General features: G+C 45.8%; 1 protein-coding gene and 1 long non-coding RNA gene across 5 annotated transcripts; one reads left to right on the top strand and one right to left on the bottom strand.

Annotated features, from left to right (window-relative positions):
- Window positions 1-24,788: 24,788 nt before the first annotated feature.
- Window positions 24,789-74,546, bottom strand: LOC144737784 (uncharacterized). Of its 4 annotated transcripts, XR_013589074.1 has the most exons (7): window positions 74,024-74,273; window positions 67,433-67,481; window positions 55,553-55,748; window positions 47,116-47,265; window positions 43,028-43,175; window positions 40,085-40,182; window positions 24,789-26,336 (listed from the first exon to the last, which is right to left on the bottom strand). XR_013589074.1 is itself a non-coding variant. In XM_078620648.1 (3 exons), the coding sequence occupies exons 2-3, from the start codon at window positions 67,449-67,451 to the stop codon at window positions 58,729-58,731; spliced, it is 690 nt and encodes a 229-aa protein (XP_078476774.1). In that variant the 5' UTR covers window positions 67,452-67,481; window positions 74,024-74,546; the 3' UTR covers window positions 56,990-58,728. The 4 variants fall into 4 exon arrangements, 1 of the variants encoding a protein (XP_078476774.1); XR_013589076.1 differs by lacking the exon at window positions 55,553-55,748 and having other exon boundaries at window positions 74,024-74,280; XR_013589075.1 differs by lacking the exon at window positions 43,028-43,175 and having other exon boundaries at window positions 74,024-74,274.
- Window positions 74,547-77,585: 3,039 nt separating this feature from the next.
- LOC144737786 (uncharacterized) lies at window positions 77,586-142,587 on the top strand. The gene is made up of 3 exons (XR_013589077.1): window positions 77,586-94,557; window positions 112,228-125,686; window positions 139,302-142,587. It is a non-coding gene; the product is annotated as an uncharacterized LOC144737786 (long non-coding RNA).
- The last annotated feature ends 1,592 nt before the right edge of the window (window positions 142,588-144,179 follow it).

The raw sequence follows: 144,179 nt of genomic DNA, 5'->3' as shown, positions 1-144,179 counted from the left end.
CCTCACTAGGGTCCTGCTCAGCGAGAGCGGTCTCGGCCAGAGACGCGAGCATGGCGTCCTCAGTATCGACGCTGACGCGTCGCTTCTCGGCCTTCGCGACGCGCGCGTCGGGCAGCCAACGAGACGCGCGCGCGCTCCAGTCGGGCAGCACGCTCTTCGGGCATCTCGTCCTTTATTGTGCGCCCGCCGCCGTACTGTGGCCAGACGTCGCCGATGGTTGCGAACATCCCACTTTCTCCACACCGCCGATGGTTGCACTGAACGTCGGCGATCGCGCCAGAAAACTTTTGCAGTCAAGCTAACTGCAATATGCCAAGACAGTCACAGTCACTGAACTGCGCAGAGTGCACGACAGACAGCCAAATAATCCCTGGTGGGCAGTGTGGAACCTGTTGTTTCTCCCTGTATAAGATTCAAATACTCTCAATAATAGCTGTATAATAATCAAATACTGTCAATTATCTTCTTGGTTCTTTCGGTAAAGTCACGTAGAAGGGAAGTAATAAAATAATAAAAATAAAACATAATAAAACGAAATAATTCTCACGACGTTTCGGCTACAACGCAAGCAGCCGTCTTCAGGTGACTTTACCGAAAGAACCAAGAAGATGAATCCCTGCAGTCACGAAAGCTTTAAATCGAAATTTAACTGTCAATTATCCTTTTTCACACTCACGATGTATGTATCATGTCAGAATAATTTATAAATAAGAAATGCCAAACCTATTTTTTTCAAATTAATAAATGGCAACCTCGTGTCTTACCCACAAATGTAGCAACTACCCAAAGCGTTGAGTAGGCACGTAAAATAAATTCATCAACTGAAATTGATTATGCTCCTGACAAATAAACAATGCACGTGAGATTAGATTATTTACAATGCATGTACATTACATGCCAATGTTCATCATCATCATCAGCCATGCTCAATCGACTGCTGGGAGAAAAGGTTCCCCAATATTTTCCCCGATATTGTCACCATTCCTCATGATCCTGCGATCCACCCAGCTCATGCGCATGAGATGATCTCATTGCTTCATCTCTGTGGTGGTTATTTTCTCACACGTGTTTTCTCCATCGGTTGACATTCCATCCTAAGTTCTGTCCACTTGCTATTATCCCTTTTAGCCACGACGTGTCTTGGCCAAGCCTAATTTAAACTCTACTTGCATTTTTGCAATGTTGCATTGAGGATAAAGTAAAGTAACCAAAAATAACTGTATGAATTAAAATAGAGATGGTCAAAATGAAAGAAAAATAATGAAATCATGACTGTAAATCAATCATAATTGAAAAACTGGAAAGTGTGCTGGGAGTGGGGGGAGGGAACTCCAGTTGAATCGTAAACATGGCCACAGGCAGCCATTGTCACCATGCACATATGCCCAGTTAGGGATGTTCATTTAATTTTTAAGGGTTTTACGATAATTGCATGCACAAAAGCCTATTAAAAAAAACATTACCAATCTTCACTACACCCACAATGACCGGAGTGAAGTATGGTCAAAACAAGCTCAATGACTGACATGGCGTGGTTAGGCCTTCATCTAGCAGTGGCTTGACCAAGTGGTGTACGTTTATTATATTGTTAATATTGTATCTATAATGATCAGAACAATGACATTGCAACATGCGTCTGTAAAAATGCGCCAAGCAGTTTGAGCAAGCACTCAAACAGTAGAAGATTATAGATTCCATGACTTAGGAATCAATACAATATTCCATAAGCAAACGGTACAAATCGATAATAAAAGTGCAGGAGATACAAAACACTGAGTACGCTTCGCCAGTACCCTAACTTACAATACGATATTATATGTGCATAGGCAGCTTACTCCGCGTCAAGAGATACGAGAGAAAAGCTTATCAATATACTCATGGTGCTTTTAGTGATAAAGCAAATATCTGTGGAGTCACGTACCGCCTTGAAGACTCTTAATAGAAGACTCTTAATATTTACGTTGAAGCCTATTCGCCATTGCTTGAAGCAGCATCGGTGGGGGAGGGAGAGAGCACAGAGGTGGTGGGGTGGAAAAGGACTTGCACCAAGATGGCCTCGAGTGGCATGGGAGAGTTAACGCAGCGAATAATATGCACGACAGACAGACAAATAATCCCTGATGGGCAGTGTGGAACCTGTTGTTCCAACCTGTATGTATAAAAGATAACTTGACTTTAGGTAGCCAGGCAGACAGCCCCCTTAACTATCGCCCCCCCCTTCCTTAGGCCCCTCCCCTGACCCTCCTCCCTAAGGCACCTCCCCTCTCCGTACCCAGCAGTAGGTCTCCACCAATCAAAGAGCTGTTTATGTTATATATTTATTTATGCACAACAAACAAACAGACAGTCAGACAGACAGACAATAAATCCCTGGTGGGCAGTGTGGAACATTGTTCCTACCTGTATATGCGAACTCTTATGCTAGGAATGCCAACACAGTACTCCTGCAGATGTCCTCCTCATTGATCCGTACATTTAACCCTCAATGGGTACGCTTGTTAAACTGGGTAACAGAACAATCGGCTAATTCATCAGAGTAAGTTGACCGTACACGGTGACAGGAAAAAAAAGTCCTTCAAATGAATGTGACAATATTCATACGAACAGTAATAAAGAACATATGCCTAAGGCAAAAGTCGAATTAATTCATTGGTAAGATTATTCAATTAACGAAATGCCTTGGAACAATGGTGTGCGATAGTGTGCCTGCTTGTCTAACACATGTTTATCAATTGGATAAGTGCTTTAATAAATTCGCGGGCAAGATTCTGTGAGCAAAATAAATATTTTAACACAATAGTATCCCTGTGTGTGTGGAGATTCGTAACATAGATGTTTATATATGTTTAGTGAATTCATTGGTACAGATTATGCAATTAACAACAAGAATGACTAAAATACTTCTAAACGACCGTATCTACGTAACTCAATGGGCAGCAATGTTTTCCACGATCAGCTAATAGTTGACGCACCCACAAGGAAAATTTTCGGAGCAATCTTATTAGTCTCGATATGTGCGTTATGTGTGAGTGTGTGTGGGTGTATTGTTTCCGTACTCCACTTTGTAAGATAAGGAGTTCCCTGCCAGGCGGTGGGTCGTGTGTGTGTCATAAACACGGCTTTCTCTCTCTTGGCTGCCGCTGCAGGCCTCTGTTGCTCGTCTTTGAAGGTGCCCGATTGCTCTTGCAGCTCGTCCCTGACGCCAGCGCCGACACTCTTTATCGGTTGCACAGGTTACGCGCTCTCTCTCCTTCTCCGTGCTCTCCTTCGGCGGTGCACAATTGTGCTCACAGCCCGTCCGCTGGTCACCGTTCCTCACTCTTGTCTTGGTTCCCAGATAGTGCTCGTCGGTGTGTGTGTCGGTCGAGCCCTCGGTGCTCTCGCAAGCGCTGACACTTTACCTCTTGGATACGCTATTCAGACTCTTTTTCGCTGCTCCATGGTCTCTTCCTTGGCGGCAGCTGCCAGCTTCACGCAGGCACCCGGTGGTGCCTCTCTCGCCGTTACTTCAGGCTGCACTGGTTCAGGCTCTTTCCACTGCTTCGTGCTCTCTCCGGCTGTGCACGAGTGCGCTCGCAGCTCCTCACTTACTCTCAGAACTCATAAATTGTATTCGCACACTTCTTAGCTTCTTGCAACTCTTATCGCTTAGTACAATACAACTTATCGAAATTCTTGACTCTGCAAGCGACTCAAAACATCAGAATGAATGTAGAATAAACTCTCAGTGATACTCTGTCAGTCAGTGCCGAACTCAGCACTTAGCAACACCTCGCACCTCTTCTCTGCGAGACATGCCACCCATTGTTGATCTCGAGGCCATGCCCTGGACTCCTGGAGCCTGTCCCTCGCAGTACTGAATTGTGCGTGCTGTATTCTTGCTTATATCTGAAATTCTCCCACCTCGGCTCGCCTTCTCGCCGGGCATTTTGTCTGTGGGAACAGCTGTTTGTCCGGTGTATGTGTGTGTGTATTTGTTCTAATTTTATTGAAGTAAGTAATCTGTTAAGTCTCATCAAGGCCTGGTTCCTGTCCCCTTCCTCAAGCCATCTTGCCATCTTGCCATCTATGGAACATATGCTTTAAATTGCCCCTAAGTGTGTTTTTCTAGTTTTTAAACTTTCTGCAACAATTCATCTGAAAGGAGGGGGGTTCCTTTTGTCCGGTTGCGTCCCCCCCCCCTCTCCCCTCATGGTTGGGGGAGTTACATTTTCTTGTCTTTCACAAAGAGGGGTGCTGTGGCCTTTGAAGTCGTGTTCTCTCGTGCACCGGTTAGAAGTTAAAAATATGATTTACCTCTTATAGCTTGGTACCGTACCACTTTCCGCAGTTTTGACTCTGCAAGTGACTCAAAGTACGTTATCTGTAGTGTTTTGGGCAATGTTTACAGCGTGGTATTTGATATATTAAGGGGAGGTGCCCCCCTGCATCACGATTTAGTGATTTATTATTGGAAGACAAAGGTGGTTGGGAGGCTCTGATTCTCTGGAATACACATTATCTTGGTCGTGTGTGATTGACCTATTTCGCATTGTATTTCTTCTGGGAGACCCTCGGTCTAATACTTCATGATTATTATTTGGTTTATGTTTAACCAAAATTTGTGATCTACCATAGTTGTTACCATAGGTATTCCGAGCGTTTTATTAACCTTTGTTCCCCGTCTGCATCAAGGGATCCGTGCTTTTTATTCTGGAGATATATATATATATATGCTATCCTGAGGTTGGAGATGTAACTAAGTTTTGACTTAAGCCTTCGTGACTGCCGGTATTAATGTTCTTTGGTTCTTTCGGTAAAGTCACGTAGATAGAAAGATACAATAAAAAAAAACAATATATGCGGTGAATAGGAGTAAAATAAAGTAAGTTATTATAAAAGCCACTAATGTAGGCTGCAGTCTGGTTCTTAATCTGAGAGTGTACTGGCAGTCTATAATGTCGATTTATTCTTATCGCTAAGTTTCTAACTTTACCGTTGTAAAAAAAAAACGCCAGTTGTAATGTCCGATTGCCCCTGCTCTGTGTCCGTGGAGATCTGAATGGGGTGGTTCAACGACCGTGTCAGCAAGTTGCGATTTGAGACCAGGCTGTTCCTCCCACGCCAGCGAGTCTGGAGATTTGTTTGTGAAACTGTCCAAAACGTCCGTGGAGGTCGTGTCATATGGTTCTTTGACAATCTGGAGATTTCCCAGATATTCCTTAACCTCCCGTTGTCCCGGAATTTATATTTGAATGGCTCTTTATGACCTCCTTCCTCCAGTTGCTTTAATGTGGCAAGGAAGCTGGGGTGTGAGGGGTGGGGGTGTGCCTCACCCTTTCAGGCCCCATGCTCACCCCAATCAATTATTTAAAAAAGGCAGAATCATTCTTAATATTAATTTTGGAAAAAGGCCTATATATATACAACATTCCGCCCTTTAACAAAATATCAGTGGTCCATTGGCCACGGGTTATTTATAAACAAAATAAATGACATTTTCCATTATGAACCAACAATTGTCCTCCTTAAGTCTCGGCTGATATTTTCATTACAACGCGTGCGTACTTATCACGAACTTAGCATGGTTACACTTGCAATAAGCAACACAATTATCAAGGCAACCTATTACATAGGTTTTTTTTTATTAATTATTGTTACTGTGATGTGTTTTTTTAAGTTCCAGTAAAACGCCAGGCAGCGGTTTCGAACGTGGTTGTGCATTGCCTTCCTTATGCTACCTCCCTGCCGCATGTTTATCAAGTTGGCTGCTTTGCCACTTTTGGTTATGAGTGTCACCTGCTTGGGATCCTTATTTTCCTCCTCTGTGGTTTTAATTTGACATGCTAATTTCCACGGAATGTCTTTTAGACTTGGATCTTTTATGGCATTTTCATGATCATTATCTATATTCTCATGGCCAGGTATTTTAGAGTAACCTTTTACCTTTTCACACAACATCATAACATCATCCTCCTGGTTCATCGTTTTCATGGCTTTTATCAATTACCTATGGTTTACAGGTTCGTTTTTGTAGTTTCTCATGTCACTTTCTTTCCATGTGGGACTATGTGGCTTGAAGTTGTGTTGCACATAACCAGAATTGGCACACACCACCATTTTCCGCGCTCGGTTGTCAGTTTCAATTGCCATCCCTGGGGCAATATGCACATTTGTCGAATCGGGGAGTCGATTCGATTCTGTGCCCTGTTGGGTCCCCCTTTTTGTTTGCTTTTGGGTGTGCTGGGTCTCAACACAATTCCCGATTCATGTTGAATATTCCCTTCCTCCATTTCAGTATTCCGATCTACATCCATCCTAAATGTATTAAGGCACAATTTTTCATCCAAAGGCCGATGTCTGTATTCCTCAGCGCATGTCCCTGTAGCACGTTTCTCTGCCCCATCCATAGTACAATCACGCAAATCTGCTACACAATGGGCGGCTTTTCCCATTACCTGGCGATCACATTTTACTCCCGCTCCCTGCAGGGTGTTATCATCTCTTGTCGGATCACACCTCAATGCAGTTATGTTCCTATGTTCGATAGGTGTGTCAATTATTGGAGTGATGCTTGCGTTTTCTACCACATCAGAATTGATACTCGACGCATTTAGAGTTTCCCAATCATTGCTACCCTTCTGGTTTGCCTTGTCAATAGCAGCCTGCTTGTATTTTCCAACGGGGCTGTGATGTTGCAGTAATTCCGCGGGTAGTGCTCTCCCTGACAGCTCATTCTCAATTATTGTGGGTGATTCATCACGCGTTTATGCCACATTTTGTATCTCAGTTGAGCCCATTTTTGTTTCCTTATTTCCTGTTTCTCTACTCCCTCCTGGTATAGCTGGTGGGGGTATTGATGGGAAATTGTGTTTGACCTTCAGTGTGTCGTGGCATGAGGTGCTGATATGATTCCGCTCTTGGCCTCCACACTTTGTGATTCCCGTAAATACTTGTCTTTGTGCGCTGTGGTCACCTCCGATTTGTGTGCCACTCTCTCGCTGGATTGTTACCTTGCCATCTGTGTGTGTAATTATGTTGGTAGTTCGTGGGTGCTTGCTCCTCTCTGCATTGTGGGGCTTGGTGTATTAAATGCCTCACATGTGGGGTGCTGTAGCTGCTCACGTGATTTTTACTTCCCTCTGAAAGGCTGGGTTCATTATCCCTTTCCCTGTATGTTGGATCCGAATTATGGAACCTAGTTCTATATAGCCATGCCATGTGAGCCCTTTTCTCTATGCGGTGTAAGCAGGCCGTCTATGGGTCCAAAACCATTCCCACAATTTCTGTAATCTCTGGACTCAAGGATTCAAAGCACATAATCTTGAACATTTTGTCACCTTCGTAATACTGCTCCACATCGCCTGCGTAGTATGCTCTTTTAACTTCTTGGTTCTTTCGGTAAAGTCACGTAGAAGGGAAGTAATAAAATAATAAAAATAAAACAAAATAAAATAACTCTCACGACGTTTCGACCACAACGCAAGCAGCCGTCCTCAGGTAAAAACCAGGTCCGTCGAGGCGACAGAGTCTGAATGAAACAGCACACGAGCTTGGAGCATATATATAAGCTGGGCGCCTTGACAAAGGAATTTGCATTTCAAGAGGAATTTAGCATATTTATGGGAAATGCAGGAATGTGATTAGTACTACACTAGCAGTCGCAGCCCGCTTCGCGGGCAGTGTGTACATACTTGGTTGGTGGGGAGTTGAAAGTGGCTGGACACAATATACATGTTTTGGTGATTGTTTTATGTTTATTTTTGTGAGGTTATATGTATTTTAATGAGACGCTCAATCGACAATATTCAATAATGCAACTTATTCAAATATAGAATGCAACTTATTCAAATATCTGGCGATACACGATATTCTTCGTGTACACTCCGTCTTCCTCCTCGTCGTCAGGTCCCTCAATAAGCGCCTTGATGTTGGATCTTGCCGTGACTCGCGATAGTGCCACGTACAGTTGGCCGTGCGAGAAGCATGGCGTTGGTAGATATAATCCCAGGTTGTGAACAGTTTGCCCTTGCGCCTTGTTGATGGTCATCGCGAAGGCTGGGACAATGGGGAACTGCTTGCGCCGAAGTCGAAATGGGAAGTCCTTCGTGTCGTCGTCGCTGATGAAGATGATCCGAGGAATCAACACCTCCTTACCGTTATGGGTTTCTGTCATGATAGTCGCGTTAATGACGCGTGGCTTCATTCCACGATGCGAAGCCGTGTTCTGTTGCACAGGCCAGCGTCCGGGTTCAAGTTGTGCATCATCATCACTGGGATGCCTTTCTTGAGGACCAACTTGTGTGGCGGAACCCCGTTGATGTTCACCGAGTTGAGGACCTCTGTCTCAAAGAATGCTGACCCTGCTCTCTCTTCGTCCTCAACCGAATCTGTAGACAGGTACACTTGTGGAGCTTCTCTGAGGCGATCCGCGACAGCGTCATTCACTCGCTGCACAGCGGCGTTGGTCGGCGTCAGAATAGTGCGGCGAGCGAAGTAGTCGTTCGTTGCCACCGTAGGGTCATTCAATTAATATGCACTGTACATGGCATCGACAATCCTCTTCAACCCGAGTGGAACAGGCAGATGATTGCCGTCCTCATCTCCGTGGATGTCTGGGTCGTATTCAGGATTGTCGATCACCATGGCATGCGGAATCTTGATGCAATCCGGACCGAGGTCAGGATCAACTTCATGCCTACCCTCTCCGACTTCCAAAATAAATTCTGAAAAGGCAGCCAGTTCTGCGGCGGATTCTTGGTTCTCTGCGCACTGGACTCTCATGTTCACAGTCAGATGAACTTGCTTGAAGTGGGACCACAGGTCGGAAGACTTGAAACACGCATCCACAGTATCAGCTTGGTTACAACTGGCAGAATCTGTCGAAAGTCACCGGACAGGACAACCACTTTGAATCCAAACGGTTCATGCAGATTGTCCAAAAAATCGCGAAGCGTGCGATCCACCGCTTCAAACGAAAACCGGTGCGTCTTTGGGGCCTCATCCCAAACGATAAGACTTGCCTCCTTGATAAATGTTTTGATCTTGGACTGTTTGCGAATGAAGCATGTGGATATGTTCGTCGGTTTCAACGGGATCTTGAACGTGGAATGCGTGGTACGGCCGCCTGGAAGCAGCAGCGAGGCAATGCCGCTGGAAGCAACAGCAATCGCAATCTTGCCTTGAAGACGTATCTTCGCCAGCACATGGTTGAGCAGCGTGGACTTCCCCGTGCCGCCCGGACCATCGATGAAGAACAGCTTTTGATCGGGTTGACTGTCTTCGACTGAGCCAACAATTTCGTCGTAGATTTCTCTCTGGTTCATGTTGAGTCTGTCAGCACGTTCTACGATGTCTTGTAGCTCGTTTCTATCATATCCTTCCAATTCGCGGCGGATATGGTTGTTCTCAAGCAGCGAGTCCAAGACCAAGTGTGGGTACTCGGAAAGCCATCCCACCTGCCGTGAGGAACTCGTGGAGGCTGTGAAGGGTCTTGAACTTTACCATTTCTTTTATTTTCTTTGATGTGGCTAATCCTGCATAATGCACGGGTATAAGTAGTACTAATCACATACCTGCATTTCCCATATCCCCTCCCTTTGATGCTGCTAATCCTGCATAATGCACGGGCATAAGTAGTACTAATCACATACCTGCATTTCCCATATCCCCTCCCTTTGATGCTGATAATCATGCATAATGCACGGGCATAAGGAGTACTAATCACATACCTGCATTTCCCATAACAATGCTAAATTCCTCTTGAAATGCAAAATCTTTTGTCAAGGCGCCCTTTCCCCCCCTTCCAACCCAGCTTATATATATGCTCCAAGCACGTGTGCTGTTTCATTCAGACGCTGTCGCCTCGACAGACCTGGTTTTCACCTGAGGACGGCTGCTTGCGTTGTGGCCAAAACGTCGTGAGAATTATTTTATTATGTTTTATTTTATTATTTTATTACTTCCCTTCTACGTGACTTTGCCGAAAGAACCAAGAAGATGTACCATTTCTTCTTTGTTGGTCAGCTGGCAGTACTGGTACTCGTAATCGCGAGCCAATTCGTCGTAGAATTTATCCCAGAGAGCCTTCGTATCTGCTGGCATGGAATACAGCAGAAACGTAGCGAAGAGTTGACGAAGCTGGTACAGCATCTGAAAGAGCGAGGCTTCTTCCAGACACGCAACCCATTCGCGATCGCTCTCAAGGTAGCCTGCTCGCATGGCTGCTTCCAGCGGTTTGTTTTATTGTATTCGTAACGCACCATCCATATGCGCTCCACCATCCACCATGCCCTTGCATCGCAAAGACACAGCTCCGGTGTGCGTCAGCGTGTGCGCCATCCACTGTGACATTGGTCAGTAATTGCACCGTTCCGATCGCACACAGGTTGGCCCCTGCATCCTCCGTCTGTATGTACACACACAGACAGATGCGCTATGGGGCCACCTATTTTTTTATTATATTAAAATGTATTTTGTTGGTGTTTTTACGTTTACGTATTCCCATTGTGTGTGTTTTACGCATGCATCAGATTTTTGGGTTCCTCACATATGGTATCAGAGGTGTGGGTCACTCTCAATCGAACAATAACGGGGATCGTTTCAGTTATGACAGTTTGCAAATATAAACATTGCATGATCGTATACTATAATGACAGAATTTGTACCCCAGTGGAGGGCATCCCCCACCCGGCGCTTCTTACCGGTACTGTGAGACTTACAAATCCAGACCTCTCCTCCTCCTGAACCGTTCACAATACCCTGTGGTAGTACAATAATCATCTCAATAAAGCGATCACTTTCCAATGCCCATTTTGATCCCGGGAGTTACCCGGTGGTGTCACACTGTACTCATTGTTTTAGCATGTCGCAAATTCCGATGTGGCTTGTGCAACGGCCAGAGAGTGACAGCAGCGGGGGCCGGGCTGCAACCTTTTTAGACAGTTTATTAAATTTCAAAGTGCATGGGATTGGCACTCCAAAACATGAAAAATGTACAGTAACGCCAACTGCATCCGTGCCAAACATGATACGCGGACACATGCTGCATATTATGCAACACATGTCCTTACCACCAGCAGCATGCACAACATCTCAATTACACAACCGAAGTAGACAGCAAGCCGTCCATGGAGACGTGATCAACGTCAATACATAATAATAATAATGGTAATAAGGCGGATAAACCAAAAAGTACCCATTGTACCCATCAAGCAGTCAGCTGGGTTGCCCCATGGGGGTATTGACCCATGGGCGAAACTGTAGGGGGCGCCACGCAACTGGCCGTGGTCCCGCAGGTGAAGCTGCCAGCTCAGTCCGCTAAGACTCACTGTATAGCGACCCCTGCCTACTCATAAGGTGAAGTTGTTTGGGGACTCCACTAATCGCAGCACGCAGCACCCATTTTTTACATAAATATACGTAATATTAGCGTAACTACCATTCACACACTTGCATACACACCACACTCACACAGCGCAGGGTCTGCGCCCACAGTGCACTGCACCACTGCGGCGCAGACCTTGCCAGACCTATGCTTGCGCTCTCTTCCGGGCGTTTTATTTATTTATTTTTATCGAATCAAAGTGAGCTTTGGCTTTTTGCCGGCTGTTTTATTTTTATCGAATCAGAGTGAGCTGTCAGGGTGGGGCCGTAATAAATAAATAAATATACGTCCAGACACGCACGCAGACGACCAAACCAGCGTAGTTGTTTAAGATATGCATGTGCATTATGCAGGATTAACAGCATCAAAGGGAGCTGCAGTTGCTGCTGCAGTTGCTGCTGCTGCAGTTGCTGCAGCAGCTGCTGCTGCAGTTACTGCTGCTGCAGTTGCTGCTGCTGCAGTTGCTGCTGCAGTTGCTGCTGCTGCTGCAGTTGCTGCTGCAGTTGCTGCTGCTGCTGCTGCAGTTACTGCTGCTGCAGCAGCTGCTGCTGCAGTTGCTGCTGCAGTTGCTGCTGCTGCAGTTGCTGCTGCTGCTGCTGCAGTTACTGCCTTATCCATTTTAATATAACACCATGTATCACTCTACCCACCCCAACGTGCATCACACTGCTGCACATCTACTATACAATTACGACACCATACATCACTCTGCACACTGCACCAAGCACACAAATGCCACACCATCTGCCACTATACACTGTACCATTGACCGTCGTGTCAATGGGTGAGTGGTGACGGAAACTTGCAGCGGAGCAAAGAATCCATTCCCTGCGGAGAATACAATGCCAGTGAGTGGAACGCGGTCTGAAAGTCACCGTAAACGTGAACACAATCAGTTAAGATCCGAAATGGTTTATTACGTCCTTCCAATGATTGCTAAGCCAGAATCCATCTTCTCGGTTGAAATTGTCTCTGTGTTTGTGTAGGGGTGTCAGGGGAAGGATTCCCACCAATAGATGGGTTAGTGGGAGGGGTGATGGAGGAGATATAAGGAGAGAACGGGCGGGAAGAAGGGGCCTTTGGCGGGAACGGGATTGGGACGGCTGGCGACAGGTGTGAATGGAAGAAAAGGAATAAAGGACGAGACCCCTGCAAACTCGTGTCGGCTCCTCTCTACATTTGGTGGCAGCGGTGGGATCTTAATGGCTACAAAGAATCCTCGCGGGAGGGAGCCGAGAGAGGAGGAAGCAGGGGCCGGGGATCCTTCACATCCTGGGCAACAAGGGGGCCTGCTGTCAGAAGCAGCAGAAGGGGGCCCGGATCGCCTGGAGGATCGCATGGAGGACCGCGTGGAGAGGGTGCTCCAGGAGCTCTTGCAGAGGCTCCCTATGGGGGGCCCGCCAGCACCGGGACCCCCACCCCCACGCGTACTATGGGAGGAGAGGCCACGGGACCCGGAGGCCGACCAGCCGGCCGGGCAGGAGCCGCAACCAACCTCGTCACGCCAGCAGCCGCCGCTCCTGCCAAAACCCCCAGGGCTAAACACACAACACGGAGAGCAGGTGGCCGGACGGCCGCGTCGGCTGGGGCCCGTCGACAAGTTTGTGGCTGAGGAAGACGATTGGGAGGAGTTTGTCCGCCGATTCGAGGCTGCCTTCCACGCTCTCGAGTGGACAGACGAAGAGGCCCTACGAGCGCTGCCATCCGTTCTGGGCAAAGAAGCACTCTCCTCTTACACCTCCCTTCCCTCGCACAGCAAGTCCACGCTACAGGCGGCCTACGAGGCTTTGGGGGAGATCTATTGCCCGGCGGAAGGAGCCTTTAAACGGTTCCAGGATCGCCAGCGAGGGGCTAAAGAATCCCCTTTAGCCTACAGGGGGGCGCTGCTCGTGTTGGCGAGGAGAGCTTTCCCTCGCCTGGCTGAAGAAGCGCTCGAGGACCTCGTGGTCGAGCACCTCATCGCCTACGCTTGCCGCGCCGGCGTTGTAATGCCCGTGGTGACGCCGGAGGAACGCACCTCACTGTGGGCTGCCCGGACCATCCAAGCCCACGAGCAGGTCATGGGCCGGGCGCCACCCGTGGGCCCGGTGGCTGGCGCGGCGGGGGGGAACAGCCGAGCCGTTGCCGCGGCGCTACTGGGTCCAGCGACACTAACCGCCGAACCTGCACCGTCACCACAGGCTGCTGGTGGGGCAGCTGAGGACGGACCGCCGACGTCTGAGACGGAGCCATCGCTGCGGGAGGTGTACGCGGCGATCCGGGGACTGGCGGAGCAGAGGGACCAGGGACACGACCAGCCGCCGCGTCGCTGGCAGCCGCCTCTACAACATCGCGCCGAGCCCCCCCGACGCAACGCCCCGTGGGTCTGCCACCGTTGTGGTCGAGAGGGGCATGTGGCGAGGGGGTGCCGCACGGAGCCGGAGGCCGCCAACGTCACCTGGAACCCGCCGGGGCCGAACGCCGACAGGATCCAGGCGAGTGACGCCGTCCCACCCGGCCTCTCGGTCGGGCCGAGTAATTACAATTCCGACGCCGCGAACTCACCTGGAGTCTCCTCGGGGTGGGCGCCGGTGGTGTCGGTTCCCGGTCCCCACTGTCCTGGTCGGGGGAAGGGGATAGCGCCGGGGCCTGTGGTTGCATCGCGACCAGAAGTGGCGTCGCGACCCGGAGTGGCGTCGCGAACGGACGTGACGTTGCGTCTGGGGGTGACGTCGCGGCCGAGGGTGGTGTCGCGGATCGCGCCGGGAGTTGCGCCGGGGCCGTGGACTGCGTCGGGGATTGCGCCGGGGCCGGGGACCGCGTCGGGGATCGCGCCGGGGCCGGGGACCGCGTCGGGGGTCGCGCCGGGGCCGGGGACCGCGCCGGGGGTCGCGCCGGACGTGACGTCGCGGGCGGAGGTGACGTCGCGGGCGGAGGTGACGTCGCGGGCGGACGTGACGTCGCGGGCGGGAGTGACGTCGCGGCCGGCAGTGACGTCGCGGCCGGCAGTGACGTCGATGCCGGGCGTGGCGTCGCGGGCGGGCGGGGTTTCGCGGGCGGCCGTGACGTCGCGGGCGGGCGTGGTTTCGCGGGCGGGCGGGCGTGACGTCGCCGGCGGGCGTGACGTCACCAGTTACCTGCAACGCCGGCGAGTTGCCAGGGGCAACGGCCCGGGGGCGGAGGCAGCCCACACGATTGACATTGCGACCTGGAGCAATTCCACGGCCCGCCTCACCACCGCTTTGCGACAGAGCGAGACGGAACCAGGGGGACCACGCCCCCGTGACAAAGGAAAGGGAGGGGCTCACGGGAAGGCCCACCCCCCAGTTCCCACCGCCCCCTACAATGGGGGGGCCCCCCCACACCACAAGGGGGGCCCATCCTACGTCACCTAGGGGGGGCAATTTGCACCACATAGAGAGCCCAGCCCGCAATCCAGGGGTAAGCCCACACTATGTAACAAGGGCGCGTTCACCCTGCTGCAACGCACTCCAAAGGGAGGAACCCCATCTTCAGTCCATCCACACCCATCCCCCATCATTTCACCATGCACCACAGGATAACGAGACGCCGCCTGGTCAGTGGCCGGACTCAGCCACACAATGGAGGAAGCTGGCAAGGCGGGTGGTAGCGGCCACGTCAGGAACCTCGGTCCTGGTCGGTGAAATCGCGGGAGTGTCGGCACGTATCTTGGTCGATACGGGGGCATCAGCCACGATCATCTCGAGCACCATGCATGAGATGCTGCCGGATAAAATCCGACCTTTAGTCCCCGTCAAGACAACGTTCATTGCAGCAAATGGAGGCAGCATGGGCTTCCTGGGCCAGGTTGAAGCCCCGATACAGATTGGGCAGCTTTCGGTAGCAGGACCCATCCTTGTCTCCGCAACGTTGCCCGTACCCTGCCTGTTGGGGACGGACTTTCTGAGGCGGATGCCAATGAAAATCGATCTGGCTAATGGGCGGGTGGAAGTCCAGGGAACGCATCTCCATTTCTTAAAGGCGGAGGGGGCCAGCCGGGGTGTACCCTACGTGCAGGCTCTGGTCAGTAAGTCTGTCTCCATTCCCCCGGCAGCCCAGATGCTGGTTCCGCTGCAATATCGGTCCCCCCTCGTGACAGCCCGACCAGACTCACCCATCCTGGTGTCTCCGGCGTCAGCGGCCATGGATCGTCATGCGCTGGTGGGAGCCGAAACTATTGTACAGAGGAACCAGCATCTGTTCATTCAGGTGCTGAACACCTCCGATAGAACAGCGACGGTGCAGGAGGGAACAGTTCTGGCCCACGTTAGTCCCTTGTCACTAGGAGCCCCAGGGACAGAGCCCGAGCTTGTAGGCAGCATCAGCCAGTCCGAGGACAGAGGGGCCAAATCGTGGATGGACCAGCTGGCGGGGCCTGAGCCGGGATTGCCGCCCGACCAGAAACAGCAGCTGCACTCGTTATTGCAGGAGTTCTCGGACGTGTTCAGCCGGGGACCGTTCGACCTAGGGCGCACAAATCTGTCACAGCACCACATCAACACGGGAGATGCCGCACCCCTGCGCCAAAACACATATAGAATGAGCCCAATGGAAAAAGGGCACATTCAACAAGCGGTGCAGGAGATGCTGCGGGCCGACATAATTTCTCCATCCTCGAGTCCCTGGGGGGCACCGGTGGTCCTAGTCAAGAAGTCAGATGGGTCACTGAGATTCTGTGTGGACTTCCGACGCCTCAATGCCGTCACGCTGGCCGACGCATATCCCCTACCACGTATCGACGACTCATTGGATGCACTGGCGGGAGCAACATTTTTCAGTACGCTGGATTTATTATCCGGGTTCTGGCAGGTCCCACTAGACGCGGACTCCCGGCCTAAAACAGCGTTCCGGACACCACAGGGCCTGTTCGAGTTCAACTGCCTGCCTATGGGCCTCCAGACTGCGCCGGCAACGTTCCAACGCATAATGGAGTTGGCCTTAGCAGGCCTCCAATGGGAAACGTGCCTCATCTACCTGGATGACGTCATTGTTTTCAGCCGATCATTCGAGGAACACATTGACCGATTACGTCAGGTGTTCCTGCGGTTCCGGAACGCGAACTTGAAGCTCAAGCCGTCGAAGTGCCACCTTATGCAGTCGTCGGTACGCTACTTGGGCCACGTCGTCAGTGAGTCTGGAGTGGCTACAGACCCGGAAAAGACGGCCTGCGTGAGGGCCTGGGCTGTTCCCACAACGGTTCCGGAGGTACGCCGGTTTGTGGGTTTCGTTTCTTACTACCGCTGGTTTGTGCCCAACTTCGCAACCATTGCCAAGCCCTTGCACGTGTTGACGGCGAAGAACCAGAGGTTTTATTGGGGCCCTCTGGAGGAAGAGGCATTCCAGCAGCTGCGCTCACGTCTGACAGATGCACCACCATTGGCCTTTCCGGATTTTGGCCTCCCCTTTATCCTGGACACGGACGCCAGCGATGTGGGCATCGGCAGTGTTTTGTCGCAAGTCCAGCAGGGTCGGGAGGTGGTTATCGCCTATGGTAGTCGTGTGCTTTCATCAGCGGAGCAGCGCTACTGCGTCACACGTAGGGAACTCCTGGCAGTCGTTCACTTTGTGCAGCAATTCCGACCCTACCTGTATGGTCGCAAATTTACGGTCCGCACTGACCACGCGGCCTTGCAGTATTCGCTCCGCATCGACCAGCCTTCGGGCCAGCTGGCCAGATGGATAGAGCGCCTGCAGGAGTACAGGTACCAAGTAGTGCATCGCAAAGGGACCAGACATGCCAACGCAGACGCATTGTCCCGACTGGCGCCCCAGGGCCCTTGTGCATGCACCACAGGCGGGGCACGCTGCAAGGAGGCGAGGCCGGAGGGGACGGTCATCGCTCCCGTACGCACGGCGGAGGGTGCACAGGGTGAGGTCCAGCTGACCGACCACGACCTGGGGCTGACCTTGGACGATTGGAGACGGCTACAGCTGGAGGAAGGCCCACTGCGAACACTACGCGCCTCAGCAGAGGCAGAGGGGGAGGAGTACATCGTATGGGAGGATTTCCTCATGCGATGGGACCCGACAGGGCGCCGGCGATGCCTGGTAGTTCCGGAGTCGCTGCGTCAACAATTGGTTATGGACGTACACGGCCGCCAGCTGTTGCACCTGGCGGGGCGGAAGACACTGTACACATTACAGGGTCGGTACTTTTGGCCAGGTATGACCGCTGACGTGCATCGATGGGTCGCTACCTGCGTCGAATGTGCGCGGCGAAAGCCGCCACCCCGGGTAAGCCGGGCGCCCCTACAGCCCATCACGGTCACCAGGGTCAACGAATTGGTTGCGTTGGATATCCTGGGACCGCTGCCGGTCACGCCACGGGGAAATAAATACCTGTTGGTCGGAGTCGAGTACTGCACGAGGTGGCCGATGGCGTGGGCCCTCCCGGACCAAACGGCACAGACCATCGCCGATGCCTTCGTGGGAGGCTATGTCCTTGATAAGGGGGCACCGGAGCGGTTGCTCACGGATCAGGGCAGGAATTTCTCCTCACAGCTATTGAAGGACGTCTGCTCTATCCTGGGCACTAAAAAGGTCCGAACATCTCCATATCATCCCCAGACCGATGGGATGGTAGAGCGGCTTAACCGCACCATAGCGGCCATGCTGTCCCAAGTGGTTGACGAAAACCATTCCGACTGGGACCTCCACATTCCATCGGTCTTAGCGGCGTACAGGGTGGCCCCACACGCGGCGACGGGGTTCTCGCCGTTTTTCCTGATGTACGGACGGGATCCCGTTCCGCCTATTGAGGTGCAGCTGACGGACATTCCTGCAAGAGCCGACGCATGGCCGAAGGCACTAAAGACCTCCCTCATTTATTTGAGAGAGGCCCGCCAAGCAGCCGAGGCCGCATCGGCCACGAGCCAAGAGAGTAATGTACGGATACGGGAGAGGACAGTGACGGCCAAGCCCTTTAAAGTCGGGGACCAGGCATGGCTACACTGTCCTCAGGTGCCGGTTGGCCTCTCACCAAAGCTGCACCGACCCTGGAAAGGGCCGGTCGAGGTCATTAAAGCACTCCGACCGCAGTGCGTCCAGGTCCAACTGGGCAAGCGACGATGGTTTGTACACCCCACCCGCCTTAAGCCATACATCTCTCCACCGTCATCTTCACCAACATCACCACCAACATCACTGCCAACATCATCATCATCCGTACCCAGGCCAAGGTCGCCGACCACCACGCGCCGACCGGCAGGGGGTTCGGTGCCCTGTGTTCCCTTGTCACCTACAGCACCCCATGTGAGGCCTGACGGAGCGGCGGCACGAGCGGGGGCCGGAGAGACAGCGGCGCCAGGCAAGGCGACACCGGCACCACCGAACCAGGGACCGCGACGAGAGGGCCTTCGAAGGAGGGGGCCGCCACGGTCATCTGCTGCCTGTGGATGTCCGGGCTGTTACGGGATGCTGGCTGGAGACCTGGGCAGGCCGCGCAATTGATTCGTTGTGTTATATTGCATTGTATGGTTGTGGGGGGGGTAAGGGCTGTCGTCACTGTCAGTGGTGGGAGGCATGGGGAGACTTAAATGGTCCATGGGGGAGGCAGAACCGAGGATGGTTATTTTTTCTCCGGGGGGGGGGGGGTGATGTAGGGGTGTCAGGGGAAGGATTCCCACCAATAGATGGGTTAGTGGGAGGGGTGATGGAGGAGATATAAGGAGAGCACGGGCGGGAAGAAGGGGCCTTTGGCGGGAACGGGATTGGGACGGCTGGCGACAGGTGTGAATGGAAGAAAAGGAATAAAGGACGAGACCCCTGCAAACTCGTGTCGGCTCCTCTCTACATTTGTATATGTGGATCGCCTCATGAACGAATCTCTCATGATAGCCAGATGGCTTGCAGAGAACCTCTGTCTTGGAGAAGTCAATGTCATGTGAGCCCACTGAGTTGTAACAGTGATCTGCCACGGCTGAGGTGTTTGTCCTACCGTGTTTCAGGTCAGCTTTATGTTCACGGATGCGGTCCGAGACATGTCGTTTGGTTTCCCCAATGTAACTGCTACCACAGAGGCAACTTAGTTTGTAGACACTAGGGTACTGTATGTCTGGAACCACATCTTTTTCAGACGGTACCAGATCGCGGATTTTATGTACTGTGTTGAATCGGACCTGGATCTTGTGTTTAATCAGGATTTTGGAGATCTTTTTTGTGACCCCAGCAATGTAGGGTAAGGTGATGGTCTTGAAAGGCTCCTCAACAGTATCCTTCTTGATGGTTGGAGTGATGGCTTTGCGGATTGTGTAGTCGGAGTAACCATTAGCCTTAAGAGCTTGGCGTACGTGTTTGAGTTCACTGGAAATGTGTTCCTGGTCGGAGATGCATTGGGCTCTATGATATAGAGTCTTGATGAGGGAATTCTTCTGGGATGGATGGTGGTGGGAATCCGGTTTTAGATAAGCATCCGTATGGGTGGCTTTCCTGTAGACAGAGTGGCTCATTGAACCATCAGGTCTCCTTTTGATTAGGACATCCAAAAAGGGTAGCTTGCCATCATTTTCGACTTCCATGGTGAATCTGATGGCTGGGTGTATGGAATTGATGTGGTCGAGAAATTGGTCTAGAGCAGGCCGGCCATGTGGCCAGATGACAAAAGTGTCGTCTACGTACCTCTTCCATAAGGTCGGGCGTAGAGTGGCAGTCTGGATGGCGTCCGTCTCAAATTTCTCCATGAAGATGTTGGCTACAACCGGAGATAGGGGGGAGCCCATTGGGGTGCCCTCAATTTGCTTGTAGAAGGTTCCATTCCAGGTGAAGTATGTATTGGTTAAGCAGTGTCTCACCAGGGGGGGTATCCAGCATTCAGTCCTTGATGAACCAAGTCTTCAATGATTGCGATGGTGTCAGGCACAGGCACCTTGGTGAACAAGGAAACCACATCAAAACTGACAAGCAGGTCGTCTGGGGACAGGGCAATCCCCTTGATTGTCGATACCAGGTCAGTAGAGTTTAGTACTGCAGAGGTGGTTTTTCCAGTGAAAGGCCGTAGGATTTCGGACAAAAAACGAGCCAGTTTGTAAGTGGGGGAGTTGATAGTAGATACAATGGGACGAAGAGGTGTATCTTCTTTATGTATCTTTGGCAAGCCGTACAATCTTGGTGGCCTGGCTGCAGAAGGTTTCAACGAGAACTGTTTGGTCTGATCAATTAATGCGGTTGAAGCAGAAATGATGTTGTTGGTTTTGGAGACGAGGCTGTTGGTGGGGTCTCTTTTTATTTTTGTATAGCTGCCATCGTTGAGTAGTTCTTGAATTTTGTTGTTGTATTCTATTTTGTCCATGATGACAGTGGCATTGCCTTTGTCGGCTGAGAGGATGACAATGTCATCCCTCTTTTTTAATTGAGCTAATTCAAAGCGCTCATCTTTGCTGATGTTGCTAGCTGGCATCTTAGCGTTTTTGAGGGTTGCAGAGATTTCAGATCTTGCTACGTCTGCAGCGATGTGACTCAAGCCCTTGAGAGCTACATCTACTCGAGCAATTATATCATTAACTGGTATGTGTCTAGGTGTGACTGCAAAGTTTAGTCCTTTAGCTAAAACGGATTTCAGACCTTCAGAAATAGGACTGTTACTGCGATTAATTACGACTTTGTTAACACCTCGGCCGTGGCAGATCACTGTTACAATTCAGTGGGCTCACATGACATTGACTTCTCCAAGACAGAGGTTCTCTGCAAGCCATCTGGCTATCATGAGAGATTCGTTCATGAGGCGATCCACATATACAAACACAGAGACAATTTCAACCGAGAAGATGGATTCTGGCTTAGCAATCATTGGAAGGACGTAATAAACCATTTCGGATCTTAACTGATTGTGTTCACGTTTACGGTGACTTTCAGACCGCGTTCCACTCACTGGCATTGTATTCTCCGCAGGGAATGGATTCTTTGCTCCGCTGCAAGTTTCCGTCACCACTCACCCATTGACACGACGGTCAATGGTACAGTGTATAGTGGCAGATGGTGTGGCATTTGTGTGCTTGGTGCAGTGTGCAGAGTGATGTATGGTGTCGTAATTGTATAGTAGATGTGCAGCAGTGTGATGCACGTTGGGGTGGGTAGAGTGATACATGGTGTTATATTAAAATGGATAAGGCAGTAACTGCAGCAGCAGCAGCTGCAGCAGCAGCAACTGCAGCAGCAGCAGCAACTGCAGCAGCAACTGCAGCAGCAACTGCAGCTCCCTTTGATGCTGTTAATCCTGCATAATGCACATGCATATGTAGTACTAATCACATTCTTGCATTTCCCATAAATATGCTAAATTCCTCTTGATATGCAAATTCCTTTGTCAATGCGCCCAGCTTATATATATGCTCCAAGCTCGTGTGCTGTTTCATTCAGACTCTGTCGCCTCGACGGACCTGGTTTTCACCTGAGGACGGCTGCTTGCGTTGTGGCCGAAACGTCGTGAGAATTATTTTATTTTGTTTTATTTTTATTATTTTATTACTTCCCTTCTACGTGACTTTACCGAAAGAACCAAGAAGATGAATCCCTGCAGTCACGAAAGCTTTAAATCGAAATGCTCTTTTAAATCGTAGGAGGTAATCTCGCGGATCCTCGTCTACGCACTGGGTCATAGATTTGGCAGCATGAAACCCCTCAGACAGTGTTGAATTTTCTCCAAATTTCCGAATCACTGCCAGGCGCAGTGGTTTGAAATCATTCCTAACCTTGTATGGTAGTGACTTTACCCATGGTATAGAATGTTCATGAAAACTTATTTTCAGCAGACTTGCTTTCTTGTCCTTTTTCCTCAGACCTCAGACCTCTGATCATTGCCTCTGCTTATACTGTTGCGATATCAGTGTGTATGTCTCTGTTCCTATTGTGTGGCTCAAAATAGGGAATTCTGACGAGAGCTTTATCCATCAATTTAAGAGTCTTACTGCTGAATGAGTATTCGGAAAGTTGGTCGTCTTCAGAGGAGTCGGCGTCAGATGAGCTATCACTCAAACTATGGTGCTGCTTAACATAACTTCCGTAGTGTATTTTGCGCCTGTAACGTGGTTCAACTTTGCTTGGTAATTCATGCTTGTCCCGTGGCTTGTGTCCCTTATGTTTCCTATGTTGGTCTTGTCATCCTTGTTTATGGGTTGGTGTGCGTTGTCCCCTTGGCCTGTGCTTATGTGGTGAGTGTATTTGAGCTCGGCTTTCATGCTGCCCACTCTATGTATGGTGTTTGCTAGGTGTGGCGCTTGCATTCCGAGGTCCTTGTTTGATGCTTAATTTATATTTGTCTCGTGCCTTGTGCCTGTCGTGATGTCTGTGGCTGTCGTCTGTGGTGCGGATTGTTTTGGTTGGTGGTTTTTGCGGAGCATGCGTCTCTCTGGAGAGCTGTCCCTGCTATCTGTGCTGTGTCGGTCGTGTTTGAGTGGTGTGCGTCTTTTTAGTGAGCTGTCTCTGCTGTGCCGCTTGTGTTTCCCAAGTTCTGCCCTTTATGGCGCTATCCATACAGCATATCCTCGCAACTTTGTCTTAATATTTTGTCTCCCTCTGACTTCGGGGTTGTCAGTCCCACTTGTTTCCTGCTGCATCCATATTTCTCCATCCTTTCTCTCGAGTTGCACGGGGGTTTGTTTGTCAAGCTACTTTGATTGATAACCATACTTTTTGGGTGGTTTGTTCCTGGACTACGGTCACATACTCAAGAATGTGGTGTACTGCTACCTTCGTATTTGTTCTGTGAAACAACGTCTGTGAGTTTCGCTGGTGCCGCTAGCACCGATTCTTTCTCCCTTACGAGGGTGTGAAGACATTTTACCTCATCTATCAGAGACAGTTTCTCGCTCGTTTCCTTTTCGAATCTTTCCTCATTCCATAATCTCTGTCTGTCTGCCTGTGTGAGAAGATATGAATCCAGTCTTGCTATTTCTGCAATTTTAATATCGTGTTCACTTTTGTCACATTTTATAAAGTCCTTAAGTAGTTCCCCTCGATGTGTCTTAGTGGCATCGATACGGCTCCCCTCACATGTGTCTCTCTGCCTTGTCTGCTCTTTAGCAGACCGGCCTGTACGTTTGAATACGAGTTCCCAATATTCCGCAATCCATTAAAAAATTCCTATTAACCCTAGCATCTCATGTGTGGCGTAAGCTACTCTGGTATTCCACTTCAAAGTGCATATAAAGCAATTCTACCACAGGATGCAGTCAGTTAGACTCAAGAAAATCATCTTAATCTTACAGTCTTTGTTGTACTCTGCTACTCTGGTATTTCGCCTCAGAGTGCGTTTTTTTTGTTTTACGCCCGTTTACAATCACAAAGCAATGTTAGTTCACAATACTCTGGTTAACACAACAGTGATTAATTCCTTAATTCATGCATAAACTGTCCGTGAGAGATCCTGGGCGAGCAACAATGTTGTATATGCCGGGTCTTGAAAATTCATAAAAAGAATAACACTGAAATAAAAATGAAAAAATACATAAGTATCCGAAATTATGCTAATTTATGTAATTATGTGCATATTATTATATTTTGGTAGTGGCGAGGGAGGTCTAATGATGTAGATGCTCACCCTGAGCCCTAATTACTTTGATAATGCATTGTCTTTGAGCTGTACGCCTTTTGGCGTCCTCTGGTCGAGAACCAATTGGGTCGAGGCTCAAAAGAAAGCCGTCCCTGGTGTGGACCAATCAGTTTCAAGGACAATGCATATATTATCATAGTGTGTTTTTGTTTGCATATTGACTGCAAGTAGTATGGTTAATGCAGACATGAATCCTTGTAAAAAGGTTTAAGTTTTGTTGCCAGAAAAAAGGGGAAAAACCCTATTATTATACTAGACGTATTGTCGTTGTGGTGGAGAGGATCCCAGCCAGGAAACTAGAGGCATAGATTATTTAAATAGTGGTATGATGACATTGAAATTCCCCAAAAATTATATGCACCTCTAAAAATCCTAACATGTGTGTTGCATTTCCTGACCAAGTAATTTCTGGAAAAAAAATGCGATATAGAGGAGGAATTACAATTATCATTTTATTTTACCATGTGGCTCATTGTAATAAAGATGTAAAAACAGTACAGGGTGATAGAGGGACAGTATGGCTCCCTGGGACCATGGTTAATAATTAACGTCCTAATGATTATTTATGGGATCGAGCGTTGACAGGGTCGTGAGGGGAAGCACGGAACCCAAGGTCGGCAAAGTGTTATAAGGGCAGAGATTGACAGGGCTTGGTGTGGTGAGCGAAAGTTCGGGAATAGGTTCGTGGCCGAGTCGTGCGAGGGATAAGAGCCGCCACGAACCGGACCTGGGGGCTGTTGTTGTGGGGAATCGCCATGGCCATCGTCGCCTTGGAACGGGTCATCTCCTTGTCTTCGAGTATTCTTGAGGCTAGAGTTACGTTTTCTGAGAATAGTCGTCTAAATCACCCAAGTGTATATAGTCATTCACGGTTACTCGTTAAGTTGTGAACAGACTTTAATCATAATAAATATACATAAAGAACAAGACAGTGTCTCTGAGAGCTATATTACACAGTGACAACAGTTAATTTGCACATGCAGACTGTCAATTCTAAAGCTATATCCAGGTGCTATTTTGTCATCGTGTGCAGAGCACACAATCAATTACCAATCACCCCCAGTTATTTTAATTATTGTAATAATCAATTACTCTACCAGTAACAAATACCACAGTAATGCCGTAATGTTGTTGTAAGTACACCAACAAACTAGCAGAATATAGTTTGCTTATTCACAATAAAGGTGGTGGCGCTAACGTACGTTCGTTGAGGGCCGACGTGGAGTTACGCAGATTCACGCCATCGTCACATCTCCTTAAGACATTAAACCCATACCTCAACGATGCAGATTAGTTACAATTCGAATTGAAGATACAATATATTCAGAAGCAACAGTGAGTTGATTCTAGATTTTTTTGCAGTGGAGGGAGCCCTCATAATAACCACATCTCACCAGGAAAAAAGGGTACATCCCATAATTATAAATCCTAATTCGCATGCAGTAGGCTTCAAGTGACATCTTTGAACACTGAAACTGTAGATTACTATTCATTATCGTCAGACATTTCCAAGTCACATGTAAATCAACATGTGGTTACACCTATTGATTCTAGAAGCTCTCGTCGAGATGCATAGTAATATCCGAGCAATTTTTTAACACATTTCATTTCGACATTTTCTAAATCCACTGCATAGCATTCTGCTTCTTAGCACAGTAGAACATTCTATTCTAAGAAGTATGTATATGGCAGAACCCTTTCCAGGGCGCTTTAGAATGCAAGCCGACCGAGGTACACACGGGGTAAATGGAGTAACGAGTGGGGTAGAGCAGCTGTCAGTGAGGGAGGTGATGGAAGGTATGGTTGGACAGAGGCTGGGAATGGAGCTGATGTTTCTGGGGTAGGTAAGTGAGAATAAGGTAGAATGTGATAGTGAGAGCGTCTGATAGGTGCAACGTGGATGAGAGGCAGCGGGGTATGTGGAACATGCATGAAGTAGTCAAATGGGCATGGATGAGGGTAGGTGAAGGGTGGTAGGGGCAGAGTGTCTGATGCCAGATAGATGAGCTGAATGAGGAGCACCGCGTAGGGCTGGAGGAGAGATGGGGTTAGGTATGCATAGAGAAAGCAAAACGTGGGTGCCTGGTCAGGAATTGGGGGTCATAGGAGAAAGAGGACTGTGGGCCTGGGAGTGGGACAGAGGCGAGAGAATAGGGGTGGGTGCAGTGGAATAGAAAAAAAATTATGGAAAAAATAAAGGAAGAAAGTAAGGGTGAGAGACTAATTTGGAGTGGGAGTGTGCTTCATTTCATTTGCTGCTTTTTTTTTATTATTGTATATGAAATCAGAGGCGGCGTCAACGAGTGCACTAATGAGGGACAAGGCGAGGATATTTTTATTGGTGTCCACGTTCATGCAGTCGCGATAGTTTATCATTGGGAAGACGAACTTCTCATCGCATTCTAAAGCTGAACATATTTCTTTCATCTGAAAAAAAGGAGAGATGTACATTTTGAATGAGATTGTATTCGTTTGTGACGGTTATAGGCATTGCAAACAATGGAGATGGAATTGCTTTGGGTGACATTTCAAACAGGTTATGACATTGATCCAATTACTATTATTTATTAGATCCAATAATTTTCGACATGAAATTACGTTTTAAACTGACCAAAATAGTTACCTAGTGCAACTCATATCGCAAAGTGCACATATTTGTATGGAACAAAAGCAGGCAAAGTTGTTGTTAAATATGTACTGGAAAGATCACGTTCACTTTGTCTTCAGTAAGGTGACGAAGTCCATTGGTATCATCAGAAAGACGGATGGTTTGATTCATCAGGCTTGCTTCCTAACTCTATACTACAGCATCATTTACCCATATCTCATCTACAGCAATATTGTCCTGGCCAGTACATATGCTTGCTACCTCCATACATTAAACATCATCCAAAATAAATTTGCAAGACTGGCCTCCTCCTTTAACGAATTGGCTCCATCTGCCCCTATGTTTAAGAAGCTCAATATCATGTCCATCTACAACATTAATATTTTCCAAATGTGTACCTATATCTATGAATACACGTACCTCTGAGACATCGTACCAAAACCCTTCAAAGTGTTCTTCCAGATTAATTACCAAATACATGCGTACAACACGAGACACTCCCATAACCTTAGTCCTCCCCACTGCCGCACCACACACACAGAGTAAATTCTCTATCAGATACATACTCTGGAATTCTTATGTTCACATTGCAAAACTATCATCATCATCTTCCCTCAATAACTTAGAGCATAGATTACAAGTCAGCCTGATGGGTCGCAAAACTACCCAGTAGTCACCTCCCAACTCTCATACACACTCACACACGCATACACACACATGCGCGCACAAAATCAAACGTATTTTTTTAACACTGAGCTTAACTATATTTAATTGTAAGTAGTATGCTTGCTTTAATTGATTGAACAATCTGTTTAGTAAATAAATTGTTCTGTTTTCTTTAGGGGTGGTTTTCATATAAATCCTCTTTGGTTTCCAACCTCACCTGGACACATTTTAACTTGGTATTCTTTATTTGCACTTTTCTGCCTTTCACTTTTTTCTTTTTGTGAGAATAAAATAACAAATCTCGTACCAGGTAACCACTGCCCTGGGAATGTGAGTTGATGAATGTATTTAAGTAATTGCAGAAATTGCACTCTTCCACGGAGACAACAGTCTAGGTCTGTGTCTTTTGGGAGTTACGTTACACTCATTCATCAAAAGGGCTGTAAGAATTACAGACACCCCGTTTTCATGAGCAAATAAACAGGAGGAAAACAATTCGGATAGAGGGCAGCACACGTTACTAACAGAGGCGATGGCCGGTCATGGAGATTCAGGACAGAGTGCCAGCCAAAGGAGGGCAACGCGTGAGAAGACGTCCAAACGTGGAGTTAGATGTATTGCTACATCGCAACACCACGAAACATGGCGATTATTTGGCAAGGCTTTTGTCCAGCAGTAAAAATATCATGGATGACGAGGAGGAGGATTGCAGGAGCATACAGTGAGGGAAAAAAGTATTTGACCCCCTGCTGATTTTGTACGTTTGCCCACTGACAAATAAATGATCAGTCTATAATTGTAATGGTAGGTTTATTTGAGCAGTGAGAGACAGAATAACAAAAAAATCCAGAAAAACGCATGTCAAAAATGTTATGAATTGATTTGTATTTTAATGAGGGAAATAGGTATTTGACCCCTCTGCAAAACATGACTTAGTACTTGGTGGCAAAACCCTTGTTGGCAATCACAGAGGTCAGACGTTTCTTGTAGTTGGCCACCAGGTTTGCACACATCTCAGGAGGGATTTTGTCCCACTCCTCTTTGCATATCTTCTCCAAGTCATTAAGGTTTCGAGGCTGACGTTTGGCAACTCGAACCTTCAGCTCCCTCCACAGATTTTCTATGGGATTAAGGTCTGGAGACTTGCTAGGCCACTCCAGGACCTTAATGTGCTTCTTCTTGAGCCACTCCTTTGTTGCCTTGGCCGTGTGTTTTGGGTCATTGTCATGCTGGAATACCCATCCACGACCCATTTTCAATGCCCTGGCTGAGGGAAGGAGGTTCGCACCCATGGCCCCGTCCATCGTCCCTTTGATGCGGTGAAGTTGTCCTGTCCCCTTAGCAGAAAAACACCCCCAAAGCATGTTTCCACCTCCATGTTTGACGGTGGGGATGGTGTTGTTGGGGTCATAGGCAGCATTCCTCCTCCTCCAAACACGGCGAGTTGAATTGATGACAAAGAGCTCCATTTTGGTCTCATGTGACCACAACATTTTCACCCAGTTGTCCTCTGAATCATTCAGATGTTCATTGGCAAACTTCAGACGGGCATGTATATTTGCTTTCTTGAGCAGGGGGACCTTGTGGGCGGTGCAGGATTTCAGTCCTTCATGGCGTAGTGTGTTACCAACTGTTTTCTTGGTGACTATGGTCCCAGCTGCCTTGAGATCATTGACAATATCCTCCCGTGTAGTTCTGGGCTGATTCCTCACCGTTCTCATGATCATTGCAACTCCACGAGGTGAGATCTTGCATGGAGCCCCAGGCCGAGGGAGATTGACAGTTCTTTTGTGTTTCTTCCAATTGCGAATAATCGCTCCAACTGTTTTCACCTTCTCACCAAGCTGCTTGGCGATGGTCTTGTAGCCCATTCCAGCCTTGTGTAGGTCTACAATCTTGTCCCTGACATCCTTGGAGAGCTCTTTGGTCTTGGCCATGGTAGAGAGTTTGGAATCTGATTGATTGATTGCGTCTGTGAACAGGTGGCTTTTATACAGGTAAGAGTGTGTTCCTAATCTCAGCTCGTTACCTGTATAAAAGACACCTGGGAGCCAGAAATATTTCTCATTGAGAGGTGGTCAAATACTTATTTCCCTCATTAAAATGCAAATTAATTCATAACATTTTTGACATGCGTTTTTATGATTTTTTGTTGTTGTTATGCTGTCTCTCACTGTTCAAATAAACCTACCATTAAAATTATACACTGATAATTTCTTTGTCAGTGGGCAAACGTACAACATCAGCAGGGGATCAAATACTTTTTTCCCTCACTGTATGCGCTGTCCTTGAACAAGACAACTTTTCTTAGAGCCCAGTCTCACATGGTGTTGGACCAGATGACGCCTTTTGGCGTTGTAGCCAGGACCCAGACCCCACTCACGAGCCCCGAGCCATGAGTACGCTCCCCCTTATATTCCCCCCGGCGTGGCTAGGCCCCGCCTCCGGCCACGCCCTCTCATGGAACCTTCGAGCAGGTTCCCGGAGTTTCTCGGCAAACCTCACCTCCTTCCCTGATTCGTTATTACTTAACCATGCCCGTACCCATGATTCCTCTTCCAGGCCAGCAGGTGTCACCATGTCATTACACTAGTACAGCACACCGGTATGTTGCGAAGTAAATCCACAACATTTCTTTTTCATTCGGTTTGGGCTCAAATTATTCAACGACTTTTGTGCTGGTGATGATATTAATAAATAGTAGATACTCAATTTCGGGCTGCACTGCCGTTCACCGCAGGATGGACTGGACCTATATGTGAGTGAGCATGAATTATATGACTCCTCAATGTGAGGAGGATTGCACTGGGCCGCCATTGTCCCCTTCTGAATTCCCTTGATATAGAACCAGCTGAAGGAGCTGCAGGTTACCATTGCATCGGGGTTTATGTGATAAGTTCCTTTGGAGGTCCACATAAATTATAACCTCTGAGAAAGGGAGTTATGCCCTGATTTTTCTCGCCCTGATCCTCAGTAAAAATGAAAGCTCTGGAACTTGGACCAGGACAATTTATTGTTCAATTACACCTCCTTCAAAAGTGAGTCCCATTAGAGTGCATAAGACGATGTCAAAATCACTTAGGCATTTTTGCTAAGCTGCCTAAATAACTATGCACTGCACACAATCCTCAACATTGCTCACGTGCCATATCTTCATTATCCCCAAGTCCTGAATGCAGGTGGTTTGTATGTATGTTGAGGAAGGAATACAAACTAAACACAAAAGCATTTCTAAATACATGAGTTTTCAATGTAGTTTTAAAAGTGCATAGCTCCAGAGGCTTCCTAACATCGGAAAGAAGAGCATTCCAAAGGGACGCAGAAGTGCATCTGAAAGCACGTTGATCCATTGGCCATCTTTGTTCGATGGTTAGCAAAAAATCTACTGTGAGGATGAACTGAGTTTGTGCCATGGTTTATGCTCTTGACGAGATCAGCGAGTTATTGTGGTAAATCTTTTGGTAAGCACTTTGTGTTTAATGAATGCGACCTTATAACATATTAGTTATGCAAGCAGAAGCCAATGCATCTCAGCAAGCACCAGATGGATATGGTCAGATCATCCAATTACCCCTCACGACACATGTCAAATAATGTTGTACACACTGCAGCTCGATATTGGGTTTTTTTTGTCAGACATTCCGTAGAGTAGTGAGTTACAATAATTGAGCATTGTCGATACTTCGCTACATGCCACCATGTTGGCTATGTCACGACTCAGTAGTGGCCGATTGTGTCGTAGAGCCTTGATATGAACTCTTCAGGACCTGACTATATTTTCACGTGGTGATCAAACGACATTCTGGTTGAGTATGGTGCTGAGGCTCTTTAGATGAGTAGAAAACTGAAACCTGGAGTCTGCAACTGCCACGCCCAATCCTTCCACAAATGTTTTTTGCTGGAGCCCAATTGCCAACCAGGGAAACTTCCGATTTTTCTGGATTAAGCAGCATTTTGTTTCATGCAAACCACATGTGCGCCACTCGCGAGCTATCGTCGAGGTTACCGAGGCTCTCTATATCTAACTTTGACTTCACTACAATGTACAATTGTGGATCATCAGCATATTGATGAAACTTGATGTCATACTTTGAGATGACATCGGCGATCAGAGGGACGTACATTGAAAATAAGAAGGGCCCGAGGATGGAACTCTGTGGTACCCATCTTGGTACGCCTGAGGTGACGGCTGTTCAATACCCAGCTTGACAAACTGTGATGGACCACGTAGATATGACTAAATCCACTCCATTGCCATACCAGATACACTGAACCTTGACCTTAGCCTCCCGATGAGAATCTCATGATTGATTGTGTCAAAGGCGGCTGAGAGATCGAGGCTAACCAACGCTGCAGTGCAACAGTTATCCATGACCTTGTGGAGGTTATCAGTGATCTTTAGTAGAGCATGCCGACTGTAACGGGTTTAATCTGCCAGTCGCAGCGACGTGGGGAAATAAACACTTCAGACAAAGGCTCTCTGTGACCTTTTAAATCATATTCCGGTTTCAGATTGGGCGATGGTTTTTGGGTCACTATTATGGCTCAAACCAGGTTTTTTTCGTGAGCAGTGTTACCTCTCCAATCTTGAACCGGTCTGGGAAACAGCCCTCGCTGAATGAAAGATTTTACAGGTGGATAATCAGCGTGGTAAGCATGTCCGAGCAAGATTTCAGAATCGACGCGTGGCTGTAGTCCAGCGGCAATCTTTTCCTTGGCAGCCGTGTTTTCAACATGGGCACCTCTGTCACCAACGTTGATGCCAGGGTCTCGAGTTTTGCATCGGTTCCAGGTTGAATGAACACTGATGGCAGACTGGGAGAATGTGTTGCCCTCAAGTTGGAAACTGCCGTCTTGATCATCACTATTTTATTGGTGAATAAAGTCGCAAGTACTGTGCACAGACCGGTTTGACCAGTTGAAGGCTGGTTGGAGTGCAGAAGAACCGTTCAAGACACGCCACAGAGTACGTGGTTCGTGAGCCGACTCATGGAAGCACAGGGCATAGCAGGATCTACGAGACTCAACAATGAGTCGTTTGGCAGATCTCGAGGTCGCTTTGTAAGTGAGTCAGACAGTCTCGAAACCCGTTTTCTTCCAATGACTGTCTGGCTTACTCCGGTTCTGCTTTGCAGTGATCGACTATGGTAAGAGTTCTCTTGGTGCTTGTTGTTTGAATGAACACGAGTTCATGAAGAACAGCAGCGATGTCATTTTCTAATTTGATCTCCAAATGAATTGAGCGTCCATACAGGATTTAGACAAGCTGATGAATACCGAATTTTCTAACGGACAGTATCGCGGTCCAGTTGTTTCCAGTCTCTGCATGATATCGTTGTGATGGGTGGGCGAATATTTGGTGGTCCCACTTTGCAAGTCACGAGACCGTGATCTGAAATCCCCATGTCTTCAATAACGTTGGTCACAGTTTCAGTACTGGCGAATGTAACGATGCGATCCGGTATATTTCCCGAACAAAATGTTGCACCACTGACATGCTGAATTAAACTGTGAATGACATCAGTACTCAAAATCAATATATCAGCTGGTTGGAAATTCATGTTAAGATTCAGTAGAGACAGAATAAGTGCCTTCAGAAAGTTGGAGTAGTTCATGTAGTCCGGTTTCAAATGACCTCGTGTTTTGTGAACTGGGAAGGAGGATGTACACCATAACAAAAAAACAGTTGGCAGAATTTCATTCACATTTGGATGTGGACATATTAACAAAATTCAGAATGGAGATGAGTGCCATGCCAATCAAGTCCATAAGGGATTGGATTGGATTGGATGGTGTGAATCAACTTGCAATATGTATATCTGCCTGTCCCAATTCATCCTGCTAGTCAGCAGTTTATGAACATCACCTTCCATGTATACATCTCAATGACCTTTTATTGGATCCTCAACTTACAAAAAGATATATATTTAAAATTTGCCCCCAGGGCATGAGGATTTCTTGTGGCATCAGTGGCTCTCTGTAAGGCCGATATCTTCACAACAATCCAAGCCCTTAAGTTTTACATCCGGAAAACAAAAATAAATAAGGGTCGCCCTATGACTCAACAATCTTGGGGCATCTGGGCTTCCTGATTTTGAGAAATCTCGTTAATATATTGGTAGCCTTCAATGCAATGTCCACCTTCAAATATATTATTTTGACTCAGTGGGGCATGGCTTCAGAAGTGTCACAGGTAGTTCCATGGGAAAAATTTAACATGCATCAACTGCATTATGATCTAATGTCCAAATACCCCCCTTTCAGCGAAGAGTATGACACAGGGTGAGACACAAAGCTGAGTATAAACTAGTGATGTATCCCTGAATAAATTATAACAAAAACTTACATTGGCTTCTACAATCTCTCTTTCACTATCAATACCTTTTTGATTGATTGGGGGACCGACCATGTGATGCAAGGGCAGGAGATGGTGGGTGATTCGAGGGCATTAGAAAACAGACTACTTGAACTACAGCAGCTTTCTGAATGCACTTCTTCTGTTTCTACTAAATCTTACCATGAATTTTCAACCAGCTAATATATCGATTTTGAGTAGTGATGTCACACGAAAGGATTTTGACAGCATGCTTTACAAGTGTATTGACATAGAATAAGTAATGTAGCAGCATAGCGCTGGCTGCTGGCGGGGAAGGGGATCTGCGGCTTACAGCAGCCCTGACGTCAGCAGGCCACGTGGTACACCAGGGGGGATATCTGAGGGAAAGGTTACAGAAGGGGCACGTGGGGGAAGCCCGGGAACCCGCTAGTAGGTTATAGAGAGGAGGCCTGGCCGGGGCAGAGGGAGGCCACACTGGGAGCATAAAAGGGGTCCCTGAGAGAGAGCTCGTGCTGTTGAAGATCGTCGCCATCATCACTGTCATCTCGTCACCATTGTCGTTGTCATCTTCACTCGATATTGCGCTGCTAGACGATAGTTGGCTGTCTCGGTTCAGCGCCATCAGTGTTTGACGGCTAGAGTTATGTATAGACGAGCAACCCATGTAGAGTTGTGTATAAGCGAGCGACTGAAGAGTGTGTTCCAGCGTAGGGTGTGTATTGTGCCGAGGGTGTTCATTAAATAAAATAAGTGCCTCCAACTCTTCGCGTCTCCGAGTTAGTCACTACACAAGGATAAGAGGTATGAGCAACTCAAGAGGAAGGTAAAATGGGGGGAGGCGGAATGAATATCTGATGCTGTCTTTTCCCTATCCCATGCGGTTGCTGCCGGGTCAACTTAAGTTTAAGAATACATCAACGATTTGTTTGACGACTAAGGGCATGCAAAGCGGTTTATCTATGGGGATACAAAATAACAAAAGTAAATATGAATGACAAGTTCTACAGTGACATAGAATATAATAAAGTCATTAAACGTTCATGAGGAGGTTTTCTTTGACGCTACATTCCCAGTCATGATTGATACTCCCTGGACTCCGTGCTACTCTTCACACTGGCCTCAAAGCGGCGAACGCTGGCAGGGTTATATGGCTTGCCAAAGATATATAAAGAAGATACACCCCTTCGTCCAATTGTCTCTACTATCAACTCCCCCACCTACAAACTGGCTCGTTTTTTGTCTGAAATCCTGCGGCCTTTCACTGGAAAAACCACATCTGCGGTATTAAACTCTACTGACCTGGTATCGACAATCAAGGGAATTTCCCTGTCCCCAGACGACCTGCTTGTCAGTTTTGATGTGGTTTCTTTATTCACCAAAGTTCCTGTACCTGACACCATCGCAATCATTTGAAGACTTGGTTCATCAAGGACTGAATACTGAGGTACCCCCCCCCCCCCCCTGGTGAGACACTGCTTAACCAATACATACTTCACCTGGAATTGAACTTTCTACAAACAAACTGAGGGCACCCCAATGGGCTCCCCCCTATCTTCAGTTGTAGCCAACGTTTTCATGGAGAAATTTGAGACTGACGCCATCCAGACTGCCACTCTACGCCCGACCTTATGGAAGAGGTACGTAGATGACACTTTTGTCATCTAGCCACATGGCCGGCCTGCTCTAGACCAATTCCTCGACCACATCAATTCCATACACCCAGCCATCAGATTCACCATGGAAGTAAAAAAAATGGCAAGCTACCCTTTTTGGATGTCCTAAATAAAAGGAGATCTAATGGTTCAATGAGCCACTCTGTCTACAGGAAAGCCACCCATATGGATGCTTACCTAAAACCGGATTCCCACCACTATACATCCCAGAAGAATTCCCTCATCAAGACTCTACACCAGGGGTCCTCAAACTACGGCCCGCGGGCCACATGTGGTCCACCGAGGACATTTATCCGGCCCATGGTCACTAATTGAGCTGCGCTTGTGAGCACTAATTGGGCTGCGCTGGTGAGCACTAATTGGGCTGCGCTGGTGAGCACTCATTGTGCTGCGGTGGTGGGCACTGATTGGGCTGCGGTGGCGAGCACTGATTTGGCTGCGCTGGTGAGCACTGATTGAGCTGCGGCGGTGGGCACTGATTGAGCTGCGGCGGTGGGCACTCATTGGGCTGCGCTGGTGAATGGTTCAATGGGCTAATTGACTGGACTTGCCCCCCAGGCCTAAGGCTGCCAGCCCTCCCCTGGCTGCGCTTGACTGGCTCTCTCTCCCTCAGCTCCCTCACTTGCCCCTCGGCTCCACTCCCAGTGATATTCCTGTGTGCTGAGTCAATGATAGAGGGGTAATAACAGAGTGATCTCTGATCTCTGGAGGGGCTGCCTGCTGTTTTCCCGTGCTGGTCAGTGACAGACAGCCGAGGAGTAGGAAACCCAATTTAAATGACAGTAATTGCATTTATATTCTGATTGCTATTCAGTTGTATGAGGTTATATGTTGTATGTTGTGTAAGCCCCGGTTCATACTGTTGCGATCTCTGAGCAGTGCGAGTTCAGCCATATGCTTGTATGGCTGAACTTGCATTAGATTCGGAAGAAAAAAGACACATGTGCCTCCTTTTTCCTGCAGTGGAATCGGATCGCATGGGTCTTCTCCCCCAAGCGATCAGATTCATCAGATTCCTATGCGAGTTCGCAGATCGCACTGCGATCTGTAAACAAAACTGCAGGTGTAATTAACTTTTTAATGGCACCCGCACCAGTGTGAGCCTGGGGTAAAAGCGGAGTTCCCCCAATCAGACTGCATTGATGGGCAGTGCAGTCTGTATGTCTATGTGTGGGCAAAGGTATTGCTGGTATATTGTTTTTGTAGTGCTGCATATATATATATATTGGTATTTTACTAATAGCAATTTTGACTCCCTAGGAAACAATGATGTCAAGAAAGAGAAAAATTGACTCGGAGTGTAGGATATTCAAAGAACAGTGGACTTATGATTACTTTTTCATGCAGTACAAGGAAAGAGCTGTGTGTCTGATATGACAGAATATAGTGTCTGTGTTCAAAGAATACAATTTACGTCGACACTATGAAACTCAACATTAAGATAAATATGATTGTTTGGTCGGAGAAGTGAGAAAATATAAAATATTAAAACTGAAAAATACATTAACAACTCAGCAAAATACTTTTGTGAAGCAGAAGCAGCTAAATATGTCATCACTGCGAGCAAGTTTTCAAGTTGCCAAGCTAATAGCGTGCACTGGCAGACCATTCGTGGAGGGAGAATTTGTTAAAGAATGCCTTCTTTCTGTTGCCAAAGAGATGTGTCCAGAGAAGGCCGATTTATTTAGTACAGTGAGTCTTTCAGGACCTACAATTACACGGAGGATTTAAGAAATGGGAGACAATTTGCATCAGCATTTGCAAAACTCCACAAAAAAACTTTCCTATTTTTCCTTGGCAATGATGTTCGTGATTCTGCACAACTTCTAATTTTTATTCGTGGGACGAATGACTATTTCGAAGTCACAGAAGAGCTTGCTGCACTGCAAAGCATCCAAGGAACAACTACAGGAGAGGATATCTATGAAAAGGTTTGCCAAACTGTGAATGGTTTGGAGCTGAACTGGGCTAAACTAGCCAGTGTGACAACTGATGGTGCTCCTAGCATGGTGGGGTCTAAGAAAGGAGTAATTAACCAAGAGATGGCCAAACATAACCATTATCATCCAATAGCCATACACTGCCTCATCCACCAACAAGCGCTGTGTAGTAAATCACTGAAGTGCAAAAAAAGTTCCAATTTAGATTTAAAGAGCTTCATCTCCATGAACAGGACATACAGCTTTTCCGTAACCCATTTTCTATTGACATTGAAAATGTGGATACAATTTACCAAATGGAACTGGCTGAACTGCAGAATTGTGACTCTCTTAAAGACGCATTCAAGTCAAGCAGCCTTCATAATTTCTATGCATCTCTCCCCTCTGAGACATATCCTCATCTCAAGAACCATGCACTAAAAATGGCAACCATCTTTGACAGCACTTATGTCTGTGAACAGACTTTTTCCAGAATGAAACATTTGAAATCTCCAACCAGATCTAGACTAACGGATGCACACTGCATCACTTGTTACGACTAGCAGAGACAAATATGGAACCGGACATTGACCATCTCATTAGCCAAACGCAGGCCCATAGTTCCCTTTGAAATACTGGCAAGTTTGTTGATTTAACTTCACTTGTTCTTCATTTTAAATATTGTATTTGTTCCCGTTTTGTTTCTTCTCTTCAAAATAAGATATATGCAGTGTGCATAGGAATTTGTTCATAGTTTTTTTTAACTATAGTCCGGCCCTCCAACGGTCTGAGAGACAGTGAACTGGCCCCCTGTTTAAAAAGTTTGAGGACCCCTGCTCTACACCATAGAGCCCAATGCATCTCCGACCAGGAACACATTGCCAGTGAACTCAAGCACGTACGAGAAGCTCTTAAGGCTAATGGTTACTCCGACTACACAATCCGCAACGCCATCACTCCAACCATCAAGAAGGATCCTGTTGAGGAGCCTTTCAAAACCATCACCTTACCCTACATTGCTGGGGTCACAAAAAAGATCTCCAAAATCCTGATTAAACACAAGATCCAGGTCCGATTCAACACAGTACATTAAATCCGTGATCTGGTCCCGTCTGTAAGAGATGTGGTTCCAGACATACAGTACCCTTGCGTCTACAAACTAAGTTGCCTCTGTGGTAGCAGTTACACTGGAGAAACCAAACGACATGTCTCGGACCGTATCCATGAACATAAAGCAGACCTGAAACACGGTAGGACAAACACCTCAGCCGTGGCAGATCACTGTTACAATTCAGTGGGCTCACATGACATTGACTTCTCCAAGACAGAGGTTCTCTGCAAGCCATCTGGCTACCATGAGAGATTCGTTCATGAGGCGATCCACATATACAAACAGAGACAATTTCAACCGAGAAGATGGATTCTGGCTCAGCAATCATTGGAAGGACGTAATAAACCATTTCGGATTTTAACTGATTGTGTTCACGTTTACGGTGACTTTTAGACCACAGTCCACTCACTGACATTGACTATATATCTTTTATTCTCTGCAGGGAATGGATTCGTTGCTCCGCTGCAAGTCTCATACCACCACTCTCCCATTGACATATTTCGTTGCTTCCTCTTAGTACCTTTCATGCGACGGTCAATGGTATAATGTATAGCAGATTATTTAATAATAAATAGTATAAAAGTGTAATGTTTAACATAATGTATAAGGTAATATATAGTATCGTAATTGTATAGTGAATATACAGCAGTGTGGTATAGAGTAGGGTGGGTAGAATAATACATAGTGTATATCACAATGTATAGTCTAAGGTATAGGGTGGTGTATAGTTATACAGTATATAATTTAATGTTGGGTTTGTCTATGGCAGTATATAGTACGGGGTAGACCCGTGTGATGTAAGAGAAAAAAGTTTAGCTGGAGGCATATTATATTTTTTGCAACATAGAATTGTAATGTGTGACTTACTGTTAGTAGCTCAGCTTATTGGAGAGTATATTTAGTATACTGATGATACTGATGTAGTTTATACTTTAGTTTTTTTACGTGGTGGTTTAGTTACTGCAACTCCATACTATTAACATTCCTTCCCTTTACTAATGCTAACTCTACTCCCTCCCTTTGATGCTGCTAATTCTGCATAATGCACGGGCATAATATGACTTTGAAACCTCCCGCCAACCTCCTACGCATTCCACAAGTAGTGACTAATCCCATATCTGCATTTCCCATAAATATGCTAAATTCCTCTTGATATGCAAATTATTTTGTCAAGGCGCTCTTCCCCTCCAACCCAGCTTAAATATACGCTGCCAAGCCTGGTGGTGGTTCATTCAGACGCTGTCTTTCTGACAGACCTGTTCTTCACCTGAGGACGTCTGCTTGCGTTGTGGCCGAAACGTCGTGAGAATTATTTTATGTTTTATTTTTTTTATTTCATTATTTCCCTTCTACGTGACTTTACCGAAAGAACCAAGAAAACGTGGCCACGTTTTATTTTTACGTGGCAGAGTAAGTGTGCGTGCGTCCAAAATAAAAAATATTGTATATTTCATGTTATTCTTTTTTACTTCATATTCATGATCAGCACCCTTCATTAGAAGACAATTTTGTGTTGCCTTGGTTCAAATTTCACTAAATTTAGAATCACAATTCCATAATTTATTATTCAAACACCCTTTAATATTTGTGACATATATCAGGTTTATAACCCTTCAAGAATATCATGACAATCTACGTCAGTCATTCAATCAATCAAAGGCTGCATATTTTAGATGAGGAAATGTAAACCAACTTAAATGTAAGCTATTTTTATGTTATCTCATTACAATGCAAGTATGCCCCGCAATCTTTGATCCAATACAATCACAATATCCATAACTATTTTGGAATTGGTTGTAATGCAACGCGAAGCCAACACAGTGAAAAGGAGACGCATGCATATGATTTTTATAATAATTACCCTCGTCTCAATGTTCTTCACTTTGTAGATGTCACTAATTGATGTTCCCTCAGGTAAACACGCATCTACTTTGGTGATTATAACGAACGTGTTGATATCTACAATAAAAAAAGATATCATTGTTAATATAATACATTTGTACATTGGAGATACTATGCTTCAGGGTATTAAAAGTAACACTTGAAATGTTGTCTTTTTCATCATCAGCAGGCGAGGTCAATCCAAAATGGTTTTAATCTTCTCTGGCAATAAAATACGTGGTGAATTAAGATGTTCAAACACCAATTAGAAACCTTTGCAAGAAATCAAGTCTGCATTAACCACACGTACTTGTGGTGAACATGCAAACAAACATGCTCTGATAATTTATGCATTGTCTTTGAAACTGTTTGGTCTACACCAGAGACAGCAGCCTTCTATAGGGCCTAGTCTCACCAGTGTCAGACCAGCGAACGCCAAAAGGTGAACAGTACAAAGACACGTGCATTCTTTGAGTCTTTCGGTAAAGTCACGTAGATAGGTTCAAAGGAATTAGCTTCCAAAGACAAACTATTTATAAGGGCTTGAAATGGGCGTAGCCCAAATGTCAGCAGCCAATGTTAATGCAAATTGTGGGCAGCCAACTTGAAGGTGGTTGGTTATCCACCACTCGAAGGGCTGCCAGGTGAAAATTTCCATGTTAATGAGAGATTAGCATGTTAATGGCAAATCGCAGAGCCACAACCGGGGGGTAGTCGGCGCACGGAGTGGCTGTGTTGGTGTGAATCCTGTCAAAGCGCAAGTTTGAGATGGGCGTAAAGCACAACTAACTTCGGAAGGTGGTAGGATGGGAACATCACAGCCATTTATGACTTAAACTGGTTAATAACATTCTTCTAATGATTGCTGGGTTTGGACCCATCTTCACGGTTGAAATTGTGTCTGTGTATACAGTGAGGGAAAAAAGTATTTGATCCCCTGCTGATTTTGTACGTTTGCCCACTGACAAAGAAATAATCAGTCTATACTTTTAATGGTAGGTTTATTTGAACAGTGAGAGGCAGAATAACAACAACAAAATCCAGAAAAACGCATGTCAAAAATGTTATAAATTGATTGGCATTTTAATGAGGGAAGTAAGTATTTTACCCCTCTGCAAAACATGATTTAGTACTTGGTGGCAAAACCCTTGTTGGCAATCACAGAGGTCAGACGTTTCTTGTAGTTGGCCACCAGATTTGCACACATCTCAGGAGGGATTTTGTCCCACTCCTCTTTGTAGATCTTCTCCAAGTCATTAAGGTTTCGAGGCTGACATTTGGCAACTCGAACCTTCAGCTCCCTCCACAGATTTTCTATGGGGTTAAGGTCTGGAGACTGGCTAGTCCACTCCAGGACCTTAATGTGCTTCTTCTTGAGCCACTCCTTTGTTGCCTTGGCCGTGTGTTTTGGGTCATTGCCATGCTGGAATACCCATCCACGACCCATTTTCAATGCCCTGGCTGAGGGAAGGAGGTTCTCACCCAAGATTTGACGGTACATGGCCCCGTCCATCGCCCCTTTGATGCGGTGAAGTTGTCCTGTCCCCTTAGCAGAAAAACACCCCTAAAGCATAATGTTTCCATCTCCATGTTTGACGGTGGGGATGGTGTTCTTGGGGTCATAGGCAGCATTCCTCCTCCTCCAAACACGGCGAGTTGAGTTGATGCCAAAGAGCTCCATTTTGGTCTCATTTGACCACAACACTTTCACCCAGTTGTCCTCTGAATCATTCAGATGTTCATTGGCAAACTTCAGACGGGCATGTATATGTGCTTTATTGAGCAGGGGGACCTTGCGGGCGCTGCAAGATTTCAGTCCTTCATGGCGTAGTGTGTTACCAACTGTTTTCTTGGTGACTATGGTCCCAGCTGCCTTGAGATCATTGACAAGATCCTCCCGTGTAGTTCTGGGCTGATTCCTCACCGTTCTCATGATCATTGCAACTCCACTAGGTGAGATCTTGTATGGAACCCCAGGCGAGGGAGATTGACAGTTATTTTGTGTTTCTTCCATTTGCGAATAATCACACCAACTGTTGTCACCTTCTCACCAAGCTGCTTGGCGATGGTCTTGTAGCCCATTCCAGCCTTGTGTAGGTCTACAATCTTGTCCCTGACATCCTTGGAGAGCTCTTTGGTCTTGGCCATGGCAGAGAGTTTGGAATCTGATTGATTGATTGCTTCTGTGAACAGGTGTCTTTATACAGGTAACTAGCTGAGATTAGGAGCACTCCCTTTAAGAGTGTGCTCCTAATCTCGGCTCGTTACCTGTATAAAAGACACCTGGGAGCCAGAAATCTTTCTGATTGAGAGGGGGTCAAATACTTATTTCCCTCATTAAAATGCAAATCTATTTATAACATTTTTGACATGCGTTTTTCTGGATTTTGTTGTTGTTATTCTGTCTCTCACTGCTCAAATAAACCTGCCATTAAAATTATAGACTAATCATTTCTTTGTCAGTGGGCAAACGTACAAAATCAGCAGGGGATCAAATACTTTTTTCCCTCACTGTAGGTAGAAACTGGTCCGAAGTGAGCTTGTACTTAATCGCCATGGGACCATGATTAATATAAAAAAATGACGTATGAAAGATAAATATTATCTGCAATCTATTTTATCCTAAGCACATCCTGACCTAACTGGCAGGCATTATCATAGGTTATATAGATTATATTTTATCGTTGCCTATTCATAGTCTGACTAATGCAGGTATACTATTATGTATTGACAAATTCATTTATTATTTATCTTCAATTACTTATAATCGAATAATACATATTGTTAATGTTACATAATCGTATATATTAGGCCTAATATTGAAGAAACAGTACCAATGATGTAAATAAATTGCGTACAAAAGCACGATAATAAGTTGTAAGTGTGTGGGCAAACGCAGGACACATGAGTGAGAAGATCTTACTTTCTTTTTGACGTGCATACCTCCCAAATCTCTTAAAACTATCCAAGTCATCTAATTCCATATTTTGAAATTGATCCATATCAGCGACGTAGGCCACGCAATGCACCTTGTTCCTTGGTTCAGACGTTATTTCTGTCTTGTCAGAAAACTGACCGAAAAAAATCAAAATTATTATGGTCAAATGTTTTTTTAACTTGGAAACATTTTTTTTCTAATGTTCATTTGCTATTGCAGCTTTACAATCTAAACTATGAATTTGTAATTTTATCTTATTTTTTCATGTAGAACTTTAACCAGAGTGCTGAACAAAGATTTATCAATTTGTATAACATAACAGTGGTGAGATGAGATGAGTAAATGAGAAGGATGGTAGTACATGATGAATATGGTGATGCATGACATAAATTAATACGAAACTGATGAGTGGATAATGATGAGTGACTGTTATGAATGGGTAAGGAAGTTGGGAAGAGGGATGAAGCTGAGGTTGCGGGAAGGGAGGGAGAATGGGAGTTTGTGTAGACAATAGGACTTTGTATGTGCAGTCTGCTCCAGTATCACGGGGCCAGAAGTGAAGAATAAAGGAATCGTGATTGGGCACAAAGAGGAAGGGGGACATACAGGATTGTCAATGTAGAGGGCATGAAAGAGTGTAGAAAGAAGAGGCAATTTGGATTTGTTGTAGTGGGTATGATGCATAAGAGGGAAGATAAAGCGTGAGCGAGATGCATGAATTCAGTCGAGTTAAGATGGGGGAGCGAATTAGAAGTGTTGCAGAAATATTTGAGATCAGGGGTGTGAACTTTGCGAACGCTGCACAGGTGAAAGCGCCAGGAACTGATATTGGCAGATATGTGGTCAGATAGAGAGAGGAGTCAAAAATGGCGCTGCCAAAATCAAGGGCAGACGAGACAGACAGAAGAGAGAAGATAGTCTGCCAGGGAGGAATGGAATGGGGAAACATAGAGAAATAATGATGTGGGTTTTGGCAGGGTTGATAGAAATAAAGTGCTTTGACATCCAAGATTGGATGGCGATCAATCATCTGGAAATGTGAGAAGCTAAGTCAGGAGTGAAAAAGGGGAAGTAGGGGAAAATCTGTTTATTATCAGCAATGAATGACGAGAGGAGGGATTTGAGTGGAGAGATGTCGAGAGAAAAATGGATTGGACAAAGGACAGAACATTGGGAGACAACGACAGTGACCAGGGATGGGGATAAATGATGTGGTTTGATGACGTCAGTCTGAGGACTGACATCAAGAAAGAGGCATATCCGAGATACCGGGAGAATAAAGAATAGACAATAGAGTGAGATGGTCAACTCTATTGAAGTCTGCAGTAAGGTCGAGTAGAATGAGAATAGAAGAATGGCCGGCGTGAGCAGAGTTTGACAAATAGCTATGTACTGCGAGTATGGCCGATTTAGTAGAATGGAAGAAATGAAACGCGGCTGGGAATCGTGAGCATAGGGAGTGAGAAGGAATGTCCCGAGTGAGGCAGGAGTGAACCAGGCATTTAAGAGGTTTAAGAAATAAAATGAGAAGGGAAATAGGATAGTAATTATCAGGGTGAAAAGTATCGAGATACGATTTTTAAGGAGTGGAAAGATGATAACAGCTTTGAAGTTCATAGAGAAGGCACCAGAGGAAACAGAATAGTTGAAGAGGGATACAAGGTAGGGGAGAATCAGAGGGAGGGGATGGGGTATGAGAGAGGAGGGGATAGGGTCCAGTGGACAGAGATTAGGAAAGGCTTTTAAAATTATGGAGCAGTTTTCAGAAGCAAATGTTGGACTAAAATATGAGAAAGTTCACTTGTTTGAGGTGCATGCCAGGAAAACAATTGAAACAACGACACAGTAGGTGAAGGGGAAGGAAATGAGGATTGGATGAAGTTGGTTTCATGAGCAAAACAAGTAAGCAAAATCTATGGCGGAAGGGACAGAATATAGGAATGATAGAGCAGCGGGAGAGTAGTGGAGAAGGTTATTGAGAGTTGAAAATAGTTGATGGGTAGCGATAGAGTTGATGAGGGCCGCAAAAAATCTTGTTTGGCTTTTTACAAGTTGGATAATAAGTGAGAAGCGAGGAACTGATGTTAAGCCAGGTTGTCAGTTGAGGGCAGGGCCAGATTACGGACTGGGCTTTAGGGGCTGCAGCCCAGGGGCTTCCGCCAGCTGGAGGGCCTCCAGAGATTAGGTGAAAAATTATGTCAGTTGTGAATGCTGAATTTTATTAGTTGTTAGCCTTGTAAAATTATTTAATTTTTATTTAAATTTGTTTTCCTTTTGAAAATATTACTGGGGGCCTCACAGTACCTGTAGCCCAGAGGCCTACAAAATCATAATCCGGCCCTGGTTGAGGGAGATGATTTCATAAGCATTTATATTTTACATAAGATGTATCATTTTGACTGGAGGAAGGGATTGATCCTAGGGTTGAGGAGGCTTGCTTGAAGGGGACCGAGGGGTGAAGGGGAGCCAGGAAATTGAGGTGGAAAAAGTGATTTGGAGAGCTATTAAGATGATGGTGAGCGGGCCCGGGTAAAACTACGTGGCCGGGAGTCAGAGCCATTGCCTGTACACCTTGGGGTGCGACAGGGATGTCCTCTGGCTCCCACATTATTTACCATCTATTTTGACCACATAGTTCGTGAAGCCGTCACTTGCTGTAAAGGAGTAATTTACATTTGGTACAGATACAATGGGAGGCTGATTGATGCCCGGGTGCGTTCAATGGATGGCTCCCTATTGCTCAACCACGTTATGTATGCCGATGATCTGGTAATTGCTGCTCACTCAGAGGAGGAGTTGGAGGTGCTGCTGCTGAACCTGGAGCTTGCCACTAAGAGGTGGGGCCTTACCATCAGCCCCACCAAAACTAATCCCCTGCCTGGGTATTTTGTACCATCGGACACTCCACCCCCACAACTCCCAATTGGTGATGGGGCATTTGTGGAGAGAGTGGAGAGTTTCCCATACCTTGGCATTGTACTCATGACCGGCTCCGGTTTAACAGAAGAGGTCTCACTCCGAATTAGTCGAGTGGCATTATATTTTCATCTGTTGCGAAATGCTGTGTGGAAGCTACCTGGTCTGTCGCTACGCACTAAGCTTCAGGTCTTCTTGGCCACGGTCATTCCCTCCCTTCTCTATGCTTGCGAAACGTGGACCCCTTAATGGAACATCTACGCCAGTTAGAAACATTGAGGCTGGCCTGCCTACGATCCATCCTGGGTTTAACCAGGCTGGATTGCGTGAGGAGCTCACAAATCCTTGAAAGATGTGAACAAAGTCCCTTTGGTGAGCTCCTCCGGCAGGCAAGGCTGCGTTGGCTGGGTCATGTAGCCCGCATGCCCAGCCACCGCATGCCTAAACAGCTTTTGTTCAGCCGGATCAAGGGGGCTAAATGGGCGCGGCATGGGCTAGAGAAGAGATGGTGTGATGTGGTACCGGAGGACATGGAGCTGTATGGACTTACTGATCACTGGTACCAGCGGTGTCAAGATTGGCCTCTGTGGAAGGGGCTCATAAATGACGCTACTGGGCAGTTTGAGGCAGTCACCCTCCAACAACAACAGAGGGCAGAGGAGCGATGCTCACAACAACGAGCGGAGCACCAGGTGGATAAAGCACAGCAAGTTGGCACAGTAGGGGGCACAGGTGGTGCATCAGCCAGTCGTCTCGGTCAGTTAGCCCGTGGCACCTGGGTCAGCTCCGTGACCTCCTGCCAGCGGGCGTTCGACACTTCACGTGCCTTCAAGGTGCACATGGCCTAGCACAAGCGTCACAGTGACGTCACCACCACTTAGTGGCGAATGGCGGTTGTTGTTGTTGTAAGTCGATGTGTTTGTGTGTGGGTCAATGTCTGTAAGTGTGTGTAAGTCGATGTGTGTCTGTCTTTTTTGCCCGGGCAACGCCGGGTACTTACCGCTAGTATTACTATACACTACTATAGTATTATATACTACTATTTTACTAGAAACTATTACTCTATACTACTAAATTACTAGACACAGTATTCTGGAAGAAAAAAACACTTTGTTGTGAATACAAATCAACAATACAATGGTGTGCAACATACTCACACTTTGTTTATCTTCAATCTGACCATTGAGAATCTTGTTAAACATTTCAAATGTGAATGTTTGAGGTTCCCATCCGATGGTGTCCATGACATTTACGTTAATTGGTGTTTCTTTTTGGTTTTGAAACGATGTAAGTTGATACTTTAGAAACTGCAATATATTTGCATGGTAGCAGACATACACATACATGTAAATACACTGTCCAAATATAATATATTGCATTAGTAAACATTGCATTTGAGACTAACAGTGTGATTGACATGTTGCCGTTTCGGCTGTTTTGTTCTTAACGTGGTCTAGTGGTTCACACAAACGGTAACTTCAACCACAGCTGCTTAAAATCAGTCGAATTCCCTGGTTAATGCAGCTGGTAAAAAAGTATGTAAAATTTTTGTTGAGATTATAATTCTAACTGTTTGGCTGTTACTGATTTTAATAATGGTCTTATTCAGAAAGTTCAACATGAAAGAAAATAGGTTTACTAGTTCGTTTTCCTTAACCCGTTTTCCAGAACCAGGAAAATGAAATTACCAAAAATAGATGTGGTTACCGGTTTGAACCAGTAAACTAAATAAATATATTGAATTTTCAATTAAATGGAGTACGCATATTTACTTTTTTACAATATATGTAAAGAGTGTTTGATAAACCACACGCAATATGAATATTTAATGCTTTGTTTTATTGAGTATGTCTTATATGAGAACCTGGTGCATTGTGTAAACATAAACACTGCTGAGACAAAGACTGCTGCGAGTAGCGCTGACCACCCACCCTCTTGTATGCAATGCTGGCCTTCATCTCTTCATATTTCAATTTTTTTTAAACGCTTTTACCAAGGTGCTGAACCAAACATTGCAATTTTTACAGCAAAACAGTGGTGAAATTAGATGAATTGATGAGAATGACGGTAAATTACGATGAAGATGGTGATGATGCGTGAAATAAACGATGATGAGGATGACAATGAATGGTTAAAGATAAGTTAATGTGTGATGAATGGTTTGGGAAAGCGGGTGGTGTTAATGATGGGGAAGGGAGGGGGGAATATGTGTTTGGGTAAGCAAGGAAAAATAAGTGAGTATTTTAAGGGGAGAACTAAAAATAGAGATTGTGGCTGATTGCTTGGCTGTAGGGGCTGTTTGTTCTAGTGTACGTGGGCAAGATGCGAGAAAAAAACGGAATCGTGATTAGTCACAGGGATGAGGGGGAAGAGACAGAGGCAGCTGGGATAGCAAACAAAGGAGCGTAGAACAAAACGAGGGAAGCAAGATCCGTTGGGGTCAGACCATGCAGAGATTTGAAAACCAAGGTGAGTAATTTGAAAAGGCAACGATAGTAGATGGGAAGCCAGGATCGCTAGATGAGGAGAGGCGATGTGTGGGAGTGGTAGCTGGCGATCTTGGCAGTGGAATTTTGGATTTGTTGGCGTGGTTTAAATGCATAGGAGCAACGACCGAGCGTGAGGGAGTTGCAATAATCAAGTCGAGTGAAGATGAGGGAGTGAAATAGAGGTATTTGAAATGAGGGGGTGGACTTTGCGAATGTTGTACTGGTGAAAGTGGAAGAAACGGGCAGGGGAATATATGTGGTCGGATAGAGAGAGCAGTCATAGGTGACTCCAATATTACGGCAGACGAGACAGGGGTAAGAGAGAAATGGGTAAATGAGATAGAACAGAAAGGAGGTGATTTATAAGCAGGTGTAGAGGTGTAAACTCACACGGAGACGAGATTCTCTGTAAGGGTTATTGCCAGCTTATATAACTACCACACTCCCGTACAGGATCACAGGATCACACCACTTCTACACTTGGTCCTTCCCGTGGACCGTCCAGGTACATCGGCCTATCCTAACCTAAGCTCCCCACTAATCCCACTTTTTCCTTGGACGAGAGTCTCGATGCCGAGTGGCGTCTCTTCTGTTCGGCGTGTCTTCCAATCCCACGGCTCCCCACAACGACCCCGCCCCTCACCCCGGGGTCCCCCCTAAGTACCTTGCTCCTCTGGATACATGACGCCAAGCTATGACGTCATCCCACCCTGCCGATTCCTCACTTCCTCCTACTACTCCTCTACACAGGGAAGAAAATAATATGGGTTTTGGCCGGACTGATAGAGAGAAAGTGCTGGGACATCCACGATTGGATTGCGATCAAGGAGCTGGAAATGTGAGAAGAATGGTCAGGAGTGAATAAGGGGAAGGAGAGTAAAATTCGTTTTTAGGTTTTTTCGGTAAAGTCACGTAGGTAAAAAATTAAAATTAATAAAAGTAAAATAAAATAAAAATAAAAATCACGACGTTTCGGAGGCAACACAAGCGTCCGTCTTCAGGTGGAACCGTCACAGCCCGACAGCTGTATCAAGTAAATGAGAGATTACAAGAGATACCACTCCGTATATATAATGGTTGAGGGGGGGGAAGGGCCAGGAAAGGCCCACTTTTTATTATTATGGTAAGGTGCGGCTTGAGACTACGAATAGACTACAGACTACGGAGTGGTATCTCTTGTAATCTCTCATTTACTTGATACAGCTGTCGGGCTGTGACGGTTCCACCTGCAGACGGAAGCTTGTGTTGCCTCCGAAACGTCGTGATTTTTATTTTATTTTACTTTTATTAATTTTAATTTTTTACCTACGTGACTTTACCGAAAAAACCTAAGAATATGAATCTTTGCAGTCACGAAAGCTTCAAATATAGAAATAAAATGTGTTTATTATCTTCTTGGTTCTTTCGGTAAAGTCACGTAGAAGGAAAATAATAAAATAATAAAAATAAAACATAATAAAATAATTCTCACGACGTTTCGGCCACAACGCAAGCAGCCGTCTTCAGGTGGAGAACAGGTCTGTCGAGAAGGCAGAGTCTGAATGGCACGCCCCAGTCTTGGAGCGACTATTTATGCTGGGATGGAGGGGCGAAGAGCGTCTTGACAAAATAATTTGCATATCAAGAGGAATTTAGCATTCTAGATATGAAGCTTTCGTGACTGCAAGGATTCATATTCTTAGGTTTTTTCGGTAAAGTCACGTAGGTAAATTTTTTTTTTTTAATTAATAAAAGTAAAAATAAAAATAAAAATCACGACGTTTCGGAGGCAACACAAGCTTCAGTCTTCAGGTGGAACCGTCACAGCCCGACAGCTGTATCAAGTAAATGAGAGATTACAAGAGATACCACTCCATATATATAATGGTTGAGGGGGGGGGGAAGGGCCAGGAACGGCTCACTTTTCATTATTATGGTAAGGTGCAGCTTGAGACTACGAATAGACTACATAACAAATGACTTGACTGAGCCTTCATTATGGAGAGGTGCGGTTTGTGACTACGCCTAGCCTACATAACAAAATGCTGCATAGGAGAATACAAGATATATAGTCAATGTCAGTGAGTGGACTGCGGTCTGAAAGTCACCGTAAACGTGAACAGCAACGAAATTATGGGGAAGAGTGATTGATGAGATGGCGTCTACAAACTAAGCTGTGTCTGCAGCAGCAGTTACATTGGGGAAACTAGGCGACATGTCTAAGACCGTGTTGGTGAACATAAGGCAGATCTGAAACACGGTAGGACCAATACCTCGGCCATGGCCGATCATTGTTTTAACGCTGTGGCCACACATTAAATTGATTTCTCCAAGACGAAGGTATCAATAATAGAGGTGTTTGGATTGGGTCGAAGGTACTTTGCAAACCCACTGGCTATCAACAAAGATTCGTTCATGAAGCCATCCATATTTATAGACACAGACACAATTTCAACCGAGAAGATGGGTACAAACTGAGCAATCATTGGAAGGACGTTATTAACCAGTTTAAGTCATAACTGGCTGTGATGTTTCCACCCTACATTCCGATGTTAGTTGTTATTTTCGGCTCTCTTATTTTAAATTAACAGGTTAAATTTCTCACACTAATGCAGCCACCTCACGCGCTGATGCAGCAGAGGCTCTGTGAATTTATATTAACATGCTAATCTCTCACATTAACATAGCCACCTCCGCGCCCTCCGTCATGGACATCGTCCTCTGATCTTACATTAACAGTCTAATTTCTCACATTAACATCACTAGCCTGGCCCACTTTGTGTATGACCCTTGGGCTACACCCATTTTAAACCTTTAAAACAGTCTGCCTCAGCAGCTTTGCTCCTTTTTTCCTCCTGATGACGATCGCTCGTGTCGTGATCAAAACGTCATAGTTTTTGTTATTTTCTTTCAACTTATCTACGTGACTTTACCGAAAGACCCAAAGAATATCGTGGAGGGAAACAGGCAAGGCAAATGAGCCAGATGCCTTCTATGACCTCCAGTCCCAGGTGCTCGCGAAAGTGGACCCTGAGAATAGGGTCATCCTGTGATGTAAAAATGCAGCTACCTTGGCTGGAGTTATTGGAAAATATTTGGGAGATTAGCTCAATTCTAGATTTGAAGCTTTCATGACTGCAAGGATTCATACTCTTAGTTCTTTCGGTAAAGTCACGTAGGTAAAAAATGAAATTAAAATTAATTTTAAAAAATCACGACGTTTTTAAATTCATGTTTTACCTACGTGACTTTACCGAAAGAACTAAGAGTATAGATTAGCTCAATAACAATGGTACAAGGCTGCTAGTCTTCTGTGTTGTTCATGGCCTTATAATAACCAACACGCTGTGATGGCATTAGCGCATCCACACAACATCATGGATACATACCAGGTCCAAGTACATCTGCTGGACTAGCACATGCGGGCTTACGGTGGAGCTAAATTGACCATCAGATTGTCATTTGTAAGATGCGGGGGTCATTCTTCCACTGCGGTTGCGGGCATCAACTCTCGACTCCATTTCGAACCCACAAGAGCCTGGTCTCAGGTTTCGATTTAAAGCTTTCGTGACTGCAGGGATTAATCTTCTTGGTTCTTTCAGTAAAGTCACGTAGAAGGGAAATAATAAAATAAAAAAATAAAACAATAAAATACAATTCTCACGACGTTTCGGCTACAATGCAAGCAGCCGTCGTCAGGTAAAGAACAGGGCTGTCGGAAACACAGCGTCTGAATGTTCTTCACCTGAGGACGGCTGCTTGCGTTGTGGCCGAAACGTCGTGAGAATTGTATTTTATTATGTTTTATTTTTATTATTTTATTATTTCCCTTCTACGTGACTTTACCGAAAGAACCAAGAAGATGGTCTCAGGTTGTTGATGAAGATTGCAAGTGACAATTTCATGATCTCTTGCGGATGGAGGTTGGCATCGTTCCTCCCTGGCCTGATGCCGAGGGGAATTCTGGACCGTGGCTCTTGCAGCTGCTATTACTGCTTTGGTTATGGAGTCCAGACACACCCCTAGAGACCCCTGACCGCGGCTGATGTTGGACGTGTTTCGGCTAACTGGGAGAAAGTGGACAGGCTCACCTCACTCCATTAACAACACCCCACGTCAGAGAACGTGGAGGCTTCATTGCAGCCTTCATACATAGGTTCGGAGAGCTGGGCAGCACTGCAAAGATGAGCGGTGTTTGCCAGTTGCTGATGATATCGAAACTGCCGTTTGCAACTCATGACCACAAAAAAGAGTTTAATTCATAAAAAAAAATTGCAGCACAACACCATCCCTGAGGAAAAGAGCGATGATCTAATCTCTGACCTCCCAGCAACAGGTTTGCAGGTGTGCTGAGAGGTCTTTCAGAGAAGAACCCCAAATTGTAAATGTTAGTTTTGATATCAGTCCATCAAGTTTTAGAAGTTTTGCCTTTTTAATATCCGATGAACTTTTTTCAGCTCAATAATCTCTGCATAATCTCTCAAAAAGTGACCTGCCATTAGCTCCCATTGATCTCAAAGATTAACATTCCCTGCAAGTGATCACACGTGGTGGATCCCTTTGGAAAACCTATGTAAGTGTCCTCAATGCAAAAACCAGTGTGAAATACTCCATCACAGCAGACATCAGCCAACGGCTGTGAAGACTTAGTTAGACATTATTTTTTACTCTTCAGTGCAATATACACAGTACTGTAGTCTGTGACTCATACATCTTAACCCCTTATCAGTGCCTACCTTATTGCAGACCAATTCCGACCTTATTGGTCAACCTGTGCCCTTATAAATGTCAACGTTCATCCTACAAAGTCCCATCGCAAGGGAGAAACACAAACAAAGAGACAAAAATAGTTTGCCCGTATTGAAACGGCTCTATGCCAGATGGACCTGAACACTCAATTTTCCTGTGCAAGAATAACGGGTAAACTGTATGGGTTAACGGGTTAGGTGACTGGTGATGGGAGTACAGGCCAGATATCCTACACGCTTTAGTGGCACTGAGGCACGTGAAATGGGGAGAACATATACCGCCCAATGTTGGAGTTACAGGTTATCTTTTTTCTCCTTAATATCCCGCACCTTGTATTAGCGTAGAAACACTTTTTTTCTTGCAACGGCTTGCAGTTTATTTGCCTGAGCCTTGGAGACCCAAACAAATCACAATTGCCACACATCCGTTCCATGCACAAACGTTCACTTCTCAATTCGCAAGCGACAATGCCCGATAGGCCAGAGAAGTCGGAGATAACCACAAATTGACGTGTCATTTAACAATCTCAAACTCGACATGTCTGCCATATTTTTTTTAATTGTGTTGGTAAAAAATATTGTTGACAAAGATTCTCCAACATTTTAATGATAGCCATAAAACCGAGGATCGCGTATTCAATCGTTTTGATGACATTCAAATTGATGGAATTAACGGCTGGATGCGTGTAAAATATAAAAGCATACAGTGAGGGAAAAAGGTATTTGATCCCCTGCTGATTTTGTACGTTTTCCCACTGACAAAAAATGATCAGTCTATAATTTTAATGGTAGGTTTATTTGAACAGTGAGAGACAGAATAACAACAACAAAATCCAAAAAAACGCATGTCAAAAATGTTATAAATTGATTTGCATTTTAATGAGGGAAATAAGTATTTGACCCCCTCTCAATCAGAACGATTTCTGGCTCCCAGGTGTCTTTTATACAGGTAATGAGCTGAGATTACGAGCACACTCTTAAAGGGAGTGCTCCTAATCTCAGCGTGTTACCTGTATAAAAGACACCTGTTCACAGAAGCAATCAATCAATCAGATTCCAAACTCTCCACCATGGCCAAGACCAAATAGCTCTCCAAGGATGTCAGCGACAAGATTGTAGACCTACACAAGGCTGGAATGGGCTACAAGACCATCGCCAAGCAGGTTGGTGAGAAGGTGACAACAGTTGGTGCGATTATTCGCAAATGGAAGAAACACAAAAGAACTGTCAATCTCCCTCGGCCTGGGGCTCCATGCAAGATCTCACCTCGTGGAGTTGTAATGATCATGAGAACGGTGAGGAATCAGCCCAGAACTACACGGGAGGATCTTGTCAATGATCTCAAGGCAGCTGGGACCAAAGTCACCAAGAAAACAGTTGGTAACACACTACGCCGTGAAGGACTGAAATCCTGCAGCGCCCGCAAGGTCCCCCTGCTCAAGAAAACACATATACATGCCCGTCTGAAGTTTGCCAATGAACATCTGAATGATTCAGAGGACAACTGGGTGAAAGTGTTGTGGTCAGATGAGACCAAAATTGAGCTCTTTGGCATCAACTCAACTCGCCGTGTTTGGAGGAGGAGGAATGCTGCCTATGACCCCAAGAACACCATCCCCACCGTCAAACATGGAGGTGGAAACATTATGCATCAAAGGGACGATGGACGGGGCCATGTACCGTCAAATCTTGGGTGAGAACCTCCTTTCCTCAGCCAGGGCATTGAACATTGGTCGTGGATGGGTATTCCAGCATGACAATGACCCAAAACACATGGCCAAGGCAACAAAGGAGTGGCTCAAGAAGAAGCACATTAAGGTCCTGGAGTGGCCTAGCCAGTCTCCAGACCTTAATCCGATAGAAAATCTGTGGAGAGAGCTGAAGGTTCGAGTTGCCAAACATTAGCCTCGAAACCTTAATGACTTGGAGAAGATCTGCAAAGAGGAGTGGGACAAAATCCCTCCTGAGATGTGTGCAAACCTGGTGGCCAACTACAAGAAACGTCTGAACTCTGTGATTGCCAACAAGGGTTTGGCCACCAAGTACTAAATCATGTTTTGCAGAGGGGTCAAATACTTATTTCCCTCATTAAAATGCCAATCAATTTATAACATTTTTGACATGCGTTTTTCTGGATTTTGTTGTTGTTATTCTGTTTCCCACTGTTCAAATAAACCTACCATTAAAATTATATACTGATCATTTCTTTGTCAGTGAGCAAACGTACAAAATCAGCAGGGAATCAAATACTTTTTTCCCTCACTGTACATTATATCTTCAAATTAAAGTATATGCATTTTATGTTATTGATGACAAGAGTCTAATTGTAGACAAACAAAATAACACATCACTACTTCTACAGTTATTACAATACTTACATGTTGAGTTGTACTTGAACCCGTACTCGAAGCCGTTACTGCACGTGATCTAATTCGATCACTTAATGCTGTTTCACAAGTATTGATGAAGCTTGACTTTCCATGGCCAGACCTTCCTAGCAGCAAGATGTTGGCAGGAATGCCTTGATTTGGGGATTCATAGTTAATTAGCTTGTTCTTCAAATCATCCATGTTTCTGGATGAAAAAAGAATACAAATATATGTATAGTAAAATGAAGAGTGCAAATTATACTCTTTGGTTCTTTCGGTAAAGTCACGTAGGTACGTGACTTTACCGAAAGAATCACGTAGTACATAACTTTACCGAAAAAAACAAAGAGTATGGATTTCTGCAGTCACGAAAGCTTCAAAATCAAGAGTGCAAATTATATCATATTTTGAAAATAATAACAATAACTGAAAGTTCGTATTTAGGAATGTTGCTGTGCCACAATGTTTATAAATGGGATTTATTTGTCAACATTATGGTCGTTAGGTTGTTTGTTTTTCATTCATAACAACAATATGAAAAGAAGCTGATAACTGCTTGTTACAAGAGGAATACAGTAATATGTTTTACCATTTCAATTTGAGAAATAAAGGCAGCTATTGTAGTGTAATGGTAAACGCACTAAACTTACAATTTAGTGGTTGCTGTTTCCATGGCACCTCTGGCGTGGCAGTTGAAACAATGGGTTACGTTTTTTAAGTAGCCACACCTCTATTATGCATTTTTTTATCCAGGAAAACTTACTGAACCTGTGCCATAGTGGATTAACTATTCAGAGGGTAGGCAACGTTCGTCCATGCTGATCTTGGGATGACTGCCATATTTGAGCGTTGTCTCGCGGTTGCAACCCCCGTTCGTTAGAGATATATGCACATCATTGAGGTGTCATAGAAGTGGATGATTACTCAGAGAGTGAATTATTCCCACCTTGCTCGCAATTATTGCAATTTGCCATGTATGGACAGGGAATGACTCATCTCATCATTGGTCAATTCTGCATGCTTTTCAAATCAAGTAGTGGATCGCTTGACACCGTGTGCGAAGTTCTGATTATGAGCAATTATACAGGTAGGAACAATTACAGGTAGGAACAATGTTCCACACTGCCCACCAGGGATTTTTTGTCTGTCTGTATGACTGTCTGTCGTGCATAAATAAATATATAATATACACAGCTCTTTGATTGGTGGAGACCTACTGCCGGGTACGGAGAGGGGAGGTGCCTAAGGGAGGAGGGTCAGGGGAGGGGCCTAAGGAAGGGGGGAGTCAGAAGAGGGGCCTGAGGGGGGGGGGTCAGCGGAGGGGCCCGAGGGAGGGGTCAGGGGAGGGGCCTAAGGATATGGGGGGTGGTCATGGGAGGGGCCTAAGGGAAGGGGGGTCAGGGGAGGGGCCTAAGGATATGGGGGGTGGTCAGGGGAGGGGCCTAAGGGAAGGGGGGTCAGGGGAGGAGCCTAAGGGAGGGGGGGGGGCGATAGTTAAGGGGGCTGGCTGCCTGGCTACCTAAAGTCAAGTTATTTTTCATACATACAGGTAGGAACAACAGGTTCCACACTGCCCACCAGGAATTATTTGTCTGTCTGTCTGTCGTGCATATTATTCGCTGCGTTAACTCTCCCATGCCACTCGAGGGCATCTTAGTGCCAGTCCTTTCCCACCCCACCACCTCTGTGCTCTCTCCCTCCCCCACCGATGCTGCTTCAAACAATGGCGAATAGGCTTCAACGTAAATATTAAGAGTCTTATATTAAGAGTCTTCAAGGCGGCACGTGACTCCACATACATTTGCTTTATCACTAAAAGCACCATGAGTATATTGATCAGCTTTTCTCTCGTATCTCTTGACGCAGAGTAAGCTGCCTATGCACATATAATATCGTAGTGTAAGTTAGGATACTGGCGAAGCGTACTCAGTGTTTTGTATCTCCTGCACTTTTATTATCGATTTGTACCGTTTGCTTATGGAATATTGTATTGATTCCTAAGTCATGGAATCTAGAATCTTCTACTTTTTGAGTGCTTGATCAAACTGCTTGGCGCATGGGACGCATTTTTACAGACGCATGTTGCAATGTCATTGTTCTGATCATCATAGATACAATATTAACAATATAATAAACGTACACCACTTGGTCAAGCCACTGCTAGATGCAGGCCTAACCATTGAGCTTGTTTTGACCATACTTCACTCCGGTCATTGTGGGTGTGGTGAAGATTGGAAATGGTTTTTTTAAATAGGCTTTTGTGCATGCAATTATCGTAAAACCCTTAAAAATTCAATGAACATCCCTAACTGGGCATGTGTGCATGGTGGCAATGGCTGCCTGTGGCCATGTTTACGATTCAACTGGAGTCCCCCCCCCACACCCAGCACACTTTCCAGTTTTTCAATTAATTGTGATTGATTTACAGTCATTATTTCATTATTTTTATTTAATTTTTACCATCTCTATTTTAATTCATACAGTTATTTTTTGGTTACTTTACTTTATCCTCAATGCAACATTGCAAAAATGCAAGTAGAGTTTTAATTAGGCTTGGCCAAGACACGTCGTGGCTAAAAGGGATAATAGCAAGTGGACAGAACTTGGGATGGAATGTCAACCGATGGAGAAAACACGTGTGAGAAAATAACCACCACAGAGATGAAGCAATGAGATCATCTCATGCGATGAGCTGGGTGGATCGCAGGATCATGAGGAATGGTGACAATATCGGGGAAAATATTGGGGAACCTTTTCTCCCAGCAGTCGATTGAGCATGGCTGATGATGATGATGAACATTGGCATGTAATGTACATGCATTGTAAATAATCTAATCTCACGTGCATTGTTTATTTGTCAGGAGCATAATAAATTTCAGTTGATGAATTTATTTTACGTGCCTACTCAACGCTTTGGGTAGTTGCTACATTTGTGGGTAAGACACGAGGTTGCCATTTATTAATTTGAAGAAAATAGGTTTGGCATTTCTTATTTATAAATTATTCTGACATGATACATACATCGTGAGTGTGAAAAAGGATAATTGACAGTATTTGATTATTATACAGCTATTATTGACAGTATTTAAATCTTATACAGGGAGGAACAACAGGTTCCACACTGCCCACCAGGAATTATTTGGCTGTCTGTCGTGCATATTTGTCTGGCGTTCACTCTGCGCAGTTCAGTGACTGTCTTGGCATATTGCAGTTTGCCTGACTGCAAAAGTTTTCTGGCGCGATCGCCGACGTTCAGTGCAACCATCGGCGGTGTGGAGAAAGTGGGGATGTTCGCAACCATCGGCGACGTCTGGCCACAGTACGGCGGCGGGCGCACAATAAAGGACGAGATGCCCGAAGAGCGTGCTGCCCGACTGGAGCGCGTGCGCGTCTCGTTGGCTGCCCAACGTGCCGTGCCCCAGACGCTCGAAGAGCGTGCTGCCCGACTGGAGCGCGCGCACGTCTCGTTGGCTGCCCGACGTGCCGCGCCCCAGACGCCCGAAGAGCTTGCTGCCCGACTGGAGCGCGCACGAGCAATTGGCGGCGCGGTAGGCCACGACGACGCTGTGCACTGTCAGCGCAGTGTGGCTGCTCGCGACCCCGGCACGGGGCGCATCGCAGCGTGCGCGTCGTGCAATGAGTTTCTCTTTGAGGCCAATAAGACCATCGTCGACGCTGGCCCCGTCGACCAGCTTCCCGTTGTGTTCCACCTCACCGATGAGCAAGTCACCGAGCAGTGCACCCTGCCGGAGCATCTCGTTGAACGGCACGTCTCCGTGCTGCGCGTGAACGACATCCGGTACCATCTCAATCCGGATCTCGTGCCCGACATCAACAACGTCGTCCTGTGCTCGACCTGTGCGAAAGATCCGGCCGATCACGACTTCAGCCTCTACAACGGGCACGACTATGATCGGCGGGGGTCGCTGCCCAAAGTAAACAGCACGACGCTCAACGCGATTTTACCCGCCCGAGCCTTCAATATTGACATCTTGATAAGGGCCAGCCACTCAACGGTGGAACGCCATTTGTTTCATGCAAGACGGTCCTGTCGAGGTGGCCAATGTGCTGCCCCGGGTTTCCCCGGTGCAACGCCCGCAGGTGACCTTTCTCGGGCTGCGCGACGCCTGGCGGAAGGCGCAGGCTCGTTTCCGCGGCATGTACAACATCGACGTCACCGGAGCGTACCAGTGGCTCGAGTTCTGGACCGGGGTCAAGCATCTGCGATTCGACGGCATCATCGACAATTCCTCCGAAATGCGCCGACGCCTGGACGAGGAGGGTGCCGCCATCGAGAACGACGCCATCTGCAATGACGATGTTGATGTCGCTGCAATGAATGCGCACGTCGACGATGACGACGTCAACAACGATGTGGCAGAGTCGCCGGCCAGCAACACGGGCTGTGACCTTGTTCACGTGGCGGTCTTGCCCAAACCATCTCTCCTCAGTGGCGGCGTCAACCTGGCGCTGCAGGCGCTGAGCGACATCATTCACCCCGACGACAAGAATGCCGGAGATCGTGCTCCCCCTCCTATCGTGGTGGTTTCGCGCGGCGAAGACCCAATCGTCAAGTGGGACGAGAACGACGTCCTCATGTCCGCGGTTTTCGCGTCTTTGTTCCTTCTGGGCAAGGGATTGTCCAAGGGCTCTCTCAACAAGAAGTTCCTGCGCCATCTCTTTCTCTACTACGATGGCCGGTTCGAGGACCCGCTCTTCATTGCGACCACGTTCAATCAGCTGCAGCGGCATGCATGCATCCGGCAGACGGCGCGCATAGGCGCCAAACGGGCTTCGCAGCTTCAGAAACTCGGCGAGCTGGCCAATTCGTCGGCGTTCCGACAACGCCTGCTCTGGGCGCACGACAACCCGCTGTCGGATGAGGCCAAGAAGCTGAACGCCAAGGTGTGCCGCATCATGTCCATGGTCGGATCGACTTTCACGTTGAGCCCGTTTAAGCACGAGGCCACGCGCCTCAAACTGGCTGCGATGCGTCTCAGGTACGGGATCAGGAGTCATTTTCTGATGGGGTCGCCGCCCGAGTTTGAGGACCTCTCCGTCCTGCGCCTGGCCATCATGCGCGATACTCGCCAATGGAACAACGTCAACTGCCCGCTGCAATGGACAGGTTTCACGCGCGCCGACCTGCCCGACGATTTCGTTTCCAACGCCGGCGCGAGGATGGCAGTGACGTGTCCCCATCCTGCTCTGGCCACAATGTCTTTCGCCAACCACATGGGAATCCTGCTCGATGACGTCGTACGGTGTCCGATGGCTGCGCATACTCGCGTCTCGCGTGACTACTTGCAGCGGGAGCGCGGCGCGTATCTCAATATTGCCGCCGTCAGCGGCAGAAGGGCGGACGGCTGCATTGGCAACTGAATACGTACAGTTCGGTCCTGACGCCATCGCTACTGACTCGGTTGGCTGCCGCGCCAACCGACGTTCAGATCGTCATCGGCAACATTCTCAACAGTACGGCTTGTACACACCTGGCTCCTGCTGTGCGCAAGTGGTACGACGGGATTGTAGTGCAAGACAGCAATGTCGCGCGCCCGCGCGCTGCCGACCTGAATGTGCCAGATGCGATGGGCAACTACGGCGAGTTTGTCGCTGTGGGGCAACGCAAGTCCGCCCTGTCGCAGCACCACAAACATGGATTCTCCTGCAAAAAGCCACCGAAGGGCCTGTATATGTGCCGCTTGTGCATGCCACGTGGCATTCATGAGGAGCATACCTGCCCTCTCATGATCACTATGCACAAGCGCCCGGAGCACAAGGACAATCAGCATGCCATTCTGGTCGGCCTGCCCGTCGATCAAGCAACGCTGGACATGATTGACGGCCCGTACGACCCGTTGGGTGGCCAGCTCATCCGCCCGCATCTTGTTGGTCCGATCGTATGGGAAATGCGGCGCCCTGCGACCGATGCGATGCTTGTAGAATCGAACCTGATCACGACCCATCTGGTCGGTTGCCACAACAACTCGTCCGTCATTAGCGGTCAGGATGCCGGCGAAGCCGTCGAGGAGTACGAGGCGGCGTATATGACGAAAGAAGGCACTCCTTTGCGCCAGGCCGCTGCTGTTCTCCTGTCGGCCCTGGACGACATTGCGCAACACCCAAGCGTGGCCGACGACACAGGCACGGCGCACCGCACGGGGAAGCACTTGGCATCGCGGACGTTCAACGCGTTCACCGGCGCCCACCAATGGTCCATGCCCTTGATGGTACATGCCCTGCTGGGCGCAACGTCAGAGGTCCAGACGGAAACATTCCGGTAAGTCTTCCCACACGCAGCTGTCGCCTACGTCGATCGGCAATTGGATCGCGCCATCAACAAGGACGGCAAAAACGACGATCCTCCGGCGCCTGACATTGACCCGCCTGTTAATGACGACCAGTTCGTCGACGAGGCCCTGGACGCCCTGGTGTTCGCTGTCGATCCTGATGATAAGGGCGATGGCAGCGTCGGCGGCGCGACGGCGTACAAGCTGCCGTCCGGCAAAGACGTCTTCATGTCGCAGGCCGAATCGTATGACAACCGCGGGCTTCACTTTGCCGAATACTCGGCGCTCGAGTTCGAGAGCATCGTCGAGCTGGTCCCAAACATGCAGCGCCTTGCTGCGGCTCAGCCTGCCGCGGCGGGTCGACCTGGTCGGCACGTGTTTGATCTGGGGCCCAAACATCCTCTGTTCGCTGAGGATAACGCGGTCATTCGCCTCAAGATGCGTACCGCTGTTCTCGCCAGCCGACCGCCGCCGTCGTTTCCGGGGAACAAACCCGACGATCTTCGCCCGAGTCTCTGCATGGAAGAGCGATCTCGAACCGTTCGCCAAGTACGTCCTGGATCTGCTCGTGCCATGGCAGAGTGCCGACGAGCCACGGTTCGCCCGCAACGGCGATGGTCTCGCCAAGATGATTCATGCATGGGATCGGTGCTCGGAGTCCGTCGTCAATCGACAGCGCTTCCGATCTCTCTACCACCTGATGTCGAAGTGGCATCGGAGCAGTCGCAACGAGCTGATCACCAGTCTCTGGAGGCAGCGCAATACCGACTACTGGGCCACCGTCCACATTGGCAAGTCCAGGGGCCCTGGCCTGCGACCTGACAATGCCGACGGGGACGGGGATGCCGAGCACGTGGGTCGTCTCTGTCCGTCGGAGATGTACGAGCTAACCGCAGCAGCAGCCAGCCCCGATGTTCAGCGACGAGCGTCCCATGTGGAGCTGACGGCTTCATGCGATGAGCTCTTCAACGATGCCGTTCTCGTGAGTGCCCAGCAACTCGCGGCTAGCCACGGACCGGCGCCGTCGGTGCCGGTGTACGCCCCGCCCGACAACTACGATTTGCTGCACGGCGAAGGGGCCGCTGATGACGTCCGACTGTCGCTGAGTGACATGCGCAAGCAGATCCATGCCCTCGAACCGCACCAAACCGATCACGGCGACGTTGGCGCCACCAGTGGCCGTGGAAGAAACGGCGGCCCTGTAGATCTGATGTTCGATGACGAGGCCATGGTCAAAATCGGGCCGTACTTTCTGACCGATTGCCAGTACTGTGTCGCATCGGAAATCGTCGATGTGCCCTGACAGAAGTTGCTCATGATGCACAGTGGTGGTGGCGTCGGGAAGAGCGTCTGCATCCACAAAACCGCCGATGAAATCGCCTCACGCGGCGGCACAATGGCCTGCTGCTGCTACACCGGCGTCGGCGCCTGCCCGCTGCCCCAGGGGCAGACTTTTGCTGCCATGTGGAAGTCGTTCATCAAGGACCTGAACACCGGCCAGCTGGTGGACTTGATTTTCAACATCATCGGCGGCGACAGTTTGCGCCTCGTCGTCATCAACGAGGTCGGCATGCTGCCGGCTGCCTTCCTCGTGCTGTTGGACCAGCGCCTGCACTCAATGTACAATCCGCGCGTGGTTTTCGGGGGCATCTCCATCCTCCTGGTGGGCGACTTCATACAGCTGCCAGTTACATGTAGGCTCAATTTATATCGCGTCATGTACGGCGCCGTGTCGTCGGAAGACCTGATGGCACGCTCCCTATTCGAGCGATTCCATGTATTCGAGATGACTGAGCAGCTCCGGGCCGCTGGCTGTCCGGATCATTGCCGGCGCCTCCAGGGGATGCGGGTGCTACCACGGCGTTACCCGACGGGGACCCGCTGGACGGATGCTGACTGCGCCTTCCGCCCCATCACCGACGACATAATCGATGGCCTGACGGCACTGATTACCAAGACCGAGATTGCCGCAGATCCGGCCTGGCTCACGGAATCCACGTGCCTGACGACAAGCAATCGCGATCGGGCCGTCATCAAGGCGGCACGTGCTGTACACGTCGCCGTCGCCACGGGTCGACATGTTTTGCGGTGGCGTCAGCGCCTGAAGCGCGACGTTCCTGTCTAGCTGCAGTCACTGCTCTACCAGGAGGACAATCCCGAGCTGTTCGGGTATTTCGTCGCTGGCTGCCCTGCCCAGATCCTCGACAATGGCAATGGCAACGTTGTCTACAATGTCGCGAATGGTACGCCCTGCACGCTGGTATCCGTCGTGTGGGACAATGCGGACGAACGCCGCACCACCATCGCCGCCATACGTGCTCAAAGCGACAGCAGCGACGATGGCGTCCGCCGTGTCATTGACGTGCCGATGCCGCCTGACCATATCATCGTCTCCGTGCATGGGGTCGATGTGGCCGCATGGCCGCGTCATCTCAACGTCGCCCCGCGCGATGCTGATGGTGGTGTCGACGCGGTCCACATCCCGATCGGACTGATGAAACGCAAGCCGAAGACGATCCAGATTGGCAAGGTCACTGTCGCCTACGAGATGCACGCAGTTGACCTGTTGTTCGCAATCACCACATGGAAATGCCAAGGCGCGACGTTCACATACATCATCGCCCTGCTGGAGCCAAGTTGCGGCAGCCCGAATCTGTCATTCGAGTTGCTGTACGTGATGTTCAGCCGCGTGCGGCAGGCGTGTCGATTCCGTTGTTTTCCTTTGGCGCTCTCGTTCCGGAAGGCGCACCTCAAGACATTGCAGCCGAATATACATTCGACGAAATGGCGAATGGACATTGGCAAAAACGGCATGTGGCAACCACGCGCGGGACCACAGGCTCGCAAGCCACTCGTCCCGCGCAGGAAACGGTCGCGGCCGGAGGAGCCAGATCCAACGCCGCAAGAGTCTGCTGTGGCGGTGAAGCGGCGGAGGTCCAAACCAAGCCCGCCTCCGCCCGATCCGCTCGTCCTGCATGGGAAACGGTCGCGGCTGGAGGAGCCAGCTCCGACGCCGTTAGAGTCTGCTGTGGCGGTGAAGCGGCGACCAAGCCCGCCTCCGCCCGGCGTCACTCCACGTTGTCCACCCCCTGTCTCGGTCGAACACGTCGTCTTCGTTCCGGGGTACGGAAGGCTGTTCCCGAACGACTTCCGCTGCTTACAACCTGGCCAGTGGTTGAACGACACCATCATCAACCTGTTTGGGCAGTTCTACTGCCTGCCGCGAGTGGCATACGTCCACCTGTTCAACACATTCCTGTACACAAAGTTCTTGGCGGGCCATCTCGACGACTTGAATTGCGTCTTTGATGGCGTGTCTTCCAGGCCCGTGTGGATCATACGATCCACGAGCAATCGCATTGGCAGATCTTGGTCATCGTCAACGCCACGTGCCCACCAAGGTCGACTGCCATGCTGTTCGACTCAATGGCTGCGTGCTGGCAGTCGCGCAACGCCAAGAACATCGCGGCCTTCATCAGCACGGTGGTGGACCGGGTCGTGCGCGCCAAATTGGTGAGCACGCCGGTGGCGATCACCACCGTGGCAATCACCACGGTGCTTGTGCCGCAGCAACCGAACGGCTACGACTGCGGCGTCTATGCCCTGCTCAACAGCATGCACCTGGTGCGCCATTACGACAACATCTTGGCCGTTCAAGGACCAGGTCAGGTGGATTGGCACGCGTGGTACATGCAGGAGGCGGCGTCACAGCACAGGCGCGACCTGCTGCAGCAGCTGCATGAACTTAAAGACCTACACCAATAAATCAATAATCATCATCAGATGCAATAGTAACAGCTACAACCTCCAACACGACTATGGTATCCAACACGGATCGCACGAATGCGCTGTCCAACCAAGTTCTACCTGCCCACTCCGAAGGAACGTGTTCTAGGCCACCAAGTGTAACGACTTCGTGGAGAGCTGCTCTCCCATTGACAATCAATGGCTCAGGGCTTTGTATAAAACGAGAGCGCAAAGGAATTGGAGGGGAGTACTAGATCCCAACAATTACCTACACGGGAGTTGAGTGACACTGCCAGTACTAGATACAGTACGTTGTCACATTGTAGTGTATTTGTTTAGTCAGTACAATTAGGTCCTTGAAATAATAATAACTCCCTGTGTGGATCACAGTGGACATCTAGACTAGAGTGAAGACAAGATTATGGTAAGATGGATGCACAAGTCTCTCATTGTCTTTTTTTGTGGGTCCGAAGATGGCCAAGACCAATCTAGGATTGACAGACACTGTTACAGCTCGGGCACCGCGTGTTTTTTAGTTGGACTTCGGGCCCCGGCTTGTTGATTCAGTCTGAAGCCACGCTGCTGTTTATGCCACTCCAGCTTTTCCTATACCTGTTGTCGTCATATGGTTTCAAATGCGAGGTATTTTCAGCAGCAGACTCCTACCCCACCCGGAACGATCCTGTGCAATATTCTTCCACGAGCTGTAGTTCATGTAGCACGTCGTGTCGGCATTGAGGACGTATTTGAAGGATATTTTCTTCCCTCTTTAGCTTTTTCCTTAATGGAGCCGAGTTAATAAAACTTGTTTCTGAAGTCAGCCCTCCAGACGTCATGGCCAGCTCAACAACGTGGATGTTCGATGATCATTGCCTCCATCTGTGTGGTGTTTGAAGATCTCTATCTTCTGACTGTATTCAAAATATTATCTGGAGGTGCTATGGATGGCCGCAGGTACAACAGAGCAGTGCGACTACACAAACTCCTGTACTAAGCTCTCATGCGAATGACATGGAATGGTGTCCTGTCCTGGTTGTAAGCAACTCACATGAACGACATGGTTTGCCTCGATGAGACACAAGCTGCTTTGTAGAAGGTCCTCGAGAACAGTTCATGTACATGCATCATGGAAATGTTTGAAATCTACCGCGAGTTCCTCAGAGGTAGAAATGGCAGCCTCTCGACCTTCTGGATGTCCTATTTGGACATGGTTGAAATCTTGTTGGGGCTCAACTGAGCATCCAGAGAGGGAGACTGGATGCTACACTTGGCAAGCATTCGAGCAATGATCCCATGGATGAATTACGCACGCTACCTCCCCTACTTCTATGCCCAGATGTCTCAGCTGCCCATCACACAACCAGATGTGTACACACAGGACATACTTAGCCTGTAAATGTAATCAGATGATATTAGAAACACAGAGATATACCTGGTGAAGACACAAGAAAGAGGAAAAAACAAGTATGGCAGTCACAGAGATGAGGCGGTTGCGGTGGATGTTTGGTTTAACAAGGAAAGACAGGGTGAGAAATGAAGAATTGAGAGGAATAATCAAGGTGGTAGAAATCACATAGAAGAAGGAGAGAGACAAAAACAAACTTGTGTAGTTCGATGATGTGGAGAGACAACTGGAAAAGTATGTGGGTCAGAAGGTGCATGTAATGCAAGGAGAAGGAAAGAGATCTAGAGGAGGAAGGCAGAAGAAGAGGTAGAGAGACGATGTGGTGCGATCGGACCATAGTGGCCCGAGGAGCGGAAAGAGAGATGGTGCAGGAGAGGGCAGTGTGGACAAGGTTGGCAAGGACAGCGACCCCACATGAGTGGGACAAATGCGTGGAAGAAGATATACCTGGTTGAGAATTCCACATCACGCCAGGGCTTTTTCATTAGATTGTTTCCTGCAAAACAAATGAACAAGTGTACATAATTGTAAAGGAAAGGCACACTTGATACTATTGTAATAAAGGACTCCTTCTCGCGATGTTGGTCTCCGTCTGTCCTTTATTGATGTTCCTCTCCTCCGCACCCCGCTGGCCTCCTCCTCGGCCCAGCGTCGTCTCTCCTCGCGTGCCGCGCACTCTGCAGCCACCCCGCTGCTCCGTGTGCTCCCGCACACTCTGCAGCTACTCTGCTGCCTGTGCAACCTTCGCACCCTCTGCTAGCCCTCCGCTAGCCCCGTGCAACCTCGCACCCTCTGCTAGCCCTCCGCTAGCCCCGTGCAACCTCGCACCCTCTTCTAGCCCTCCGCTAGCCCCGTGCAACCTCGCACGCCCTGTGCGCCCCGCACACTCCGCTTTCTCTCTGCACACCGCTAGCTGGCGGTGTGCCAAGCCCTATTAACCTCGCGGCTGATGGCACGGCGGCCACCCGACGTGGTCTGGCCTCTTCACTCCCTCGACTGCCTAGATCTCTTCCGGGCTCCTTCCTATAACCTCTCTCCCACGTGACCCTGACTCCTCCCCCTCCCACGTGACCCTGACTCCTCCCTCTCGGATCGTCACATCCGGCCTTCCCATTTACGCTCGCATTACACTATAATGGAGTGGTAAGTTTGTTACTTTGTCTGTCTGGACATTTTTTTTTTTTAGTATTTTTTTTTAGCACGCAACATGTGTGAAACATTAATATTCAACTAGCACGAACCCGTGGAACTTCTGCGAGGATCTGTCAGTCCCTGATTTACGAAGGGGTTCTGTTCCGAAGACATATGTAGTGGAGTAATGCGCACAGGGTTTGCAAACAGCAGTTGCATTATGTACGGGGTTGAAGACAGTGAGGTCAGCTCAGGATAAGCAGGTGCAGGCAGAGAGACGCCAGCAATTAGGGAAAGAGGCAGTGATTGGCTGGCTGCAAATGCAAACGCGGAGTAGGCACCACGGAGGCGAGAGATAGTGGAGATAAGGGGGAGAACACGTGCGTGAGGCGTGGGGAGGACGCTGGCTTAATGAAGGCATCTGGGGGCACTTAATGAGGAGGATTAAAGAGGAAGATGTGAGGCAAAGGAGTGGAGTTGGTTGGAGTGAAGACAAGGGAGAATTCAAGAGAAGTCCGGGACCCCGCTCTCCAACCTCGTCCTCTCCAGCGGTGTTGGCTGATCCCCCGCTGGAAGCAAGGGCCAGGTTGGAAGAGTGAGGGTAGACAGGCTAGCGGAATCCTAATTGTGAGGGTGATGAGGCTAGCAGTGGAGAAGCTAGCGGAGTGTATAGTGAGAGACTAGCAGTGGAGAAGCTAGCGGAGTGTTTAGTGAGAGACTAGCAATGGAGAAGCTAGCAGAGTGTATAGTGAGAGACTAGCAGTGGAGCAGCTAGCGGAGTGTATAGTGAGAGACTGTGCAATGGAGAAGCTAGCAGAGTGTATAGTGAGAGACTAGCAGTGGAGAAGCTAGCGGAGTGTATAGTGAGAGACTAGCAATGGAGAAGCTAGCGGCGTGTATAGCGAGAAGCTGGCATAGGGCAATGCAGCAGGCTAGCAGAGCGAGAGACGGCGAGCGGAGCGTAGCAGACGAGCAGTACAAGAGGAACAGTTGCGACAGAGATGCGTGGTCTTGAACGCGAGGAGTTCTGTACAAATAAAGTGACACAGGAGAAAAGAAGAAGTTGGTCGTGTGAAATAACGCCACTACACATACGCACACTTTCGCAAGTGCACACAAAGACAAAGATCCCCTGTACAGCCTTAACAGATTGTTGGAGAAAATGCTGGGTGGGCAGCACCACGCTTGACCGCCTTTGTCTCCCTAGTGGTGATGTTTATACACTGTACCAGGTACTTATTTGAGGCTGAGTCGACCTCGGGGAGGCCCAGGACCGGTTCAGATACAGTGAAAGAAAAAAGTATTTGATCCCCTGCTGATTTTGTACGTTTGCCCACTGACAAAGAAATGATCAGTCTATAATTTTAATGGTAGGTTTATTTGAACAGTGAGAGACAGAATAACAACAAAATCCAGAAAAACGCATGTAAAAATTTGTATGAATTGATTGGCATTTTAATGAGGGAAATAAGTATTTGACCCCTCTGCAAAACATGACTTAGTACTTGGTGGCAAAACCCTTGTAGGCAATAACAGAAGTCAGACGTTTCTTGTAGTTGGCCACCAGGTTTGCACACATCTCAGGTGGGATTTTGTCCCACTCCTCTTTGCAGATCTTCTCCAAGTCATTAAAGTTTCGAGGCTGACGTTTGGCAACTCAAACCTTCAGCTCCCTCCACATATTTTCTATGGGATTAAGGTCTGGAGACTGGCTAGGCCACTCCAGGACCTTAATGTGCTTCTTCTTGAGCCACTCCTATGTTGCCTTGGCCGTGTGTTTTGGGTCATTGTCATGCTGGAATACCCATCCACGACCCATTTTCAATGCCCTGGCTGAGGGAAGGAGCTTCTCACCCAAGATTTGACGGTACATGGCCCCGTCCCTTTGATGCAGTGAAGTTGTCCTGTCCCCTTAGCAGAAAAACACCCCCAAAGCATAATGTTTCCACCTCCATGTTTGACGGTGGGGATGGTGTTCTTCGGGTCATAGGCAGCATTCCTCCTCCTCCAAACACGGCGAGTTGAGTTGATGCCAAAGAGCTTCATCTTGGTCTCATTTGACCACAACACTTTCACCCAGTTGTCCTCTGTATCATTCAGATGTTCATTGGCAAACTTCAGACGGGCATGTATATGTGCTTTATTGAGCAGGGGGATCTGCGGGCGCTGCAGGATTTCAGTCCTTCACGGCGTAGTGTGTTACCAACTGTTTTCTTGGTGACTATGGTCCCAGCTGCCTTGAGATCATTGACAAGATTCTCCCATGTAGTTCTGGGCTGATTCCTCACCGTTCTCATGATCATTGCAACTCCACGAGGTGAGATCTTGCATGGAACCCCAGGCCGAGGGAGATTGACAGTCCTTTTGTGTTTCTTCCATTTGAGAATAATCACACCAACTGTTGCCACCTTCTCACTAAGCTGCTTGGCGATGGTTTTGTAGCCCATTCCAGCCTTGTGTAGGTCTACAATCTTGTCCCTGACATCCTTGGAGAGCTCTTTAGTCTTGGCCATGGTGGAGAGTTTGGAATCTGATTGATTGATTTCTTCTGTGAACAGGTGTCTTTTATACAGGTAACAGGCTGAGATTAGGAGAACTCCCTTTAAGAGTGTGCTCCTAATCTCGGCTCGTTACCTTATAAAAGACACATGGGAGCCAGACTTCTTTCTGATTGAGAGGGGGTCAAATACTTATTTCCCTCATTAAAATGGAAATCAATTTATAACATTTTTGACGTGCGTTTTTCTGGATTTTGTTGTTGTTATTCTGTCTCTCACTGTTCAAATAAACCTACCATTAAAATTATAGACTGATCATTTCTTTGTCAGTGGGCAAACGTACAAAATCAGCAGGGGATCAAATACTTTTTTCCCTCACTGTAATCGTCACCAGTATTAGGCATGAGGGGGAATCGAACTCGGGTCACGGGGTTTGTAACACCAGTGTAGCGCTAACCCGATACACTACCAATCCTGACACATACAAAGATCACCATCACCGATTGGAAGTTGTAGCCGTGGAGTCCCCGATGGTACAAAATACCCAGGTAAGTGCTTAGTTTTGGTGGGGCTGATGGTAGTGGCACACTCCAGTTTCAGTAAGAGCGCCTCCAACTCCTCCTCTGAGTGAACAGCAATCACCAGATCGTCAGCATACGTAACATGGTTGACCAATAGGGTGCCATCCCTTGACTGCACTTATGCATCGATCCGCTTCCCAATGTATTTGTACCAGATGGAAATTTCTCTGGTACAGCCATCAAAGCCTTCACGAAGTACGTGGTCGAAAAAATATGTTTAATAATGTGGGAGCCAGAGGACATCCCTGTCGCATCCCAAGGTGAACAGGGAATGGCGACGACTCCCGGCCATGTAGTTTGACCTGGGCCCGCTCACCATCATGAAGGTCCTTAATGATCGCGAGCAGAGGGTCAGGGACTCTGAACCGACGAAGAACAACCCAGAGCCCAGGCCTACTGATGGTATCATAGGCCTTATTGACCAGGTCAATAAAACATACATACACACATACACATACACACACGTGCTTGTACACACTCCCAGCGGTGACGTGAGGACTCACTACAGGTGGAGGATCGCTCCACCAAACCAAATAGTCCGGCAGTTCGTTTCACAAGTGCGAGTAGGCGTTTCCAAGTTGTATTGAAACATAATGAAGGTTTTTTTTTATTACACGCTTTTATTTAACTCAATCTGTCTGTTGTTGTTGTCGTATCCTCAAATTTTGTAACTCAATTTTAACCCACTTTCTAATGTGGTATCGACTGCAAACTTGGTATACTTATGTCATACTGATGACAATACTATATTCTATATAAGTATAACCCGTAAAAACGAAGTTTTTCACTATAAATCCTTTATATGCGTGGCAGCGAACTTAATATAAAGGATTTAAAAATATATTCGCCTGTGGAGGACGCGAGGATCGATCCCGCGACCTTTGGCATGGGAAGCGAGGGCACTACCAACTGCGCTACTCCGCCACGGCCTGTGGAGGGGTTACGCTCTGGGCTCTTACACTGTGCGTTCTATTTGAATATATGTAAAATAAAAAAAAATTGCCTAAAAAGTGTAAAATGTTGGGAATTTTTTTTCACGAACATTAATTGTCTCGCACAACGAGTCTGTGTGGAAAATGTCAGCTCGATTGGATCACGGGAAGTGGGTTAAAAAACGACCGAAAGATTTGCACGGTCGTAAGCAAGCAAGCACGCAAGCAAGCACGCAAGCAAGTAAGCGAACTTAATATAAATGATTAAAAAATATATTCGCCTGTGGAGGACGCGGGGATCGATCCCGCGACCTTTGCCATGGGAAGCGAGGGCGCTACAAACTGCGCTACTCCGCCACGGCCTGTGGAGGGGTTACGCTCTGGGCTCTTTCACTCTGACGTTCAGCCAAAGCCATGAATGCGTTCTATTTGAATATATGTAAAATAATTTTTTTTTGCCTAAAAAGTGTAAAATTTTGGAAAAAAAATTTCACGAACAATAATTGTCTGGCACAACGAGTCTGTGTGGAAAATGTCAGCTCGATTGGATCACGGGAAGTGGGTTAAAAAACGACCGAAAGATTTGCACGGTCCTAAGCAAGCAAGCAAGCACGCAAGCAAGCAAGCAAGCACGCGAACTTAATATAAAGGATTTTTAAAAAAAGACATGATTCCTTGTAAAAGGTTTCAGTTTGGTGTTTTAACATCTTAACACCTGTTTTGTTGCCAGAAAAAAGGGGGGAAACATATTCAAAGTGTCTTTAACTCTCTGGGTCTTTTATTATGCAGTTTTTACTAAACATCAAGACTCAACGTTGACCGCACCAGTACCAAGATGCGAATATGAGACGAGCGTGATGCGTCACCTGTTGGCTCAAAACTGAACTTCGGTTCCTGTGAGCTCCACCTCATCCATCAGAGCAACACTGCTGTTAGAATCCTCGGGTTTAAACTTCGCTACCCCTTCATAAACAAGCCCGTAATTCAGATTTATTTCGTATTAGTTAATAAAGCCTGTCTTCACCAGGCAAGAGTGTTGAATAAATCTAAATATAAACCTGATATATATATATTTTTTAATCTACGATCAGACATTAACAACTGCTCCAGAAAAAATACACAAACATTGCTGAAGACTCGATATAACTTATTATATTTAAAGACGTACCCATTGGAAGCCGCTCCATTTAAAGATCCCGTTCTTTTTTATTAATATAGTTAACTTAATACTCCATGAAGGAAAGCTCTCCTATATTCTACCATTTTCGAATTATTTAAATTTTGAATATAATGACATGCGGATTTCTTTTCGCTCACAACCGCTGCTTGAATCTGAATGATCTCAAAACATTCAAAGATAGAACCCCAATGCGTCTTGCTTTAATTTTACTTTCACTTTAGCGCTCTATCAAACAAAAAAACGCAATCTTACATTTTGAACGCTTTTTGTATGGCACCAGGCACAACTGTGCTCATGGAGCACTTAAAATCGAGATTTGAAGGCCTTAAAATGAAGAATCCCTTAATTTCAGATGTTCCCTGTTGTTTGTTTTCTAAAAGATATCTATGTACCGAACTTCATTTTTTTACCCTGTTGGAAGTTCCTTAGAGGTTTGTTGAGACATACAGATTGAGGTATTTATTTATATAGATAATGCTGGCAAGTCGATAAATGTTCATGTTTTTGTTAACATTAATTTTGTTTTAGTCACTTAATGCTTTTAAGATTTGGAAAAATTTATTTTATGTTTATTTCGTTGTGAACTTTAAAATATAGGACACGTGATACAAATATTTGCATGTCATTAAAAGTGAGTGATTACTTTGGAAAACGATATATAAACAATCACAATCTGCTATGTGCTATATAACTTAAAAAGAAAACAAGACCCTTACCCATTGCTAAAATGCAGTCTGATCCTTGCAGAGTCCGTATTGAGCTTCAAGTAAGAATATAAAATAGACTGCCACCTTTGAACCAGTTTATGGAAAAGTAATAGAATTGTAGACTTGTTGTCAACGTAGGAATACAAATGAGGTGATTCGGTTACTACTAAGATGCTGCAGCCAATTCTAGCGTCAGAAATAGCGGACACTTGGTGAAGCTGTTGCAACCAGCTGCTTATTCTCCTTTGCGGGGATGTACCATGTGGGGTGGGGTAGGCAGAAGGGCCATACCATGTCCAGTTGTAAAAACGGGTGGTCTGGCGAATGGACTGTGGTGAGCGGACACGCGAACATTACCTGCATTGGTGGCGTGGAGGTGCCTGAGAATGAAGTTGGTGAAGGTATAAAACGTGGTACCAAATACATTGGGCTGTGTGAGTGCTTTTTTAAACGCCTAATAAGTACTAATCAAAATAACAGGTTTATTTTTCCATTTGACATTTACACATTTTCATCTGTAATAATTCTGATACATCACCTACTTCCTCGCTATGATACTGATCTTTAGTGGAGGCACTAAGCCACGTAACTTACTCTAAAATAGAACGTCAGCTCTTTCAGATAACACGCGCATCAGCAATTACAGGAAAAAAAATGCTGTAAAATAAAAAATACTGTAAAAATGTGTCATGCATGAATTCAGACTACTGTATCTTCCGACTACTTGGAAATCATCCGACTAATTTTAATCTTTTAACATTATCAGTACATTTACTTTACATTTTCACGATTAAAGTACCCATTTTAGCAGTTCAATTACCCTGTTTATGACCAGAAATGAATTAAACTTTGTTGTTTTTAACGACCCTCTAGGGGGATAGTTACTTTTGAAACTTTATTTCACATTACAAGTATTATTGTCTAACGGTTAAACTTACGAACTTACTAACAGCTTCGTACAGTTCGCGAATTCCTGAACCACTAACAACACTCCCGTCATTAAAAAGCTGTTTCTGTAGATACTGCCACTTGCTGAAGTTGTGGTTTATGTATGTGTAGTCACAGTTTTTTGTTGTTGTAGCTGTTGCTGTCATCGTTATTGGTGAAATAGCAACGAGGTGGTACTGGGCAGGATGGCAAAGCGAGCAAGGCCAAAATAAACGTTAATGAGAATAAATAATATAAGTCGTTTGTAAAAATGACAGTCATTTCACGGATAAAAATCATTATCGTGTATAACAATTGCACGCAGCCGCCCAGTCGCTGCCATCACCGGCGCTTCCGTGACACCACGATCCATCTCGCTCTTGCACACCAGCTCACATCGTCGCCCCTTCTCTTCCCGACGGTCGTCCTCTTGGCAGCTTTGCTCCAAGAAACATGAAACGATTGCGGTTAGGCCACGTGAAATATTCAAACGTATCCCTGCAAAAAGAGAGGCTGCAATTCCTCTGGACCGATACCGCCCCCTGGATCTCGAATATAGGAGATGTGATGGCCTTGTGCTGGCTCCATTCACCATGAGGAGGTAACATAGTCCTCTATTCGGCGCACGAAACTGCTAAACAAGAGGTTGTAGTGTGAGGAGAAACTGCAAAGCACGTGGTTGTATTGTGAGGAGCTAAAATTCGAGGCTGCATTGGCTGGGTCATGTAACCTACTTGCCCAGCCACTTCTGTTTGACCAGATAGAGGTGAACTGGATGCAGCACGGGCTAGCGAAAAGATGGGCTGATGGAGTGCAGGATATTGTAAAGTTACGTGGACTGGCCAAAGTCTAGTAGCAGGGGTGTCTAGATCGGCCTCTATGGTGGAGGCTCGTGAAGGACGCTTACTGTGCAGTGCAGATAGTCGCCCTCCAAACACAGCAGAGGAGCAACGCTCACAACGAGTGAAGCACTAGACATTTCAATGGAGCAGGTTGGCACAGCTGGTGCAACTGCCACTCGTCTCATTCCTTCAACCCATAGCACCTCGGTCTGTCCCCGTGACCTGCCATTCTTTAACACTTCACGTGGGCTCAAGTGCGCTAAACGAAAGACAAGCGCCGTGGTGACAAGACCGCCACGTAGTTGTGAATGGCTGCTGTTGTAAAGTATGCCGTGTGCCAAACAAGGCAAGTTGTCGGCTATAAAAAAAAACATTCCTACGTGATCACAGCTCTTTGCATAGATTTACATTCTTGGTAAAACAATGCATTCAGCAGATTGCCTAACTTGTTCCACACATTAAAGAAAACGCATCCCTACAGTGAGGGAAAAAAGTATTTGATCCCTTGCTGATTTACGTTCGTTTGCCCACTGACGAAGAAATTATCAGTCGATAATTTTAATGTTAGGTTTATTTGAACAGTGAGAGACAGAATAACAACAACAAAATCCAGAAAAACGCATGTCAAAAATATTATAAATTGATTAGCATTTTAATGAGGGAAATAAGTATTTGACCCCTCTGCAACACGTAACTTAGTACTTGGTGGCAAAACCCTTGTTGGCAATCGCAGAGGTCAGACGTTTCTTGTAGTTGGCCACCAGGTTTGCACACATCTCAGGAGGGATTTTGTCCCAATCCTATTTGCAGATCTTCTCCAAGTCAATAAGGTTTCGAGGCTTACGTTTGGCAACTCGAACCTTCAGCTCCCTCCACATATGTTCTAATGGATTAAGGTCTGGAGACTGGCTAGGCCACTCCAGGACCTTAATGTGCTTCTTCTTGAGCCACTCCTTTGTTGCCTTGGCCGTGTGTTTTGGGTCATTGTCATGCTGGAATACCCATCCACGACCCATTTTCAATGCCCTGGCTGAGGGAAGGAGGTCCCTTTGATGCAGTGAAGTTGCCCTGTCCGCTTAGCAGAAAAACACCCCAAAGCATAATGTTTCCACCTCCATGTTTGACGGTGGGGATGGTGTTCTTGGGGCCATAGGCAGCATTCCTCCTCCTCCAAACACGGCGAGTTGAGTTGATGCCAAAGATATCTATTTTGTTCTCATCTGACCACAACACTTTCACCCAGTTGTCCTCTGAATAATTCAGATGTTCATTGGCAAACTTCAGATGGGCATGTATATGTGCTTTCTTGAGCAGGGGGACCTTGCGGGCGCCGCAGGATTTCAGTCCTTCACGGCGTAGTGTGTTACCAACTGTTTTCTTGGTGACTATGGTCCCAGCTGCCTTGAGATCATTGGCAAGATCCTCCCGTGTAGTTCTGGGCTGATTCTTCACCGTTCTCATGATCATTGCAACTCCACGAGGTGAGATCTTGCATGGAGCCCCAGGCCGAGGGAGATTGACAGTTCTTTTGTGTTTCTTATAGTTTCGAATAATCGCACCAACTGTTGTCACCTTCTCACCAAGCTGCTTGGCGATGGTCTTGTAGCCCATTCCAGCCTTGTGTAAGTCTACAATCTTGTCGCTGACATCCTTGGAGAGCTATTTGGTCTTGGCCATGGTGGAGAGTTTGGAATCTGATTGATTGATGGCTTCTGTGAACAGGTGTCTTTTATACAGGTAACAAGCTGAGATTAGGAACACTCCCTTTAAGAGTGTGCTCCTAATCTCAGCTCGTTACCTGTATAAAAGACACCTGGGAGCCAGAAATCTTTCTGATTGAGAGGGGGTCAAATACCTATTTCCCTCATTAAAATGCAAATCAATTTATAACATCTTTGGCATGCGTTTTTCTGGATTTTGTTGTTGATATTCTGTCTCTCACTGTTCAAATAAACCTACCATTAAAATTATAGACTGATCATTTCTTTGTCAGTAGGAAAACGTACAAAATCAGCAGGGGATCAAATACTTTTTTCCCTCACTGTATCTATCTGAGTGCGTGACTTGTTGACTTTACGTGGTGGCTCAAGGTCATTCATAGGCAGGAAACTGATTTGTGTGAATCACAACAGCACGGAGCCGACTGTCCTCGTTGATGTGATCCCTTAGGCTACTGCGGCACCAGGCTATGCCAATTTAGCTCCATCTCCCCGATGGTCATATTTTTAATCTGTAGGATATCACCATATGTCCACTTCATTGACAAGGAATTAGGTCTCCCATTTTTTTCTCCCATGTTTCAATTTTCTCTACTCTATATTTTTGTTGATGTATCTTGATTAATTCCTTCCAATTCCCTTTTCACCCAATTCAGTTATGCAATGGTTCCTATAACACAGGGTCACAACTGAAGGCACTGAGGTGGTTGTCATGAACACAGCAGAGTGTCCCTACCTACGGCAGTGCTTACAAATATGGGCCAGCTTTGGGTAGGGTACGATATTGCTAGAACAGACGATCCTTGCTCAAGGATAAATATTAAGTGGACACGAACTAAATGAACGTGCCTGAGATAACATTCACAGCGGAAATGGATTCCTGAAATACGCTTGTGTAGCTGGAGCGTGGTTTCTTACATATTAAAAGGACCTCGGATGCGGTAAGTATTGCGCAACTTTATGGTTTATTCAAAGATAACGTGCCACCACAGAGAGACAATACTTATAATGGTTTCACTCCAGAATGTGCGCCGAGCTCTCTCTCGGGCCCCTCATGTGTCCTGTACCCCCCTTTCGAGCAGGTTCTCCTCTTTGTTCCAATCCCATTTCTTCGTTCCCAACGGTTATCAACCTTTCCTTATGAATTATTTTCATCTTCCAGTCTTTTCCTTTTGTACCAATCTAATTTGAATGCTCCGATGCCTTCCAATCATATTGGTGTGCGGCGTCACCCACCAAGTCTGTTGTCGCTACTTTTAAACTTGGCAAGCTTGTGAGTCGTTACAACTTCTGGCAGGCTACCCGACACACAGACATAGGGTTGACCGCCAGGCCTAACCCTTACACATGTAAGGAACGTGAGGGACAATAGTGGGTGTTATGGAAGCCCTCATCCTGCACAAGAATGGACATTTCTGATCCTGAAAACAGACCGGTATACTGACAGGTGCGTGTGTTCTGTATAGGTGTGTATTTCAATATATTAATTTTTAGATTGGTCTGTATAGGTATATCTGCATATGTGTGTGTATGTATATATATATGTGTGAGTGTTCACAGGGAAACGGTAGTGTAGCAGTTAGTGCGCGTGAGCTACGAAATTGGCAACCTGATTTCTATTCCCGCGCACGTCCGACACCAGTGACAATTATCTGAACCGGTCCTGGGCCACCCCTAGGTCGACTGAACCTCAAATCAGTACCTGATGCGGTGTAAACATCGCCACTAGAGAGACAAAGGCGGTCGGGCGCGGTGTCGTACACCCACGCCCTCGTGTGCCGTTACAGCCTTCATAGGTGCTCGCAACCAGCACTTGCCCTAACAGTCTGTTGCAGGCAATACAGGGGATCTTTGTCTGTTGTGTGAGTGTACCAATGTGCACTTATCTTGGAGGTCCAAACGAGGGCAGTTGGTTGGCTATAAAAGGTAAAGACAGAAGATCAAAGGTCATTGTTGCGATTTTACAATGTCAATAAAACCAATGTCACGCGATGTGACGTCAACTTGAGCAGGGTGGGGGAATTTGGGAGGGTGGCGCCACCAGAGACTTTGACGGGCCGCAGTAGCCCCCACCTCTGCCAAGCCCTCGTGCACTATCATTGCTACTCTCCACTAGTAACTGCCCCGGAACCTTGTCGCGCGGCCGACGACCAGGCGTGGTGGTGTCGACGGAGCCACCCCCGGCACGTGTCCATCTCTTCTTCAGCGTCCTCTTCCCCTGTATGGTAGGACAGCCCTTCCTCCAAGCGCACAGGGGCTGCTTGTCTTGTGGCCAGGAGCTGAATGGCAGCGTGGGGGGAAACTTTAGGTGGAGGGGCAGCCACGAGCCGCACTTGCCCTGAGCAGAAACCTCCTGATGTAGTGACAGAACAGCGGATGCGGGCCCATGTCCTCGACACCAGGACCTAACGTGGAGCTGATCTGCCGACTGACCATCGACTTGTCATCTCTCAGATACACTTTACATTATTCTACTCCGGTTGTGGGTGTACATCCAGGACCCCATTCAAACCCACAGTGGCTTGGTGTGAGCTAGCTGATGAATGTTGCAAGCAATAATTTCATCATCACTTGCAGCTGGGGTTGGTATCGTCCTTCACTCGTCTAATGCTGAGGGGGAAATTTGCAAGGTTTAGGACTGTGGCTCATGCAGCTGCAATGGCTGCTTTTGGTGCACGGTCCAAACCTCCCCTGAGACCCTGCCTGACAGGCGAAGTGTTTCCGGCTAGCTCAGGGGTCGGCAACCTACGGCTCCGGAGCCGCATGCGGCTCTTTACGGACTGCTTCTTGACGATATGTACGTGAGTACAGTATGTATACTATGTACTCAGATGCATTGCGGCTCTTGAAATACTGAATTTTGTACCGAATTGGAAAGAAATGGCTCTTCTTGTTATTTTGGTTGCCGACCCCTGGGCTAGCTGATAAAAAGTGACAGGCCCAGTCTCACCGTCGACAGCATCCCACGTCAGAGAATGTGGAGGCTTGCCACAGCCTTCGGTCGGAGGTTCGGAGAGCCGTGCAGTGCTGCAAGAATGGGTGGTAGTCGTGGGTTGCTGAGGAGATGGAGTCTGCCTCGGTTGACCGCGATAACAAATCACTCTTTAACTCTATTAAAAATGTAACTCGCAGCACCACACCTATCACAGTAAATAGAGGAAAGTAAAGTGATCCGATCTCTGACCGACAGAAACCGGTTTGCAGATTTTTTGATCATTTTTGTGAGGTCTTCGGGGAGGAGAAATTCTTCAGCCTGGAAAACATCATAGGAAAAAGTGGGGATGACCCTGCCGATGCTGCAGTGCCTCAAATATTGTAAGCAGTTGGGACCCCCTGTGATTGGCTGCCTGAAGTGCAATTTTTTGAGTCTCAGACCAGGAAACGCACTGGGCAGAGATAATCTCCCAACCGAAATTCTAAGGGAGGGTAGTGTTTACATGCAGACTGCCCTATATGACATCATAATAACAGTCTAGACCACTGGACGGGTTCCACAGGGTTGGTAGGATGTCCTGGTGGTCTCCCTCTTTAAGAAAGGGGACAGCACAGATTGTGACAACTACAAGGGCATCTCCCTCCTTAGAGTGTCGGGAAAAGTCCTGCAAGGATAATTCAACATCGCCTTGCCACGCAAGCTGAGGAGAGGCTTGCAGAGATCCAATGTGGATTTGGGACAGGGTGGTCTTGCACAGATGCCGTATTTTCTGTCCGTCTGCTACAGCAGAGGTAAAGGGAATTCCAACCGGACCTAATCTCTGCATAATTGTCCTGGTCAAGGCCTATTATACCATTAGTAGGCCTGGGCTCCGGGTTGTTATTTGTGCTTTCACAGTCCCTGACTCTCTGCTCTCAATAATTAAGGACCTTCGTGATGGTGGACAGGCTAGTAGGAGCCATTCCCTGTTAGCCTTGGGGTGTGATAGGGTTGTCCTCTGACTCCCACATTATTTAACATATTTTTCGACCACGTAGTTTGTGAAGCTTTCGATGGCTGTACAGTAGGGATTTCCATCTGGTTGAGATACAATGGGAGGCTGATCGATGCATGGGTGTGGCTAAGGGATGGCACCCTATTGGTCAACCATGTTACATATGCTGACGATCTGGTGATTGCTGTTCACTCAGAGGATAAGTTAGGGGTGCTATTGCTGAACCTGGAGTGTACATTACATTCAATCCCACCACAACTATGCACCTGCTTGGGAATGTTATGCCATCAGACACTCCACCCCCATGACTCCCAAATAGGTGATGGAGCAGTTGCAGAGCGAGTAGAGAGTTTTCCATACCTGGATAGTACGATCATGACAGGCTCCGGTTTGACAGCAGAGGTCTCACTCCGAATCAGTCGAAGAGCATCATCTTTTCGTCAGCTGCCAAATGCTCTTTGAAAGCTACCTGGTCTGTCGGTCCACACGGAGCTTCAGATCTTCTTGGCCATAGTCATGCCATTCCTTCTCTATGATTCTGAAACGTGGACCTCCAAATATATTTGACAGTCAAAATAATTTAGGCTGGCCTGTCTATAATCTAACCTAGATTTAGCCAGTCTGGATTTTGTAAGGAGATCACGAATCCTTGAAAGATCTGGATAAAGTCTCATCAGTGAGCTCTGCCGGCAGGCAAGGCAGCATTGGCTGGGTCATGTAGCCCGCATGCCCAATCACCACATGCCTTAACAGCTTTTGTTCGTCTTCGTCACGAAAGCTTTAAATCGAAATTTAGCTTTTGTTCGGCCGGATATAAGCGAATAGACGGGCGCTGCAAGGGCTAGAGAAGATATGGAATGATGTGGTACAAGAGGATGTGGGGTTGATTGGACTTGCTGATGACTAGTACCAGCAGTGTAAACATCGGACTCTGTAAAAGAGGCGAGAGAAGGAATTCTACTGGACAGTTCGAGGCAGTTGCCCACCAGCAATAGCTGAGGGCAGAGAAGCGACACACAACAAACGGAGTGCTAGGTGGATAAAACACAGCAAGTTAGAACAGCAGGGGGCACAGTTGAAACATCATCCGGTTATCTCAGTCAGTCGACCCATGGCACCTGGGTCTGTCCCGTGACCTCTTGCCAGTGGGCTTGTGACACTTCACGTGGCCTTAACGTGCACATAGCTTGGCATAAGCACGTGGTGGCGAATGGCGGATGTTGTAGATGTTTGCACTATGTGCTTGAAACCCATAGATGCAGGTTCGATTCCCACTCATGGCTAGCACCAGTTACGATTATTTGAACAGGTCCTGGAGTTACCGTTTTTTTGTAGCTGTTGCTGTAATCGTTTTTGGTTTAATACTAACGAGGTAGTACATGGCAAAGCGAGCAAGGCAAAAATGAACGTTACTGAGAAGAAATAACATTAGTCATTTGTAAGAATGACTGTCATTTCATGGATGAAACTCATTTTGCGTGGGTAACAACTGCACGCAGCTGCTCATAGTCGCTGCCATCCACGGCACTCCCATGACACCACGGTCCATCGCGCTCTTGCATATGAGATCACATCGTCGCACCGTCTCTATCCGACGGTTGTCCTTTTGACCCCATTGCTCCAAGAAACATTACACTTTTGTGGGTTGGCCACATGAAATGAGAGTCTGCAATTCCTGTGGACCAATACCGCTGTCTGGATCTCGAATATCGGATATGTGATGGGCTTTCACTGGGCCCATTCACCATCATATAGGCAAATCGTCCTCCACTCAGTCACGAAACTGCAAAACAAATGGTTGTTTTGTGAGGAGCTAAAATCCGAGGCTGCATTGGCTGGACCATGTAATCCACCTGCCCAGCCACTTCTGTTTGACCGAATTGAGGTGCTAACCATGTGCAGCACGGGCTAGCGAAGAGATGGGCTGATGGAGTGCAGAATATTGTAAAGTTACGTGGACTGGCCAAAGACTAGTAGCAGGGGTGTCAAGATCGGCCTCTATGGTGGAGGCTCGTGAAGGACCGCTTACTGTGCAGTGCAGATAGTCGCCCTCCAAACACAGCAGAGGAGCAACGCTCACAACGAGTGAAGCACTAGGCATTTCAATGGAGCAGGTTGGCACAGCTGGTGCAACTGCCACTCATCTCATTCCTTCAACCCATAGCACCTCGGTCTGTCCCCGTGACCTGCCATTCTTTAACACTTCACGTGGGCTCAAGTGCACTAAACGAAAGACAAGCGCCGTGGTGACGAGACCGCCACGTAGTTGTGAATGGCTGCTGTTGTAAAATATGCCGTGTGCCAAACAAGGCAAGTTGTCGGCTATAAAAAAAAAGGCATTCCTACGTGATCACAGCTCTTTGCATAGATTTACAGTCTTGGTAAAACAATGCATTTAGCAGATTCCCTATCATGTTCCAGGCATTAAAGAAAACGCATCCCTATCTATCTGAGTGCGTCACTTGTTGACTCTACGTGGTGGCTCAAGGTTATTCATAGGCAGGCAACTGATTTGTGTGAATCACAACAGCATGGAGCCGACTGTCCTTGTTGATGCGATCCCTTAGACTACTGCGGCACCAGGCACTGCCAATTTAGCTCCATCTCCCCGATGGTCATCTTTTTGATCTGTAGGATATCACCATATGTCCTCTGCGTTGACAAGGAACTTGGGTCTCCCAATTTTTTTTCTCCCATGTTTCAATTTTCTCTACTCTATATTTTTGTTGATGTATCTTGATTAATTCCCTCCAATGCCCTTTTCACCCAATTAAGTTATGCAATGGTTTCTATAACCCACGGTCACAACTGAAGGCACTGAGGTGGTTGTCATGAACACAGCAAAGTGCCCATACCTACGGCAGTGCTTACAAATATGAGCCAGCTTTGGGTAGGGCACTATATTGCTAGAACAGACGAGCCTTGCTCAAGGATAGAGATTAATTGGCCGCGAACTTAATGAAAGTGCCTGAGATAGCATTCACAGCGGAGATGGATTCCTGAAATATGCTTGTGTAGCTGGAGCGTGGCTTTTTACATGTAACGATGTGCATTGTTATCTTGGAGCACCAAACAAGGAAAGTTGCTCCATATTAAAGCGGTAACCAATAAGGCCTGAATTGGTCTGTAATAAGGTAGGCACTGATAAGGAGTTCAAAGGTATACCATCAATACATTGAACTTTGATTGTGTAGTATTCCTTTCTTTAGCTAGCAACTTACCTTTTTGGCACTCCAAGATAACAGTGTACATCATTACACAAATACAGTTCCTTAACAGACTGTTGTGGCAAGTGATGTGAGCGTTGTAGATCTTTTGACAGTGTATTGTTTCATTTTTTTACCGTGTTCTCGTCATAGCCGCACCCACATAGAACGTTTTACTGTGATTGGCCAAATTCCACATTACGTTATCCTATCGGATAACAGTGCAAAACGCCACCACTTGAACTATACCTACTTCATAGACACAACAGCTTTACAATACTTCGAACTTGAATCAGGTACGTTACAAAATGACATTGACATCTACTATATAAGTGCGATTACTTTAACGGATTGATGCTATGTGTTGCAACACAATGTATTACATGTATGTTCAGAAAGTATGACTACGTCGTATGCATTATATTTTGTTCTGCTTTTATTTTTACCAGATTATGTATGTATGCTGCGAGCATTATGGATTTGCAGGCTTGACTTTGTAATGAGAATGTCAAAGTTAGGTTTCTCAAACACATTTGGTAATGGTTAAAATGACCCCGAATCATGTTTTCAGTCGACTTTTTATCACGATGTTCGTGTGTGTGTGAACGTATCGCCTGTCGGAAGCATTAAAATGTGGAGTTAATAGGCAAATACATTTGTGCAAGTGTGTACTGGTGTACATGTGAACTATTATTATTGTCTGGAATCATACTGTCTATATATATATAAAGCCGGTATATTATGCAGCCACAAGTAGCTCTATAGTATATTTTTGAACGGCTTATATTTCATTAAATTATCTTCACGGGCTGCTGATTAGTGTAACTTGTGTTGTGTTAGTGTACCTAATGAGGTAACGAAGTTGTCGAATATCGTTATTGTTGGGTTATAGTTATAATTTTTCTTAAAGGTGAACGATGTGACTTGAACCAATCTAGCCCCAGAGTAAAGCATCCTTAACAACCAAACTGGGCACAATCATTAAGTTGTTTACATGTCTTTGTCACACTGAAGTAGTCTTCAAATGTAAGACAGTGGCAATGCAGTTTTAAACTTTCTGGTATACATAACCTCGTTAAAATGTGTGTCTATTTATGAAATGTATTATTAGCACTATGTATTATTTGGATCGTTTAAATTGAAGATTTTACAATGGAATGTGTTTTGCTAATGATGAACTTTGATTATTATTTTGCATGTGAAGATATTATTTGTTTTTAAATGACCTCATAAATGTTGCTGTTGTTGATTATGATGCTGTTAATCTTCTTGGTTCTTTCGGTAAAGTCACGTAGAAGGGAAGTAATAAAATAATAAAAATAAAACATAATAAAATAATATAATATTATGATGCTGTTAATCTTCATGCCGATAGAAATTATGAAAATCTTGACGTTAATGTTGATGAGGATAATATACATTGTGTTAATTATAGTAACGTAAGATTTTTTGAGGATATAGGCTTAATTGTATGATATGGTATTGATCCATAATGGAGGGTTTTTTCGGGTTAGACCACGTAAATATATAAATGTGTCGTTAATATCCGCCACCACCCGACACAGACAACTTGTAAGAACACGCCAATTCGTTATGATATTTTATCTTATTATGTTGTATTTGTATTATTTTATTATTTGCCTTCTACGTGACTTTACCGAAAGAACCAAGAATATAATTCGTTACGAGTAAAGCACGCCGGTGTGTTGGAGAGCCAAGCCACAACATTTACAATCTGAGTACGACGTTTCACCAGTAATTACAACTAGCTTCATCAGGCAACAGCTGTCCCAAAAAACCTCTGTTATGGATTATATTGGTCACGAAAGCCTACGTGTTATACGGTATTGATGAAGATATTTCCGTTGATAATGATATTAGGGTTGCTGTTGCCGTGCAGGCTATGGCCTGGATATTAACAACAAATTGTCCGTAACTTACTGCTGTCACATGCAACCTAGTTTCGTAAATACAGTGCCATTGGGAAATATTTCAAGGTACTTTTATGTTCATTACATTTGTTGTAGCTTCCATTCGTCCAAGTTTGAAAATAGTATCGCAAGTGCCTAGGCTGCTGGAGAGGATGAAGTCTGTGCCGTGTAGAGGTAACGCATTTGACGAGTCTCTAGAGCCATCTAGTGAGCAGTGCGTGTAGTGGAGTCAGTGAACACGCATTATAAACACTGCTCTAATTGATCTCAATATATACTTATCCAGATATCCATAATGTACTTTCGATTTAACTACATACATTTTAAAAAAATAGGCGAGTGTTATTAAAGAGAAACTTACGTTGCGTCTATTTGAAAACATTGCTTCTTATTGTCTTTATGTGTATCACTGTGCTTCATATTGTCAAACAGCATCTCCTTTAATCTATCTGCCTCCTATTATGTCTGTCTCTCTTGTTCGTATCTTGTGTATTTCGATGTGTTTTCTATTGTATCTGTCTCGAAATACATATATATGTGCACCTCAGTAATTCATATTGCCTCTGTCTTTTCTGTTACTTCTCAGTATCTGTCACCTGTTGCCTCTGTATCTCGGATTGTATCTCTGTATATTATTGCCACTGCGTCAGACTGTGTCTTCTATTCTATCCGTGTATCCTATTGATGCTGAATCTCTGTATCCTCTTGTTTTTGTCTGTCTCTTTGTATATAACATGCCTGTGTTTCTATCTGTCTCCTCATGTCCCTGTGTATCCCCTGCTGTCTTTGTGTATCTGCATCTCCTATTCTCCGGTTGTGTTTCAAATATTTGTCTCCTCTTCACTCTGCGTCTTTGTGTCCACATTTCTACATTTGCGCCTCTGTGCCTCTGTCTTTCTGTATGTCAGTATATTTTTTGAAGAAGGGGTTCTATCTTTTCCACAAGAATTCAGCCCGAAGAGTGCATTCTTCAGTCGTAATATATTTCAATTTTATATTTTTTAAATAGCGATTCCCTCTAATACTTCCTGCCCGAATTCTTAAAATTTAAACCCTCCTTGCCCTTCCTAACCTCACCCCTATCCCTACCATCACCTTCCCTTACCATCCTCCCCCTTCTCCTTCCTAACCTCACCCTCTCCCTTTCCCTACCATCACCTTCCCTTAGCATCCCCCCTTCCCTCCCCAAACCTTACCCTCTCCCTTTTCCTACCATCACCTTCCCTTACCATCCTCCCCCTTCTCCTTCCTAACCTCACCCTATCTCTTTCCCTACCATCACCCTCCCTTGCCATCTCTCCCTTCCACTTCCTAACCTCACCCCTCCGTCTCCCTATCATCACCCTCCCTTACCATCCCTTCCCCTCCCCAACACTAAAACCCCACCCCCCTTTACTCGTCACCCAATCACGAATGTATAATTCTTGTAAAGCGCTTTCACAAAATCCTAGATACGAAAAGATCTCAAATAAAAATAAATTATTATTGTTAGGACGTCGTTCAATTCATGACCAAATTCACGCTGCTATGTCTCTCTGAAGTTCATTATTCACAAGTTATTCTAGATGATACCAGAATACATTTTAATTAGTGTTGCACCTGTCCATGTCTATCACTGTCTGCTTTGGTCTATTCGTATTTCTCTGTCTGCGTGCATGTACTTGGGTCTTTCTATCCTTCTTTGTACCTCTTTGTGTTTGCGTTTTTGTCTCTCTATGAGTGTTTCTGTGTCTAATCCGGTGTCTGTGTCATAATCTCAGATTTATCCACAGCTCTTGCTATCGGCTGATGATGCTGGTTGTCATTACCAGCGAAACGTCGTACTGTAATTGTAGATGTTGTGGGTTTACTCTCCAACACACCGGTGTGCTGTGCTAGTAACGAATTGGCATGTTTGTGAACATGACAAACCTTACTAATTGGTTGTGTCGTGTGGTGGCAGGTTTAATGACATTCATATGTTCGCGATCTAACCAAAACACCTCATATGCAGTAGCAGGTTCCTTCTCTTGGAGTCCATTGGCATGAGGTCCGGTTTAAGATCAGATTTCCTTTGATAAGGGTGCATTTTTCTTTAAGTTTTGTTAATTTCAATGCCTCAACTCATCTGGCTCAGGCGGGGTCTTGATTTGATGTTGGTTTCCATATCTGCACGGTATTTCCTCCTGCTAATTCTGTACGCCTGTACTATTGACGGAGTTAATCTGAGGTGTCATAGTTACAGAGAGTGAGAGGTAGGGGTTTCTGGATGCAGGAGAGGGCACTGTGAGGAGTGTTGTCTTTGAGTCCCTCAGGGAGGCCATCGGGCTTCAGCAGTTTTTTTCTGCCTTTGGCATCAAGTTTGTATGCTTTATTCCAACTCCCTGATCTTCTCCTCGTGCTTTCAGTCACTGAACGACATGGACTGAAAGCACGAGGAGAAGATCAGGAGTAGGAATAAAGCATACAAACTTGATGCGAACGGCATCAAGTTTGTATGCTTTCTTCCAACTCCCAGATCTTACGCAAAATTATGGCCATGTGAGGCGATTATAGAAATATTTTTTTTAAGAAGAGGGATTTTTCATTAAAATCCATAGGAACATAAAGGGGCTACTGTATATGGGGCTACATATGTCTCGCTATGACTGGTTTTATCTGGGAAGGTAAGTTTGGGATCGTGTTCTGTCAACTTAATTGTTGCATTTTAATAACGAAGTGGTGATATGCAAACATTGTTGAGTTAAACATGTATAGAGGTCTGCTGTGACCAATAATGGGATGGGGCTGCCCATGTTCATCTTCTCAGCAGGCTTATGTGGTTTGATGGTATTTATGGAATTTGTGATATTAATTTAACAAGCATTATACAAAATTGGTACTTAAGATGTGTTGTATCTATGCCCTGTTTTCTGTTATTAATATTAACAATAATTAGGCAAAAAAAAATGTTTTTTTTTAATATCTATATATATTTTTAAATTAAATAATGAAAACAACCCACTACTCCTCACAAGCACACCAGGAATCTGTGAAACGGGGAGGGCCATTAAACGGTAAGAATTCGGGCACAGAGAGGTCAGAGACATCCAGATGGACAAAAGGTCGATGGCCTAACCTCCCAAGACGTATGGAGATGCACGGATAAGGTGCAGAGCAGAGAAAACAACTGTTGCAACTCGCTTTTTCTTTAACGTTTTCCTTAACGAAAAGTAGAAACTTAACAAAAAGAATTAACCAGCAAACAATAGGGGCTTGTTATTAGATATTCCCTTATATTACTCGTATTCACCACATATATTATCTTGTATTGTATGTTCTATCTACATGACCTTACCAAAAACTAAAGAATACGAATTCCAGAAAGCTTAAGTGGAAACTTAGTTACACTTAACCTCAGGACATTAAAATATAACTCAGAATAAAACACCAATCCCTGGAAACAAACGCATAACCAAACTTGGCAAAGCCCTCAAAACAATGATGTAACGAGGATCATTACGAATATTCATTAAACATAGACCGAATAATAACCACGATATACTAAGACCGAGGGAACTCATAAGAAATATCAAGAATAAATGTAACACACAGGACCACATAAATGTATTGCAAAAATCTCCTCAGCCACCTTTGTCTCCAACGGTCCGGCACAAACAGATGGCCCAATAAATACTTAGGGGGTTAGAAAGGGTCGCGAGGGGGGGGGTCTGTGCTGACATTCCGAGGGCGTCTGTTTTTTTTTGGTTGTTCCTCTCGCAAGAAATGCGCGGAGAGAGGAGAGGGTGGTCACGTTTTGAGTTTTAAGCACAAGCGCACATCACGAATGAGCAGTCTGGTTCGAGTCGTGCTCAGTCTCGCAACTCGGCTTGCGACACAGCGTTGCGACGGGGCTCGCAAGGGAGCTAGGGCGAGTCGTGCCTCGAGGAGAGATGGGACGACGAGGGGTCGTTAGAGTGACAAAAGGATGAGCAGTCTGTTCAAGTCGCGCTCAGTCTCGGGACTCGGCTTGCGACGCAGCATTGCGACGGGGCTCGCAAGGGAGCTGGGGCGAGTCGTGCCTCGAGGAGAGATGGAACGAGGAGGGGTCGTTCGAGTTGCAGAAATCTGAGTTCAACCTGGGTCGAGGCTGGGTTCAGCCGTGCTCCGGCTAGCGGAGCGTCGTGAGGGAGCAAACACCGATGCCGATGGCAGGTGTCGCTTCTCGCAGAACGAAGTGACGAGGTGTGGTTAAGAGCGAGTGAAGCTGGCAGCTGCACGAACAAAGGAAAGCACGGAGAAGAGAGAGTGACGAGTGACGACAAGCAATCAACCTGTAGAAGGGTGGACATCGCCAAGCTTCGACCAAGCGAGCATCGCAAAGGACGAGCAGCAGCGGATGAGCAACAAGAGCCATCGTTCATCGCCAGAGCGTGCACAGCCGCGTCGTCCAAAGCCTGAGCCAACACAGCCTGAAGTAAGGGCGGGTGTCCGTGTGAAGTTGGCAGCGATCAAGAGAGAGTGACGACGATATCATCGCACACCGCCGAAGGCGAGCATCGTGCTGACTCAACAATCATCCAGCAGTGGAGAAGCCTGGAGCTGCCACCAAGAGAGAGAAAGCGCCATCGAATGCGCCGTGTGTTTGATACACACACACCGACCATCACCCAGTGAGAACAGACAAGACGTCCAGCAGCGACGACGGAATCATCGCGCACCACGTCGGCGAGCGTCGTGCCAACGCCACTCATCTAGCAGAAGAGAGAGAGAGCGCACGAGCAGCACGACTTGGGCATCACCGAGCGTTGTGCCGACTCGTGGAGGAGCTGCGCGCTATCCGACGACGGAATCATCGCGCACCACGACGGCGAGCATCGTGCCAAAGCCGCTCAATCGAGCAGTGGAGAAAGGGAGAGAGCACGGGCTCGCTGCGGCCACGCCCAAGCGAGAGGAACTTCTCTGGCTGCTGTTTGTATCCCCTCCCCCACCCCACAAGCTAACGACGCAACTCCCGGCTCTAAGAAAATTTTAATACATTTTACAAGGGGACAACTCACACACAACACGCACACGAATAAGACTTTCAAAAAGTTATCTTTGAGTTTCAAAAAGGGTTGCCATTTCAAGGTGGTGCGTTCAATATCAACTGATCGTGCAAAGCAGTTGTTGCCGTCGAGTTACATGAATAAGTGTTTTAGTCATTCATTTTCGTTAATTGCATAATCTTGCTCATGAATTTATTGACGTATGCTTTCGCCTTTGAATATTAGAGTGGCATGTGTTTGTTCAGAATTAAAATTGCTTAACACCAAGTGTTCGAGTGCTTCTTTCCCAGTCCATGCAAAACTGTCTTATTCATAAGAACTGTTACCTGCGATGAGATATGAAGTTGGAGACCTAACATAACATAAACACACTAAGATAATCAGTAAATGTTTAATCAAAGATAATCGTTTTATCCCGATTGATACAACTCTGGATAACGAAGCTAAGCCTAATTATCATAACTGCACATATTAACATAATCGCAAGCATCCGCATAAATTACTACTATTGTCTCCGTGATTATCATAATTTATGCATATAATTACACACATTAACATAATTTATGCGATTTGCGCAAATTACGGAAAATTTTTACTTTTTATTATTTTTTATAAAAATTTCATAATCCGGCATATACAACAGATGGCCCCATGTAAATGTGCACCTGATCGTGATTCTTCAAAAATGTATGAAATACAACACACAGGTCATGCAATGATTAAATATAAATAGACGACGCGATACTGGGGGGGTGAACATGTTACTCAGCTGATTAATTAAGACGTTCTCTCAGGCAGTTTCCTTAGCTAGAAGAGAAAATCATAATCTGTATTTGTCTGAGAGGAATCTGATGAGCTATGAAGCCTTTTGTCACAGATGTCCCGATAAAATGGATGTGGTGGATATGTTTTGTTCGACTGCAGGACCTCATTCTAAATATAAATATCTTAGGTGAGTGATCACATGGCTGTAATATAGGTGATCCCATGGGTACAGCTCCTAACCCTCAGGACTTTCTCCCTGAGGAATACATGAATACACCACTTTTATGGTTTAATTGCTCACGTTTCCAGGATAACATGGATCCAAGTATTGATAATCTCTGATCAAAACATTATTAATCCTCTACCTTGTAACTAGTAAATAAGACAATTAAAATGCTTATTATAACGCTTACAGTTATGATGACATATGTGTAACTTACAAGAAAAAAACTGAAACAGGATCTTTAAATACATGTTTGAATTGTAGCTCAAATTACACAAATAATAGAAGACTAATATTTTAGACCACAATAAGGCCAAACTATGGAACAGTTTATTTAACTTTGGCAAATCACAAAAGGTTAATAAGGAATTTATCTTTGGAATCCTCCTCGCAGATCCTGTAACTGATGAAGAGAAAATGGCTAATATGCTAAACATTGATTACCTGAACATGTTTTATCCTCTAAATAGTTTTACAAATAAAGGGAGAGTTGTATCTTCCTCTACTTTCACTCCCACAAGATTAACAATGTCCATGAGCTGACAAACATATAATAAGAATACTGCTGCCAGTCTAAAGTAACTAAAAGCAAAGCTATTGCTCTTGGGAAGTAAAGCAGTGGTTCTGTATTTGTAAGTGATGTTTAACCAAACATTAATAACTGTTACATACCCAAAAGTTGGACGTGTAATAATGTTATGCCAATCCGACAAAGCATAGGCTTATTTCCTTAACATCGATTTGATATCAACTATTTTAGCATAGAGTATGTTGCTGTTTTTATTTTTATTTTAATAGATTTCGGATAATGTAAAATATATCGTCAATGACAATGAAACTTCGATTTTGTTTGGCTTATGACATTTGATGTGGTACCACATGATCATCAACTTAGGAAATGGCGGTTGACGGTGTTGACAAATGAGTAATTTTTTTGGACAAAGGGATTTCTGTGCTACAAATTTAAGATTGTCAGGATTAAGAAGTCGTATCTGATGAGATTGCTTACAGGACATCATTGAGTCCCTCTCTCGAGGATTGCTCTAAAATTTAACTCTCATCAAAATGGGTGTATCAAAGAAAGATGTAAAGTGCAGTGATTAACAGAAGGATAGGGAATTGGAATGTCTGATGGAAACCGTGTTAGCAAGATGCTAAACGAGCTTAATTTCTAATAGGTGCAAGAACGGCAAACTGAAATGCATATAGAATTGACATCAAAGTGAGAGAGAGAGAGAGCTTGGACTTAACTTAATAGGAGTATTCAACAGTTAAATTACGTTGGTAGAATGGAAAATTACAAAACAACCTTTTTTTATAAATATGTCGATTATAATGCAGGAAAATATTTATTGTATGAGAAAGTCAATGACTAGATTGAGTTATCCCATGACATAATGGATACTTTCCTAAATAACATCCGTGCATTTGATTAAATAACTTGTGATTTAGGATAAACTTGGCCTATGATTTCTCTTGCTTTTTTACATGCGATTAATATGTATTGTTTACATTATCGTTTACCACCAGGCCCATTGTAGAAGGTATTATATTAAGGTGCCTATTGAGAGTGGATGAAATGAGAAATTACATTACTCCTACGTTCTTTACACTGGAAGTGATGTTACCTGGCATTATTTGACTGCACTGTCCTGTGCATCGAGACATTTTAAATTACTACCAAATGTCTGTCTGTGGTGTGGACCAATCAATTTCAAGGACAATGCATACATTATCAGAGTGTGTTTTTTGTTTGCATTCTGACCGCAGGTATTGTGGTTAATGTAAACATGATTCCTCGTAAAAAGGTTTCTGTTTTGTTGCATGACAAAATGCGAAAAAATATATTGCTATATTTTGACACATGCAAAGGAAGCCTCATGATGTTCATCATTACACTTTTTCCCCCAGTGACAGCAGCCCACACAATGAGTGGAAACAAAGTGAAAGTGAAATTCGAGATCGATGGATGTCATTATGGTGGAACCTTGAATTGGTAAGAATTGATTATATCATTCTTATGGGTTTTTTTTGTCCCCATCATTCTCAGAGAGATGCTATGAATTGTTACTCTAATGGCCACTTGCGGTTTTTTTCGATCCTCTGGATAGGAATGTATTGCTGTGACCCATTGTATTTCGATAGATGATTATGAACTATTCAATTGAAACACGAATTTCAAAAGTTAATACAGTATGAATAGGTTTTAAACATATCTTTGTTCTAATTGAGTGTCAGGTTGCAGGCAACATGGAATACACCTCTCAACTTTTCATTTTAGAAAAAATGCAAATTCACGTAATTGTCATTGCAATTATTGTTTTCATGGCGTATTCTGCATTCCAATTTATCAGTGTAATAGTTATAATATGTGTTATGCAAAATAAAGTGAATTTAACACATGATTTTGCCACTATTATTTTTCATAGTTAAGGTTTTTTGGTTAGATTGCGTACATGTTCTGTGTATCACCAAAACTCTCGCCATCTCAAATGATGACATTTTCTCAGATACGAAAGGCCAGATATCACAAGAACACATGAATACAATGTTTCAAATTCAACTCACAGCTCACTATTTCATACGTAGATTTTGCAGGTGCACCCCCATTATGTGTACAGAAATTGTGTGCAGCCCAACCTTGCTTCAGCAGTGCACTCCACCTTGAGGTGAGCTCTCCTCAGCGTAGGACCAAGTTGGACTCACTTAAAGTAATGTCACCACTGGCTGCTTTCATTATCCGAATGGAGCAGCCAGACTAACTGAAATTTGTGCAATGCACTTTCTCTGAAAACATTATATTGTCTTATTTCAGAAGGTAAGTGGTGTTTTTTTTTACGTATACAATTTTAACTCAGTTAGTTATTTATTGATTATTTTAGCTAATATTGACCATTTTTGTTGCAGTGACAAAACATTGGCCCAAAAAAATTGTGACAATGCGAATGTGAAAATAACTATTAATGACGCTGTCTTATCTGGCACCTTGGAAAAGTAAGAATGCATTCTTTGTTAATCCTTTTTTTCTCTCTGTAAGGTTGTTCTGATGGCTGGTGGTGCTCAGTCCTCTGTGTAGTAATTATATTTCCCTGAATAATTTATTCTGGAACCTGATTAAAAGAAACTGAATTTAAACTCCTCTTCCAGTAGATATTTTATAACTAAGGAAAAAAAAGTGCCGTTTGTCATTCTGAATGGACATAGAGGGAATCTGGCCTCACTATTCACTGGCTGCTGTTTAAGCAATCGCTTTGCATCTACAATCATGCTATTGTATAATCGAAATCTATATCGCTGGCCTCATTGCAGCTGGCAAAAATACTATTAATCGATTACCCAAACCAGATTTACATTTCAGTTCCTCATTTTCGATGTATTTATGCAACTCATGTTACACTATTTCACTGATGAAGAAGTCGCTATTCATTCTTACTAGTTCTATATTCCTCTTAAATCTGACTTCCTTCCCCCGTTTTATATGGGTAGAGCATTAATTGAGCTATGCGATATTACTTTTTGAATTATCTACACTGATCGCTGAATCTTGACCCACATTTTGCCCCATGGCCCTTGTCCAATAATGTTTCTTCAGGAGAACTTCGCTGATATAGGTCAATTTATGTTCGATCTGTTCAACAAGTCTCTCGGAACGGGTGTGTTTCTTTTTCTGTTAAGGTGGCATCTGTAACTCTCCTTCATAAGAAGCTCAGCCTTGATCTAGAGTTCTTTGGTAATTTCTGTTCTAACTATATTCTTCCTTTTCTGTCTAAGGTCCTTGAACGTACTCTGGTTAATTGGATCCAGCAACATCTACCCTTGAACAATATACTTGACTCGTTTTATTTAGGATTTACATCGCAGAATAGCACGGAGATGCTTGGTTTGGGTGGTAAAAGACCTTATTTAACTCTGTAAATCAGGTGCCACATAGGGGAACAATTTGTAGCTTAGGGTGTGTGAGGGTCTGATGGATGAGTATGGTGGACATAAGATCAAGAGCCTTCCATATCACACGTATATAAAATAAAACCATATTGTACAATATAAACCAAGCACACCATGAGACAATTTAACATAAAGCCTCTTAATGCCAGACAGCTCATCAACACTCTGGTTTCGCATACTCTATTACTCTTCTGCAAGTCCACACAGAAGGGCAATGACACCTCTTCCTTGGTAGCTCCAATTCTTGGAGCACTGTCTATGTACCTAGGGCATAGCAGCTAGGACAGCAATATTGGGCAGGAGTGGAATGGGTTTTTGGGCATCCCGAAGACAGATTAGGAAGTCCGATGGCCCTCTGCCTGCTGAACTAGTAACGAATTGGCATGTTTTGTTTACGTGACAAACCTTACTCATTTTCGATTTAAAGCGTTCGTGACTGCATGGATTCATGTTCTTGGTTCTTTTGGTAAAGTCACTAATTGTCTGTCGGGTGGTTGATGGTTTAACCACACAATTATTTTCATGCAATCTAACCCAAAACATCTCTATTATGGATATATGTAATGTAAACTTCCTATTAGGGTTATTCCCCAAAAATGGGCAATATTAGTGTGGGTGCTCCCAGGACAAAAGTTTAGTTTTTTGGGTTAGAGCACGTAAATATAAATGTGTTGCTAAACCCGTCGCCACCTGACACAGTCAATTAGTAACGTTTGTCACGTAAACAGAAGATGTCACATCGTTACTAGTACAGTACACTCGTATGTTGGAGAGTAAATCCACAACATTTACAATCTGAGTACGACGTTTTGCCAGTAATTACAACTGGCATCATCAGGCAACATTGGCACACCTCCAGCACAAATCATCCCCCAATTATTTATGATATCATCTCGTGTTGCCTATAAACGTGCAATTGCATGGCACAGCTCAGATTTTTCTGAGCCGGAACTGGGTGGCCTCTGTGGGGTAGTTGGGTGGGTGTGGTATGCTGGCAGCACCCCCACTAATATAACCTAATTTTTGGAGATCCCTAAAAAGGGACGTAATATTTCGCAAAGTGGGTGCTCCCAGCACACAAGTAAGCTCCCCAATAAGGTGGTAAAGTGTACACAATTTAACCCAAACAAAATGAGGATTGATGTATGCAACTGGCATTCCAGGAGAATATGGCCAGGAGCATCTGATACGAAAGGGAGACTCATGGTAAAATATTCCTCGAAGTAAAATCCCCTGGGAAAAATCCGGGGCAAAATACATTATTAGGAACCCCCTAAAATGAATTAATCAATGAAAAAAACCCCATCTGCAATGAGCAGGAGGATAAAGACAGCCAGATGGGTTTGCCATGAATTAACACGTTTGTGTCCTTGAGCAGAACGAGCTAAGAGGTCATACATTAGGAAAAATGCAGGGACATGCATGTGCCAGATTGGTCATATCTTTAAGTTACATGTCACTGAAAGTTCCAAAAACACACCGTGGTAACTCATCACGGAAAGTGAGTGTGCATGTATCGTGTATAAGTAATCAGTATCACAAGCCACCGAAGTCGACAGAACTGCTTAACCAACTTATCCAGCAAATAGTATTTGACAATAGCATGAAGTGAAGCTAGGTCACCACTTTACACTTCAGTTATGGCGACGTTATCTGAAGAGGAAATTTTACAAGTGGAATGTGGATTAAAAGAAGGTGACAATGTATAATGCACGCACAAAGCCTGGCCAACAATCTAGCTTTCATGGTGGGCTGGCCCCATCGTCTCTTGTAGTACGGAATGAACAACTGACAAAGAGTCAGAAAGACAAGATTCCCTCTTTATAGGCCATATGAGTCCGAGCAACATCTAATAAATGGATATTCTTCTATTCGGGGTCCAATGGGTCTGTACACAGGAAAGACAGTGTACTATTAAGATCTGGATTAGCTGCGGGCATAACCTTCAGAATGAAGGAGACAGGGGGTAAAGGATCACTGTATTTGGGTGGAAAAGCAGAAAGGAGTCATCACACCCTGAGGCCTGGAGCTCACTAAAATGCATTGCAGAGGTGATGGGCTACTAGCACAATCGGTTTTCATTTTAAGAAGGCAATAACGAGTGGTTCAAAGGAGGATTAGCACAAGGCATGAACCTCCACGCCAATTGCTGGACTGTTAGAGGTGTACCATCAAAACTGCAATGGAAGGTGGCACTGGCAGCTCAACCAATTTTCATCAAGGATGATGTACGTCCTACTGAGAGTACTCAATTAGAAAATTTAGCACAGCAGCCATTGGTGGCTGTATTGATGGAATATGGCTGTAAATACGTCGTGAAAGCCCTCCAATGGCAGTTTTGGACATGCTGCATAGAGAAAAATTGAGCTGCGAAGTGGACCACTTGCACTCAGGGCATTAGACCCTGACGGCTGAAGCAGCACCGCTCTCTGAGGCTGAAAAGACGCAGCTTGTTTGACAGCAAGACGACTGTGTCGAGCAAGTCACTGCACCGTGGCAAAGGCAACGGTTTGGCGACCAGCAGATCGAGCAGGTCAGGGAACCAGAGGGGCCTCGGCCAACCCGGGGTCACCAGCATTATCTTGTGGTCTGGGTACGGTTTTAATGGACCATAGGGAATGCGGTGGAAGGGTGGGAAGGGATATATGTGGCCTAGAGTCAAGTTATAGCGAATGCATCTCCGGCCACCAATGACCACCACTCATTCTTGCATTGCCACTTTGGCTATCTGAATCTTGATGGTGGGCTGCAATAAGCCTCATTCTTAAAAGTAGATTATTTTTTGTACAGTGTTCATAGCTGGAGGAATTTCAATCTGGCATAGAAACAATGGGGGGCTGATTGATTCCCAGGTATGGTCAATATATAACTTTCTTTTGGACTATCATGTTATCTATGCTATGGTAATTGCTACTCAATATTGAAATAAGTTGGAGACCCTGCTGCTGAACCTGGAGCATGATACTACGAGGCTTTACCTTATAGTATCATGTTTCATTATGTTCTCCCTGATGGAGAACATAATGAAACAACGTAGACGTCTGAAATATTGCATCTCCTGGCTTTGACATTCATCCTTGTCGAAGACACTGGTGTAGCCATCAACCGCATCATAACATCAACATGCTGATGTGCACATCTCCTTCATGAATTGAAAAAGAATACCAAGCTACGGTAAAATTGTGACCTTAAAGCCCACATTATGGACCATACCCCTAAAGGAAACCACTGCAGTCGGCTCTCCTTCCGTCGAGAAGGAAGAGCAGAACTACACGAATTCTCTCCTGAAGCCCGACATTGACATTTAGCTTCTAACATATTGCCATACACAAGAATATTATAGAGAGGGCAGAGAGATAGAGTCTATAATTAGAGTAGGAGACTGCACTTTATAACACAAGACCTGAAGAGAATATTTTAGCATTTTTTTTATTATAAGTTTTTAAATTAGCATATGAATAGTTAACTGACAGTAGATTTTGAGTAACAGGGTCATCCTTAAATGATCAATGAGTATCAGGAAATAAATCCGTTTTGTTAAAAGCAAAATTATTAAATATTGGTGGTACATTGCATCGTGGGAATATTTGTTATTGTGGGCACAAGGGGCATTTATTAGCCCAATTTTTTCCTCATAGTAGGATTATTGTGGTTAATCATTATCTTATCTGGGGCCATTCTGGGATCAATAGAATCAAACCCGTCACTACAATGTTAATGTGTGGAGGGGGGGAGAGAAAATAGAGCAGGGGAATCAAGGGTGCAAGCAACGCTGCCCCCATCCATCAGTTCAGACAAGGGAAGAGGGATCGTTGTAGAGGCACGTAGAGAGCGAGGCAAGTGATGAACGAGAGAGGGGGTCGATGGCTGTATGGTACTTCCCTCTGCATTTCACTGGCTGTGGGGATGGGAATGCCTGTACACTGCCACCGTGGGCCCCGGCTGATTCTCCGACCAAGGCCAAAGAGGTCATCAACTCAGGGCAGACCTCCTTCTCCCTTCGGGCCTTTTAGGATTTCCCGTACCTCCAGGTGCCTTTCGTTACTGTTGCTGCCTTCAGAGCCTACGAAGCACTCTAGCACATTGTGAACAGAATTAGAATGGGGCCAAGTCTCCTCTGGTTTGACCAGGGGAGTGCTCATGAAGTCTGGACCCACTCGGGTACCTGCCAATTGTCTGTGGATGTACGCGAGAACGTCCTGAGAAGAGTTACTTTCCACCCCCTTTGGGATGCCATATACCTTTAGGTGATTCTCCCACTCTTTTGCATCCAGCTTGTTGTACGACACCTCGAGCTCCAGCAGTCTGGCTTCATGGGTGTTCGTTGTGTCCATCTGTTCCTCAAGTGTGGACTGGAGCGTTGTGATTGCAGCCTCTTGCTTCTCAACACTCCCATCAACCTCATTTAGCTTCTCATTCAAAACTCAGAGAAGAGTGGTATTCTACTCCACCTTCTCCAGAGGCGAGTATAATTTTCCAATTTCCTCCCATTGGGTCTCCCAGTCAAGCCTTAACCGGGGAGGTCAGTGGAGGCGAAGACTTAGCTTTCTTCCCACGAGACCTGTCTATCCATTACTAGTGGGTAAAAAGGATTTAAGGTTTCTCGAATCAAGCCTTGAGGCAAGCTCGAGTCTCAGGTTTAGGCCCTAATCCAAGGGAGCACGCCAAGTACCGTTTAGAGCTAAGGTTCCAAGCAACCCGATTTTTTCAAGCTCTTTGCAGGCTTCTAGGACCTAGGGGATAAGTAAATAAACTACTCACTATGTAAATTATCACTCTGAAGGGAAAACAAAGGGTCATGTCGACAAGTTAGGGTATGAACAGTTCATTCAGCGTTACTCACTCGGCCATGATGTCACTGGAAGTCATATAACTCAATTGTTAACAATTGATCATTTATCTTCCACACAGTTGTGTGAAAAATTAATAATACATTGGTAAGATTGTTCATATCGCAACTCTATTAATTGGGTGTCAGGTGGGGACGGTTTATGACACGTATTTTGTAACACAATCTGACGCAAAAATAAATTATGAGTAAAAATATTGGTCGCGATGTCCTATATGTTAAAGTGCCTTAAACAATGATGATTGTACTTATTCAACGGTCATTGCACATTATATATATGTGTGTGTTTGTTATCAGGGTATAAAGGAGGGCCTGTGAATATGTATCGGTTTTTGAGATTCCTCAGCATATATCCTAGGGCAGTGCAAAGGCGCTGCTATCCAGGAGTAACCCTTGCCCTGTGTTCCGGCTGATCTACAACTTCTAACTTGTCATGCTCGTGTATTCTCCACAGAATTTCCACAAAAAGTGGCTCTTACCTTTCAAGTCTGAAAAAATATGTTCCTACATTTTTCGGTGAGTCGTGACCATTCGGCACACGTTTCTGGGTTTAAATAAATATACTATTATTTATATTCTGTATTTGATAATGCGACGCCTATTTAGCCTCCGTCGCGTCTAACCACGTTATGGGGCGAGGCCTGTCTGTTTGTTTGCTTGCCCGTGTGGACTTGCTCCTGCTCGCCAGAGAATGCGAACTCTGTTCTCCCAGTCCCATATCGTAGGGGTGATTTTGGGGGATGATCGAAACCAAACACCACGATCGTCATGAACATGCCTCACACCCTCGAAATTTTAACTCAGAGAATGCTTAACAAAGGCAAAATAAAACTCTTAAGTGTAAATCAATACCAATTAAGCAACAGCGTCGAAGAACAGAGACTGTTCCAATTGGTACAAACAATGTCACAGTCCATATATAGGAAAGTGACTCCTTCAACTTTTTGTTCGATAATTTTACCACATGTTATGTCAGCACTTGAGTACAGCAGAAGAAGGTAACACGAGCAGCCACCGTTCACTCTGCTGTCACCAGACCCTCTCTTCAACCCAAAGTAACCTCCTCATTCTCTAATGTATAAATGAGACAGCAACATCAATTACAGTCTGCGTGCTGTAATCTTCCCACCAAGTCGTCCAGCTGCGACTGCACCAGATTACCTCAACCGACAGTTGCCATAAGCAGGCTGTTTACAGCCCCTCTCTACATCCCTCTGGGACCTTGTACCATCTACTGCCATCGTTTAACTCAACGGAACAGATAGTCAAATGTCATGAGGCTCCAATTCGCGAATTGAATGTAACCCCTTCAAATAATAAAACAGGAACGGCCTTCGCATAAGAAGGGCTCACAAGTGATGCCATCATCTATCCCTCTATTTAAGGAATGAAACAGGAGGATTTCTACACAAATCTAGCTGTTGCCTGATGATACTTGTTGTAATTTGTAACGAAACGTCGTACTAATATTGTAAATGTTGTGGATTTCCTCTCCAACACACAACCGGTGTGCTGTACTAGTAACGAATTCGAATATTTTGTTTACTTGACAAACTTTATTAATTGACTGTTTCGGGTGGTGGAGGGTTTAATGACACATTTATATTTGCACGATGTAACCCAAAAAAAATGCCAATTCGTTACTAGTACAGCACACCAGTGTGTTGAAGAACAAAGTCACAACATTTACAATCTGAGTACGATGTTTCGCCAGTAGTTACAACTAGCTTCATCAGGCGACAGCCAGATTTGTGGAGAAGTCCTCCTGTTTCATTCCTTAAATAGCGGGGTGAATGTGATGACAATACCTGTGTCCCTTCTTGCGAGATGTGGGAGTAGAATAATGAATGCATATAAATGACTATGGGTATCCATTGCCGTTTGGATAATTCATCTGGTAATCAACATACATTATGCAAGCACATTATGCAACCAATTGTTATTGTATTTCCCATCGATTGTGTGTGCTAAAATAGCCATACCAACGATTATCCCTATTGAAGCATGGTGACCTGTATAGGCATGCATTTTAACAATGTATTATTTGATGATTCGCTTCCAAGCAGCACTAAGTCTGTAGCTATCCGAAGGGTTAAACATATTTTTACTTCTCTAAAATTTGACAAATACTCTAATTAGGCTTGGCCAGTAGTAACTAGATTTTCACAGAACTTCAACAGACCAGGTATGTTCTACATAGCGTGAGACCTCTGCTGTCAAACCGGAGCCGGTCATGAGCACACTGGCCAGATATGGGAAACTCTCCACTCTCTTCACAACTGTGGAGCAAGTGTGAGTTGTGGGGGTGGATTGTCCAATGGACCAAAATAGCCAGGTAGGTGCTTAGTTTTGGTAGGGCTGATGGCAAGGCTCCACCTCTTAGTGGCAAGCTCCAGGTTCAGCAGCAGCATGTCCAACTCCTCCTCTGAGTGAGCATCAATTAGCAGATCATCGACATACGTAACATGCTTGACCAATAGGGAGCCATCCCTTGACCGCACCCGGGCATCGATCAACCTCCCATTGTATCTGTACCAGATGGGAATTCTTTCAGTACAGCCATTGAAGGCTTCACGAACTACGTGGTCCAAATATATGAAAAAGAATGTGGGAGCCAGAGGACATCCCTGTCGCAGCCCAAGGTGTAGAGGGAATGGCTCTGACTCACGGCCACGTAGTTTGACACGGGGCCGCTCACCATCATGAAGGTCCTTAAGGATCGTGAGCAGTGGGTCAGGGACTCGGAAAGCACGAAGAACAACCCAGAGCCCAGGCCTACTGAGGGTGTCATAGGCCTTGACCAGGTCAATAAAGCACACACATGGACTAAGACGCACACATGGACCTACAGACACGCAAATAAATGGACTTACACTGACTAACATGGAGGCACGCACACACAGCGACTAACACACACGCACATGGACTGACACACACACACACACACATATCGACTCACACACACAAACACATCGACTTACACACGCACACACATATGGACTCACACACACATAGACATCCACTTTACACACACATGGAGTTACACACACATATCGAGGTACAGCGACTCACACACACATACATAGAGTGGCACACACATTGCCGTACACACACATACACATATGGACTCCCACACACAGCCATATACATTAGATACACACACATGGAGTTACACACACATAAACTCAGACACACGCATTGACTTACACACACATATCGAGTGAAACGCACACATGTTTGGACTTACACACACATGTGGACGAACACGCACACATATGGACTGACACACACATACGCATGGACGTAGGCACACACATTGACTGACACACTTAGACACACAAACGCACATAGACTTACACACTGACATGGAGCCATGCACACACATCGACTAACACACACACACATCGACAAACACACACACAGCGACTGATACACACACATGGACTGACACGCACACTTGCACTGACACACACACACAAATACATCGATGTACACACACATTGGGCGTTGTCCATTCTAAAAAGCCAGACACAAACATGGACTTACACACAGACACATGGACCTACACGCACACACATATGGACTCAAACACACACATGGACGTGCACAGCAATCCCTGATGATGGCACAGCTATCAGTATCGCAGTACTACGTATTGGTAAATAGCGGGATGTGAGAAATGGAAACAATAGAAATGCATAGAAGAAATAAGCTGAAAAAAGTGTACATTAAATAGCAGCAGTACGCACAGGTAAGTTGAGAAGCAGGCTACAGTCTAGATTATAGACTGGCAGTATGCGGACTCAATGACATAAGCATTGCTACAGTGGACATAAAAAGCTGGCAATACAGGCAGCAGCTGAAAAAGCAGGATACAGTCGACATGAAAGGCTGGCAGTACACTGAGTGAGGTAAAGAAACAGGCAAGAGAGTATAGACTGCCATACACTCATAATTGTCAAAAGCAAAATTAACAGGACCCTGCGGGGTGGACTGGTAGGAACGAATAACCAAAGAATATAAACATAATGTATTATTACACTTGTTTAGCCAGGAAAGCCCCACTGAGTCGAAAGGTTTTTGTAGGGTCCTGCCAAGTGTTTGCAGTAGGGGGCGATGTTGCTACACCGAATCGGACGATACGAAGGGAGAGTGTGAGGCCTAGTTCTAGGCTTTAGGCCTAGCTGTAGGCGGTAGGCCGCTGTGAGTTAATTTTTATTTTAAATGTTTTAATTATTTATGTAAAAGCTTTAAATTTAAATGTTTCTATTTAAAAACATCAGGGAATGTAACATTGTTAAGCATTAACTCCCTTGCACACACGCGGGGGCACGATACGAAGGGAGATTTTTTTGGCGTAGTTCGAGGCTTTAGGCCTAGCTGTAGGCTTTAGGGCACTGTGAGTTAAATTTTAATTTAAAAGTTTTAATTAAAAGCTATCTCAGGGAATTATAAGGGAATGTTACACTTGTTTAGCCAGGACAGCCTCATTAATTTAAATGTTTTAATTAAAAGCTATCTGAGGGAATTATAAGGGAATGTTACACTTGTTTAGCCAGGAAAGCGTCACTGAGTCTAAAGGTTTTTGTAGGGTCATGCCAAGTGTTTGCAGTAGGGGGCGATGTTGCTACACGGACGGACGGTCGGTCGGACGGATGGACGGACGAAATAATCTATTGTAGGCTGGTCCACTTCGTTCCTACCAGTAACAGTGTAGATAGAGTGGCAGTGCACTGACGTTAATTATCAGCAGGCAGCAGTCCACAGCACAGACTGGCAGTACACTGTCGCAGCATCATAAAAAAACACCGAAAAAAGGAAATATTGAGGAAGCCAATAATGAAAATATGTTTTGTGCACACAAACATTATTATTGTAATATCTGCCAACGTATTTATATAATGACAGTAAAGATAATACTACAATAGTGCTAACTAAGCGCTGTAATAATATAAATATCTACGGACGTTATAGCATAAACTGCACGCATCGTGTTGAGGGGGGGGGGAGAGCGAAAAGGACATTACAGTGTGAAGAAATAGCCGCAGGGTTTTGTATATATTTATTGCATTTTAAACGCGTAAAAGAAAATGTCCCCCGTGAGCTCGACCGAACGCGCATCACTTGTCAGGGTCCCCCCTCCCCCCTCCCGCAATAAATAAATATAATAAAATCGCACTAAATCGCTAATTTTACTAATTTAAAGGTGACAGACGTGAAAAAAGAATAGCCTATTCCCACCGCAGGGCTCGGGTCGTGCCTCCCGGCAAAATATTTTCTCGGTAAACCACACGGTCCGAGAGCCAAATCCCCCGCAAGCGAGCGTACGCAGACAGACGGACGGGCAAAAAATGCCTTTTATAGGTTGGATGCCAAATCTGACTCGGATGTTTTGTTTTTTCAAACATCTGGCTATTTTATCAGTTACTCAATGTACGGTATTGAATCGTTTTAATTACTTGGTCAGGTTCAATGCTTGTGTTATTGATTTGGTTGTTGGCATTCATTGTATATTTGTGCATGATTGTGTAGAGGAGTAGAGGAGAGTGGTGGCGTCGTGTGCGCTGTCCGGTGTGGTGACATCACGGGACGTGGGGTCGCACGCGCTGGGCAGTGCACGTGACGTCACGCCTCAGAGGGTATTTAAGGGAGACCCCGTGACGTAAGCGGGGTCACTGGAGGAACGGGGATAGTGGAAGGGGTGAAGAGGGAACCAGGGATAGTGATACGTGTTAATAAACCCTGGCGGAAGCCCCTAACTCACCTCCGTCTCCGAGTACGTCCATCGTAACTACTCAACAATTGTAACCATTGCATTGCAGTGCTTCTTTAACATGTATAATTTTACTTCTCAGACTATTCCCATCTGACACTTTCTTAGCCCGATGTATGAGCGTATTGATGAGAGCAGATATCTGTGCAGAGTGATGGTGTGGCTCTGCATTTACATAGACGTCAGTGTGCCTTTTATTTCGGTAAATGCTGTGTGTTATTTAATAATTTCGACCTTGTCGGAGCAGAATATCCACAAATGGTAGAGTTCTGTGAGTTTCCACTTCCATGGTGAACTGGATGGAAGCGGGAGTAGCTCTTCATTTTACATTAACAGTTTTAAATATTTTCCCACCAACATAGCCACCTCCGCGTGCCGATCTCGACTTGGCGGTGGCTCTGTGATCTTATGTTAACAAGCTAATCTCTCACATTAACACAGCCACCTCCGCGCCCTCGTCATGGAGGCCCCTCTCCGATCTTACATTACCATGCTAATTTCTCACTTTAACATCACTAACAAAGCCTCTCTCTACCCCTGCCACCGATTATCTATGCCCCACCCTCTCTCTCTCCCCCCTTGCCTCCCCTCTCTTATCTCTGCCCCCCCCCTCTCTCTCTTCCCTGCCGCCGATCTCCTACGCCTGTCGCGAAAGCTCTCTCCCCCCTTGTCCCAATCGCCGAGCTTGCTCTGCGCCCCCGCCTCTCTCTGCCCCACCCCCAACTCCCCCTGTCTCCCCGTGGCGCTCACGCAGCTCCCCTCCCTATCTCTGCCCCACCCCCCTCTCTCTCCCCCCTTGCCTCCCCCTTTCTAATTTCTGCCCCCCCCCCCCTTTTTCTCTCTCCCCCCTACCGCCGATCTCTCACTCTTGTCGCGGCAGATATCTCCCCTCTTTTCTCACATGCAGCTCCACAGCCCCATTTTTGCCCCGCCCCCTCTCTCTTCCACCTCCATCCCCGCCCACTTTCCCAGCTCAGACCTATATAATCTCTTGTCACGGCAGCTCTCTCGCCTGTTTTCAGCAGTTTTCCAGCTGTATCTGTCTCACCTGATGACGATTGTTTGTGTTGCGATCGAAACGTCGTGATTTATTTTGATTTTATTTTAGATTTTTTTTCTACCTACGTGCCTTTACCGAAAGAACCAAAGAGTATGGATGGATGTGTTTTGCGAGTTGAGATGATTTATAAATTATTTTAGTATGCTTCAAGCTTGGTTTAGATATATGGACTAGCAGTCGCCGCCCGCTTCGCGGGCGGTGTGTATGTACTTGGTTGGTGGGGAGTTTAAAGTGGCTGGACACAATAGACATGTTTTGGTGATTGTTTTATGTTTCTTTTTGTGAGGTTATATGCATTTTTATGAGACGCTCAATCGACAATATTAAAGAATGCAACTTATTCAAATATAGAAAGCAACTTATTGAAATATCTGGCGATACACGATATTCTTCGTGTACACTCCGTCTTCCTCCTCGTCGTCAGGTCCCTCAATAAGCGCCTTGATGTTGGATCTTGCCGTGGCTCGCGATGGTGCCACGTACAGTTGGCCGTACGAGAAGCATGGCGTTGGTAGATATAATCCCAGGTTGTGAACAGTTTGCCCTTGCGCCTTGTTGATGGTCATCGCGAAGGCTGGGACAATGGGGAACTGTTTGCGCCGAAGTCGAAATGGGAAGTCCTTCGTGTCCAATTCGCGGCGGATATGGTTGTTCTCAAGCAGCGAGTCCAAGACCAAGTGTGGGTACTCGGAAAGCTGCGGGAGGTCGTCAAAGTCCGACAGAGCCATCCCACCTGCCGTGAGGAACTCGTGGAGGCTGTGAAGGGTCTTGGACTTTACCATTTATTTTATTTTCTTTGATGCTGCTAATCCAACATAATGCACGGGTATAAGTAGTGCTAATCACATACCTGCATTTCCCATATCTCCTCCCTTTGATGCTGCTAATCCTGCATGATGCACGGGCATAAGTAGTACTAATCACATACCTGCATTTCCCATATCCCCTCCCTTTGATGCTGCTAATCCTGCATAATGCACGGGCATAAGTAGTACTAATCACATACCTGCATTTCCCATATCCACTCCCTTTGATGCTGCTAATCCTGCATAATGCACGCGCATAAGTAGTACTAATCACATACCTGCATTTCCCATAAATATGCTAAATTCCTCTTGATATGCAAATTCTTTTGTCAAGGCGCCCTTTCCCCCCTTCCAACCCAGCTTATATATATGCTCCAAGCACGTGTGCTGTTTCATTCAGACGCTGTCGCCTCGACAGACCTGGTTTTGACCTGAGGACGGCTGCTTGCATTGTGGCCGAAACGTCGTGAGAATTATTGTATTATGTTTTATTTTTATTATTTTATTACTTCCCTTCTACGTGACTTTACCGAAAGAACCAAGAAGATTTACCATTTCTTCTTTGTTGGTCAGCTGGCGGTACTGGTACTCGTAATCGCAAGCCAATTCGTCGTAGAATTTATCCCAGAGAGCCTTCGTATTTGCTGGCATGGAATACAGCAGAATCGTAGCGAAGAGTTGACGAAGCTGGTACAGCATCTGAAAGAGCGAGGCTTCTTCCAGACACGCAACCCATTCGCGATCGCTCTCAAGGTAGCCTGCTCACATGGCTGATTCCAGCGGTTTGTTTTGTTTTATTTTATTCGTAACGCACCATCCATATGCGCTCCACCATCCACCATGCCCTTGCATCGCAAAGACACAGCTCCGGTGTGCGTCAGCGTGTGCGCCATCCACAGTGACATTGGTCAGCAATTGCACCGTTGCGATCGCACACAGGTTGGCCCCTGCATCCTCTGTCTGTATGTACACACACAGACAGATCCGCTATGGGGCCACCAATTTTTTTCTTATATTAAAATGTATTTTGTTGGTGTTTTTACGTTTACGTATTCCCATTGTGGGTGTTTTACGCATGCACCAGATTTTTGGGTTCCTCACATATGGTATCAGAGGTGTGGGTCACTCTCAATCGAACAATAACGGGGATCGTTTCAGTTATGGCAGCTTGCAGATAGAAATATTGCATGATCGTATACTAATAATGACAGAATTTGTTCCCCAGTGGAGGGCATCCCCCACCCGGCGCTTCTTACCGGTACTGTGAGACTTACAAATCCAGACCTCTCCTCCTCCTGAACAGTTCACAATACCCTGTGGTATTACCATAATCATCTCAATAAAGCGATCACTTTCCCATGCCCATTTTGATCCCGGGAGTTACCCGGGTGGTGTCACACTGTATTCATTGTTTTAGCATGTCGCAAATTCCGATATGGCTTGTGCAACGGCCAGAGAGTGACAGCGGCGGGGGCCGGGCTGCAACCTTTTTTGACAGTTTATTACATTTCAAAGTGCATGGGATTGGCACTCCAAAACATCATAAATGTACAGTAACGCCAACTGCATCCGTGGCAAACATGATACGCGGACACATGCCGCATATTATGCAACACATGCCCTTACCAGCAGCAGCATGCACAACATCTGAATTACACAACCGAAGTAGACAGCAAGCCGTCCATGGAGACGTGATCAACGTCAATACATAATAATGGTAATAAGGCGGATAAACCAAAAAGTACCCATTGTACCCATCAAACAGTCAGCTGGGTTGCCCCATGGGGGTATTGACCCATGGGCGAAACTGTAGGGGTGCGCTATGCAACTGGCCGTGGTCCCGGCAGGTGAAGCTGCCAGCTCAGTCCGCTAAGACTCACTGTATAGCGACCCCTGCCTACTCGTAAGGTAAAGTTGTTTGGGGACTACACTAATCGCAGCACGCAGCACCCATTTTTTACATAAATAAACGTAATATTAGCGTAACTACCATTCGCACATTTGCATACACACCACACTCACACAGCGCAGGGTCTGCGCCCACAGTGCACTGCAGCACTGCGGTGCAGACCTTGCCAAACCTATGCTATCGCTCTCTTCCGGGCGTGTTAATTATTTATTTTTCATCGAATCAAAGTGAGCTGTGGCTTTTTGCCGGCTGTTTTATTTTCATCGAATCAGAGCGAGCTGTTTGGGCGGGTCCGTAAATAAATTAACGTCCAGATACGCACGCAGACGACCAAACCAGCGTAGTTGTTTAAGAAGATGACACAGTGGTGATCTGGCCACACGGCAAAGATACACTTAACGAATTTCTAAATCATCTCAACTCGCAAAACCCACGTTTACAAATGTATTTATTTATACTTAGAAATGTCCGTATCAAATGTCGGTGTTTTCAGTCTGTTTATGACCGAATTCATCGATGTATGACGTTTCGCTCAAACTGCTTTGAGTTTTGTCAGGGAATTAACTCGGAAATCGAGTGAGGCTGCTTCATCTGGCTGTGCGCGTTAAGTTGCTACTGACATCACCAACTTGCAAACGCATTATTAGATGGGTCATTTACATTTCTTCGTGATTTTATCCTGGTAACTTTTAATAGTTTCGAGTCGTTGTAATAATTCACTCCTTTGAAAGTGTATGACATAATTAAAATATAAAAGTAGCACACTGAAAGAGAAGTCCATCGAAGTCCATGTTAATTGATTTCCTTAAAAATGTATGTACGGTCGTTCTGGCACCTCATCTGCCCTGCCTCTAATTCCGACCTCATGTCCTCTGTCCATGTTTGCGTTTACCTCTAAATCCTTTATTCCCCAAGATGCCAATGTCCCAATTCTTACGTGCAGCATTTTGAAATGAAGTTACATTAGATGCATTATAAATGTTAATTGTATTATATTCGGGGGTCTGCCCCTGAGGCCCCACTCTTGACAGATTCATGGTCCAACGCGAGTTGCCTTAAAGCCTCATACACGGAGGAGCGTGTCCACGTGTGACCCCAGAGCAAGGTCCTGGGAGGTCACATGGCATGGCCATCAACCGTGCAACCTAATAAGAACTACTGACAATGGGCAAAGCATTCTGACCATCAATTTTAACAATCTAGTATTTAACATGGGAAAATGTACAGCTGATTTATATATTATTTAAACGGTTTAGTTATGTTTAGTTTATTGAGCATAAAAGTAATGACAAAGTCTAATTTGTTCTTGTTTGTATATTCTCAGGAGGTGGAAATGACAATTATACATGTAAGTAATGGCTAGGGGCACACATTTGAGTTGTTTAAGGTTCATTTATTAACATCATCTCCTTCAACAGGTTCCCAAGGTACACATATTCTCCTGTTTTTTAGCTGTGTCCCTCCGACATATGTCTGTCAGCGAACTTCTTGAATATGTATTCATTTTGTTCAGAAAACTTAGCATTATTATTTTTAACATTATTCTCATTATCCCACTGGATATCGTCATGACTATTTTATCAGCAAATTTGACATGGTTAATCTTTACACCATATTTACGCATGTATTTCTAATACATATTTCGGGAAATGTATTCTAATCTCACAGGGAATAACCTTCATGACAGTTTCACCATGTATTTTAACATGTATTTTGGTACGTTCTTCATTGAATCTTCGTGTGGTTGTTCTTGCTATATATATGTAATAAAGGACTCTTTCACTGTGTCTGTCTCCGTTGTCCTTTATTGGGTTCTTTACACTTATCCAACACGGCCCTCGTTCAGAGCCTCTCCGCTTGGCAGCTCGACAGCTGCCGTCGCTCCCGTAGCCTTTCCCCACTCCGCTGCAGCTCCACTGCAGGCTTCCTTGTGCAGTCCTTCAGCTGATCTCACCGCAGCTCCACCGCTGCTCTCTGTTCCTCCTGTGCCCGGTCACCACTGGCTGACGGTGCCGAGTCTCACCGCGTGGCGATCTAGCCACTCTCCAACCTCTGCCCTGCGTGACCTCACCCTGTCTTTATTCCCACACTCTCCCCTGTCTCTTCCGGTTCTCTCCTTTAAGAGCTAACCCCTCTCCCCCACGTGACCTAACCCCTCCCCCCGTGACGTCATATCCACTAGGCCGTTTACGCCCGCATTACACCACCCTCCCCCGTGGATAAAATTGCAGCCGTCCTCGGCTGAACAACAACAACAACAAGTCATGCGAGCGACCACAACCATCATACATGTGAGGACAACGAAGCACACAATAAATATAACAATAACAACAAGAACACAACAGTATAAATCAACGAAACGAAAGGGACTTAGACCGCGTGCGGGTCGCTGGCCCGTCCCGGACGGGCGGCGGCCCCCCTGCAGACCGGGAACGCGACGGGGTTTTAAGAGCGACAGGATTAAGTCTTCCTGTCGCTATTGGAGGCCCGCCAACGTCCCGGTCCCGTATCCCTGAAGGCCCAGAGTCCGGGGTGTCCCGCAATCGTGTCTGTGGCGGGGTCGGAAGGGCGGCAGGGCTCGGCGTCCCCGCAGCCGTGGTAGGCACACCCCGAGCAGAGTCCTCTGTCTCCTGCAGTGTCACGGCCGGCTTGTCTGTAAAAGGCACGACAGGCGCTCTTGCAGGGTCAACAGGCACAGGCAAGGGTGCGTCGGCAGCAACAGACCCCGGCAAGGCAACATCAGGAGATGACGCATCCGTTCGAGGGGCCACATATGGTTTCAAGCGAGACGTGTGAACGTACCAACGCCGAGATCCAAATGGAACGCGTGCAGACTGTGGGTTGGGAACTTCGATGAGGCGAACAGGCCCTTGCCATGGTTTATGTAATTTAGGGGAGGTCGCTGGCCGCACCTGTGGGCAATGCAGCCAGGCCATGTCCCCCACATTCCAGGGGCACTTCCCCTTAGAGCGTCGAGCGCACCGTTCATTCCGGGCCTGGGCTTTGGCCATAGCCATGCGGGCCCCTTCCCGTGCCTCAGTGACACGGTGAACGGTGTCCTGAATGTAATCAGGAAGAGGCTTAGTAGGTCCCCTCACTCCTGTTTCCAACTGCACATCCATCGGGGGCACGTTTTCGCGACCGTACATAACGAAAAACGACGAATATCCTGTAGACACATGCGGCGTCATCCGGTGTGCCGAGAGTACCCCAGGGATATGCAAATCCCAATCTGATTGTTTTTCACTCACCGTGTGACACAGCATGGCGGACAAAGTCCGATTTAGCCGTTCGACCATACCATCCGTCTGTGGGTGGTAGGGAGATGTCCATATCTTTTTGGTTCCCAGAGCCGCGCACACTTCCCCCAACAATTTAGAAGAAAAATTTCGGCCTTGATCTGTGAGGAGCCTCTCCGGCGCCCCCTTATCCATAACGTACCCAAATAGAAAGGTGTCTGTAATGGACGCCGCCGACTGGTCGGGCAAGGGCCAGGCCATCGGCCAGCGGGAGAGGTACTCCACCCCGACTAGCAAGTATTTATTACCTTTAGCAGATGGCGGGAAGGGTCCCAAAATATCTAACGCGACCAGTTCATTAACTCGAGACACTTGAATAGACTGTATCGGTGGCACATATGGGTGTTTAGGCGGCTTCCGCCGGGCACAATCGGGACATGCGCGAACGTGACCGACGACATCTGTTGTCATGCCGTGCCAAAAGTAATCTCGCTGCAACGTTAATAGGGTCTTCTGCACCCCCAGATGTAAGAGCGTGTCGCAATGCAGAGTCCTAATCAATTCGTACTGCAAGGATGCCGGTACAACAAGACGCCAGCGTTCCTGTAACCCTTCCCTCCACATCAGCAGACCATCGCGGAGAGTGGTTTCCGGCGTACCCCCAGAACCCGGTCCCCCACTCTCTTTTGCAGCCCGACTCCGTAAGGTTGCCAATGAATCGTCCAGCATTTGTTCCCGAATCCACACAGCCCTTGGAAGATTCAAAACCCCATCAGCCGGTCCCAGCCCCATTGGAGCCTCAGGCACCTCAACTGCCAACGCAACAGGCTGAGGGGGGTGCTGGATCGGCGCACACCTATGCATCCCGGACGCGCACGCGCAAGGGGTTCGCTGCGGCAACCTAGAAAGCACGTCCGCATTCGCGTGACGCACCCCCTTCCGATGATGAATTTGAAAGGAAAATTCTTGCAGCGTATCCAACCACCGCGCCAGCTGGCCAGATGGTTGGTCCACCTTCAGCGCATACTGCAAGGCCGCATGATCCGTGCGCACAATAAACGAACGGCCGTAGAGATACGGTCGAAATTGGCGGAGAAAGTAAACAATAGCCAAAAGTTCTCGGCGAGTGACGCAGTAGCGGGTTTCTGCGGGAGACAAAACCCGGCTACCGTACGCCACCACGTGCTCCACACCGCCTTTGGACTGAGACAACACGGCTCCAATGCCCGTGTCACTCGCGTCCGTATCCAGAATGAAGGGGCGATCAAAATTCGGATAATCCAACGTCGGCGCCGTAGCCAACCGATCGCGCAGGCCTTGAAACGCCGCCTCTTCTGGCGGTCCCCAAGCAAATTTCCATCCCTTACCCGTAAGGAGGTGCAGAGGCCTCGCGATCGTTGCAAAATTTTGAACAAATCTACGATAATATGAGGCGAACCCCAAAAACCGACGCACATCCCCCACCGTGGCCGGGTTGGCCAGTCACGGACGCACGCCGTCTTGTCCGGATCCGTGGCAACCCCCTCCGCACTAACGATGTGTCCCAAATAGCGCACGGACCGTTGCAGTAGGTGACATTTCTTAGGTTTAAATTTCAAGTTAGCGGAACGCATCCTGGCGAACACCGCCTCCAACCTCAGTAAATGTTCGTCAAATGTGCGGCTGAAGACGATAATATCGTCTAATATATCAGACATGTCTCCCACTGCAACCCAGTTAACACCAGTTCCATCAACCTCTGAAATGTGGCGGGGGCAGCATTCAACCCCATCGGAAGACAATTAAATTTAAATAACCCCTGCGGCGTACGGAAAGCAGTCTTTTCCCGCGAGGACTCATCGAGGGGAAGCTGCCAGAATCCCGAAGAGAGATCCAGCGTCGAAAATAATTTCGCCCCCGACAAGGCATCGAGGGAATCGTCCATACGCGGCAGGGGGTACGCATCTGCCATGGATACTTTATTCAATTTCCGAAAATCAACACAAAATCGCAATTTCCCGTCTTTCTTTTTAACCAAGATAACAGGCGCGCCCCATGGGCTGTTAGATGGAGATATTATGTCCGCAGCCAACATGTCATCCACTGCCCCTCGAACATGATCTCGCTCTGCCGGACTCATCCGATGCGAGTTCAACCGAATAGGGGCAGCGTCCCCTGGGTCAATATGATGGGAAAGCAGAGAGGTGCGTCCCAAGTCCAATTCGTCGGAGATAAACACGTCAGAATAACTCAGCAATAACTTACGAAGCGCGACACGTTGGTCCCCGGAAAGGGAAGGATTTTCCCCACACAATTCGGCGATCCAGCAATTATCTGCGGCCCCAGGGCCCGAAACACCGGCAACCATGACCTGGCTGCCAAGATAATCCTGGGCCGTAAACGCCGTAGTGGCATGTGCCACAACCGTACCAGCTGGCACACACACGTTTTCCGTACTTCCATTAAGCACCTGCAAAAATGGCTGCTGGTCCGGCCGAACAATAGTTTGCGCCCCGACGATCGCTGATCCGCCTGTTATGGTGGCGGACGGCGACAACAAAACCCCAATTGCTCCTTCACGACCTGGCACAGGTTTCCGATATCGCAAAGGGATAAGCATCTGTGAGCCAGGTGGAATGTCAACAGATACCTCGGACAGCGCCTGCACCTGGCCGACCGGAGCAGGTCGCCCCAAAGGGCGACGGCAGAAATGTGATTTACGACCCCCCGGTAATTCGATACAGTTTTCATTAATTCTTATCAGAATGGGCATTTTGGCCAAAAAATCAGTTCCCAACAAACAAGGAACCGCAAGGGACCTCGAAATTAACACAATCCCCGAGGCCGACACTCTCCCTATAGATATATTGGTGTCCACCTGGCCTACAATGCCCATATTACCCCCGTTCGCCGCAATGCAGGAGTCGTAAACCGGACGCACGGCCTCCAGTGGGATGCCCAACAGATGGGAAATTACACCCGATATAATGGTCGCGGACGCCCCGGACTCCACTAAAATACGCACGTCAACATCCTGTATAGAACCAGGTACAGTGGACGAACCAGTAGCGGCCGCAACGACCCGCCGTGCCAATTTACGCCACTGCGTTACCGAGCGACATGGCCCAGTCGATGGCCTCCCGTTATTAACAACACCCGGATCGCGCGACAATGGTGATGAATGAGGTGTCAAGCCTTGCCGGGTGTCTGGTGCGCACCGACTTGCCTGTCCTGGAGGATCCTTCCGCGGCGCGTCCGCTGTCGAGGCCTCTTGCTGGGGCGGACCTGGGATACGGGCCCAGCAGTCCCTGGCGTAATGGCCCTTACGACCGCAGCGGAAGCAGTCGATGTCGTTACGCCGAGCCGCAGGCCCCCCCGTCCCGACGCTCCCGCGTCGGCGGCGCCGATCGCGGCCCCGGTCTACTGCGGGCCGACCACTGAGCAGAGGCGGCTGTCAGCTCCTGCGGGCCCCCCCCCCCCCATCAGGAACGTACACCGCCTTCTTGGGATCCCAACCCACGGCACCTCCCTCGATGATGGTTCCCCCCGTCCACGCCGTGACTTGCTTCCAGTGGCGTAGATTGAACTGGGCATCCAGACATTTTGCGGCCGCCCGGGATGTCAGTTTTTCGTGCCCACACACCGGCATAGGGATCCCCAAATCCCGGGACAGCTCGAGCATTTTTCCCAAAATGAGGGGTTCGAGTAGGTCCGGCTCCGTCTCCGGGTATGCGGCCATGGCCAACTCCAAGACAGCACCCCTGTATGCCACCGGCGACTCCTCGGGTGCTCGCTGGCGTTGAACAAACCGACGATGGGCATCATCCGGTGGCTCGTATGCATCAGCCATCTCGTCGAAAACTCCTCTCAACGTTTTCTTCTTCTCGGCCTTTATAGAATGGAAGAATCGCACCGACTCGTCGTCGAGAAGAGTCGGTAGAACCTCCAATGCCTCAGCGTCAGTCCACCTGGCGGAGCGCACCGCCGACAAAAATCTGCAGGCGAAAGCACTCCAGTCGCCACCGATGGAGAATTCTTTAACGGCAGTCAGATGACGACTGCGACTCCTTGGTGCGCCGTCCTCAGCAGATGACTCATCACGCGGCATATTCAAAATGGCGTCGCATCGCAACGTGTCCAAGATGGCGGCTCCCCACCGCGGAGAGCGCAAGATGGCGGCTTCCCGCCGTTCTTCCCCTGCCACGCCCAAGATGGCGTCTTCGTGCCGCGTGGCAGATGGCGCTGACAGCGCAGGCAAGGCGGCGGCCTGTAGATCACCACCGGCCCTCCCCGACGCCGTCCTCGGCGTGACGAGCTCGCACAATTGCGCCAGCACGATTTTCAAGGTCTCCAGCTGCGCCGCCATCTGTCTCCATCGTAAGTCCGCGTCCTCTGGCGCGGACGGGTCCACCGATGTGGCGACATCTTGGACTCCCGGACCCGTACTCGTTCCCTTACGGATCTCCTCCTCCATCGCAGGCAGGTCCACCGCCTGAGGAAGGTCGTCGTCGTCGGATGATGTAGCAGATGATGGCGCCGGAATATTCTTTCTTCTGAGCTGTTTTGACATGCCGTTTCACTTCTGACACCAGTGTAATAAAGGACTCTTTCACTGTGTCTGTCTCCGTTGTCCTTTATTGGGTTCTTTACACTTGTCCCATACGGCCCTCGCTCAGAGCCTCTCCGCTTGGCAGCTCGACAGCTGCCGTCGCTCCCGTAGCCTTTCCCCACTCCGCTGCAGCTCCGCTGCAGGCTTCCTTGTGCAGTCCTTCAGCTGCTCTCACCGCAGCTCCACCGCTGCTCTCTGTTCCTCCTGTGCCCGGTCACCGCTGGCCGACGGTGCTGAGTCTCACCGCGTGGCGATCTCGCCCAGTGGCGTAGCTAGGATATTTTGCGCCCGGGGACGAACTATAAAATTGCCCCCCCCCCCCCCCGTTAATCACATACCAAAATGTAATTACATGACATGTAGGCTGTGTGTGGCGGGATATATAAACTCTTAGGTTGAGGTGTAGATTTGTGCAGTACTTTCAGGCTGCCGCGCCCGCCGCAATAAGTTATAATGTAACATTGTAAGCCTCATTTTGGCGCCCCTTTACCTTGGCGCCCGGGGACATATGTACCCCCCTGCCCCCCCCTAGCTATGCCTCTGATCTCGCCACTCTCCACCCTCTGCCCTGCGTGGCCTCACCCTGTCTTTATTCCCACACTCTCCCCTGTCTCTTCCGGTTCTCTCCCTTAAGAGCTTACCCCTCTCCCCCACGTGACCTAACCCCTCCCCCCGTGACGTCATATCCGCTAGGCCGTTTATGCCCGCATTACATATATATGTAATGTAGTAACTCGGCGGGAGACGACTTCACGGGTAACACACTCTTTATTTTATCAAACTTGGTTACAGGTGACTAACACCTACTTTGTATCTCGGGTGACAAACACCCACTTAGCTACTTGGCGACTAACGCCCACTGAGCTACTCGGATGACCAACATCCACTTAGAACTCGGGTGACAAACACCCACTTAGCTACTTGGCGACTAACGCCCACTGAGCTACTCGGATGACCAACATCCGATTAGCTACTCGGCGACTAACGCCACTGGGCTACTCGGATGACCAACATCCACTTAGTACTCGGGTGACAACCACCCACTTAGCTACTTGGCGACTAACGCCCACTGAGCTACTCGGATGACCAACATCCACTTAGCTACTCGGCGACTAACGCCACTGAGCTACTCGGATGACTAACATCCACTTAGCTACTCGGCGACTAACGCCACTGAGCTACTCGGATGACTAACATCCACTTAGCGACTAAGTCTTCAGCTCCGTCTTCGGGTCTTCAACTGGGTAACTCTCCCCGAGTGCTCTCGCGCGTCCCCCTTTATACCCCACCTGCGGACGTCGCTGCGAGCACCCACTTATTCGACCAATCGCCGGGCGCTGGCTACGATCCTCTTTTCCCACATCTCATCGTGCCTCACCACTCACGCCGCGCCGCCCCGTCATCTGTCACTCCCGGCGCGCGCGTCCACACCACGCCCACAACGCGTGCCCAACCCCGCACCCCGCGCCGCCCCGTGATCCATCACTGTCACAGTCGGCGCACGTCAATACCACCACTACATATACACCAGGAGACCATTGAATATATCGCAGATTTATCGTTCACGCTTTCGACCTCTCGCTGGGAAGCAATCATGGGGGTTAGTTTAAGCTTTCGCGGGTTATACTAAAGCTGGAAGTATCCTATCATTGGCTGATACCGTGGTTCTGCGCGGAGCGGCGTGGCACGCGAGGCAGGTGGTGGCACCTCAACCTTTGGTGTGCAAGCATCTCGAGGACAAACACAACCCCCACCCATATAGCCTTAACAGATGCAAGCACCTATGAAGGCCGGCATAGCACACGAGGAGGTGGGTGGCCAGCACCACGCCCGGCCGCTTTTCTCTCCCCCAGTGGCAATGTTCACTACACACCAGACCAAGTACTCATTTGAGGCTGAGTCAACCACGGGGAGTCCCAGGACCGGTTTAGATAATTGTCACCGGTGATAGGCTTGAGAGGGAATCGAACTCGGATCATCGGGTTTTTAGCACAGAGCATTAACCGTAGCACTACCTCTCCCCACTCGCGGATAAACACATTTTGGATCTTTATTATCAGTAAGTGCAGTATTTATTCATTATTTATACTACTATTTATTGTCTAGGAATTTTTTTTTATTGATATTTTACGTATGAAAAAAATAAAAATAGGTTTTATCCTTTTTGGTAATACAACAGGTGTTAAGATGTTAAAACACCAAATATAAATATTTTGCAAGGATTCAAGTCAACATTAACCACACACGCAACTTGTGGTGAACATGAGAATGAACATTCTCTGATAATTTATGCATCGTCATTTAACTGATTAGCCTACACAGTTTCAGTTTAATTTATTAGGATTTACCCTGTGAGCCATTCGGCTCTTGATTTGGGTTCAACCGCAACAAACAATAAAATTACAAGATATACCCAAAATTAATTGTACACAAATCAGAACATCGCATACGTAAACAATGAAATCCTACAGAAAAAGCATAACCCGTCCATGCTGCGTACAGAAAGTGAAAAAAATTCCATTTCGATGTTTGATCCCAATAACAATCATAATACAATACAGATTAAAAAAAATTAAAGTATAAATCTATACTAAATAAAAAAAAATCGGGCCAAACCAAGACCCTTTAAATCTTACTAAAACAATGCTATATAAACAACGTAACAGTTTTCCCAGCAAATGTGATTAAAAGTTTACAATAGCGACACACATCACTAAACCTAGCATCCTTCGCTAGCTGCATAAGTCAATCCATAACAGCCGGATTAACAATAGCAGTAGCAGCGCACTATAATCAAAATACATAATAAGTTCATACGTCGGTCATCTATAGCTATATTTTTTTTATTTCAGGCCACAGGATAGCAGTGGCAGCTATGGTTGTACGACTCCTCGAGAGTATTTTTGAGTAATCGTCTTGTTGGTAACGATTCAAGCTGGAGTTTATTTGCGATAGCATGCCAGACCCTGGGGGCATCTATAGCAAAAGCCCTTTCTCCAGTATTTGTACGGCAATTAGGAATGCGAAGCTGGTAAATAAGCGAAGATCTTAGCTCATATTTGTTTTCCGAAACAATGAGATCCGAGGTAATCTGCGGATTTTTTAGTTATTCACCGTAAATAAATAATAGCTGATGCATAAGACGTCTATAATTAAGAGATGTTAAGTTTGACCCAATGTACAGATCGCAGTGGTGGGTCCTATATGGGCAGATCAATGCACATCTTAAGGCTGAATGATATATTCAGTCAAGCTTTTTCAGAACAGTACTGGTTGCTGATGTATAAACGATGTCACAGTAATCAAGTTGAGGCATTATGGTAGCTTTTATCAATTCCAAACGGAACATAGGTGTAAAAGAGTGTACAGTGAGGGAAAAAAGTATTTGATCCCCTGCTGATTTTGTACGTTTGCCCACTGACAAAGATCTCACCTCGTGGAGTTGCAATGATCATGAGAACGGTGAGGAATCAGCCCAGAACTACACGGGAGGATCTTGTCAATGATCTCAAGGCAGTTTGGACCATAGTCACCAAGAAAACAGTTGGTAACACACTACGCCGTGAAGGACTGAAATCCTGCAGCGCCCGCAAGGTCCCTCTGCTCAAGAAAGCACATATACATGCCCGTCTGAAGTTTTCTAATGAACATCTGAATGATTCAGAGGACAACTGGGTGAAAGTGTTGTGGTCAGATGAGACCAAAATGGAGATCTTTGGCATCAACTCAACTCGCCATGTTTGGAGGAGGAGGAATGCTGCCTATGACCCCAAGAACACCATCCCCACTGTCAAACATGGAGGTGGAAACATTATGCTTTGGGGGTGTTTTTTCTGCTAAGGGGACAGGACAACTTCATCGCATCAAAGGGACGATGGACGGGGCCATGTACCGTCAAATCTTGGGTGAGAACCTCCTTCCCTCAGCCAGGTCATTGAAAATGGGTCGTGGTTTGGTATTCCAGCATGACAATGACCCAAAACACACGGCCAAGGCAACGAAGGAGTGGCTCAAGAAGAAACACTTTAAGGTCCTGGAGTGGCCTAGCCAGTCTCCAGACCTTAATCCCATAGAAAATCGGTGGAGGGAGCTGAAGATTCGAGTTGCCAAACGTCAGCCTCGAAACCTTAATGACTTGGAGAAGATCTGCAAAGAGGAGTGGGACAAAATCCCTCGTGAGATGTGTGCAAACCTGGTGGCCAACCAAAAGAAACGTCTGACCTCTGTGATTGCCAACAAGGGTTTTGCCACCAAGTACTAAGTCATGTTTTGCAGAGGGGTCAAATACTTATTTCCCTCATAAAAATACAAATCAATTTATAACATTTTTGACGTGCGTTTTTCTGGATTTTGTTGTTGTTATTCTGTCTCTCACTGTTCAAATAAACCTACCATTAAAATTATAGACTGATCATTTTTTTTATTCTTGGTTCTTTCGGTAAAGTCACGTAGAAGGGAAGTAATAAAATAATAAAAATAAAACATAATAAAATAATTCTCACGATGTTTCGGCCACAACGCAAGCAGCCGTCCTCAGGTGAAGAATGAAACGTACAAAATCAGCAGAGGATCAAATACTTTTTTCCCTCACTGTATATAGTTAAGAAAATAGACTAACTGTCAGATAAAGAGGAAGGTTCTGGATGTTACATTAAATTAAATAAACTCTGCAATTCATAGTGTGAAAACAGGCAATCTCTTAAAGAATGTGTTATTAATGTGGAAATCATCAAAGATGCACGACCGACTTCTAGAACAACATTAATGTATTACTTTTGCTGAAAATGTGCATGCAAAAACTGAATACCACAATGATTAATCTATTCAAAAAGGGTAATACAGTAAAGTTAACTTAAAGAATGAAATATTGGTCATGAAGATAACTATGAAGATAATCATGAGATAATTGAACACCAACTACTGAAACAAGCTCACCATTAAACAACGTGGGAGATATAATATACTCTTAACAATCACTTGCCTCAAAATCAAATAATCCCGATGTCTCACCTATTCACATGTATAAAGCATCCAAATTATACAAAGCAAACCAAATATCCTCCCCATTCTTCCAGCTCTTCTCTTTGTAATGGGTTCCGGAGACACTTGTAGAGGTAACTTCTTTATTACAATACAACACTCCAACAGTCCTGATACTGTTACATCTTAGGTACACAGCCTAGATACACTACTCCGGCTACGCTCTGGGGTCCTCCGGCTACAATTTCCCTAGGGGAGGCTAATTGACCCGACCCAGCCAAGGTGCGGGTCTAGACTCTGGCTTCCTCGGAACTCGCCCTTACAAGGACGTAGAGCCGGGAGTCCCAGAGTCCCACCACTGGCCCTCACAGCGTCCCGGCCCTTACAAGGACAAGCGGGACGAGGGAGTCCAGGGTCCTAAGTTGGCTGGCCTCGGGTCTTGGGTCTTGAGCTGCGACTGGCCCCGATCGGCCAGGGAGCTGCCCTTTTATGCCTCGTCCCCAACGAGGGGTGGGGTTGTGTGCGCCCCCACACAGCTCCCCCGTTGGTGGCGCCAAGGGGCTTAAGCGTCTGGGTTGCCTGGGATCCTAGCGCCTGGCGCCGAGGGCTTATCTGCCTAGGATCCCAGAGCCCCCAGCAGCCCCTCCCTCTTATGGCACTACATCTGTAAGCTGTCTTAGCCAAAATAATTCATCACCACAGCCCCTCCCTGATCTAGTTCACACTGGTTTCTTACTTGATTCTTCATCATGTTCAGCAATATTTTGGCAAATACCTTACCTGGAATTCTCAAGATACTCCCCCCATCACCCCTAGAATTGCCGAGCTCTCTTTTAGTCCCGTTCATATGTAACGGTGTGATCATTGCCTTCTTCCAGATATGTAGCATCTGTCGTCGATTATGAGTGGCTTGATTACCTTTTCCAACTCCTCGAACATGCTATGAACTCCTTCCTTTAGCATGTCAGCAGTAATACCTCTTTCCTGCTGCCTTTCCTGATGTAATCTTCTTTACACTCTTCAATTGTTTCCTTATTGTATTACCTCTTGATTGTGGATAAAAGCGTTATTCTCCTTCCTGCTGTTTTATTGAATTATTTTATTCCACAGAGTTTTGAAGGTTCCACCTTTAAGTAGTCCTGTACTGTACCAGTTCCTTTGCTTTTTCCCCCTGTGCTTTTTCGACTTAGCCTGCATCGTTTCCTTCTCATCCCTATTGTCCTTACCAAGAAAAGTCTGCTTAACTTATATAGCCCTATCGACGGCTTATTTGTTTTGAGCACGAATTTACTGAGCCCTCTTCCTTACCTTATGGGATTGAAATGTCTGCAGCTGCCTCAACTTATCTGCTCCTGGCTCTGACTCTCCTTCTCTGAGGTTAACAATGACTGCACACCTGCCACTAATACTCACCTGAAATTAGTTGCAACTCTGGGATCTTGGATTTGCTGTTTAAAATAAAGTAGCAGGTCCTATCGCTCGCTTACTCTCCAGCTTCACTTTTACTTGTATGTGTAAAATGTAATGATTATCAAATGATATAGTCATATTTTTTGGTAATTTGATCTTCAATGCTTTCGCACTGTACATAGCCAATCATGCTAATCGGAGGTGGATGATGGTATTGATCGAGATTATATTGATCGTTAATGGAAAATAAGCACAATTTTATCAGCGAATTTGGATTGAATTGGCTGTGTAATATAATGATGCATGTATTTTGAGAACTGATGTGTTATTACATTGTATGATTTGCTTATTTTTAAATAGTTGAAAGGCAGTAATTAAAGTTGTATCTTTAATAATAGACTTTTCAGAAAAGATCCAAGGCTCTGGAAGTTTTCACGGAGAATTCAAAACAATTCTGGGCAATAGATGCAACATCAAAATCATAAAAGGAAGTGACCAAACACTGGTGTTTGTCTACCCAACAAGCCGTTATGAAGATGAAATTAAAAGAGCTGAGGAGAGATTTGGTAAGAAAACTAATTATTTACACTTAGTTAAAATATCACACAACACCATACAGTTCACACCATGAGTATGCACGTGTTTGTTAAAGTAAATCTAGGTGCAAGTTATTTTAGGCTCATTGAATGATAGGTATTCAAGCTTGATAATCGATCAAAATTATTGTATCATTCGTGCAACGGGATTTATGTTGTTGAGTGATTTGGTTGTCTTTTTATTTTGACGGAACTTTTAACGATAAAAAAAAATCTAGAAGGTGGACTCTCACCTGTTTATGAATGGAGTTCATGCTTGGATATTAAATTATGACACTCATAGTGTTATGTATTCATTTATATACATACAATTTGTGTCCATATATAAGTTAAGAAAAGATGTGTAATCAATATTATACTTCAGACATTGCCAAGTTGGACCATTGCAGACAATTACATTTGAAAATGTACCTTTCAGGTTTAATTATAAGTTAATTGCTCTGCCAATAACACTCTTTAGTAAGACTTGAGGAAAGTTTAAGTTTCATATTATTGCACTGTAGAAACCCTGTACGTTTTTGTTGCAAATACATCAATCAAAATTGTTAATTGTGAAGAGAAGTTCCCACGGACGAACTCGGAGACGGAGGTATGTTATGGGCTTTCGCCAAGGGTTTTTTAAAGGTTAACAATAATACACAGGGTACACAACTCCCAAGGGGCTAGGGGTCCTACTCTGAGTCCGGGTCCCTGCCCGGCTAGCTCCGGTCTCTCTCTCTCGTGTCGGATCGTGGACTCTGCCGACTTCACCGACCGGAGAGAGAGCACCTCTACGGCTACCACCGGCTTCTCCCCAGACTCACTATTCGATCCCTCTCTACCCCTGGTTCCCTCTTCACCCTGCTTACTCTACCCGTTCCCACAGTGACCCTGCTTTCGTCACGGGGTCTCCCTTAAGTACTCTAGGAGACGTGACGTCATCGCACTGAACGGCACACCTGACGTCACGTCCCCATTTTACTCCTCTACAATTGTGTAGCACGTATTTTCAACATACACTGAGATTGAAGGTAATGTTATGAAATAGTAACCCCAATAATGTGTCAAAAATGTAACTACATTGAATAGGCAATTATTTTACTCCCTGCTTCCCATTCCCCTCCTCTCTGCTCTACTATCTCCTTTCTCACTTTCTATATTAATTCTGTATCGTCTGCCCATAATATTCACTCATCTCCCTCTCTATCCGACCACATATCTGCCACTAACTGTTCCTACCTCTTTTACCTGTACAACATTCGCAAAGTCCATCCTCTCATCTTTATTACGACCGCAAAACTTATATTTCACTCACTCATCTTCACTCGACTCGATTACTTCAACACGCTCATGCTTGGTCTTCCCTCCTTTGTATTTAAACCACTCTAAGAAATCGAAAATGCTGCTGCCTGGATCATCTTAAATCTTCCCCTACCACTCCCACACATCGCCTCTACTCATCCAGCTACACTGGCTTCCCATCTGTAATAAAGGTCGTTGAGGCGACTTCTGGAATCCGGTCTTTTATTCACTTTTCATTACAGCTCTCCTTCACGCCACTGACCGGCAGTGTGAGAGGGATAGAGAGAGAGAGACGCGCAGCCACGTGGCAACTTGGAGCCCCGCTCTCGCGTGGCATCCTCCTCCGTTCGTTCCAGTTCTGACCACGTGTTGCTCGTCTCCACCCCTATTTAATACCCGGGTCACGTGGTACGTTTCCACCAATCCTGGTTAGCCTCTATGGAATCTTCTAGACTCCCCCGTAGGCTCCCGGGACCACGCCCCTGACTCGTCTCCCCATTGGCTGTGGCTAAAGCCAGCAGAACCAATCCTCTACAAACAGCTGTCACCTTTCCATTACGTCAGGGCCACGCCCCTAGGCTTCCCCCCCATTGGCTATGGACCAGGACCGGCAGAGCCAATCATCGTGACGAGTTTTAATCCGTCAACGACCCGGATATAACCTCACATTACACATCTATTATCGTTGTCTTTTGAAATTACTCACCCTAGTTTACACATTTTTTACATAGGCTAGCACCAACGTACGTTGCTTTCCTCAATTCGATCTATGCTTTTCGATTTAAAGCTTTCGTGACTGCAGGGATTCATCTTCTTGGTTCTTTCGGTAAAGTCACGTAGAAGGGAAGTAATAAAATAATAAAAATAAAACATAATAAAACAATTCTCACGACGTTTCGGCCACAACGCAAGCAGCCATCCTCAGGCGAAGAATGAAACACCCCAAGCTTGGAGCGTATATTTAAGCTGGGTTAGAGGGGGGGGAGGTGGGAAGAAGAGCGCCTAGACAAAATAATTTGCATATCAAGAGGAATTCAGCATATGGAAAATGCGTAGGAGGTGGGCGGGGGGGGTTCCAAATCAATACTATGCCCGTGCATTATGCAGGATTAGCAGCATCAAAGGGGGGGGGGGAAGGGGGGGAGCATTAACAAAGGAAAGGAATGTTAATAGTATGTAGCTGTAGTTACTAAACAACCACGTAAAAAAAAAACTACAGTATAAACTGCATGACAAACTAAGGTATAAACTACATAGCATCATCAGTAAACTTACTATACTCTACAATAAGCTGAGTTACTAACAGTAAGTAATACATGAAAAATTCTACGTTGTAAAAAATTATATAATATGCTTCCATCTAAACTTTATTCTCTTACATCACACGCGTCTATACCGTACTATATACTTCCATAGGCAAAACCAACATTAAATTACATACTGTATTGCTATAAACCACCCTATACCTTATACATTTTTAATATAACACTATGTATTATTCTACCCACCCTAATGTGTATCAAAATGGTTTATTACGTCCTTCCAGTGATTGCTAAGCCAGAATCCATCTTCTCGGTTAAAATTGTCTTTTGTAAGTCGGGGAGTTGATAGTAGAGACAATGGGACGAAGAGGTGTATCTTCTTTATGTATCTTTGGCAAGCCGTACAATCTTGGTGGCCTGGCTGCAGAAGGTTTCAACGAGAACTGTTTGGTCTGATCAATTAATGCGGTTGAAGCAGAAATGATGTTGTTGGTTTTGGAGACGAGGCTGTTGGTGGGGTCTCTTTTTATTTTTGTATAGCATCCGTGAACATAAAGCTGACCTGAAACACTGTAGGACAAACACCTCAGCCGTGGCAGATCACTGTTACAACTCAGTGGGCTCACATGACATTGACTTCTCCAAGACAGAGGTTCTCTGCAAGCCATCTGGCTATCATGAGAGATTCGTACATGAGGCGATCCACATTTACAAACACAGAGACAATTTTAACCGAGAAGATGGATTCTGGCTTAGCAATCACTGGAAGGACGTAATAAACCATTTTGATACACATTAGGGTGGGTAGAATAATACATAGTGTTATATTAAAAATGTATAAGGTATAGGGTGGTTTATAGCAATACAGTATGTAATTTAATGTTGGTTTTGCCTATGGAAGTATATAGTACGGTATAGACGCGTGTGATGTAAGAGAATAAAGTTTAGATGGAAGCATATTATATAATTTTTTACAACGTAGAATTTTTCATGTATTACTTACTGTTAGTAACTCAGCTTATTGTAGAGTATAGTAAGTTTACTGATGATGCTATGTAGTTTATACCTTAGTTTGTCATGCAGTTTATACTGTAGTTTTTTTTTTTTACGTGGTTGTTTAGTAACTACAGCTACATACTATTAACATTCCTTTCCTTTGTTAATGCTCCCCCCCTTCCCCCCCCCCCCTTTGATGCTGCTAATCCTGCATAATGCACGGGCATAGTATTGATTTGGAACCCCCCCCCGCCCACCTCCTACGCATTTTCCATATGCTGAATTCCTCTTGATATGCAAATTATTTTGTCTAGGCGCTCTTCTTCCCACCTCCCCCCCCTCTAACCCAGCTTAAATATACGCTCCAAGCTTGGGGTGTTTCATTCTTCGCCTGAGGATGGCTGCTTGCGTTGTGGCCGAAACGTCGTGAGAATTGTTTTATTATGTTTTATTTTTATTATTTTATTACTTCCCTTCTACGTGACTTTACCGAAAGAACCAAGAAGATGAATCCCTGCAGTCACGAAAGCTTTAAATCGAAATTTAACCGCCTCTACGGGGAGGGTTTCCACATAACTTTGAGATCCTTCAACAAGCTCCGGGACAAGAAGGCTCAGCTAATCGAGTCTCTCACCTTTCTGAAGAGATGCCGCGACTCTAAGGTAATACCGAACGCATTTACACTAACATCTGCTGCTGTAACTTCTTCTAATGCGAAACGAATTCTGTCTAGAACTAGCTTAGCTCTTATCTCAGAGAAAATCAGACTTACGCGCACCGAACTAGATCAGTTAGACAAGACACTCTACAAATCACACTTATCCTTGAGTGCAACAATGTCCACATCGGATTGGGAACATGTGGAAAAAATGACTGCCTCTTCAGCTGCCGCTATGTCGACTAAATGTAAGGACAACTTGATTTCCAAATTCAACCGCCTCTCAAACAAGAAACCGGACCCACACATTGAAAAGCTAGATGTTAACAAAGTCGTAATTAATCGCAGTAACAGTCCTATTTCTGAAGGTTTGAAATCCGTTTTAGCTAAAGGACTAAACTTTGCAGTCACACCAAGACACATACCAGTTAATGATATAATTGCTCGAGTAGATGTAGCTCTCAAGGGCTTGAGTCACATCGCTGCAGACGTAGCAAGATCGGAAATCTCTGTAACCCTCAAAAACGCTAAGATGCCAGCTAGCAACATCAGCAAAGATGAGCGTTTTGAATTAGCTCAATTAAAAAAGAGGGATGACATTGTCATCCTCTCAGCCGACAAAGGCAATGCCACTGTCATCATGGACAAAATAGAATACAACAACAAAATTCAAGAACTACTCACCGATGGCAGCTATACAAAAATAAAAAGAGACCCCACCAACAGCCTCGTCTCCAAAACCAACAACATCATTTCTGCTTCAACCGCATTAATTGATCAGACCAAACAGTTCTCGTTGAAACCTTCTGCAGCCAGGCCACCAAGATTGTACGGCTTGCCAAAGATACATAAAGAAGATACACCTCTTCGTCCCATTGTCTCTACTATCAACTCCCCGACTTACAAACTGGCTCGTTTTTTGTCCGAAATCCTACGGCCTTTCACTGGAAAAACCACCTCTGCAGTACTAAACTCTACTGACCTGGTATCAACAATCAAGGGGATTGCCCTGTCCCCAGACGACCTGCTTGTCAGTTTTGATGTGGTTTCCTTGTTCACCAAGGTGCCTGTGCCTGACACCATCGCAATCATTGAAGACTTGGTTCATCAAGGACTGAATGCTGGGGTACCCCCCCTGGTGAGACACTGCTTAACCAATACATACTTCACCTGGAATGGAACCTTCTACAAGCAAATTGAGGGCACCCCAATGGGCTCCCCCTTATCTCCGGTTGTAGCCAACATCTTCATGGAGAAATTTGAGACGGACGCCATCCAGACTGCGACTCTACGCCCGACCTTATGGAAGAGGTACGTAGACGACACTTTTGTCATCTGGCCACATGGCCGGCCTGCTCTAGACCAATTTCTCGACCATATCAATTCCATACACCCAGCCATCAGATTCACCATGGAAGTCGAAAATGATGGCAAGCTACCCTTTTTGGATGTCCTAATCAAAAGGAGACCTGATGGTTCAATGAGCCACTCTGTCTACAGGAAAGCCACCCACACGGATGCTTATCTAAAACCGGATTCCCACCACCATCCATCCCAGAAGAATTCTCTCATCAAGACTCTATATCATAGAGCCCAATGCATCTCCGACCATGAACACATTTCCAGTGAACTCAAACACGTACGCCAAGCTCTTAAGGCTAATGGTTACTCCGACTACACAATCCGCAAAGCCATCACTCCAACCACCAAGAAAGATCCTGTTGAGGAGCCTTTCAAGACCATCACCTTACCCTACATTGCTGGGGTCACAAAAAAGATCTCCAAAATCCTGATTAAACACAAGATCCAGGTCCGATTCAACACAGTACATAAAATCCGTGATCTGGTACCGTCTGTAAAAGATGTGGTTCCAGACATACAGTACCCTGGTGTCTACAAACTAAGTTGCCTCTGTGGTAGCAGTTACATTGGGGAAACCAAACGACATGTCTCGGACCGCATCCGTGAACATAAAGCTGACCTGAAACACTGTAGGACAAACACCTCAGCCGTGGCAGATCACTGTTACAACTCAGTGGGCTCACATGACATTGACTTCTCCAAGACAGAGGTTCTCTGCAAGCCATCTGGCTATCATGAGAGATTCGTACATGAGGCGATCCACATTTACAAACACAGAGACAATTTTAACCGAGAAGATGGATTCTGGCTTAGCAATCACTGGAAGGACGTAATAAACCATTTTGATACACATTAGGGTGGGTAGAATAATACATAGTGTTATATTAAAAATGTATAAGGTATAGGGTGGTTTATAGCAATACAGTATGTAATTTAATGTTGGTTTTGCCTATGGAAGTATATAGTACGGTATAGACGCGTGTGATGTAAGAGAATAAAGTTTAGATGGAAGCATATTATATAATTTTTTACAACGTAGAATTTTTCATGTATTACTTACTGTTAGTAACTCAGCTTATTGTAGAGTATAGTAAGTTTACTGATGATGCTATGTAGTTTATACCTTAGTTTGTCATGCAGTTTATACTGTAGTTTTTTTTTTTTACGTGGTTGTTTAGTAACTACAGCTACATACTATTAACATTCCTTTCCTTTGTTAATGCTCCCCCCCTTCCCCCCCCCCCCTTTGATGCTGCTAATCCTGCATAATGCACGGGCATAGTATTGATTTGGAACCCCCCCCGCCCACCTCCTACGCATTTTCCATATGCTGAATTCCTCTTGATATGCAAATTATTTTGTCTAGGCGCTCTTCTTCCCACCTCCCCCCCCTCTAACCCAGCTTAAATATACGCTCCAAGCTTGGGGTGTTTCATTCTTCGCCTGAGGATGGCTGCTTGCGTTGTGGCCGAAACGTCGTGAGAATTGTTTTATTATGTTTTATTTTTATTATTTTATTACTTCCCTTCTACGTGACTTTACCGAAAGAACCAAGAAGATCGATCTATGCTCTTTCATGCCCTCTACGTTCACAATCCCAGCTATCTTCGTCTGTTCCCATTCCTCCTTGTGCCCAATCACAATTTTGTTCTTTATCGCTACTGGCCCCTTACACCGGAACTAACTGCACCTACAGTCAAGCAATCAGCCTCACGATATATTTTTCATTCTTTCCTTAAATCTCAACTTTTTTTCCTTGCTTACCAATCATTAACATCATCTCCTTTCCCAACTTCCATACCCATTTATCATACTCATTCATCATTCACCACTTATTGGCACTTTCATCATCGGTTATTTCACGCATCTTTATATTCATGTCCAACCATCCTGTTCACCACCTAGGTCAAGGCACTATATATATTTAAAAAGCTAGCATAAGATATGCGCGCAACCGCCACTGACATGTGATCGTCCAAGGAATATCAGGTCACACTGATCACCCACGCTAGTGGGACTCTACACTGTATGCTTGGCCTGGGCCCAGCGCATTTTATCCCTCAATCTGCAGACCTGACTCTGAGACACACACAGAAACCACTTATTTGTCTAGAGTGAGCCAACAAAGTTAATTCCAACAGTTACTATTTCACTAGACTTGTTCTTTGGGTTTCTTTGCCTGCATGACTCTCCATATGCGCTGTTGTTTGCCATAATGAGCCAATCTTTGTGATTAGGCGGGCAGAATAAGAGGGAGACTGCCTTGCACAAGCAATATCACAGCGCTGGCTCACGCAGCTCTGTGCCTGTCTCAACAACTTCATTTCACGGACTGATCGGGGAGACAATATAGACAGACACAAATTTACGATTGGGTTGCGGGCCTACCAATCTGTAAAGTACGCCTCAATTTGGGAACCCAATCCCTTCAAATTGCCAACCTCCATGGTATTGATAGGTTCCACCCTCACCTGTTTGTCTGTTTGCTATATGTCACGGTTCATGACCATTTTTTCTCGATTTAATCTCTTTAAACTAAAGGCTTCCCCACTCCCCAGGCTAGACAGTGCCCTTTTTCAATGGTTGTTGCTACACTACCAGTTAATGATTCCTGCTTTTGCTATCGCTTGTCCTGATGCTGTCTCTCCACAGTATTGCACAACACCTTGAGTAGTGGCTCGTTTTCCTGGGGGTGACATCACAAAAGCTGATCCTGATGCTACAATGAGTGGTATCCCTTTGCAAGCCAAGGGTATGGCAACCTCGGCGCCCATAGGAAGAGTTGCTTACATTTGTTTGATCCACCAACCCTTACCTCCACTGTCCTAGATTATATTGCCCTTGGCGACTTTAATGTCAATTACTGTCTATGGCTACAAGAAAGCCACACTACAATAAAACTGGTCGAGAAGCTGATGTTTCTCTCAATTGAAAGCAACCTTGCACAATTCATTTACGGCGTCTATAAGATGCCAGATGCTAAATCAAATTGGCCGAGTACCCTAGATATTTTCCTGACCTTGACCAAACTCCATAAACTGTGATGTTACTGCAGCAATTGGCACATCTGAAAGCTGTCTAATAGCAGCAGAGCATCTCATCACCCTGGGACAAAACAATATCAAGGTAAAATCCTCCATGACTTTTATTCTTACTTGCCTTGGTGCACAACTTGCTTGCAACAAAGGACATATCGACATTTGCCATGGCTTTTACTGACATACTAGTGGCCATGTTAAGCTTTAACCATAATTTCGGCAATTTTTGTAAAACCAACGAACGTGGTGTAACTTTAACTGCCGAGCAGCAGTCTCTTCCAAATACAGAACATGTAGGAAATGTGGTCACTGTCAGTCTCTCTCATCTCATTCAAATCCAAAATATAATGCACAAATTAAAACATATTATCAAGGAATTAACAGCTTAACTTGCTATGCCACAAATGCCTCTCATGCCTTCTGGTAACTTGGATCTGTGTCTATAATTATCTAAGCCAAGCATAAGGCCAATCTGTTTGGCAACTATTTTGCAGCTCATTGAACTTCTGATTATAAAACCATGAAATTACACGACCATAGTCAGATGAAACAAATAGGATTCACAATTCATAATGTACATATGTTATCCAAATTTCATAATTGTAGGTTTCAATGGCATTATATATAAAATAAGAACTTGTGGAAGTTCACAAAGTACCTATCACTTTGTATGGAGATCTGGTGCTGCCAGATAAAAAAAATAATTACTGAGCTGGTTTGAGTAATTAAGGGCAGCTCGTCATGTGGACAGGCAGAATCCGCCTTGTCAGCTCCGCCCTTCCCTTTGTTCATAGTGTAATTGTAACGGCGTAAGTAGCGCAGGATACGTTTGACGGAGGCAACATGTATTTATTAACAAATGAGTACTATATAGTACGTAGCGCACCCTAACACTGGAAGGGGTAACGGCCCCTTCACCCGGTCTATCCGAGGCAGTGTCCCTCGGCTAACGTTTCCCCGTTAGCTCCTACACTCCTCTAACCCAGACCATCCTATAGAGGCTAACTCACCTGGCCCAGCTTCGGCTCAGGTCCGACCCTCAGCCACACGAGCCTGGCCCTCACAAGGACACAGACCTCGCTGCTCTGAGGTCGCCCCTGGCTTGCCCTGCTCGGCTCTTATACGAGCAGCGAGTCAGGGTAGTTCCAGGGCTAGCTAGCTGGTCTTCAGTCTTCACTGGCTCTTCTGCTCCAACGACTGCCTCGAGTTCTCTCGCGCACCGCCTTATATACCCAACTGCCCCCCAAGGGGCGGGGCTGTATGCGGACGTTGATGTAGACACTCCACGCACGGACCGTGATGTAGACACGCAACATAATGGCTTGCTACACCCCGGTACGTAACACCTCTACATAATGACCGAAAATGACAACAAGACAATGTGCAGCTTAACGGCTATTTCGAAAATAAATCAAGGTCTCCGATTGACTGAAAGAGGCCTCCACAGGGATTGGTCGGTAGACAGGCTTTAAAGAGATTGGAGGAAAAAAGGTTTGAACTAAAACAGGGTATCCATTAAAGAAGAAAGATATGGATTGGCTAAGAGAAAAACAGGGTGCTCAATGAGCATAAAAGAGGCCAGGACAAGGATTGGAAACGTTCAAGGGAAGGGACGAGTTACAGAATGAAGATCCAAGTCCGGGGATATTATAGACTGTGGCTTCAATAAAGAGGCTCTGAACATACCGTCGTCAGTACCGCTACAACAGTACCCCAAACCTCCAAGACCCATAGACACTCAGACTCTCTGTCCACAAGTTCCATTTGGATACAGCAGCCACTAAAGTCCACATTACATGGCAGCCTCTGTTGCACTGACACTTAAATACTTTGTCCCAGATACGATTGTCTACCCAGTCAACCGAGACGCTCTCCCCTTCTAATAAACTCCCCATACAGCCCTCAAAATCGGCACATCGTCCCGTAATCCTCAACGCTAACCCACAACACAACTGGTTTGCGACATATGGTGATCTCCAAAGCCTCTTCACATTATGTCAGACGTATCAGTAGCAAATCCAGCTTCGACATGCCTGGCGATGTGTCCTGGTCACTGAAAGACTTGATAAATTCTGAAGAGGTTCAGTTAACAGTCATCTTCAGCCATCGTCTGCTGGATAAAGGGGTGTCGTGCTGTTGCCACCTGACATAGGCGTTTGATGCCACAATCCAACTCATAGCTGTACGTGTGTTGATCTCATTGCTTGGTCTCCATGGTGGCCGTTGTTTCATCATTTAGCTGCCATTCTGTCACCACCCTCGACCTTTGGCCAACCTTTCCAGCGATGTGTGCTGCCTATACCCACTTTCTTGAGAGTTTAATTTGACATCTCATATTGCCGATTGTTGTGTTTATTTTAATTTATACCAGTGTGCATCCATATGTAGGGGACTGTATAGAGCACAGTGAAATTTACACGATTAGATAATTAAACGCAGTCAGGGGGAAGGCACTGCCCAATTAAAGGCATGCCCGAAAGGGTATTTAAATCAGCTCCAGTCGGGGCACTTGCCTGGGACCAGAATCTATAAGGTGGAAGACATCGGGGCTGACTGTTAGTGGAGCTACAAGAAGGAAGACATCAGGACTGACTGTTCACATAGCGACAAGAGGGAAGACATTGGGCTGACTGTTAGCAGAGCTGTATATACATAATCGTTAAGAAAATAAAGACTTCACCTTTTCTAAGATGGACGTCTCCAAGGAGCTTCATTACACATGTATTCCATCCATTCGTCTATGCACACTTTTAAGTTTTGAATCAATAAGGAAATTACCCAGAGTGGATGGGAGTGCTTTTAAGTAAGTTAACATGATGAAATTAAACAAATCAATTATTGGAGAGGAAGATTTTGAATTAGCTCCCATCACCTATGTGGATTTTCACAAATGACATAGAATGCAATTGTATTGTTTGCAATGACGTATGGAGAGATGTGCGCTGGGATTTACACTGATGGACAGAGGAACACATTCATTAGAGGACATATATATGCCATATTAACTGCAAATGGGCAGGACAAATGACTAGATAATATGATGGCTGAATAATGACCACCATAATGAAATGATAGACAAACTATGGCGCAAGAGAACAACCAACATGGAGATGCAGCGAAAAAATTAACTCATGAAGAAGAATCCAATGAGGAATGATGACAATGTGGGGATGACTTCATCCTGTACGTTTGGTGACAGGCACTACAAAATCCGACAATATTCGTCCAGTACTCACTGCGCTGCATTAGCTTCCGGTTGCTAAACTAATACATTTTAAGATCGCACTCATTACACCAAGTGTTTGCCATAAATGAACTACAATACATTGCTGATCTGATGCACTTCTGTGTTCATCTGGAACGTTCTTCCTTTTGAGATTAGGAAGTCACTGGGCCTATGCACTTTTCAATATTCAGCGTAAATGCATACATGTTTATGTTATTACGATGATTGAGTGACCGAATATGTTAATGAACACTTTTTTTTACTTTTTGTAGTAATATATGGATGTGTTCGTCAGATTCAACACCTAACCATTGTTTTCGTGTCTGACCTGGCACCCGCACCTATCTCTAGAATAGCTATGTTTAATGTCATAGTATATTCCCGGTCCTGAATAACTTTCACTTGTAAGATGTGTAACATGCTGGCCTGGAAGGGGAATCACGGATATGGACATGGTTAAGTAATAACCAATCAGAGAAGGAGGTGCATTTGGGGCAAAGGTAAAAGGTGGGGTTAAGTTGAGAAACTCCGGGAACCTTCTCCAAGGTTCCACGAGAAGGCGTGACCAAGGGCGGGGTCTCGCCACGCCTGGGGGGATATAAGAGGGAGCGGACCCAGGGCTCTGGGCTCGTGAGTGGGGTCTGGGTCCTGGCTACGTTGTTGCTCACCGTCATCTCTCTCCATCGTCGGGCCACGTGGAAGATCTACTGTGGGGTTTAAATCGCCATCATCGTCACACCGCCAGCCAATGGCGTAGCCGAGTGAGGGCGATGGGACCACGCCGAGTGATCGGATGTGTGTAGCAAGTAAAGACGTTAATACCTAAAGTTGTACTCTGTGCAAGGAAGGATAAGTGTTGGCCTGTGTCGTGACCAGCATGATTAAATAAAGAAGAAGTACCCTCTACACGACGTGTCGCGGAAGTCGCTCATTACAGATGTGTAAATTCTGTAAATGTGTTCTCAGGGCTAATCCGATGGCCAATTTCAGAAGCAGGAGTCATGTGAATAGAATGACTATGGAGTACAATGTCTTTTGATCCCTAATGTAGGACAAATACTAAATGCAAATGAACATATTATTTTTGACTTAAAACGTTCGTGGCTGCAGGAATTAATATTCTTATTTCTTTCAGCAAAATCACGTAAATATTTATTTACGTAAATATTTACGTGACTTTACCGAAAGAACCAAGAATATGAATGTATGATTATTCATTGAGTTACGCAAAAGACGTGATGATACTTTGGTTAATCAAGAGTTATAAATTGCAGTTGTCCTTCCAAGGGCACCATTCTTTAATGTTGTGACATGTGTCTTTGTGACAAGTTCTTAAAGTTTGTATTTATAGGAAGCCGGCCGCACTAATGGTGATTTACATCTTGCTTGTTGCAGGTGTCTCTAATTTTCATCACCCACTTTCCCTATTACAAGTGGACCCCACCGTCCATTTTGTTCTGCGTTTACACTTATTGGTGCTATGTGATAATCATTACGACTTACATATTTCCAAGCACCAAAGTATATAAAATGTTTCTCTGATGTAATTACGTGCCTGACTAACTTGATGCATTACTCAAATTTTAAATGTCATTGTAAATTGATGCTATACTATGCCATATTCGATTACATTAAATTATGTGTACAATACATTTACACCTATGGCTTTTTCTTGTAATGCCAACTTATAAAATGTACTAAGCATCATTTTAAAATCACGCCTCTTCTGTTTTGACGTTTTGTAATTTTTACTGTGTTTCAGGCAACATTGCTGCAATCGTTTTTTTAGAACAGAAATATGCATCTCAGTTGAAGAGTTTCATTCCAATTACATATCCAAAACAAACATATCCCGTGTTCAATATTTATTACAGCGGTGACACAAACAGCATGCACGAGATTCCTCATAATACAAATGCACTGAAAAGCTTGAAGATGATTGGATCTAACGCCGAATAAGCCAACGTATTTTTTTCTGCACAAATCAAAGTATGTATGTATGTTCAACTGCTTTCGCACCGTATGTAGCCAACAATGCTAATCACAGGTGGGATCGTGTTGTTTACTACGAAGGGCATCGTTGCTTCTACAGCTTGGTTCTCTATCTTCTTCAGTGCTAATGCCTTGCTGTCTATATTAAAGTATTCTACTATTGCCCCCCTGATTCTACTCGATATTTTTTCTTGGATTGCTTCAAAGTAATTCAAGATACATTCTGCCAAAACAGAATTCCTCATTGGCAAAAAGTCCACTGTCAGCAAAGACTCCAGTTTTAGTATTTGCTAAACTCAGACATCACACTCTCAAAGATTTTGCGAATAATTGGAGCTTTCAATCATTGAGACATTGATCTCTTCCCACAAATCTCAACTCTGCAGGACCTCATATCTCCATGTGCGTGATATTTCGAGCATCCACCATTTCCTGACCATATTCCGACTTGCAAATCGCTCCTCTTTGGCCTCCCAACTCGATAACTCATCATGATCCAACATTCCCTGCCTACCACTCCCCTCTTATCTCCCTTTAATCCCCTCCAGGCGCTCTCTTCTTACCTGTCCTCTAATTTCAGTCTACTCCCTTCGACACCCTCTCCTGCCACTCCATCATCATCACACTATACTTCCTTCCACACCCTCTCCTGCCACTCCATCATCATCCCACTATACTTCCTTCCACACCCTCTCCTACTACCTGTCCCCTCTCATCTCACTCCCCTCCACGCACTTTCCTGCCTCTCCCGTCTCATCTCACTATACTCCCCTCGACGCAGACTCCTACCTCTCCCCACCCATCTCACTCTACTCCCCTTCACTCGCTCTCCAGTCCTACGACCAGTGCTTTATCTCAAAGTGTCCAGTCAAACTTAGCTGGAACTTCCTTCCCCCAACCATCAGTGCTGTTGACTGCCTCTCTTGTTTTAAGGCCAGGCTTGAGACCTTCCTCTTTTAATTTGTCTAACACCGCCTCTTTCTCTCTAGAGAATAAATACATGCGCATCTTATTCCTCAGGATACGTACGTTTTACTGTTTTTGACTTGTATTTGTAAGCTGGATGAATACAACTTTCATTACTTTCTATGCAGATCGTAATTTAAATGAGTAACATGAGATATAAGACAGAGAGGATTTCTTATGATGACCTTGCTTTCTCCAACCAATGACCCTTTGGACTCTCATATAGATTTGTTTAAATTAGAACATTCATTTTTGGGGGATTTATATAGTTGTAAACATGCAACCACTGGAGCTTCATTGCACTTATGGATAATAATTATAGTTATCTTTTTAATTAGATTATCCTCTGTATTTGGTAAACCTGGCTCATAAGACTGTTATATAAAAACTACAGCATCAGGTGGAGCATGCTCACCTATATGTAATGAAATAAACCAGTGTACATCGTGTTGATGCTAAGGAGTTCCCATTAGGAAACCACATTCCCGTGAGGAAGAGCACATGCTGTCATTGCCTTTCAAAAGCAAATGAGGTTCCACTCTGCCGATGTGTACATGCAGCTTACGCTTTCGTGTCGAAACCTTGCTCACAACATTGTCGAAGCAAGTGCAACGATGCTTATTGTTTGCTGATATTAAAGGTACATGACTTATAGTGATGATTATGATAAAACACATGTAGGAATCATTAGCGTTATGGGATGCTCTTATCATGAATGACTATTTAAAATGATAGTTGTATTATTATCCATAGTGATTTCGTAGGTTTATAGATCAATAATTTGATACCATTTATTGGAAAATAGGCCATTAGCTAGTTAAACATCAACGAAAGTCTAAACTGGTGAGTTCCATGGTAGTCGATCATTTTTACTTATACAATATCTTTTTCAAGAAATGTGGTTTGTGAAGTCTGCTATTTTTCTTCACGTTCTGAAATAAACATTGTGCATTAGATGTGTTATTATTAATTGCCATATATATTTTCATTGTTAGGATAATACACGCGAACTCTCTCACCTCATATTTTTGACAATTGAAGGATGGTCTGTGGTTTTTTGTTGTTGCATAATTTGAGTAAGTTGTCTAATGCTGAACGAATACGTTATGGGGTCACACTCATTACACACAAAGTGCTTGGCACAAATAAACCTCAATAAAGGGCATAAACGATCACGTGAACTCCGGTCATCTTCATAGTGGCCAGCCAGAACACTCTTCCTGCTGATATTAGGAACTATGCCCTTTTTAATAATCTAGGTTGAAAACTCATTTCCTTAGAAATGCTTTTGTATTTAATTTGATGTCCCTCTCCCGCACATCCAATTAGCACAGTTGTCTACGTACGGTGTGAAAAAAGTTCACAAGTGCACACATGTTGTTACCGTTAAAAATTGTATCTCAGATTTAGAATGGTATTGAGAAACGACTACGTTAATGTCTAAATGCATGAAAATAATTTATATTATTAACATATTGAACTGATTATTCTTATTATTGGAGTTATTTTTTAGCAATATAGGCACATAATTTCCTCGTTATATGCAGCCTTTTGTGCTCATGATACCCTGTTTATAACGGGCGTCGCTAGAGGAATGTATTCTCGAGTGTTTTAATTAAGCCTGAAACAGCGATTACGTTATCACAACCCCACATATTTCGATCGTGCGTGCTGACAAATATTTAGAATTGAATACTGGACAAAGGTACCTCTGTGTGTTACGTTTTAAGTTGGCAGTTGACTAAGAGACCTCCACAAACACAAATTTACACATACTGTACATGGTAATGCCTATTGAAGCTCCGAGTTCTAATTGTCACTAAACCTATTCGAGTGAATACGCTGATAAAGTGCATATTGTTCCAGGTCCGTAATTGGTTTGGTTTGCTATAACGAGGTGATACCAAAGTTTAATTAAGTTCTGCTTTCCAATTTTAACCTTCGCATCAGAATCATATGTATTGTCTGATGATATAATTTTATTCTGAAATTCACAAATCTTGAAATTATTTGGAATTGTATTTACTCTGTAATGATCATATGCAAAAATATGTACACGTTGGAAATAAAATGGTGTGGTGTAATTGCAATCATGCTTCAATGGAGTTTTTGTTCTGTTGAATGGGCCAGAAATGTTTTAATATTTGTTACAAGGCAGTTGTGCACTGTAAGAGTGAACAGGATAGTCATCTGGCTGAGCGGTGGTGCGTTTGTCGCTTTTTAGAGAGATTCGTTGTTTAATCCCAAGAGCTACCCTGGTTAAATCTGTGGAAAAGTAAACGATAAAAATTAGAAAACGAGTAGGCTGTAGCTATCAGAAGGCTTAAAGCTATTTTCATTTCTCTCAATTCCGATAGATACTTTCATTATTCTTGGTTAGTAGGAACTAGATTTGCACAAAACCTCAACACCAAAGTCAATTGAGAGTCATTGTTGGCATGCGTGTTCTGCCACTGCCAAGAGTTGTGTTTGGGAATATATTTTTTTTCTTTAATGTTCTTTTAGTTTCATGCTGATCATTCGTCCCGTGTGACCAACATAGCATTTGCCACAGAAGCAATAAATCCGGTCCACACCTTCTGTTGATAGCTTTAGTACCAGATATTCATTTTTTTGTATTTAGTGTACCATGCCAAATCTCACTTGGATGTTTTTGTTCTCCAAATATCTGCCAAGTTTATCAGTTACTCCCGCAATGTACGGTGTTCTAATAGTTTTATTCGATCTTGATTTGAAGCTTTCGTGACTGCAGGAATCCATACTCTTTGGTTCTTTCGGTAAAGTCACGTATGTAGGTATAAAATGAAATAAAATAAATCACCACAAGTATATGTGGTTAATGCAGACATGATTCCTTGCAAAGGTTTCAGTTTGGTGTTTTAACATCTTAAAACCTCTTTTATTGCCAGAAACCCCTATTATCATAATTTAATACTGGCAAAGGAGGTCTCATGATATAAACTATATATTCTTATGTTACCAGGTAAGGCCGACTGAGAAATATAGCTCTTTTTTCACAAGTGACCTGGCCACAAATCATAGATGAACGAAGTGGCTTTGCAACTGGAAATTTACAAGGTGTGCAATGCTAAGGAGCCCCATCTCTCTGGCAACAAAACTGACACCTTTTTACAAGGAGTCATGTTTGCATAGACCGCAATACCTGCAGTCATAATACAAACAAAATAACATAACTCTGATAATGTGCACTGTCCTTGAAGTTGATTGGTCCACACCCGAGACAGCTTTCCTTAGAGCCTAGTCTCACATGGGTGGCGTCATCTGGTCTAACCCATGTGAGACTAGGCTCTAAGGAAAGCTGTCTCGGGTGTGGACCAATCAACTTCAAGGACAGTGCACATTATCAGAGTTATGTTCTTTTGTTTGTATTATGACTGCAGGTATTGCGGTCTATGCAAACATGACTCCTTGTTAAAAGGTGTCAGTTTTGTTGCCAGATAGAGGGTAAAAAACCAATTATCATATTTTTACTGGCAAATGAGGTTCCCATGGTAAGCCCCATCTCCTCTATTTCTGTGGCGATGGGTCTGATTTGCATTTCGTCTACAAATGAGCGGAGCTAATGGAGATGTACCTCAAGAAACGAGGGATAGCATCAAACAAGTAGTATGAGGAGATCCAGTTGAAACCTATCTGAAAAGCCAGAAGCATCATGAAGGTC

The sequence above is a fragment of the Lampetra planeri genome, chromosome 74, assembly GCF_965212315.1.
Source record: "Lampetra planeri chromosome 74, kcLamPlan1.2.h2, whole genome shotgun sequence".
Classification (NCBI taxonomy): domain Eukaryota; kingdom Metazoa; phylum Chordata; class Hyperoartia; order Petromyzontiformes; family Petromyzontidae; genus Lampetra; species Lampetra planeri.
This window is presented reverse-complemented; position numbering and strand designations above follow the sequence as displayed.